This window comes from Orbicella franksi, chromosome 14, assembly GCF_964199315.1.
Source record: "Orbicella franksi chromosome 14, jaOrbFran1.1, whole genome shotgun sequence".
NCBI lineage: Eukaryota > Metazoa > Cnidaria > Anthozoa > Scleractinia > Merulinidae > Orbicella > Orbicella franksi.
Window position 1 is genome coordinate 9,916,442 of NC_138158.1, and position 142,779 is coordinate 10,059,220.

Genomic DNA, 142,779 nt, shown 5'->3' on the forward strand with positions numbered 1-142,779 from the left:
AACAACAAAATATGAGAGAATTTCGGGCGCGTTCGCGCTCGACGAGAGCAATTTTTTTTTTACGTAGTTCTCCTTGTTGCGTTGGTTTGGTTGTGCGGTTCCTTCGCAGAAAAATGTGGGAAAGCCAACAAAAGCAGGCGTAAATGTGCCGGCAAAAAATATTTTCTGTCTGAAGATTTAACCAGAGCTGCCGAACTCAAGTGGGCTCAACAGTTTGCCGTGTTCACTGGGACGAAATACGGACGAGCAACAACAGATGTTCGGTTCCTAGAGAAAACCATTCGCGAGGCGTTAGGAAGCAGCGGATTCCTGCGAGACTTTTTGCAGTCCTGGATGCCATAGGAGCAACATGTCATGGGTACAAGCCGGGTGCAAGGTGGTGCTACAAATGCTGTGCCAGAGTGGACGAAGAAACAAGGTTTACCTCGCATCCAGACTAGAAGCCGCCGGTGTTACGAACTACTGGCAGGTCAGTTAATTAGACATCGGTTAATTACAATTGACACGCAGGTTCGCACTGCCTTGGATTGCTGTAAGGATTTTCGGAATCTTTTTACCAGCAAATTAAATGAAATTAAGGAAAAGGAAAGCATACTCTTTCAAAGATTTTTGTTGAAACAATAAACAAGTTGTTTGTATCAAATTTTGTAAAATTTGCGGCAAAATAGACATGATACCAAAAAAAATTCATTTTAAATTTAATTATATTTCGTGTTAAATGATCCAAGTCTTACGCATGTATGGTTCTCCACTAAGATGGAAATAAACAGACCTCAGATGACAAACTTCAAAAGGTACCTATAAAATTATCTCACACTACTGATTTTGGAGTGTTTTGCATTTAATGTACCTCACATTTTTATTTTACTCTTCTTGACTACAGTACAGTACGGTCAATTGCTTCACTAAAATTCATTGTTGGGGTGCAGGTAGCAAAAAGCCACCTCAGGCGGTTCATTCTAAAACTGGTATACTTTGGAAAGGAAAAGGTAGCACAGAAGCTGGGAAATATTATTTCGAAAAATTAATTGCCAAACGAATTTAAAGAAAAATAATAATTTTAAAGACAGCAAAACAAGAACTTTATGCCACTTGACAAACTTATTTTTCCTAAGACCAAACCCATAAACTTGTACCAATAGTTTTGTCTAAAATTAATGTCAGTTTGACATATACTTATTGAAATTCAGTAGTACTGCAATGTTGTCTCCACACCGAGGATTCAGTTAGAGGGGTGTCCAGGAACCCTATGGACACCCACTTTATGAAACATTTCACTAAAAATTCACCTACTCCATTTTTCATTAGTGGGGGATATGCTTATTGGACATCCATTTTCAGTATCTGGATACAAACAAACTCATCATTAATATGTTTATTTTTATTTTTTAAAATTTTTATTTAGATCTTGCAATTTACCAATTTTAAGACTACACAACAACTTAAAGCATCAACACAGCAGTAGCGAAGGCCTCCAAAAAGTTCAGAACCATTTCCAATTGCTGTTCTTAAGACTTAAATGTCTAGAGGAGGCTTGTGGAATAGACCTGCAGTACCCAAAAAGCCAGCAAGCATCTATGGCAGAAATACAAACATCATTTGGGGTAGTAAAAATAAATTGCTATGGTGAAGTTACAGTGGATAAAACAGTTTGTAACAGGATGACAACAGCAATCCATGACTTAACTCAACTATCAGGTTAGTATCACTTACCTGAAATGAAAAGATACAAGACATACAAGATACAAGTATTTTGAAGGATAATTGTTTGACATCATGACAATCCATGACACACTGTAATAACACCATCTGACCAAAACCCATTCAAACAGATTATCAATATTTACATGTATTGCACATGGTCAATTACAATATCGTAAATTTCATCATTCAGTTGAAGTCATAAGCACTAATGAGAAGGATTTAGAGGACTTCTCAATCATTATGGCAATGATTGGGAAGAGTTATCTGAAGAGTCTTTTAGCCAAGAAAAAATGCTGCATCAGACTTGCCACAAACTACTTTTTCACAAGTATTCAAGTCTCATTCTTTTAATGATTTGGAAAACTGATAATTATTTTGGTTTGAATATTGACTAGTGACTTAGTTAACAATCAAAATAACATAATGTTGTTTAGGTGACCGGTAAGGGTAACAGACACCATTTCAAGACTATATTTCTGATACAGGTATTGTACTCGTGCAATCCAATAAGTAAGAGGATGGGTTAAGACCACCACATGACAATGATTGACACAAGCAGAGAATCAAATATTTAAATTTAATAAATAAAATTATTTAAATAATTTATTTAAATAAGTAAAATAGATACTTACCTTTTCTATTAATTTCAGAAAATTCATTTGACCAGCTGATCAGAAAATTTTTCATATCCTTGCAATATCATTATGAAAGCAGTGATGCTGTGTCACTGTATGATCCTGGACAGATGAAAGAGTTTGCTGACAAAAGTGCACCTGGTCTTTTCAATGTCATTTTGCAGTCTGTTCTTCAGGAAGATCCAAGATTGAGTGAAGAACACCGTGTAGTAGAGGAAAAAAGAACTCTTGTTTTGTTGTACACAATAGCATATTTCAGGCACTTTGCCCTGTTTTATTCTTATTTGTATTTAAAATACAGGCCTCCTTGAAAGACCATACACCTTATTCCAAAATGGCTGCAATTTTAGTATTCTTTTGTTTACTTGCAAATTAGCCCTTGTTGCCTCGTTTAAGGGAAAATATTCTTTTGAATTTCAAGTTTAAGAACGAGGCAACAAGGGCTAATTTGCAAGTAAACAAAAGAATACTAAAATGGCAGCCATATTGGAATAAGGTGTATAAGGCCACTCAGTTTAAAAAGTCTGTTTAATTAATTATAATGTTTCTTAACTAGAACAGCAGACACAGCTTTACCTCAATATAAATTAATGTCAGTTCTGTTATATAATAAAGTAAAATTATGTTTTACCTTTCTTCACATTTAACCCCTTGAAAGGTAAGGACATAAAAGTAGTTCCAGAGAACTAACTTGCAAATTATAATGCCATTCTTTTAATAGATCTCAGAAAACAAATACACTTCAAAGAGAGGAGGGATTATTTATCCAGCAACATGGAGCATCCTGAGATGTTATCAATTCTGGAAGAATTTTAGGTTTCAGCACAAGCCAAAGGGATGTGGATGGTCAAAAAAGCAGGCTCCTCAGGGAGCAGCCAATGTTTGTAAACCTTCAGATTTCAAAATTATGTACTTCAAGTGAGTTTAAGTATGGTAGTTTAAAATCTGAAAGCTATAACTTTAAAATACTGTGAATTAAAAACTTGTCCAGTTAGTTGAACAGTCTTTTGTGTACATATGGATAGGCTAGCAAAACAGTGGAACATGAAGGAAGCATGTTACTGTAGCATAGAAAATCATATAAGTCACTGAAATGATTTTAAATATTAATAAATTTATTGTTTCGAATGAGTGAGTTGCTACACAGTTCTGTAATGGTGTTCTGTCTCTTATTACTGGCAATGTACAACTTGAAGACTCCTTTGACCTATCCATCCTGAATGAAAATCCAATGGTACCTCAAAGTTCTCTGGCATTTAATTTAGAATGACTCGCCAAAGAAGGCAATCTTGCTGCTGTTGTAATCATGAAGTTCTGAAAGTAAAATCGAAATTTATTTCCAAACCGAAAATGTGTATTTTCATGCAGGCGCTTGACTATTACATGTAGCTTGAGTTTTAAGTGAGCTTCTCATGATCAGCTCAACAAGTTGAAATTGTGAGATTACTACCATTATGAAATTCGCAGTATTATAAGCTAGATAAAATCGATAAACAACGAACTGACAAAAGGCTTACTAATCAGTAATGACGGCCACTGCGGAGCATTTCGTAAAGGGTCCAGCGAACATTTCCAGGACCAGTAATTGCAACAAGTAATTGCCTACATACCTTTTCTGTATTTGTGGTCCTTTACTCTTTCATCTGCGGCTGCTGATTCACAACAACAAGCTTAAACACCGCAGGCGAACAACAAAATTAATCTGAACAACCAGACAGCACGTGCAAACCGGAAATGTCGAAGTTGACGCATGCGCATACGTTTTGCCGCGGTGTTGTGTCGACGGCAGGTGAAAAAGTTGGTTACCAGTTCCCAGGCAACACATTTGCCCTCGAAAGCGTCCTTGAACTTTTCTTTGACGGCGCGAACGAGAAAGTCATGGCTGGGGTTACGTCGCTCTCTGTTTATTCGTTCCTATTATTCCTCTGTACGAGCTTTTTGAGTCTGTTTCCTGTCGATGGATTGCTTGGAAGAGGTAGGTGGAAAACTGGATAAAAGAATTAGTCGTGCTTTGCGCATATTGAGAACAAGTTAAAAATTTATAACGGCCTGTTGAGAGAGTCGAATTTTTGAACGAGCAATGCTAATAGTTCTACATTATTTTATTCGCTTTACACGAAAAGAGGCATTATATATTGGGTTATTTGTGGACTTTGAGTCAATCCGGAGTTGTAATTATCAGCTGAATTAGTAAAGTTAAAACGAAGCTGACTTAATTTTTTTAAAATAATCGATATATTTACAGCTGTTTCATCACGATTAACTGGTACACGTTAAAATATGCAAATCTCAACTTCATATCCGTTAAAAGAGCGCTGATACCGTAAAACTTCTGCTTTAAGGCCCATCTACTTGAAGACAAAATATTTTTTCTGATTGTAAGCCCCCCTTAAGATATACCCCCCCCCCACTTCTAGTTAAACATGACAGAAGTTAGAATTTACTATGATAGTTTAAAGGTTATTTAAAGTTCAGTAAATGGAAAATGTATTTCAATCAACACTGCTGTAGTTCATTTTGAAACGTTTTGTATTCTTTTTATAAGCCCCCCTCGCTCCCCTCCCTGCCTCGGATACTACTGGATGACTTTGGCAGCCTGCAAATTGCAGGTTAAATTAAAGCCTTAATATTGCTCTTTGGTTAAACAGGGGTCCTTGTCTAGGAGAATAAAATTAAGAGGCTTGGTTTATTAACTAAAGTGTCTGTTTTACATTTAAAACAGTTAAATTTATTTTAAGAACAATGCATCTTTCTCATTGCAAGGCTTTGGAGATCATATTGAGTGGAAAACGTATTCTGAAGGATTGAAAGAAGCACAATCAAGGTAAAGGTTTTCCCGTTATTTGGCTTCCATTTGGTTATTAATTGTTACCACTTAACGACCTGTGCTAGTCATCTACATGTATTGTGATCATTAACACGCAAACTTTATTAGCTACCACTATTTATGTTATATATTACCTTGGCTTGGCTGGAAAAATAGGTTCTTGTATTTTGGGGTGGCTACAGGCTATTGTGTAGGTACATGTAAGAGTGTTCATAGTTAGGTTCTTAATTTGTATGAAGGAGATATACTTGAATGTTGATTACCAGATATATATTAAGTAACTTGGGTTTGGTTCTTGAATATGCAGTAGTTATTCACAGCTGTATTATCATGTATTTTCTTGAAATTTAAATTGCAGTCTCAAAATCACACTACCTTGGTTGAAATGTTTATCATGATTTAACTGTAACCCACATACAAGAACCTGCTCGATCTTGCTTGGCTAAATGGGTTCTTACATTTTTGGGTATTAAAATGGCAAATTTCTGCCAGCAAGTTCTTGAACCACTAGGTTCTTACAAGTGGGTTTTTACTGTAGCATTAGAGCACCAAGTGAACTTATAGCAGCCAACAAGATGGTACAAAATATGCCTCACTTGCATTAATCAACATCTGTACATGTACTGTATGTAAAAATTTTATTTGCTAAAATGAACTCATTAAAGTGATTGCAAGTCAGTGCAAAGTCTATTCAATTCCGAACTAAGTATTAATAATTATCTAGAAATAGTTTGAGCTTGCGTTTGCATTTCAAAAGTTATTGACTTCTGGTACATGTAAATAAGTAAATTGAGTCAAATGAGATGTTGTACATATTTACTACTGTAAGTACTTGTCTCGTAATAATTGCCCTAATTTATATTTAAATATTAAGTATTTATTGCATGTGATTATGTGTTTCAGCGGCAAACCAGTGATGTTGATTATTCACAAGTCTTGGTGTGGCGCATGCAGAGGTACAATCATGCTTTAATACATAACATGTATAGTACACTACTTTAAAAGGCCAAACTCAAACATCAAACTTTATATGTGCCATTTAAGTCAAGACTTAAACCAATTTGAGTCAACTCAAATAATTAAGTTTGACAGTTGATTGACAACCAAATTGTATGAAAGCTTATTGTTAATTGAATACAAAATCATTGACACATGTGAAATATATCAATTTATGTATATTGTGTATCCATAATGTGATGCACTAATTCAGCGCATGTAAAGTCCTCTATCTGAATTGACTGCCATAATCAAATCAAATGGCAAGGTTGGCCTAAATAATGTGTGGATCATAACTGATTCAGATGTTGACCTTAACATGTACCTAATAATGAAATAATCAGCGCAATTGTGAAGTTCCCTGTTTGAACCATGCCTAAGTCAATATAATACATTTTGCCATTGCTGGAGAGCATTGAGGCTCAATGTGTGGTATTCTTGTCAACTTATGATATACAGTGTAGAGGTTCAGGGATGAAGGCCTAGTCATTGTCCAAAGGTTGTGTACATGTGTTGCATTTTTGAAGTCAATTTTCTCTCGCTGTGCCTATCTACTCTCCTTCTTTGCAGCGGTTATTAGGGTCGTCAGGCAACGCTTCTATTGGTATGGGTAGAAGTACAATTATTGCATGACAACATAACCCTAATAACGGCTGTGAAGGAGACTATGTGCCTCTCATGCTGAGCTCAAGTTAGTGTAAATTCCAGGGGAAGGGTTACTCCTTCAATAGGGAGGTTCCATTTGATAGGGTACCTTTTTCAGGCTTAAAGTTTATGAGACGGTAGGGATTCTTTAAGTTGAGGTACGAGGGTAGGTAAAATGGTCATCCCCAGCTAGGTACTGTATGTCTAAAAGGCACTTCAAAATATCTCAGACAGATGCATTTATCCTGGCAGTATTTTAAGGATTCTAGGCAAAGGGTTAGAAAAATGATTCTGCAGTTTGTCTGTTGCGTGTACATATTAACTTTGGGAAAGGGACTACCATTTTCTGTGTCAGGTACCAGGGGTTCATTAAGTTCCAAGTTAACTGTTGCTTTCATCTTCAAACCCATAAAAAACTTGTTACTTTGTGGGTGAATTGTTTAAACAACAGGCAAGTTCACCCTTAACATCAAGAACACAACAAGTATACTCAGCCGTAACAGGTGAAATGGGTTACTACATGTACCATTAATGGCGGCCCTGAATGAAACATTGAATGAAAGGGCTACACCTTTTTGGTATCTAAAAAGACAAGGACTCAGTCCTTGGGTTAGCTCCCTCCCATATAAAGTTTTCTTGAGTTCCCCCTCCCCCCTGCAACAACCTACACCCCCACCACCAATTATAAGTTGGAACAACTGAAGTGTGGGAAACTTGGAAAAAGTAAGAGATTATTTAAATCTATCAAATTAGCTGAATAAAACCTCTGTCTCCTCTTGGCTAGATGCAAATTAGTTGCAAAAGTAATTTCATAATGATTATTTTTTTTATTATTATGATACATCTATCTTAATCTACCCTTCTGTTTCAAGCCACTGTGTGATGTAGGCTTTGTCATGAAATATTAATTTTGTTATTATTATTACATTATGGCCAATGCTATGGTAACAAGTACCTGAACAACTGATTTTTTTTTTCCCATTAAAGAAGACAAATTAAACCTTTTCTTGTATTTGCAGCATTGAAGCCTAAATTTGCTGAATCAAAGGAAATAGAGGAATTAAGCAAGAAGTTTGTGATGATCAATGTTGAGGTACAGTCACTGAGAAATTAGCTTGTTTAAGAACATTTCCACTGAAGTTTCATTTTCAAATCCTACTGACATGAGGTCTTCTTAGCATGAGTTAGTCGGTCAATCAATCAATAAGTCTGGAAATTAAATGAAATTGATTAATTGGTCAGTCAGGGTAATCAAACAAATTAGTTGACTGACCCATTAGTCAATTAGTGCACATGCATATTTAATGTACATCATTTATAGCACTTACTGAATTCTCAATTAAAGCAGTAGGTATGTTTTCATGATTAATGTACATTAGGTTCAGTGTACAAGGTATAGCTTATGAGGTAGTCATAAACTCGTTGCACCACCACTTCAGCAGCTATTAATTTATGAAGAATTCCATCTCACAAAGAGCAGCACCTTTATATGGAACGGATTGACAGCTTATTACCACAATGGTAATGGCAACAAACGATTTTTTTAAAGTGAAAGACATAAGAGTACTGTCAGAACTTCAATTTTGGCATCAAATCCCCTCCTACTCTTGGATATCTGTAACTCTCAGTCTTAAATAATTTTAGCTCAATATCTAATAATTAGAGTATTCATAAATTCGTATTTTAAGTATTTTAGTATTTGTAATTAACATTTTATAAGCATTTTAGAATTTTTTAATTAGTATTTGTAAATTGACATTTTAATGTAATAACATGGCCCCACAAGCAACAGCTTTAATTTGTTATTGTGTATAAATAAAAGCTATTGTATTGTGCATTGTCCTGTACTGTATGTTGTTGTATTTTGTTGTATTTTATTGCATGTATTGAATGTAGTGAATGTATGGTAAATTGAATTGTAAATTGTGTTGTAAATTGTATAGCATTGTATTGTAACTTGTATTGTTAACTGTGTTGTTATTTTTATTGTATTGTAAATTGAATTGTATTGTAATTTTATATTGTGCATTGTACTGCATTGCATTGCATTGTATTTCATCCTATTATGATAATAAATTATTTATTACTAATCTTTATTGAGTGATTAGCTGACATTACCATCTCTATGTTTATTGCCATCAAGAATTTCTAGTGAGAGGATTAAATTATGATCCTACAGTTATGCGTTTACATCTTTGTAGGATGACGAAGAACCACAAGATACCAAATTCCAGATTGATGGAGCATACATTCCCAGGATTTTTATGTTAGGTACAAAATGCTTATTTTGTAAAGTCAGGTACCATAAAATATTCCATACATTGTTTGTATGAGAAGGGACAGAAGGTGTCTGCATCACTGGAGGTGTTCATTAGTGAAGGTTCGAATGTATTGTGGATTGTATCTTTCAGACTCAGCTGGTAGGGTACAAAAGGACATCTACAACAAAAAGGGCAATCCTTCATATAAATACTATTATGGAAGCACACCAGGAAGTAAGTGATGATAGTTGGTACCATTTTTTTACTTGCTTAATTAAGACCTGTACTGTACATGAACTAAAAATTGGTTTAAGCTGCCAAGCTGCCAGAGTATAATAGACCCTCTATTATACCTTTGGTGTCAAGACCATGGCCAGACGAGTTTGTCGAGCCATGGTTCTTATTTTGGCTTGACATAATCAAGCTAAAATGCCCGTGGTGAGACAAAACGAGGCAAATTCGGCTAAGTAACCATGATTATGCATCTATGTCAGGTCAGTGACTTAATATCGTAGGATATCAGGAAAGTAAATAAGGCTTCTGATTGGCTAATAGGCCTTTTGCATGTGACCGATAATTTCTAAAGTTTTAGCTACAGCTGAATTTCAGAACTGGAAAGCACATGTTTTCAATAGTTGGAACACCAATTTTGAGACCAATGCCATGTACAGGGTAAGGTTTAGGTTTCATGACGATTTAAGTAGTGCAAAGGTTTTGTATGGAAGCGAAGAAGCTTTGCTCTTCAGGTACTTTTTCTGATTTTAATCACTACAAAAGGAAGCTGTTGGCATATAACTATTGGAGATAGAAAGACGAGTAAAATATTAGGAAGATTGAAAAAGTCTAATGGCTCTCAAACGGAAAGGCAAAGATTTTATGGCCGCTTGAAAACTTGCAAAATTACACGAATTTGTATAGAAATCCACCGGAGCGTGACTGGAGGGCAAAGCCTCTTCTTCTCATACAATCACTTCTAATCTCTAACGTCCATAAAATTCTCCTCTTAAATGATATAAACCTGAACGTGTGCTTGTAAGCCTCTTTGTAAATGTTCTTTCCTATTTCTGATAACATTATGCATTACCAATGGCTAACTCAGTGTGTTCTTGAAAAGCACGTCACGTGACAAACTGCTTGCAAAAGGCCTATTGCGAAGTAATTAGACCGAGGGGAATACAGTTCAGAGAGTGAACGAGCGAGTCGTTTCAAAATCTGAAGCCAATTTGAATTTACGGGCACGATTACTGAATTGTACCACAGGAGATCCAATTACTCATTGAACCGTACTAGTGTGCCCTGGTTAACAAACTGGCAGCCGCTTCCTTGCGTTTTCGAAGTGTCGCTGAAGGGAATTTAGATAAAATTTTGAACGGCTAAAACAACTCGATTATTCGCTCTCGATTTCTATGTGTGATACCTCGTCAACAATCACGTGATGGAAATCTCGAGCTCACATTCTACTTGTTAAATAGAAGCACAAATAAACAATGATTTTATGAATTTTTCACATTTCTCCTTGGTATGTTTTATTCCAGTTGTAGATAGCATGAAAGAAACCTTGGAGAAAATGATAGATGGTGTTCGCATTGGGGATGAACTATAACATTCTAGAGCCTCCTGATACGCATTTTTAGTTTTCTGCTAGAGGACCAGTGTACCAGATAACCCTCTCTCCTCAGACACGTCACGGTTTTTGCTTTTTGTGGGTCTTAACTTTTGCATTCCAAAGTTGTATTCGCGTTTTTGACATTAGCAATATTTAGACAAGCCAAGAAATAACATATAAATACAGATTGTACTTTTTAACTTTAATCTTGTTCTAAAATTCATTTTAACGGTAATCGTGCGATTACGTATCAAAGAAACTTATCATTCGGTGTATTTTTTCCTTCCTTCCCATTGGCTGAGAACCCAACACGTGGCCTGTAAATAACTGCCTACAAATAATGGTCTGCTCATGCGTAACACCGTCTAATTTATGTGTTCTGCTGCAAATATCCTACTCATGCGTACTACTGACCACGCTCTAGTGTGGAAAATGGCACATCGCTTCCCTAAGCTTTCAGAGACTGATTTTAGCATGGAAATAAACTTGATGATCGAATAATAAAACAGTTATTGAACTATGTTATCGCAAAATAGCGTGCTTCGGCTTCGACAAGTAATTGATCTGCTTGCTTATATGCATCTTTTGGTGCCAGAAACGTTCAATTTCGTAAAAGACCACAAAATATTCACCGTCGCCAAGGAAAAAAGTGGCTCAGTATTTCACGTTGTCTGGCAGGTAGAAGTTAAGGAAATCATGACCGTTACTGTGTTTGGATATCTTATCGGAATTTATAGGATATTTTTTTACGATTTTATTTCTCCGTTTTCTCCTTTGTTTTAGTTTCGATTGAGAAGATAGATTAAGCTCCCGAGACAGTGTTTTACCACATTTACAAACACCTCGAGCTTCGTTAAAAATACTCCTCTACGCGTCGTGTCTTTAACTCTCTTCTCTGTGTGGAAATGTTGTCAAACAGGATCTTTCGCGTTTGATATATTGCTTGCAACGTTGCCCTTAGTGTGAACAATTCATGCTTTGTCGCCGCTTTGTCTTGCAACAAACGCTTAATTGTGCAACTATTTCGCAACATTTCAGTTTCCCCTGTTTCATTGGCTCGCCAACTGTATGACCTTTGCCCACTTAGAGAACCTGTCTACAGCCATGTAATAAGAAAAAGTAGTGCCCGGCGGAAGTGTTCAATGATTGGTTTATTGGCAAAACAGAATAATTAGACGCTAAAGGGTATAAAGAGGTTCGACGTTTGGGTCACTGCATAATACTCGCTACTCGCGTACGTACCAGGGAATCATAATTGTATTCTGCTAATAGTCGAGCATGTTGACGATAAGACGTGCAAGCCACGCTACTCAGCATAACGGTCCAGAAAAGGAAAAATCCCAGCGACAGAGGTCGAGTTATGAAAACGCTGTGTTAAAGGCCTATGGAATCGTTCCAGTGCACGAATATTCCTCAAGTTCCCAAGAAGAGACAGTTACTGATTTGAAACCAAGCCAGGCCAGATGGAAGGCAAGTGACTCTTCCGTCACCTGGAAGAATGAAACACCCAGCCACAAAAGCAGAGGGAATGGTACGATTAACGATAAACAGGCGAAAAATCCGTTTGAGACGGGACAGGCGAGGACAGCAGCCCAAGCAAAGAAGAAAGAGTATGAAAACGATGTGCTCAAAGCCTATGGATTGTTTTCTTCACTAGATATGTTTTTATAGTTTCCTGATTATAAGATTATTTTCTTGACGAGATTATCTCATAATAGAAAACATTATGACATGTTTTGTTATGTAACTCTCGTAATAGCATTGTGAGTGAATATACCAAGGACCAAGGATCCTTTCAAGTATGTGTATCTTTTTTCATGCGGAAAATATCGCATTTATTGCATGTTTTACAGTTTGTTGTGATTCGATAACAACATTGGTTTTTTAAAACCAGGAATGCTAAACACTAAATAAGTTATTTTATCAGATCTGCTTAGCTTTTGCAACAGAAACCGCCAGCAACATTTCGTGGCTAATTAGTCATTGGGTAGAAATTAAATTCGCTGATAATTAGTGCCTGTGACTCATATTAATTACTTCTCTAATCAGTGGTTTGGAATATTTCATTTCGAAGCTAACTGTTAATTATTGACTGTTGAATTGCGTTGCTAATTAGTAAATGGGACTCATTACTGGTGTTAATAATTGGTAATTAGTAACGAAAACTATTTAGTCTAACTTCAAAGCTAATTATTTGTTGATACTATTTAATTTGCACGCTAATTTGTTATTGGTATTGCCTTATTTCATCACTAGTAAGTAAATATGACTATTTAACTTCCTGGAAGTTAGTCATAATTAGTATTCGTATTTACCAAAGTATTGGAGAAAAACATGACCATATTTGGGGGTAAAATCCTCAAAATTATTTACGTCACTAGCTTATTAGCTTGAGAAAAACAACCATATTTGGACAAGGTTTTGTTAAACTGGCAAATTTTGCGGCATTGGCTTAAAATATCGATTCAGCCAGTTTGAGCTTGCGATACCTTTTTTTTTTTGACAGGTGTCAATTGACCATAACATGGATGTCCAATATCAAAGATGCACGCTGTAAACCAAGGCTGCATGATTTGATTGGCCTATTAGTTGGAGTATAATCGCCGTGACGCGCGACGACATTGTCGTTTTCGTCGACGTCATAGGGCGCCCGCGCCCGCGATCCAGGCCGTTAGCCATGTTGACCAATGAAAAAGAGTTGCATGGTTTTCTATTTCTATATGCATGCTTATGGTTCAGTTCCTAAAGTTATGGCGCTCTGCTTGGTGGCCTTTCGAGCCCCCGAGGCTCCGCTAATAGTACGAGAAAAAGCGCATTACGTTCCAAAAATGCAAATTTCCGAACCTTTGACATGAATAGGCTATTAGTTCATGAAAAACATAACCATATTAAGAGAAAAAAAATCCCAAAACGTCATGTTTCGTTCAGTAGGTTATTAGTGCGAAAAAAACATAGCCATGTTTGAAGATCAATTTCCGATAAACAAGCTATTAAATTAGACATTGTGGATGTACCAAAGTGAGTAAAAACAACGTTAACCTTTTCATGATGACAACGAGAGAAAATTGAACCGACAGACAAGTAGAATGACGACATTTATAAGTACATGAAACCAAAGCGAAGCTTCGTCAGAGCAGGCAATGTTTTGGCGCGTTATTATTGCATGTTTGCTTTACAATAGGCGAGAAGTAAATATGACGAGAGAAGAGAAGTTCGAGCAGTCGTACTTACAGTTTTTTAAAGGTCTCTCGAGACGAGTGTCTCGTCTCTCGACACGAATGTCCCGTCTCGCGGAACGAGACTCTCGTGTCGTGGGGTGGTAACTTACTTTTGAACGGTACTGCATATTCCTCAAAGGCAATGTTTAGCAAAAAGCAAAAGTCCTTGTAAAATGTATGGACAAGAACATCGGTCTAACAAAATCTATGTCGAGCCGATAGTGGACGAATCCATATCTTAGAGTGCACCCCGATTTCAAATATCATCCAGACATACACTCCAGAGGCTTTGGTACATTGTTTCAGTTTCATATTTATTCTTGTTAACTTTGGCTGCTATATGAGTCTGTTCCTTTGCAAACAGTTTCTTTACTCCTGAACTCTATAGGGCTTTAAAACAATGATAAAATAAAAAATAAATTTTATCTCTGTGTCAAATTGATCTAGCCGAAGGAAAATAGCGCCCTTCTACTAAGAAGGGGATACGAAAAAAAAACCAAAATGTAAGAAGCACTATTTACATGATTTTAAAAGACACAAAACGTGAAAACTGTAGAAGGAAAGGTATATACTAGTCTGAATTTCAGCCGTCTCTTCCCTTTACCCCGAGGGTTTACCCCGAGGGGTAAAGGGAAGAGACGGCTGAAATTCAGACTAGGTATATACAAGATAATTGATAGTGATTAAGGAAAAACATTTTATGAAAAGATTAAAAATGGTTAAGGCAGCAATAACGTACAAGGCTGCAATTTCGTGTCCTGACCTTTGCTCGTTATTTTCTTTGACGATGATATGACGCAATTCATCATCAATAAGAGAACAGACGCATAAGAAACTGACGTCAATTTGTTAACGTGGCTCGATGAAAAGCGTTTTCGAAACTCGTGCTTCGAGTCGGTTACATGTATTTACTTCGAGTTCTGATTGGTTCACTGGATTACCAGTGTCTTGTGACTGGCCCAAGTAATATCTTAAAGCTTTGCTTTTACTACACCCATTTGAAAACTGCTTTGAAGACGCCTAACTATGGGAGCTTTTTACAAACCAAAAAGCAATTCTGGAAGAAGGAGAGAGATCGTTTCTTGAGCGACAACATCAAAGACGAAAGCCTCAACAACAGCAAAAACAACCTGGATCATCAGTGGTTAACTCACACGTAAATGTTAAATCCTTTAAGCTGGGGAGGTCGCAACATTGGCGTCATTGGGCCAATCTCTGTGTGTTCCTTTTCAAAATGTATTTTTCATTGTGTTTCTTTCTTTCTTTTCTTTTTTTTTTTTTTTTTTTGCTAACGCTTCTGGAATAAAATATGATGCTACATTATTTGATCTTTTGTTTGTAATGTTATGCTTTGTCTGGCCTTGTTTATGAAAGTCAACGAAAAGGAATTCGTCCCAGCTTGTTTGGATGTGGTTCGATTGTCGTCAGAGCGTATTTTGCTGTGAGGCTACGTACATACTGTTGCGTTAAAATTTGAAAACATGGAAGCATTGTTCGATATAACTTCAATTGAGCCGACAATGGTTGTTATTCATAACAAACGAAGGTATAAAAAGACCTAGCCCAAGACGATTTTGTGTCGACAGAGAGACATCGTCCTGACATTGAGGTCACTTCAACGGCAGAGCAAATTAAGGTATGAATAGTCATTCATCTTTGTAGACTACGAGTAGTCCCTCTTTCGGTTAGTCCGTCGTGCGTGACACGAAAGAATAGAAAACCGCGAGAAAAAAACGACGGACTAAGCGAAAGAGGGACTACTCCTAGACTATCATCTTTGCAATGAGGTGAAAACGAAGTTTTCTAGCCTCAAAGGATTGTAAGTAACTTATTCCATGTCGTAAAGCTATCACGATGAAGCTAGTAGTTAGGCAGAGTAGAGAAAGGTTGTGCGCTTGCAGCCTATCACTCCATCACTAACGCAAGGATTGATCGTATACTCGTCAACCTTCCCAGATACATCAATTTATTTTTTATCGAGAAGAAGCAAAAGAATCTTTATGACAAGAAACACACTGGTATATTTCTATACCTTTAATTCAACTCAACATGCATGCTTCAAGAACGAGGGCTATGTCTATCATTTTACACAAACATCTGTACTAGCTATAGAGAAAATCTCATTGAAGTTAATCGGGTATCATGGCCATTATTCATAGGTCAGTGCTAGCGTACTTTTCTTTGACTGGGCTAAGAAATGTGGTTAGAGGAGAGTGGACCAAAACAAACGCAAATTAATGAAAAAAAAAAATGATGGGACAATACTTTAAATGTTAACCTGACCTTACCTTTAACCGGCAGATTTCTCAGGATCGGGATCTCTTAGAACATGTGTTCCAAATATGGAAACTGCTCTTCTCCTCCTATAAAGGTCCATAAACCACATGTTAAAATGTTAAGCACGGAATTTTCTTTCAAATAAAATATTCTGCCATAGGCTGAAGCGCCGATCGATTCACAATTTGTAGGCTCTATTTGATTACTCGTGAAGATCCATGGGAGACAATTCAATCAGTCTTTGTGACATTGTTGAAGACTGGGGAGATATAAAACATGGCAACTTCTACGCAAAAATTATGACAAATTTTAAAGTGACTTTACTATTAGAAATAGTAAATCTCTAGTTGTCCGACGTTTCGATGTTGCTAACATCATCAAGGTAAAAATGACAGTTTTATCGCGGTGTGAATGTAAATTAGTGGAACTGGTGTAATAGACATTACATGTGATCTCACTTAAATAGCAGCGATTTACTGAAAAACGTTTTCAGTAAACCGCTGATTATATTATTTTGCTTGAAATGCAACACTCTCTCACAAGAAGATATATTCCAATCATTTTTTTTGAAAATTATTTTCCAAACTTACCTTCTCGTTTGCTCTCCACTTCATTATTTCTTTAGGCCAAATATGGACGCGATTTTTTCGGGTGAACACGAAAATCCAAGCCCGTTCAAGCCACCGACGGGCGACAACAATAAAGGCGATTCGAAACATCATGAAAGAAAACTCCAATTTCGATATCTGACTGATAAAATACTAGAAAAGTATCGTCGAATGAGTGAAGACTCAGACCTGTGGCAAAGGCAATATGAAGAAGCTGCCTTCAAAGTTTATGGAACACTTCCTACTAAGAAGCTGACTTCCTTCCGGGGAGCACTAAAGAAAACCGGAGATCAAAACACGTGGTTCTAACCTTTTATTACGATGTTAAGGGCCCATTAACTGATCTTTTCAAGTCTTGCCAGGGAAAATTTATTCTCTTATAACCCTGTCATATTTGGTTATTTCAGTTATTTCATGTGTTTAAACTTTTTCATGATCAGTAACACTAGTGATGACGTCATCAGGCCAAGCCCATGGTCATGTGACTCATTCTGAAAAAATGTAACGGCTCTCAAGCATATTACTTTATCGGGATGTTTCCCCTTAATTAAATATTTTAACTTTAATCTTTATTACGCTATACATAGATTTTGTTTCATTTATAGAAGATCAAATTTTGAGAGAATTTCAAAATATTGAAAAATTCGTTCTGAAAAAAGGATGATTTTACAAAAGAAATGCGTAGCTATGTTTCCAACATTGGCTTTAATCGCAACTCCTCGAAAAATGCTAATTTAATCAAAAACCACATTTCCTTTAGCATTTTAAAGAAACCGGAAGTACCCGCGATATCAATCGGAAGTTACCCTATGAGCGCGAGCGCAGTTCGAGTGCGCAATTTACACTATCAGCGGCTCGATGAGATCAAACGAAGCACACGAAAGCCACACAGGAATGGTTTTTCTTTTTCTCTTACTTTGTTTTAGCTTGTACTTTTTTACTTTGAATTTTGTGAAACACAAAGGAAAAACCTCTAAAATGTAACCGAATTTGCAACTTGTTGAATTGTTTAAATTTTCCCCGCTGAGGCTGACAGAAGTGAAATTTCACCTCCTTAGCAACGCGCGCGAGCGCGCGCATGAATCGGTTAATGGGCCCTTAACGGTTTATAAATTATAACAACACTGTAATACGTACCGTTAAAATTCCGAATAATACCTTGGAATTGTATTTGACAAAAGGGAACTCCGACTGAGGTAACGATTCAATTTTGTATATGTGTTTTTTATATTTTATCGATGTTAAAACAGTAATAATGCATTTTTAATATTGTTCATTGTAATTTATTTTATTCCTTATTTATGTTGTGACTAGACCTGTGAAGTAGTTTTCTATGTTGCTAAGAGTCAGTCACTTTAATAAAGTCTTACTTACATACTCAGATTTAGTCTTACTTATTTTGATGAACAAAACTATAGCATTGTACTTTGAAATGCTTTGAGATAAATTTCTTAGCTGTTCTCTGCAAACCAACAACGTGAAATGACCAAATACTAGCCTGCGAGGTTCACCGTCGTCATTAAATAAATTTAACTTACTGGCGATGCATAGTGGATACTATATATAGGACAAACAGTTGTGAAGAATAGCCGGTGGGTAGATGTAGAGGATGTAATTAGGTGACATAGCACGACGACGCTCGAAACACTTGATGGACATCAAGGCTAAACACTGAAATACTCATATCAACAATACAGAATTTTACGATAACTGCAGAAATTCTTGCACGCTCATTGGCTTATTATCATTGTCAATAAGCGAACAGACACATAAATGCGAGGCGGCAACGAGCGAGAGCGGACAATTTGACAATTTGTTATCGTAAAAAAAAAACAAATTGACGTCAGTTTTCCAGTCTGTTTTTGTTTTTTTTGTCCGTCTGTCCTGTTATTGACAATGAATTTCGTAATAACACTGTCAACTGAAAGTAGTCTGCGGATCCACAGCTACTTTGACAACAACAACTTTTATCCACAGCTACTTCGCCTATCGCCTCGTGGATCCACTGCTACTTAGACAATGTTATGACGAAATTCATGATCAATAACAGGGCACACGCACGAAAAACTGACGTCAATTTGTTAAGCAGACGATTTTTGGAGAACTTACATGTAGGAATCCCTTTGATGACAAGCGTTTAACCCCTTTGCTGTGCGAGTATCAATTCCTTAGTATAGCAAATACATGGCATTTTATTACTCTTTAAAAGTCCTTTCTTATTTGAATACCGCTTACTGAACCGAGTTCGAGGTCTGTACTGTAAGTTACGAACTAAGACATTTACCTTTTGATTATGGCCAAAGTACGGAGAGCGCGGGCTACGAGGATCCGTAATTATAACTTACGTACGGACCGAGAAGACGAGGTTAGTAAAATACTTATTAATATATTTCTACTGTGTCGGACGGTTTAAGTCACACGAGATGGCCTCAAATGACTGACACACGTCAAGAGCAAAACGACTGAATTGGAGATATCGTTGATTAGTCGTCAACAGATTTTTTAAATGCTTGTTGTCAAAATTTTAAGTAACCTAAAAGTTTTGCTCGTTTATTTACCATGAACGCTAAGGTAACCTGACGATAAAAACACGCGATTTTATCGCGTCAAAACAGCTCCCCGTGACCCGTTGCAACCATGGTAAGCTACTACCTTACCATCGACAGTTGATAGGGAAGAAATTTCAATGAAACATCGCCAGCGCAAGGCCGTGCGATTCGATCAGTAACTATGAATCACCAAAGAACCGACCAGAACCCGCACTGGTTTTTAATCCAATAAATACATCCCTTACAGAAGTCGGGACTTCTCGCATGTATTAGCTCTAGAATTACTACGGTTATCCAAGTAGTAATGGTACAATCAAATAAACGAATGCGAAAAAACCCGATTTCGTTCGGCTCCTACAGGAAGGCTTGCCACGCAGGCTAAGGTTTGGGTTGACCTTATCATGGATAGCGATTAACAACAGCTAGAATGATAACATAATAAGTTACATTTGAGAAGCAGCAAGGTTTGTATCGTAACAAAGTCAACTCTAGCCACAGGCCAGGGGCACCCAACGGATCGTTTCGGTAAATTATCTGTTCGGAAGGCCTTTAATCCCCTCTGATTTTCTTAAGAGAATTGTCACCTCGAACTTTCGTGATATGAGAAATTTAATGTCTGTTGTTTTCGAATTGTAAAAAATGTCACTTTGGGTACCGAAAAAAGGTCAGCTATCATTTTCGGAAAGGCGATAAGACCCAAGGTTTTCGGGAAATGGACAAAAAAGCCCTAATATATTCGAGAATTCTAGTTCCCGTAGAATAACCGAAAAGATAAATTTTTTTTAGCGTAACCTAAAATTAACGTACCTACAGAGCTTTAAAAGTACTCCAGATAGCCTAAAACAGCGTTTAAAAGCACTCGAGAGAAAACGGTCGTTGGGTGCCCCTGACAGGCGAGGCCTTCAAAGGGGGGTAGCTGTGTCGCCATGTCGCATCCTTTCATGTACCGATGTAGCCGAACCATCGAAAGCGAACGTCGCTGCCGTTTTTCTGCATGAAGTCGTGTGTCGCTGTCGCTACAAGGATGATTCTTTTTTAGAGTTTATTCAATGGAAAAACACACAAGTTTCTGACATTTACAGGCTTTACAAGAGAATACAATTTCTAAATAGGCGAAAAAGTCCAAAAGGGACAGTGTCGCTGTCTTTTCTAGTGCTTCTCGTGTTGCTGTTGAATTTTAGTGGCGCATTCGATTCGCTTGTCGTTGATTAGAAATTCCCGTGTCGCTGTTTTCTAGGGTCGTGTCGATTGTCGCTTTAACTCCTTGGAAGGCCTTGCAGGCGGCTCAAGCTCACGATGCGAGGAGTTATTATTTTTTTCTTTATCTTTTCTTTTTTTTTTTTTAATTTTACGCAAACTTTCAGCCAAACGTGACATATACAGCCGACATATACATGTACATCTTTATTAGGAGTGGAAAACAAAAATCCATAACTCGCTTAAAAGGCTTCGGATCGAGCTGAGAAGCGAGATAACAATAGGAAAGACAACAAGGCATCGATTTCGGTCAACTTTATTGTCAAAATATCACAATTTCGGCTATAATGTGAATTACCGTTTTTCTCCATACAAACCTTTATAAATTCAAACCGTTGTAACACAACACCTCCATATGCTGCAAGGCGAGAGTCACGTTTCGCGAATTCAAACTCAGTCGTTATGTTATAATATATGTCAGCTGTAATGTCACGTTTCGCTGAACGTTCGCATAAAGATACAAAAAGTAATAATTTCTCGCATCATGAGCTTGGGTTGCCTGTGCTCTTGCCTAGCTTCTATTTAAAGGCGTGACCACTAAGAAGGGAACTGTAAACTAGGCCGTTAAGACTTGGGTCCCATGAGCTACATTATGTATTTGTCAGTGTTAAGTGTTTCTTTACATGTATGTAACCATGTTATTAATCATAGTTGTATGGAAAAAAAAAACCAACTTGTATAGAAACCGCCCTGATAGAGCATGTATTGAGACCTACCAAATTTGTTAAATACTTTATACATTAAATTTTTGATGGCACGGATGAAACTTTTTCCACATTCTGGCTGCGAGAAGATTGGGGCGAGAGCAAAAATAGTTATTGATGGGCACAAAATCGTCTCCATTGATGTTTTGTACTGAACGCTTGCTATGCAGGCTAGAAAATAGATGCGATGCTTGCTACAGTAGTTTAAGTACAGAGTTAAACCATCAAAAAAGAGCCTTATTCAGTTTGGAGGCAGCTTGTGAACACCCATCCAAAATATCCAATCTCTTTTTAAGATTTGTTACAGATCATAAACAAAATCGACATACATGATAAAGATCAGTTTAAATCAAAGTTTACATGATTAATATCTCTGCTGGTGCAAAGCTCATACACCTCAACTAGTGGGACATCCTTTTCAACAAAACGATACTCATCAATGATTACCAATAGATTGAACCATTGGGTTGAAAAGCAGTCATTGTTTGAAACTGTAGACTGCTGCTGTGCACTGTGCTCACCAGTAGACAGTATTTCAACAAATTTATGGAACTTTTCTTGCACTTGCCAATCAAGTGTCACCCCAAGAGCAGGAGAAGTAAGTAACCAAGCAACAGCAGAGTGCTCCTTTAAACGGTTACCACCATTGGCAGTTTGAGGTGTCAAGGCTCTGCTTATGTGGTGAAAATGAGTCAGGAAAGCATCCAGATCCAAACCCACTAAACTTGATGAAAAGGGGGACTTGATGTCCTGAAAAAGAACATAACAGAGACATAATGCAATAGGCCATTTCCAAGTTACCTTGTGCCTCTGAATCAAAATGAGTCCTCGTGCATAACCTTTCATATGGAGATGAGTTTCATTAGCACGAAAAGGTCTAGGGAAACATAATTTCAAATGAGTGGTTTCGTATGAAGTCTCATTTTGACACAGAGGCCAAAGGCAACTCAGAAATGGCCTATTTATGTATCATCGTTTCTTTCATGATGTGCTGGCTGGAGGATCTATGCCTCTGGCCTTCCAACGGTTAAGAGTTGGGAATGGAGCCATCCACGCTATTCCCTCTCCCCCCCCCCCCCTCCCTCCTCTGGCGCATTGCACAGAGAGACTCACATAAGTATTACATTAGTCTGCAGTTTGCCTATTTCCTTGACCAGTTATAGTGGTAAGAATTCCAGGGGGAGGGGGGAGGCACCCAAATGAAAAAGTTGTGGATGCTAGTCATCTCGGTTAGGCGTATAAATCAAGGACTCTGGTCTCACTCAGGGTGTTCATGACAAAATGCCACTATTTTTAGCTACCAAAGTATCTCTTAGGGTGCACTTAAAGACATAATTATAAGAAACTCTCTTATTTCCATTTTTAAGCTCGATTTCTGCAGCTCTCTCGAGTCCAGTCTACTGGCACAGGTTCCATTCCTGAACAGCAGCTTGTAATCAAGCCTATTCCGTTTTAAGTGGTATCTTGTAGCGGTCAAATAAAGCTCAAGCCATGCCCAGATTGGTCTCCTTTAGGGGCTTAATTCAAATTTTCTGACGAGCATCCCTACATGTAACCTCCCACCCAGGGTAGAAACATCTTCCATTCATTGCTTTACCTGCAAGGTATTGCTTTCTACCTGAGATCCAGAATTATCATGACAGAGATCTTGTTGTAATCCATTCACAATCCCTGAAATGTAATCGTACCAGCCTACCATCTCTGCTTGAAGTACTGACACTGATGTATTTTGTTGGAAGCCGTATAACACAGCAACCTTCCCATAAATGCTGCCGTCATGTTCAGCATACTTTACAGTTTTCTTTTCACTGTGAAGAACTGACAACAGAGCATCTAAGTTAAGATTTACAGTCAGAGATTTTGAAATCGGGATGTTGCTATGATTTCCTTTCTTATACAAAGGTAATGGCACGATGTGACTCTCCTTGTGAAGAGATTCGTTCAACATCACAGTATTCTGTTTTTCACTAATTGTAGCATCACATAGATTTTGGTCTTTTGTAACATCCTTATTCTCAAGCACGGAGGCCACACATTCTTCAGTTTCGACATTTTTCTTGGTCTTCATACACTTTTCATCACCAGAAAGCAAATCACCGTGTTTGCTTTCTGAACCACCATGAATATCAACCCTCTTTTCATAGCCATTCTCTGGATGGCAGTCTGTGCACAATGTTTTTCTAGGTTCCAAATTACCCAGTTCAACGTAGTTCTCAAAATGTGAAGAACTCCTGTTAGATGCTGCCTCAGAAGTACTTAATTTGTCGTCCACATGAACTTCATTAAATACTTCTTTACAGCTACCACTAGATTGCTGTAGTAAACAATCTAAGAAATGAAAATCTGAATTTTGTGAGATTGAGAATTCAGAGATTTGATTTTGATCAGTTCCCATGGAAGTTGTCCTTATTTTTGAGGTTCCATTGCATGCTGCAGCGTCAGAGAAATTACTCTTTAAAGGCCCAGTACACAGCTCTTCTACATTTGGTTGCTCATTTAGTTCAGGTGTGTTACATGACGTAGGTGTCGGTTCGTGCGGAAGTTCTGAAGACCGTTGAAGTTCATCGACTCTTGACGGAGTGACCTGCAAATCTTCTTCCGAATTTAAACGACAAGGAGGTAGAGTCAGGTCAGTGTTCTGATTTGTTGACTGACGCTGTATTGCAGTGCATTCTTTTGCAAAAGCCCACATTGCGTTCCCAAAACGGTGACATTGTGGAATAGGAAAGACCTCAAAATCGGGAAGAAACGGATTTAGAAGCCTCTTAGTTACATCTTGGTCCGCAGATTCCACTTTATCGTTATAGCCGCGACGATTACGCTGAAAATCAAGGAATGTAGCAGAGAACTGTCTCGTAGTTAAAGGAAACATACCCATATGTTTGTCACCCGTATCCGCCATCTTGAAAATGAGCTTGCAATCTGCCAGCGTTTTTTTCATTTGCGCATATTCAGTGAGTGGTACTCGCTCCGTCACTCGCTCCAGTGCCATTTGTCCGTGGAGAAATTTTGACATGTTTTGATATTTGCAATTTTGGAGCCAGTTTCCCGTCATAAAGCTGTCCTGCAAATATGTTTGATGTTGCTCTGAGTAGTGCTGGAGCAACTATCGCTCTTGCAACATCGTTTGATGAAAATTATCCGCCAGAAAACATCATAGATGGGTGAGTAATTTACAATGTAACACACATAAACTTACATCAGTTCTTGTGAGCTTAGCTTTGTCGAGAAATTTGCTGACTCGATGATAACTAGAATTAATTTGACAAACACCCTGTCACTTATTGGTTCTCTATGTTTGTCGTTTGGGATGCGTTGAAATCTTCAAAAAAATGGCACATCGAGCTATCAAAGTCGTATTAAATTTGCAGTGATAACCTTTCATACTGTTGTCCTGGCAACCATGATTATTATACTTGGGGGTCCCTCACGATCCTGATTCTCTGAGATGCAGATAGCTCTGGACATTTTGTCATACTGTACATGCATGTCGAGCATAGTTGCATAGCTACAGGCTTACTCCTTACCAGCTGAGGGTGGTTCAAAGTGAAAATCAAATACAGTTCAATACAGTTACAGTTGGACCCTGCTAATTCAATCTTGGTTCTGTCAAATTCCCCGTTATTTTTAACTCAAAACCATTTCCCTTGGATTTTCCATTCAGCCATTTACTATCCAGGGTTTCAGCCAAAATTAGTGGGAAATCATGCAGATTTTTCAAGGCACATTATGCGGCAAGAAAGGTCTATTATGCAGTAAATTATGTAATGCCTTTTTAGCTAATTTAATCTTTTTTATTAGTTCTCAGAGGAGCACAACCCAATTTTTTGCGGTCCAAGACCCTATTAGCGCATAACTTTAGGAATGATAAAAGCATCTGAAATTTTATCATCTGTTGCCTCATTTTAAAATGTTGAGATTGGAGATGGCCAATAGACCATTTTACAGTTGTATGTTCAGTGACCTGGCCTCTAAATGGCAGCGAGGCTGGAGGTGACCTTGTTTTGATACAGACCTCACTGCCTTTGTTGTGTAAATCAAGTTGTCCTTATGGCAACTACAGTTGGCATTTAGGTCCCGACATGCAAAACTATACAGAACACCTGCTTTTTTGTTCTTTTGTTGAACAAACGTTTGCAGAAGGTTTCTGAGGTCTTTTGAAAGGTCACCTTGAAATAATGTTTAAATGGTCAAAGAACTTAAGGTAAAGCAAAAATTTCCTCTATTTTCCTTAAATTGTACGATTTGTGGGAATTTTGTAACTTTTTGTGAATTATGTGATGTGTTGCGATATTAGGTCGATTCTGTGAAATCCTTCCATCGTAGAATATCAGAAGCCCTGACTATCAAATTTTTTGAACTATTTTTCATGCCCCCTGAGAGGTCAAAATAGCGAGGTTCAACTGATTTTGTAAAAAGTTGTCAGCTATTAGTTAGTAAAGAAATTCTATACCATGTAGCTACATGTACCAACTTACATGTATTTATATCTTGGTTTAGGGTTCAAGGTCTTCTACATTCAAAAAGCTTATGTACCGTAACCCGATATCAAATTAAATTAAAGGTTATAAGAAGATAATGTACAAATAATCTCCTATTGTGATGACTACTTACTTACTTGTAACTTAACCCCATGGTCCCTGGAGGAAGTGTAGGTTACACTGTATATGTAAAAACACTGATTCTTTTGTCTTGTCTCAAAGAAACAATGAACACTTAGTCTTTCATGGATACATGTTGCAACACTGTCTAGTCTCATCTCATTCCTCATCGTGCCCGGCAGGACACCTATGTTTAAGGCCATAACACTGTCTAGTACACCGATATATCACATATTTTGTAATTGGCCACTAGTCTTTTTAGAAATCTCCATTCATGTCTCATTCATAGCTGCATGAGATCTTTACTTTCTATCGTGCATAATTCACCATTGGGCTAAACCCAGACAGCTGTCTGGCTATAAAGAGTTCTAGCTTGAACTTTAGCATCATTCGCTAGCTTTATCACTAACTGTATGTATTGTTTAGTCCTCTAAATTGTAACTCCCACCCACCCTTCCTTTCATTTGGTGGCTTGATTGTTGTTGTAATTTTAACAAACTGGGGTCAACCTCTTGCCATGACATTGTCTGTTAAGTCTCTCAGCGGCTTCCCCAAGCTTTGATTTTTCACTATTTAGTGGTGCTATTTTCCGCTCATTTTGCCTAATTTGATCCAGCATGTGCCAGCGATGTCAGCTTATAGTGCTGGGGATACAGTAGGCTTGAGCATGCCAGAAATGTCTACATTCTACACAATGCTGGCCAGAGGTTTACATGTGAGCTTTTTTGCCCTTGACGCCAAACCTAAAATACTGTTATGTGTCTGTGTTTTTTGTTTTGCAGAAGTCTTGACACATTCTGGCCAACAACAGGGATGTTTCCACAAGAATTCATCATCAGCTTCACTACATTAATGAGCATAGGAAATATTAAAATCTTATCTTCAAATGGTAAGCAGACACCATTTACTGATAATAATAAGTGTGACGGGTAAATTGGCTAATCAGAATACATGTGTTAAATTTGCATTTAAATGGTTTGTGCATACACTTGCCTTGAAGTCTATGATTTCCTTTTTTAAAGATGGTTCAACTTCTAGTAAACCCAAGACTCTAAGACTCTTATTTTTCAATGCTGAGATTTCAAAACTTGGCAGATATTTTCATCATTTTCTATATTCCTCTTTTTGACCATTCTATACTCCCCCCCCCCCCCCCTTCCCTTACAATGGCTATGGTTCATATTTATACCTTGGGAATGGATTAATTCCCCGGGGGGGGGGGGGTGGGGAACTCCCATATAAAAAGTACAGGGTGCTCATCGTACCTTGTAAAGGTGAAAAAAAGCAGTTTTGGTACCTCTTAGGGTGATCAGCCTTAAGAGGTCCACAGCAGGAGCTTTTGTTAAGGTATTTTTTGTTAAGGTATTGAGCTAAAAAAATATTGTAGGAGAGAATGTTTTGTTTTAGAATTGGTATCTCTTAGGGGTGAAAATTTCAAGCCACGCCCACAAAACAGGATCTTGGTACCTCTTAGGGGTTCTTTCCAAAGTTTCTGACAAGCACCCCAATCCTTTCTAAATGGGAGTCTTCCCCCCCTCCCCCGGGATTAATTCATGCTATTTGACCATGTTATTAATATGATTTTTTTGTTGTTGTTGTAGATGACAGGCAGCTCTCTACATCAAGTACTTATTGGTTTTCCAAAATTAATAGTCCAAACACTGTTTCGTTAAATCATATACATATTAGACAGTACAGATGACAAAAGGCCAAATTATTAAAAACACTATAAAATATTATTTGGAAAATTTAAAACTGCATGTGGCTTATTGAGGATACTGTATATACAGTTGAGAGTGCTGCATGGGCAGATTGTTGATAAGTAATATTTTCTATTGGCAGTTAAAGGCCTTTGCATAGAGAAAAGCAGCAAAACAGAGCCAGTGGACTTTGAACCCCTTGTGGATAAAGGTACTGGTAATAACATGGTTGCTTAATCTTTATTAAGTACGCTGCATTCTGAAGACCAGTATCTCAAGTAGTTTTCCTGGCTGTTTTTGTTTGTTTGTTTGTTTGTTTTGTTATGTGGTACATCTACATGTGTGTACTTGTAGTCGTGGTAGCCTATTATGGACTGTATATTGGACTCTAGGGGTGCTTTCCATTGATGAAAAATTCCTGAATTTTTGGTTTGGAGTTAAATGGTTAATTATGCATTCTTATTACACCAAACTGGAAAAGTTTTGAAAAAAAAACTTTTATGATGAGGTGTGTCTCTTTCTCCATAATAGACCTTTCCCGCATTCCACTTCAGTGCGTTCGAACAGTAGCATCAGAGCGAGGTTGGGGTGGACATTTTTATACATTTGCTGTATTTTTGTCCACCCTGACCTCGACTCAGTGCTATTGTTTGTTGGAATGCAGGAAAGGTCTATTGGGGAAAACCCCCAAAAAAATCCTTAAATTTTCTTCCAAACTGAAATTTTGAGGATTTGGACTAAGACACCCCAGGTCAAGGATTTCAAGACTAACTACATCTGAGACTCCTCCTGAAGAAGGAAGGTTGTTTAATGTTTCATTAAAAAGGATTTAAAAAACTGAGATATTATACAGTACATGTGCATGTAAAGATATACACTGTAAACTGCCTAAGTTTCAACTTTACAACTTGTTCATTAAAACCAAGTTGCATTGTATTGGGGAAACAATATTCAGCAAATCTTAGAAGTGTAATAAATATGGGTCTTATTAAGCCATATTATTGGGGTAAAACGTTTAATGGCATTGGTACACTGATCAATTTGATGGCTGAAAGGTATGCAAAAGAAAAGAAAAATACACAATATTTAGGGATTTTATTAAGGGCTGGACATTGGGCAAATTGACCGGATGTGAGGATTTTTTCCCCCTGGTTTGACCATCTAGACTAGAGGAAAGTTTAGATTCTTTTAAAGGTATGAACTTCAAAAAGTTTTGCCTGCCTGAAAACCAGTGGCCCTTCTGCTGAAAACCTTAATGAAACCCTGAATATTAGGTTTTGCTGTTATATGAGTTCCCCCTTTCCAATGCTTTTTGTTATTCTTAATTTTAACATGATAAACTGTATTTCATAAGGCATGATACACTTTGAACAGTCTTTCATATAAAACAATTAGCCATTTTATAATTATTTTGCAGGGGACATTATATTTTTGCAACTTGAGTATTATTGTAGAAGATTGAAAACATTAATTCTATTCCAGAGTATGAACATACAGAAGGTCAAATGCAGAGGGATGAGATACAGGTATAGTGGGCCTGTGGGATGTTAAAATTATCAAATGCGTAACATTTCAAGCAGATACCAGCTATAGCATCGATCCTTTCTGTGTGTTTATGGACCTCAATGGCGCCTCGGTCCATGAACATTCCTAAAAGTTCATCAACATCCATGCATCTGGACCTCATGATGGTCAATAGCCCATATTACATGAAATTAGCACGTGAAGAATTCACTTGTATTCTTCACCATCTACAGGTATATTAGGAACTCACAACCTGACCAGCTCCCACTTGGCTTAATAGCTCAGTTGGTAGAGCACTGCACCGGTATCGCAGAGGTCATGAGTTCGAATCCCGTTCAGGCCTGAATTTTTTTCAGGCTTTAATTTCACAACTACTTGTGTGTATAACTGTGATGATCAGTCATATCTTTGTAAATTAGCACGTGTTTGTAGTTAACAAAATTAATGTGTGCTCTGGTCGGCTAATTCTAGGGCGTTATTCTCCTATAATGCCCACAGCTGATTACGGGCCTGCAAAACTTAAGCAAAAAGCCGTATAATAAGCAACTTATTAACCTCAAACATTCAGTCTTTAGGCTATTGCCCGGTCAATATGGCAAGGTCTTGGTCTGATATTTTCCTGTAAAGACCTCACTCTCAGTCAATAAGTTATCTTCAAACCTTTTAAGTGACTTGGCCTGCTGGCCATTACATGGCCACTGGTTGCACATTAGCTCAGGCTGAGTGAACTTAGATGACAATTTTGTTTGTGTCTTTCCTCTTTAGATTCCTGTTACTTCAGCTTCTCATCTGAGATTTCTGATCAAGAGTGGATTTGATCATTTTATTTCAATCCATAACATCAGTGTTGATGGCACAGCAGTACATTGAAGACAAGAACACATTCATGCAAACCAGTGATCAATATTATTTATTCCAACTAATTTATGTGTTTATAGGAAAAGACTATCCTTGTTATGGGCTTTTGTACATATGAACTGAATCAAAGTGAACAATGAGATCCGTTTAGCCCTAGTACTTTAGTATCATAGGCCCGCAATACGTATAATGGACTGCGTCTATTAAGTACCGTACATCTTCTCTGCGTGCATTACACCCATGTATTGTGTTCCTGCAGATAATATTTAAGAAATAGAATACAAGTTCCATGTTTCTATCGAGTTTAAATATAAATCTACCAGCGTTCTATCACGAAAGCTGTTCTCTGATAGTCTACGTTACTCACTATCTATTCTGTGATAGATAGTGAGTAGCGTAGCAGTGTGCCCTTGTTAACCTTGTCGAAGTGTCTGTGAAGAGGATTTAGATTAAGTCTGGAAAAACTAGTAGAATTATACTTAAAGAATTAGATTATTCGCTCTCGATTTCTATGCATGATAGTTGACTCGGGCTTCACCCTCGTCAACTATCAACTGGCTCATAGAAATCTCGAGCTCGCAATCTAATTGTTTAATAGCGGAGCTCCTGAACACCGCATACCATAGAAAATTTGATTGTCACGTGACGGTCCGTACCTCCGTCCGTCCGTCCGTCCTTCCCACTCCAAGTCCAATACCTTGAAAACCAATAGAGTAGCACCATCTTTGATATTGGATATCCATATTATGGTTGATTGACAGCTGTCTATATGTATTAAAACATAGCGAGGGCCGAAGCTCCTTAAGTTTGCTTCTTTGCCTTCTTTAATCTAAAGACATCAAAGAAAACATCCCCACAGCGTTGGAGGTTTTCCTTCGCTTTGTAAACAAAACATAAACAAATCCTCCACGAAAACAACCTTGCAACTTTTGTAAAAAAATATATATACAAATCAACACGTACGAGCGTCAAATATATCAATCTTATTCTCTACACCTGCTTTCTTTACCTAGTTGCTTTAATCTGCTTACGATGTGAAGTATATATGAAATAATTCATATTTGAACTGCGGTTGTAGATGAAAGTGAAGAATGATCATCGCAGTAAATTTTCCAATTTAAGCAATTGGAAAGAAGTATATACTTCACATCATTTTACTCCTCACGGGAAGATATGAACTCAATTAATTGACCTCATTCGCAATGTGTGGCTTCATAGCTCGGTTGGTAGAGCATCGCACCGGTATCGCGGAGGTCACGGGTTTGAATCCCGTTGAAGCCCTGATTTTTTTCAGGCTTCTTCTTTCCAATTGCTTAAATTGGAAAATTTACTGCGATGATCATTCTTCACTTTCACTTAATCTACTTATGTTACGTAACAGCTCTCGTATTAGTAGTACAGCTTAAACTGGTTGTACATAGCTTGCTCGGCCTATAAGTTTCTTGAAAGCTCGTCGATATTCTCTGCTTCTAGCGCAGTAAATCACGGGATTAAAAACTGAATTGCAGAACAAAAGCGTTAATATCAAAGATTCTATTGCTAAAAATGTCTTAGGTGAACTTATAAGGGGTACAAAAACAACTCTAAAAAGTCCGTTTGGTATGTAACACATCAACACTACTCCGATCACAAATGTTGTGGTCTTAAAAGCCTTCCGCTCCTTTAAAAATGTCGCCGCGGCCGCCGAGGATATTTGCTGAGTCTTAATTTGCCGCATCTGATTTCGAGCTTCGTAATAAGTAGCAATGCGGCAAAAAATAAGAATAAAAATACTTGGAAACGTTGTGAGCATGAGAAGAAGCGAGCGTAAAACGTCATTTGTATAAAAAGATAACAATATCATGGGAAAAGCCAGCAGCGACCACGCTAAAATAACACTTACAATCAAGCGACGTTTAGTGACGATGTCTTGGTATTTAAAGGGGAATTTTATCGATATATACCTCTCGATGCTTATCAACGTCAAATGCTGTAGCGAGCTCATAAGGGAAGTTCGAATGAATTGTCTTGCAGCGTATGGAATGGCGCAAAGCTTAGTTGCCGAGCTGCCAGTGAGACGGTAGATTAGTTCAGCAATGAAGAGTGGCTGTCCCAATGCACCAGTCATAATGTCGGTTCCTGCCAAACAGGCCAGCAAAACGTTGTATTTGTCTCTCAGCTGAGGTGTAGTCTTGACAGCAAGTATGACCAAGATGTTGAGAAATATCGTCAATGGAGACACGAGCAGATTGACGATTGTTACCGATATCAGTGCAACAGACATTTCGCTGGTAAGAAGGTTTGGACGCCATTCCGGGAAATCAAAATCTTTGAGTTGATAATCGCAACTGGGTGAGTTAGATGAGGAATTCATTATAGTCAGTCGTAAATCTCAAAGTGCAGTGAGGTGCTCTGGATGTTATTCTTACAGAGCCGAGAACCAGAAAAAAGACGAAAAAAATCTTCTTATTCTTGTATGTGATCTCTACGCAGCAAGGGTGAAGCGCAACTGCCCAATAAACGGTGCATTTGAACTCAATAGCTCTTCGCCCTGAAATTTATCCAAGTAACCTTTAGAAGTGATTAAAAATAATCCTGTGAAGATAAAATTGCAATTACGATCGGGCATGATTGTCTTAAAAGCTGTAGTGTCAGCTTTTACCAAAATAAAAAACGGGACTTATGTCGACGTTTGTAAAAGAGAGCGGAATATCTATTCTACGTTTAAGCGAAATTCTCTTCAATCAATAAACAATGCAAGCGATAATTCGTAAGTGATTACAAATTGAATCTGAAGTGTCCAAATCGTGAATTGCGAATGAGAAAAACGCATATAGGAAATGCACATAAATAATAAAGTGAAATCATTGTATTGTATACTGAAAAGAAATGGGGTGATTGGAAAATTAACTGCATCAATCTACTCTTCAGAGCCGACGGGGACGCTATAATCGATCACTTAACAGTTTGATATGTCTTAACTGCTTTCTCTTGCCAGCTAGCTTAGCAATCTCTCGGCAAATGTATTTTAAGCAAAACGGAATTGGTCGAATTGTTTTCGGGTTGATGATGGGTTGATCAAAAGCTTTGCAGAACAAAAACTTTAAATTTGTTTGACGGCGTCGGCTGCTTTCCCTATTTCCTATCTTTTCTAATTTTTATAAAGGATTTCCTGATCTGAATTTAATCATGTAAATACGTCTGAGGTTTTTTTAGTTTTATCTACACTTGTCGGGAAGTTTATGAGGGAGAAATTGAGGTTGCTTCACGATAATTAGTACGATCAGCAATTTTTTCCAGTACGCTTTTTATGCCCAGCCGTATCACAATTTTCATCTAAACAACCGTCATAGCTACCTCGGAAAACTTAGCGGGAGGGTTTTCCGAAGAAGAAATTGAGGTTGTTTGGTGAGAAGTGATACGATAATGATTTTTTTACAAGGAGAGTTTTAATACCCTGCCGTATCACACGACGCTCCGCTTAACAACCTCCATATCTACCTTCCAAGACTGAATCTTTGCCATAAGGTAAATAAACACCCGAGAATTATGTTATCTCTCAGATTGGCTAATCACAGTGTACAATTCTTCGGATGCGTCCTCGAAGAATTCTCGACAAAATTTTCTCGACCGTTATCACTTCGTCACTCTACTAGAAAGTTGTAGATCTTTGTAAGTGGAGATCTTAAAATTGCTTTAATAGCGATATATCAACAGTGAATTAAAGAATAACTTATAATGGTTGTCTGAAATTAAAATTATTTCAGTCATCGCCAAAAAATTTTCACAAGAACAGATTAATTCTTCTTTTTGACATTTTCCTCTTGTTTTTCCCGGTGCAATTTATCGATGAAAATCGATGATTGATTATTAGCAATCGTTGATAATAGATAATCTTTTCGCATATCCGGGCGGCCATCTTGAAGTGGCAAAACGAAGAGGGTTACTCGCCATTCTCCCTCACTCCTGCTCTCCAGAAAGTCTTTTTTTTTTCTCGCTCTTCAAGCCCTCCCTGTTTTCTGCACCTTAGAAATCGGCGCCAAATTAAAATTTACTCGCTCCCTAAACTTGAACCTACATTACAAGCGAGGTACATCAAAGATTTCTAAAGATAACCGAAAATTGCCGAAGACTTTCGAGTAAGAGCCGAAGATGTTTCGATCTTACATCGACACGTAAGTACAATTTAGGGGATTTATTATGTAACCATAGCGACGGTGATCTTTTCAGACGTCAAAATAACGTTATTTTCACGTGTGAAGATGATGTTTTTCCCGCGAAAGCTCACCTGGCATTTCATTGGTGTTAAGACGCACGTACTGTTTGCAGTCACTGTTTGAGCAATGTTTACTGTTGGAACAGTTTACACACATGTCGAGAGATAGTTGCTATGCACATAGCACTGAAAGCGGGTGTAACTGTGTAGGGTTTTCATTCAATTTGATTATATTTGTTGACTTTTAAAGTAACAAGAACTAATTTCATCTGTATTTGTAGTAATGAAGGTTCAAATTACCTGACATTAATAAACAGTTTTGAGGTTAGAAAACTGTCAGCCAATAGCTTAATTCACTGATTCATATAGTTGCTATATTCTGCGAGCAGGATTACGCTTCACTTGGCGAATCGCTCGTTGCCAGCGCGTGACTCAGTTAAAGGTGAGGCCGCTTCCAGGCTAAATAGGCCCTTTGCAGCTAAGCCATCACGTGACCTACTTTTCATAAAATTATGGGTTATAACTTAACAAATGCCAGAAATGGAAAAAACATGTCAAAAACCAGGGGCCTCAAACTTGGCCTTTTTGGTATTTTCGATGCGCTCTTTCCATTTCTGGCATTCTTTAAGTTATAGCCCATAATATGAAAATATTCTCGGAAAAATTTGGTCACGTGACCCCAGCTGCAAAGGGCCTATTGGCTACGATCTCTTCAACGCCCGCTTATTACATTTAAATCGCCGTTTCTTGGTTCAGGCTTACTCTTGTACATCTTGGCTTCAGAGTACTCTTCCATCGATTCCAAACAATTTCGACCTTTGCTGGACACTGAGATTCTCCAAATGTCATACACCGCGCATATACTTCGCCTTAAGATGGTAGCCTTCACCTTGCAGGTAACAGTGGTTCATACTGAATGTTCTGTCAGTATACCCAACCCGAAAAATATTTATCCACAGTGAAGCACATAGAGTATTCGCGATCGCGTACTATTTCTAATAAACATCAATATTTATGCTGTTGTTTATTACAGTTTAAACGTTTATCACCCCCCGAAAATTAACACTTGAGATATTTTCTCTTGACACCTTTGCGGTCTTTACGTATTTCCCGGCCGGAGCACCGGGACTTTTTACGTTACTCTGCCGTAGATAATCTTGTGTGTATCTAGTTTTCTAACTGCGTTTCGTATCTTTAATTACAAGAATGTTTCGTTGGACTTATAAGCTGTACTAATGATGTTTCCGATAGTTTTGTTTATGATGCGTTGAAAAATTGATATTGGTCGTTGACATATCGATTTGCATCTGAGTCAGTGACAAATTTGCATATTCTGACCCCTAACGATAGTCGCTTCTACGCTTCGCGTATCCACGACTAAAAACCAGTCTCTGTGTTGAAACTCTGTAATATTTTCCGACTTTCAATCCGCGTACAGCTATTTAAAAGCAAGTTCAACCTCCAGTAATTCGTCAACTAGACAACCAATATGACTTAAGCAATCGCTTACCATTTCCAGATATTTAAAGAACGCTTTCCTTCGAAAATCTGTAAACATTTTTCCCAGCTGCCGCGATTATAGTAGAGTCACTGCGTAATATAAACAATCCACGATACAGTCGTTTAATTTTGTAATATTTTTGCTTTATCAAAAAATATTGGATACGATTTCAAGGAGCACCTCAAAATAAGTGATCTGACCAACTTCCAGCTCGGAATCTCGCGTGCAAGTGAAGAGAGCGTTGTTTACAAAACACCGAAATTTATTATTCTCTTGTTATCATGGCCTCGCTTTTCCCAAACAACGGGGATCATCACTTCAAAAGGAACATGGCTGTACATCGAACTAAAACTTTTAGTTTGGTTAAAATAAAACATTGATCAACTACACTACATATTTCACCGCCTCCTTACGATCAATTCGCCAAAATAGTACAACTCAAGGAGCTCAAAAACCACCCCTTAATTTTTCACCCCTTAATTTTTCACTTAATTTTTCCACTTTCGTCGGAAATAGGCGACAAAAAAAGCGCTACTCATTTTAACACATAGTACAAATTTTAATTTACTTAGTCCTTTTAATTAGTTGTAACTGCATTAGTGTCGATGGTAGAGCTTAAATGGGTTGTACATAGTTTGCTCTGCACAAACGTTTCTTGAAAGCTCGTCGATATTGTCTGCTTCTGGCGCAGTAAATCACGGGATTAAAACCTGAATTGCAGAGCGCAAACGTTAACATCAAAGACTCTACAGCTAAAAACGCATCAGGTGAACTAATAAAAGATCCTAGAAAAATTCTAAATAATGCCATGGGTAAATAACACAACAAAACTAATCCAATGACAAATGATGTAGTCTTTAAAGCTTTCTTCGCCTTTAAAAACTTCGCCCTGGCAGACTGAGTCGTAATTTCTCTCATCCGCTTACGAGCTTCGTGATAACTAGCAATGCGACAAAAAACAAGAATAAAAATGGCCAGGAATATAGCGAACACATGATAAAGGCTGTTTAAAACGGAAAGCTTGTAAAAGGGAAACAAAATTGCGAGGAAAACCAGCGACCACGCTAAAACAACACTGACAATTAATCTACGTTTGGTGACAATATTATCGTATTTAAAAGGAAATTTTATCGATATATACCTCTCGATGCTTATAAACGCCAAATGTTGTAGTGAAATCAAAACGAAAGCTCGACTTAAGCGTCTTGCAGCGTGTGGAATAATACAAAACTCTGATGCGGGCCTGCCAGTGAGACGGTAGATTAGTTCAGCAATAAACAGTGGTTGTCCCAATGCACCAGTCATAATGTCGGTTCCTGCTAAACAGGCCAGCAAAGAGTTGTATTTGTTTCTCAGCTGAGGTGTAGTCTTGACGGCAATTATGACCAAGACGTTGAGGAATATCGTTAATGGAGACACGAGCAGATTGACGATTGTTACCAATATCAGAGCAACAGATATTTTGCTGGTAAGAAAGTTTGGACGCCATTCAGGGACAGAGACACCGTCACCTAAAGGTAAGTTGCAACTGGGTGAGTGAGATGAGAAGTTCATTTCTGTCGGGCTTAAATCTCAAAGTGCACTGAGGTGTTTTGAGTGTTATTCTTACAGAAAAACACCGAAAATATTTCCACTGTTTTTCTTTTTGTTTGTTTGTTTTGTTTTCTATCTCTACGCCGCAAGCGAGCCGAGTAGCTTACAAGACTGTTGAACTGAACTCATTGCAGTCTACGTTTAATATCTTCTAGCCGGAAGTGTTCTCAAGCCACCTTTTAAAGAGGAAGAGAATTTTGTCGGGGAAATAGTAACAATTACGATCGATTGGAAGGCTTTTACTAATTACAATTGATAAGCCTTGATTTTTTCAGTAAACGCCGGAGTAACATTGGTTTTTCCTCTTTTCTAAGCGCTAAAAAACGCAACCTATTCCGAAAACCCCAATTAACTGAATAGAATGCCTGCAAGAGAATTTCAGAAAAATAGAATCCAATTTTACTTTAGAAGAAGATTTTTCATCTGGAATTAACACCCGTGCGAAATCTCCTAGGCTGTAGTGTCGGCTTTTAGCAACGTTATAAACGGGACTAATGTCAATCGAGTGCTGTAAAAGAGAACGGAGTAAGTGTGCGAAATTCTTTTCAATAAATAAACAATCCAAGCCATCTTCCGCTAATGATAACAACATGATTGAATCTGAGGTGTTCAAATTGAGAATTGCGAATGGGAAAACCACATATAGGAAATGCACATAAATAATAAAGTGAAATCAGTCATTGTATTGTAAAAGAAATGGGGTGATTAGAAAATTAACTGCTTCGATCTACTCGTCAAAGCCGACTAGGACAAAGCAAAGGCTTATCGATCACTTAACAGTTCAAATTTCCTTAAGTGATTTCCCTTGCCAGCCAGCTCATCGACTTCCTGGCAAATGTATTTTAAGCGAAGCCTAATTGTTTCGGGGATCGATCAAAAGCTTAGCAGAACAATCACTTCAAATTTGTTTGAAGTGGGCCGCTTTTCCTATTTTTTTTTTTTGTTAAAAAGGATTTCCTGATCAGAATTTAATCATGTAAATGCAGTTGAAGTTTTTTGGTTTTATCTACACTTAGCGGGAAGTTTATCCAAGGGAGAAATTGAAGTTGTTTCATGATAAGTGTACGATAAGCAATTTTTTCCAGTACGGTTTTTATGCCCAGCCGTATCACACAATTTTTAACTACAAAACATCATATCTACCTCGGAAAACTTAGCGAGAGGGTTTTCCGAAGAAGAAACTGAGGTTGTTTGGTGAAAAGTGGTATGATAATGATCTTTCTACCAGGAGGTTTTTATACCTTGCTGTATCACACGACTTTCCGCTTACCAGCCTGCATACCTACCTTGCAAGACTTAGATCTCAAGACTTAGTTAATCACAGTGGAAAAATCTTCGTGTGCGTCTTCGAAGAATTTAATTCTCGACATAACTTTCTCGACCGTTATCACTTCGTCACTTTACCAGAAAGTTGTAGATCTTTGTAGCTGGAGATCTTAAAATTGCTCAGTTTAACAGTGAATTGAAGAATAATCTACAATGGTTCGGATAATGTTTGGAAAGTGGTTGTCTGAAATTAAAAATTATTTCAGTCATCGCCTAGCTACATGACATAAGGATCGATTTTTTTCATCTTTTTAAGATTTTCCTCTTGTTTTTCCCGGTGCAATTTATCAATGAAAATTGATGATCGATTAAGTAAACGATGGTTATAGATAATTTGTTTGCATATCCCGGCGGCCATCTTGAAGTGGCAAAACGTAGAGGGTTAGTCCTCACTCTGCTTCACTCCTGATCTCCAGGAAGTTCTTTTTTCTCTCTCCCCAAGCCTCCCATGTTTTCTGCACCTTAGATGACGCGCGCCTAATCAAATGTACTCGGTACCTAAAATTAAGCCTGCATTACAGGCGAGGGACATTTAACTGATAAAGAAGCCTCGACTGTGCTCTGTTGTTGTAAAGCACTCGCAGGAAGCGGTAGAGCACGAAAGAAGTGTAGGGGAAAACACGAGACGTAGTCGAGTGTTTTTCCCTACTTCTTGAGTGTTCTACCGCTTTCTTAATGCTTTACAACAGAACAGGGCACAGTCGAGGCTTCTTTATTTGTTTTATGATAAAGAATCCATTATTTTCCCCACGCATTCGGCTGAATTTTGAAACCAGACTTTATTTTCCAAACTAGTAAAAGTGGCGTCAGCGTGATCTGTTCTCTGATAAAGCATCCTAAAATAAGCCAATCACAATCCTTGTTAGAATTGTTCAATTAAATAATTTGATTGGCTAACGAGACAAAAGCTTTTACAAAAATATAACTTCTCATCATGAACAGAGACAACTCAATTGGTGTTTTGTGTCGTTGTTTTACATGTAAAGTACAATTTCTGCCTTCGTAACAAGTATAATGTCTTTTATCGAAGTATTCGCTAGGTTGAGAATGTGTTTATTTCACTACTTGTTTTTGTTTTGGAATCTAGCAAAACTTGTACCACTATTGTTAACAATGGTCTCTATGCAGGCATGGTTACTGCAGACAAATAGCTCGTTTCCATTGCGTTTTTCCGGCTGAGGCAGACACAAGCAGATTGACGATTGTTACCGATATCAGTGCAATAGTTGTTTCGCTGGTAAGAAAGTTTGGACGCCAGTCCGGGACAGAGGCACCACTGGAAGAAAACTGAATGCAACTTAGTGAGTGAGATGAGAAGTTCATTTCTGTCGGGCTTAAATCTCAAAGTGCGCTGAGGTGTTTTGGCTGTTATTCTTACAGACAGACACCAGAAAAGTCAAACATACTTCCAACGTTTTTTTTGTTGAAAAAAAAGATGTTTTTGTCTTTTGATCCAAATTTACCCAACCTGTCTTCCATGAATAAAATACATGGTCAGTGTTCAATTCTTACTATTATCAACAAGTTCAGCTACTGATAGGAAACAAGCAGTAAATACAGATTTGTTCCTCGCAAATGAAAACTGTTAGCATTAATTCTAATATATAGCTTTCTATTCAGCTTGGTTTCTTTACTCTTTACGTACTTACGAAGAAGAGATTTTTAAAAACATTTAACTAAAAAACTGCATTGAAATATTTGTTGACAATATATTGAGGCAATTTTTTTAAAAGCAGTGTAGCTCACGTCTTCATCAAGTCAAAATGAGAGTTGATAAAAAAAAAAGGTATATGGTAAATACTAAATAAAACGATAATCACAGAGGAAGAAAGAAGAAAGTGGTAAAACTGGTAATTTACTTAATCCTTTTAATTGGTTAATATTGTAATGTAACAGCTTTAGTATCAGTAAAACAGCTTAAACCGGTTGTACATTATTTGCTAAGTACAAAAGTTTCCTGAAAGCCTGGCGATATCGTCTGCTTCTAGCGTAGTAAATCACGGGATTAAAAACTGAATTGGAGAGCACAAGCGTTGACATGAAAGACTCTAAAGCTTGAAATGTCTGTGGTGAACTTATCACTCGCTCACTCATCCTCATCGGGCCCATGAGGACTCTTGAGGCCGGCCAGAAGATCACGCCACCCATCCCGGTCTGAGGCCGATGCAGCAGCAGTTTCCCATGTATGCCATCCGAGCGAGTTGTTCCTTTCCTTCTCCGCAGTTCTTCTCCACGTCTCCCTCGGTCGACCTCGCCTCCTCTTACCTTCAGATGCCCACGTCAATGCAGTCCTCAAGATGTTGTCAGGACTTTTCCTCAATAAATGTCCAAACCATCGCCATCTTCTTACTCGTATAAGGACTGACACCGGCGTACTCCCTGTAGCTTCGCACAGCTCTCCGTTGGTCAGATGGTTGCCCCAGAATCTCCTCAGCACTCTCCTAAGGCATGTGCGGTCAAACACATCCAGTTTGTTGAGATCAGTTGCTGTCACCCTCCACATTTCGGCTCCATACAACAGCACGGACATGACGTTCGAGTTCAGGATGCGCAACTTGGTCTTCTGGCTGAATCTGCCTGACCTCCAGATGTCCTGAAGTCTGGTGAATGCAGTTCTTGCTAGTGCTAGTTGCCTCTTGATGTCTGCTTCTGCGCCGCCAAGTTTGTCAAGTACTGAACCTAGGTACACGAAGGATTCCACATCTTCCACCTCCTCTCCTTCTATCCTGATGTAGTCCGTGCGTCTGTGGTTCATCCTAAGCGTCAGGTGAACTTATAAGAGGTGCAAATACAACTCTAAATAATGTCATGGGTATATAAAACAAAAAAACTAATGCAATGACGAATGATGTAGTCTTTAAAGCTTTCTTCTGCTCTAAAAACTTCGCCCTGGCAGACTGAGTCGTGATGTTGCCTATCCCCTAAAGAGCTTCGTGATAACTAGCAATGCGGCAAAAAATAGGAATAAAAAAAGCTAGGAATACACGTATTGCCAACCCTACCAGAAAGTAGCTTAAAAACAAAAGTTTGTAACGAAAAAACAAAATTGTGGAAACCAGCGACCACACTAAAACATCACAAACAATTAATCGGCGTTTGGTGACAATATCATGGTATTTAAAAGGGAATTTTATCGATATATACCTCTCAATGCTTATCAACGCCAAATGTTGTGGAGAAATCAAAACGAAAGCTCGACTTGAGCTTCTTGCAGTGTGTGGAATGATGCAAAACTTTGATGCGGGGCTGCCAGTGAGACGGTAGATTAGTTCAGCAATAAACAGTGGTTGTCCCAATGCACCAGTCATAATGTCGGTTCCTGCCAAACAGACCAACAAAACACTGTATTTGTCTCTCAGCTGAAGTGTAGTTTTGACAGCAAGTATGACCAAGACGTTGAGAAATATCGTTAACGGAGACACGAGCAGATTGACGTTTGTTACCGATATCAGAGCAACAGACATTTCGCTGGTAAGAGAGTTTGGACGCCATTCCGGGACAGAGACACCACTGGAAGCGACCTGGCTGCAATTTGGTAAGTGAAATGAGGAATTCATTTTTTCAGTCTCAAATCTCAGTGTCCCTATGAGATATTTTGTTTGTCATTCGTAGGGACAGATGTCAAGACGCGGAAAATTCTTCGAAAATACATCTCTCTCCAAGCGCGTGGAAAGGAAACGATTTAACTAATGCGTTCGAGCGCAAGGCCTTGTTTAATATCTTCTCTCTCTCCGGTCTGTACTTCAGCAAACTTCAAAGGAATTTAATTAATAATTTTGTCGGCTGATTGGAAAGCATTAGTTAATTGCATTTCATTGAATTGCCCTGATGACGTAAAAGCAGTAGCGTCAGATCTTCTCTTTTTAAAATGCGCCGAAAACCCCAAGATGTGTCATAGGCATATGAATAGTTAGTGTAATTTCCAGAGGTGAATATAAGAATGGGACATTCTGATTGGTCGAAAAGCTCATCATGTGACGCTATATTTACTCCGCTAGAGCTTGGTTACTAAGCTCGCCATCTTTGCCATCTCGGCAAGTAAACATGGCGGGCAGTTGCTGAATGAAGTTTTCATTTATTCGAAAGACATCACTTCAAGTCGAGGGTAATTGAAAGGAAGGAGAATTTTCAAAATGACTGCTGTCGCCCTTGGACCAAAAATCTTTTCAAGAACCTCGTATTCAAGGCTTTTAGCAATCGGAAACGCAGTGATTACGTTGATCGCCAGCAGGTCAGATCGATTGACCGAAATTTATTTTTCTTGAAAATAAAGCTACTCATTTTTAGGCGATGATGACAACTGTGAATGAAGTCAACAACGATAAAACAAAGGTACCGGATGAATTTATTTTTCGTAGTGTTTCGCTTGTTTATTTACTGCCGAACTCGAATAGTGAATTGATTGACAATCGATGTACATGTAAGCTTGTTATTAAAACTACGGCTGCATACCTGTATGCACACGAACAATTGCGTCTGTTTTCATGTTTTAGTCCGTTATTTTGTATTCCTTGATATTCACCTCTGAAAATTATACTAAAACAATTATTCGCCTCAGGCTCAGTGAACATTGGTGAATATTCGCCGAGACGAAGTCGAGGTGAATATTCACCAAGGTTCACTTCGCCTTTGGCGAATAATTGTTAAATAGCCCATATTAATAGATCGATAGTCCCGTGATTGTTGATGCAACCGTCGTCGATATGGACGTCAGTTGTAGCGATGGTCGTGATTGCGTGAAAATCACTCCCCCGGGAGTTTAGCGGTTATTGGGTTCAAAAGTAATAAATGATACCGGTTTTTTTTTTCCAAGAGGGCACGGTAACGAATCCTGCAATCTTGTTGGTTCTCAGCGAGGTCCGGAATTTCCTATGTCTGCCCACGGTCGCGGTAACCCGCGCGATGTGTATCTGGAAAGTGTTTTGAGAGAAAGGAAAAAATAAATAGATCTGTAGAGTGAAATAATGTGACTTCGGTCACAGTTTATCACAATACGGACCTCCTATCAGGAAAATAGCATATATGTACTGGATCGTGGTTTGATCCGGGGCTCTGCAGACACTTCTTCAATTTATAACGATCGGGCCGCTTCTGCGAGCCTGGTCAAAAGAGGTTTCCGCTTTTTCCCCAGTGATCGCAGCGTTCGTATGGAAACAGACTTTAATATAAAGAAAAGGAGAGGAGTTTTTCCCATCGGAAATGCAAACTGCATGTCAGATTTATTCAACAGAAATTCACTAATAAAAGATGAGTATTTCGAGAAAAGTGAATTGAAGGAAAGAGAAGAGTTTTTCTATGGGAAATTCGACCTGCCTGAAATTTATCTGTTAAGGTTGGTTTCCATATGATCGCAGACGATCGCGGATCGCGGATCGCAGATCGCAAAAAGTTCTGCGATCGTCTGCGATCGTCTGCGATCCTGCGATCGTGATCGCAGACGATCGCAGACGATCGCAGAAGATAGAACATGGTTCTATCTTCTGCGATCGTCTGCGATCGTCTGCGATCAATTGCGATCGTGCGATCATATGGAAACCAAAGTTCTGCGATCTGCGAGCGAAACGTATCCCATAATATTTTGAATTCTGACCCATAATTCAACGCTTCTTTGCAACAAAGCAATCGCTTATTTGTTGTAAACATGGCTGGCGTTGAACAAGGTAACGTTAGTAACGAGAAATTTATGGAGGAAGTTGCGCGATATCATTGGGTTTACCACCGTAACAGTAAAGATTTCAAAGACAAAAACGAAAAGGCCAACTGCTGGGAAAAAATCGGGGAGAAATTTAATTTATCGGCGGCTGAGGCGGAGGTCAAATTCCGCAACATAAGAACTGCGTATGGTCGTTATCTGAAGCGATTGAAAACGCTACCTTCTGGATCGGGGCGAGATGCAGTGCCAAGAGAATTTCAAAATAGGTTGACTAAAAGAAGAAATAAATTTGTTTGCAGCGAAATTTCCTCCTCGACGTCCGCCATATTGTTTGCTGCGATTTCCCGCCAGCACAACACGCGTGTAATTTTGACAGTTCCGCTGTCCGAAATGTATGCAACAGTCGGCTCTGCGATCGCTTGCGATCGTCTGCGATTATATGGAAACAACTCGCTTTGCGATCGTTTACGATCTGCGATTTGCGATCCGCGATCGTCTGCGATCGTCTGCGATCATATGGAAACCAGCCTTTAAGAAAAGAGCAATGTTACTGGAAAAGTGATTCGTTTTTTGGGGGCGACTTTAATGCATTTTCTGCCGCGACTCACTGGTTACAATGGATTGTCAAGTGTTCAGGTCAAGAATTATGAATTGCGAAAACATGTACATGAAGAAAAATCTTATTAATAGGCAGATCAAATAGGTGTATTGTTGAAAAATACCTTATTACATGAAATTTTCGCGACACGTTAATTTCGCGATTTTGAGGTTCGCATATTTCGCGACACCTTAATTTCGCGATTTTGTGAAAATTTTGCATTTTGACTCACTTTAATTTCGCGTTTTTGACTGAGACACACTATATTTCTTTGTCAGTGTTATTTAAGATGTCCCTGAATTTGATCAAAAAACTTAATCAACAACGTCCAAATAAACAGAAACGCAACTGATTATGTAAACAGTGACAAGAAAAATGTTCTCACAGTGTCTACAAGGCAATTGAAAGGTTTAAGCAACTAGTGGAACAGCACTACAAGGAGCCAGTAAATGGACAGTTTGAGGATTGTACAAAAGCAGTGCTACCTGGAGTGGAGACGGAAAGCAGTAGTGATGAAGAGGACCAAAACATTACCACAGAATAGTTCAAAATGATTGTTATAAACGTGTGTAATGGTAATAAAGTCGCTTTTTTAATTATTGACGTAATGTAAGTCACTTAATTTTCGCATCATGTTAATTTCGCGACATTTGATTTTCGCGTCACTTAAATTTCGCGACTTTCTTTAAATCGCGAAATTCGCGAAATCGACGTGTCGCGAAAATTTCATGTTATAAGGTAGGTTAATTAGGAAATTAACTACAGGCTTAATCGTCAGCGGCAAAGAGGAAATTCTAAGAAAAGTAACAACAACCTAACAGATCTTTTTTTAAATTTCTTTTGGTAGCTAGCTCAAAATACTCTAAGTAAATTTAAGCTGTTTTCGGGCTGTTCAGAAGATTGTCAGAATAGACACTCCATTAGCACTGGTCTGGAGTGGGCAGCTTTTTATATTTAGTAATTAAGGGTTTGCTAGACTGATTACATAACAGATGCATGCATTTATAATTTATAATTTTCTTTTAACACATTTTCCCTTAGCGCGACGGTTTTCAAAACGAAAATTTGCGGTTATGCAATGGAAAGCTTTGAGATAAGGCTGGATACTTTTACCAGTCAGGTTTGATACCCCGCCATATCACACAACATCCCGGAAAATAACCTCCAAACTACCTCGGAAAACTTAACTCAAAGCCTATGTAAAAAAATTCTTGAGAATCAAGCTAGTTATCTTTCTGATTAGCCAGCCACGGTCGGCAGGTCTTAGGGTAAACCGCAAGGATTTCTCAACTCTTTCTTTTTGTGGCTCTCCCCTTCTTCCTTTCACTCGGATTTTGTTTAAGAAAAAGAAAACATTTTCCGTATTATAGATACACGAGTGGAATTTTGAGAGAACGACAAATTATGAGGGTCCATGAGCTGAAGGCGAGTGTTTCCACAACTTTTTCAAGTCAGGCTTCCAAAATTAACGAGTGTTTCTTTAACTCGATAGAAACACGAAGGAAATGGTTTCTCAGCTAAATTTTTAGAAACATTTGCGACTGAGGAAATGAACGGAAAATCACTCGTTTACTTCGATTACCAAGATATAATCTTTCCTCGGGCTGTCATTATAACAGCTCTTGCTTGTTTTGTGTTTCTTTTGAGAATTAGCGGAATGACTTTGAACGCGCCCGTTGTTACAGCGTGTTTTCTAAAAATCTTTACGGATGGAAATCAGAGTGAAATCTCGTCAATGAATCAAGGAATAGTTCAGTTATACACTGCACTATTTGTTTGCTTTGCTTCACATTGATAATCGCCCAAAAAATTATCAAGGAATCGAATATTTCTCCTATTTTAAAGTTCTATTCATGTCTCTCAATATTGGTTTTAATTTACGCCAGCTTTTCTTCGATCAATGTTATAGGGGAAAGTTTAAAAGAATTAGTAAAGTACAAGGGGAAAATAAATATCGTAACCCAATTTTACTCTCAAACTACAAACAAAATTTTGAGCTTGAAGAGCGCGAACCAGGACGAGCGAAAAACAGTAATTGTCAATCTAGAAAATCTCTTTGCTTTTCCTCGCAGCTGAAATTTCCTTCAGCGAACCGTCTGTTTTTAAATATACAAAGCCGCCCACTGTAATTAACTTCTGCGCAGCATTTGAACAAGCCGAACACATATAATTTACCTTCCTTTTCTTAAAAAAAATTGCGAAGAAATTGTTGGACTTGTTGGCAAGAGAAATTAGTAAGGATGATTTTAAAACTTTAAATACACGAAACTTTGCTTAGACCTTCCTAGTCGGTTCTGACGAGTAAACACGCAGTTATTTTTCTAATCAATCTATTTTCTTTAGAATACATTTCTTTGGCTTGCATATTAATTCATTAATAGCATTAATTTCCTGTTTGTGTTTTTCTGTCTCCTAATTCTCAATTTGAAGACCTAAACTATTGTAATCATTCGTAAAAAATACCGTGAAGTACCCAAGAAACTAATAAGCAACACTGTTAATTTCTTGCGAGGGATTCCGCACGCGTTCCAATTCCAGATGGAAAATCCTCTACTAGAGTAAAAATGAATTTTCTTTCTCTAAAAATTCTCTTCGAGGCGTTTAGTTAGTTGGGGATCTCGAGATAAGTTGTGTTTTTCAGCACTTTATAAAAGAGGGAAAACCAATGTTACGGTGTAGATAAAACCCAAAAACGTTAAAGGCCTTGCCAAACAAATATAAAGAGATTGTACTGCCAAGCTTCGACGAGTAGAGTGATGCAGTTATTTTTCTAATCACCCCATTTCTTTTACAATACAATGATTTCACTTAATTATTTATGTGCATTTTCTATATGTGTTTTCCGATTCGCAATTCTCGACTTGAACACTCCACATCCAAATGTAATAATCTGCATATAAAAGCTGACACTACGGCTTCTCAGACGTAAGCAGGCCCGATCGCAATTGCAATTTAATCTCGACAGCATTATCTTAACATGTTCGGACGAGAAGGTCGAGTTCAAATGCATCCGTTATTCGCCAGTTGCGCTACATGCTACACAGAGACCACAAATAAGTATTGGAAGATGTTTCTATGTCAACACGTCTGCTTCTACAAAGAGCACCCAAAACAACTCAGTACTCATTGAGATTTAAGACTGACTAAAATGAGTTCCTCATCTTAATCACTCAGTTGTGATTATCATCTCAAAGGTTTTGATTTCCCCGAATGGCGTCCAAACTTTCTTACCAGCGAAATGACTGTTGCTCTGATATCGGTAACAATTGTCAATGTGCTGGTGTTTTCATTGACGATATTTCTCAACGTCTTTGTCATAGTTGCTGTCAAGACTACACCTCAACTAAGAAACAAATACCACGCTTTGCTGACCTGGGCAGCGCTGAGAACCAATCAGATTGTAGGATTCGTTACCGTGCCCTCTTGGAAAAAAAATAAGTTCTGGTATTATTTATTACTTTTGAACTCGATTACTCTCGGGGGAGTGATTTCCATGCGATCATGCAACCATCGCTACAACTGACGTAAAATATCAACGAACGTTGCATCAACAAACACGGGTCTATCTATCTATCTATTAATACATGTGGACTATCTATTCATATGCCTATGACATATCTTGGGGTTTTCGGCGCATTTTAATTAAAAAAAGACGGAGAAGATCTGACGCTACTGCTTTTACGTCATCAGGACAATTCAATGAAATGCGATTAACTAATACCTTCAAATCAGCCGACAGAATTATTAAATTCGTTTGAACTTTGCTGAAGTGCAGTCCGGAGCGAGAAGATATTAAACAAGGCCTTGCGTTCGAACGCATCAGTTAAATCGTTTGCTTTCCACGCTTAGAGCGATAAGTATTGGAAGAATTTTCCACGTCTTGACATCTGTCCCTACGAATGAAAAACAAAATATCTCAAAAAGACATTGAGATTTGAGACTGAAAAAATGAATTCTTCATCTCACTCGCCAAATTGCAGTCAGTTCGCTTCCAGTGGTGTCTCTGTCCCGGAATGGCGTCCAACGTTTCTTACTAGCGAAATGTCTGTTGCTCTGGTATCGCTAACAATCGTCAATCTGCTCGTGTCTCCATTAACGATATTTCTCAACGTCTTAGTCATATTTGCTGTCAAGACTACACCTCAGCTGAGAAGCAGATACAATGTTTTGTTGGCCTGTTTGGCAGGAACGGACATCATGACTGGAGCATTGGGACAACCACTCTTCATTGCTGAAATAATCTACCGCCTCACTGGCAGCCCCGCATCAGATTTTTGCGCCATTGCATACGCTGCAAGACGCTTCATTCGAACTTCCGTTATTAGCGCATTACAATATTTGGCGTTGATAAGCATCGAGAGGTACATATCGATAAAATTCCCCTTTAAATACCATGATATTGTCACCAAACGCCGATTAATCTTTAGTGTTGTTTTAGTGTGGTCGCTGGTTGTCCTCATAATTTTCTTTTCTATTTATAAGCTTGACATTTTAAACTACTATTCTCAAGGGTTTGTAATATGCCTGGCCATTTTTATAATTATTTTTTGCCGCATTGCTAGTTATCACGAAGCTCGTACACGGATAGCGGGAAAACTCACGACTCAGTCTGCCAAGGCGAAGTTTTTGAAGGAGAAGAAAGCTTTAAAGACTACATCATTTGTGATCGGAGTTGTTTTGTTGTGTTGTATACCCATGTCACTATTTAGAATTGTCTCGCGATCTCATACAATTTCACCTGATACGTTTTTAGCCATAGAGTCTTTCACGATAACTCTTGTGCTCTGCATTTCAGTTTTTAATCCCGTGATTTACTGCGCTAGAAGCAGAGAATATCGACGAGCTTTCAAGAAACTTATAGGCCGAGCAAACTATGTACAACCACTTTAATTTAACCTTTACTACTGATATGAGAGCTGTCCTGTTAACTATCATAAGCAAATTAAATAACGACTGAACAAAAAGAAAGAAGGTTGCAGAAGGTGCTTAGAAATTTAAATCCAAAAGCTGTTAGACTCGCCAATAACTTTCACCTCCGAGAAGAAATAAAGAAATTTATGAGCACAATCAATTATTTGCTATTTTTTGTGTTACTGGTTAATGCTTTTCAAGTTGAAAGTGTTGGGAAAACAATTACAGTGTGGAAATAAATTAATTTGTCCCAGGTTTTAACAATGAGGCGATAGTCCTCTGAATTCGAGAAGGAATAATGTAATTGTTTTAGTAGGACTCTAATTTAATTTCTTTTAAGGTGGCCGAACACAGTTTTCGCGCGCGCTTTTGCTGATGCAATTGAGCGCGCGCACAAGGATTGCAAAGAGCGATCATTTTATTTACTCAACACTCGCACTATCTGTCCTATTTTTTTTCTCTATTATTGAACGTAGTGTATTGATGGCTTTAATCTTTTATTACAAAGATGTGTTAGAAAAGGTAACGACGCAAAGAAACCAGCAATTCTCAGCTTTCTCTTTGTTACCGAAAGAACCCAGTTAAATGCAGCGCATGCGCAGTTGCTCGAAAAATTGAGACCGATTGCTTTTGCTGAAACTTGCGGATTTCTGACGATTCAGTCGTTAGAATTTCAAGAAATTTGGCAAAAAAATAGTACAGAAACCACGTGAATGATCTATCGCAAAAAATATGAATTTTGACACAGAGAATTTTTAATAATACAGAACATGCGGTGAAAACGATTTACGGCGAATTACGAAAATCGCCTATGTCAAAATTTTATTAGAACAGTGTTGACAGAAGGGATTTAATGTCAATTCGTAGTAGGCAAAAGATGAAAAAAATCTAACCACTGGATTTTTTTAAATAAGCAAAAACCATTTTTTAAACCTTGTTTTTAACCAGCCCCGTCGCCATGGCAACAGCACACACCTTAGCCAAAATGCGAGAATAAACTTTTCTGTGGTTAACCTTGACTCTTGCAAAAAACGAGCGCCAAAGCATAAATAGCTTAAAAGTAATGGTGAATTAGGCATAGGCCCTTGAAAACTGTGTTCGGCCACCTTAAGTAACGATTTTTAATTAACTTTCTGCCTGTTAATTACTATTTATGTTCACGCATCTCGGTTTGAATAGACCATATTCGTATTTTCGGTATTGGTCTGGAACTAGCTTGCAACCGAGGCTAACGTGGGGAGTCTTTTCAAATGCAAATGACATTAATCTCTTTTTAATGATATTCCCCGCATGAGCCTCAATTGCAAGCTAGTTCCAGTCCAATACCGAGAATACAAATACGGTCTATTGTTGTTGGAAACTTTCCCCTGTTTACACGCACTCATCAGTTCATTGAAACATTTAAGGCTGGTTTTCACTTGCGATGAAGTGCTTATGACCTAGATATTAGCTTGTAACGAGGAGTTTCGTACCTCGAGTTTTCTTCCTTGCTGCGCCCTTACTACGCATGCTAGCTTAACGAAACGAGGGCATTTCCCGACCGCTGGTCAAGGGGAACGAAGACGCTGGGTGGAATCTGTGAATAGTTTCGCGCATGCTTCGTGTCGCTTGCACGTTTTCCACCCATGAAATGAGAGGTCAATTAAATCGTCTTTTAATGGTTTCCTTTTCCTCTGTTGTTAAGATCACTTCGTGTGTATACACTGAAACAACTATTCTTTGAAATCGATGTGAATAGTGGCATAATATTCACCTCGATCTCAAAGAATAACTGTTAATTATCAGCTCTTGGGGACAACCTCTGCTGTCACAAGGAAATTTCAGATGTGGTACTCTTTCTGTAAACTAATTGAAATGTTCTAGCGAAATTGGCAGTTGAAATTACGCGAGCATTAATACTTCTTTTGTGAAAAGAAGATCATTATGGCGGGTTTGCTCCCACAGTGGGCTAACGGTGGAGACGTCAATTTTCCGAATTCGCTAGGGCAGTTCATTAACTCTTTTCCAATTCAAGTTGATGTAGTTAGCTAAATATTGCTTAGAATCATTAGACTGAGCGTGCAGGCGCGGTGGCCTCATGGTTAGAGCGCTCGATTCCGGATCGAGCGGTCCGGGTTCGAGCCTTGGCCAGAGACATTGTTTTCTGCTCTTAGGCAAGACACTTAATTCTCATAGTGTCTCTCTCCAGCCAGGTGTATAAATGGGTGCCAGCGACCTATAATGCTAGGGGTAACCCTGCGATGGACTAGCATCCCATCCAGGGGGGAGTAGAAATACCCCTATTCGCTTCATGCTACAGAAACCGGGATAAGCTCCGGCCTGATGGGCCACTTGGCTCGTATGCAGACTTTTCCTTTCCATTAGACCGAGTGTGAACAGTTTTCTACTTTGCATTTTGTCCTTTCAGTTGAATGTTTTTAGCTTTCATGGTCTTTCATTTGACTAGGGGTGCTAGGGAAGTGGTAGGGATATGAGGGATATTTCATTTTTTATTCTTATTTGTGCGAATTTATGGACCTCGACGGAGTCTAGCGCTGCGTGCCACGAGAAGCAAGGAACAGACGAGGTATTAACAGCAAGAGAAACTGTATTTCTGCCATGTGCGATCTCCTCACATACACAATCTATGTCCCGGATTCCGGGACCGAGAGGGGTCTCGGGACTAGTTCCCAACAACGGCATCTCAGTGCATAAACGCGCAAATCAGGAACTTGGTCGACATGTGAATTTAACCCGTTGTTTGGGCCTTCTTTTATCCCCCGAGATAAATCCAGGGACTGGATTTATCCCGGGGGATTTATCCATGATGAATCTCTTCCTCATATGGTTTTCTACAGAAATCTTGCTTCAATGCTTGAAATTGTGTATTAAAATCTGCAAACGACTTAAGAGTCACTTAACAGCAATTTCAAACTGACTCGTTGGGCTTTCGAGGGGCGTCAGAAATTTGAAGCCGTTCTGCGTGAACAGAAATCGTTCCCAAACCCGTCAGGTACACAGTAGCGATATAATAAATATCTTACTAACCTAGTTTTCTCGGTCCGTACTGTTAGTTACGGATCCTCGTTTTCCCCCTTCGATTTGTGGCCCGCTTGGGCCATAAATCGATGGGGAAAAAAACTCGGTCCGTAACTTACAGTACGGCCCTCGAACTCGGTTAGTAAGAGGTATTTATCACATGATCACTCACAGGATTAATTCTCACCTCTTTAAGACTGCTATCATTACTCACGATGAGAAGAGGTTAACAGTGAAACCATAATTATCGCTTATTCCAAATTACAAGAGAAGATAAATGGCAGACAACACTCGTGGCCTCACAATCAAAAACCAGAAGTTGGCATCAAGATCCTGCTTTGTGAGCGCGGCTTAAAATATCTTCACCTCTACGAGGTAACAAATCTGAAACAACACATTATCTCCTGTAATATTTTTTTCGGCTCAATACTATAACGGGTCCTCGAAATCTCCCGCTGTGGATCTTTTGAGAATGAACACCCCAAGAGGTACCAAACGCGTTTTTAACCCCTAAAAGGTACGACCAACACCCCCGTATTTTAGCGGAGCTCCGGCGGCCCAAACGGTCACCAAGCGGAGCCCCATAACTAGAGGAACAGAACCACATGCATAGACCCTTTGCATAAATGGCGCCCAAATTTGAATGACAATACTTCATACATTCTTAGCCTCGTCCTTATGTTTCCAGACAAAGGATTTTTCACATGGTTGTGAGGCTTAGGATGTATAAGTATTGTTCTTTAAATATCGCCGCCATTTATGGTAAGGGTCTATACATAGAAATAGAAACCCACTGAACTCTTTTTTCATGGTCAATTTGGCTAGCGGTATGGATCACGGGAGCGTGCGCCCAACGACGACGTCGAGTGGCGGCCATATTCTAACTTACAGGTCGATCGAGGCATACAGCCTTGGTTTACTGCTTACATATTTGATATTGATCATCCATGTTACGGTCAATTGACAGCTGTCAAAACAAGATAAATGCTGACCAGTAGCACGTGACCGAATCGCGGGCTCAGGTTCGGATCTCATCGAGGTCACGTGTTTCTTAAAGTTGATCGTTGACCAAGTACTGGTTTTCAATTGGATCACATGCTTATGTCAGGTTAACTTGTTAATCAGGACCGGGTTGTTTGGAGGGTGTACAAATGTTCTTCACTAATTTTTGTTTTGTGTAGTTTGAGAATATTAAAACTCAAAACAGAAGGTCAAACAATATAAACAGAAAACCTCACCGCAAAGTTACAAAACTCAAAACAAAATTCTCGCTTATCCCGGGTTAGCTTAATCAGGGCCTCCAGGAGCTCCGCTTTTAGGCTTGGCTAAGTCTATATATTATTAAATGGGAGCACCCCCTCCGTGTAGTCCTATTGTTCCCATCGTGCCTTTCTTGACTGCAGCGTTAACAACTTAACAGCTTCTTGGATTTTCCGAAAATCTTCGCAGACAAGAGGTCGTGCGTATCCGTTTCAAGTGTTTAAGAACCAATGCAAGGAGACATGTCTTGCAAACGTCTGCTCTTTTGTGATCAAAGATACCGTCCATCTTGGCAACTCGGAAGGTCGCGGGTTCAAGTCACATTTTGAACAACTGGAGTTGTTTCACGGTAGGTCCGAGTTTATTTTGACCTTGGTTTATGTTCAATTTGAGTATTAGAAATGGTCTTCGCTGGATTACCGCGGTGTGTCCTAAAAAGACTTGCGCAGGAGGAAAAAACCCTGAGCTAGTATAGAGCGAATCGCGAGAAAGTTTACAACGAGCGCGAAGCGCGAATGGCTATAGACGAGTAGAAGAAAATTTCTCTCACTACTATCTTTCCTTGTCCTCTCCGCGCACTTGCCCGCGCCGCACTGTGCTTGTCTGCGGACGACTGGGGACTAGGCAGTGATCATCGAGAAAAGGCTGAGGACAGGATATATCCTATTCACGGACGTTTCACTCCAGCTATTTTAGGTGATGGTAAGGCGACTACACTATAATAATTGAATTTACTCTAAAATAATGCACCCAAAAATAAATCTCCGTTGTTGTTTTAGGTGAACCGGCTTTTATCAAAACCATTTCTCAGTGATGATTCAATACATTATATTACCGTTAAAACATGACCTACCTAAGTTACATTTATTTTCACTTAGAGAGTTATATAATTGGATTTTGAATGGCTTAGCTAGAGGGTATTACTTGTAATAATTTTTGTTGTTAAAGACAAAATAACCTAACATTTTTTACGATTTTCAAAGTTCCTTCAAATAATTTCAAGTATCTCCATGTCTTTGGAGAACAACAGTGATCCATAAAGAATATCATATCACTTTGGTGTAGTTACTTGAACCTATTTACTATAGATCGTTTTCACTGTCACGCAATAAAAAAATAAATCGAAAACCATTCAGTGGATAAAGTCAAGAAATAAAGTCAGGAAATAGATAGAGAATACACTTCTCCAAGTTTTAGGTTTGTGTGTTTTCCCAGTCTGCAGATATTTGTCGAAATGTTTCGTAGAAATTTACAGAACTTAGTATGGAAACGCCATGTTGGTGCGCCTCTGTGGTCCACCAACATGGCGGCCGCAAAATAGTGTAAACATCTGGAACTTATTTTAGCTACCTAAGCCACTGATTATCTGTATTGAACAAACAAACATTTACATAAGCACTTTTCCTAATGATCTAACTTCAAAAAAAGTTAAAAATCATGAGATAGGTATATGTTTTTTCGACAAATGCGACTGTAGCTCTGTGTCACGTACCGCTGTAACTCTGAAATTCAAAATACGCAGGTTTTCAAACGAAGCACACTATTGAGCTGTAACATTGTAAACAGATATACATTTGCCCCCCTCTTATACCTGATGAGGATAAAACCTTTAGGGGCTCTTTAGTTTTCGATTGAAGAAAAAAATGACGTCACAGGAAAACGATCTATAGGTTCATTGTTTTTCATAACTGTTAACTGTTCCAATGCTCGCTGTTTCCTGTTTCTGAACACTTCAGACGCTTTCTCTGAACAATTTATTAGCTAACACCATTTGCTAAACGGAATATCTTTTTGCCCACGTCTGAGGATTAAAACAGTGACATTCCAAATTACTACAGGTATAGGCCGGGGGGGGGGGGGGAGTACTCCCTTATATGGACAAAAAAAAAATGTAAATCTTATTTATAGTGATCATGCACTTAGCTATACAAGCACTGCACTTAGCTAGCTAGGTATGTGCGGCCCCAAAGGGTAGGGTTTTTCAGCCGTTTTGGTCATAAATAGGGACTCAATTTTGGCCATTTTGGTCTTAAATAGGGTATGGTTTTAGCACTCTAGTCTTGAATTGGGTATGTTTCTTAAAAGAAACTACTTTTTCATCAATAAGACCGTCAACAAAAGCCCTTCATAACTTATGTTTAGGGAAAGTGTGTCAGCCGCAACAGTCATAAATAGGGTTTCGAATTTTTGGCCAGGTCATAGAAGGGTAGCAAAAATCGCAGATTTTGGTCATAAATAGCGTAAGGGGTTTGGAAAGTGGGCCGCACACCCCCACCCAACTTTTTTGGGAGTACCCCCCTGGGGTATAGGGTACAATTTCGTTAAATGACTGTTATTTGCATAAAACAGTTTATTCAGGGGAGGTTAAGGTGGTATGATTTCTTCCATTCAGTTGAACACTCAAAATTTGAATGGTTTGCTCATCTTTTAACCAGAACACTTTCCCTCTTTAGTTTTCAGAACGTAGGTACCAATATCTTAGCGCCCATCCGATCAGTGTGAATAATAGTGTCTGGAACTGATTGAAGTTGCATTGACTGATGCAGTTTTATAATCATAATAAAATTATTGAACATTCGTTGTCATAAAATGCCAACAGAGGTATATGATGAGGTTATGCGGTGAATGACCAGCTCTTGTATGCGTCAACCCAGTGATTACCGAAGACCCAGTCTGGTGTATTTTGTATGACTTCTTCTAGGAAAGGTGAAGATGAATCCTTGCCATGAAGGTATTGGGCTGCAACAGCAAAGTCTAGCAGACTGCTCTTGGCTGGAAGTTTCCCCTGTGCCTGAAATGTGATAATTGATAATTTTTTAACGTTGTTGCTGGTACAGCAGTGGGATAATCCTGTGGGGTTTAGACCATATATACGGAAAAACAGGCAGGGTGTAAACAAGCAAAGAAAGTACATGTTGGAAGGAAAGATGGAAGGAAGGAGGGATGGAAGGAAGTAGTGAAGGGAGAAAGGAGGCAGGGAGAAAGTAGGAGGAAAGAAAGAAGGAAGGCGGAAAGGAAGGTAGAAAGGAAGGCAGGAAGGAAGGCAGGAGGGAAGGCAGGAGGGAAGGCAGGAAGGACCAAAAGGGTGAAGGAAGGCAGGAAGACATAGAGGGAGCCAAGGAGGGGGAAGGTGGCAAGGAGGGAGGGAAGGAGGAAGGGAGGAAAAGAAGCCTGGGGAGGGGAGGCAGCGAGAGAGAAAGGGAGGCCAGAAAGGAAGTAAGAAAGAAGACAAACAGGCAAGAGGAAAATGAATGAAAGAAAAAAGGAAAAAAAAAGAATGCAAAAAGAAAAGAATGATGTAAAAGGAAAATAAAAATGATACTCCACTGGCTTTTATCTGAATGGTCACTGTTTCATCTGCATATGTGGCACTTGTTCGAGGTGTTTTTCAATATATGACTCACCACTAGGTCAAGTGATAGCTCCCAGGGTCCAACATCAGTACCATGAGAATAGTAAATAAAGTACGTCACTCTGTCTTCGCCATTTTGGTCTTCAATTGGGTACAGTGGACCAAGAGATGACGTCAGCAGATCCACTCCACTTGCGGGCGATAAATAAACAGTCATGTGATCGGGACCTAAGTTATATACAAAATGAATTAAAGTTCATGAATGAATGCTTTAAATTATAATTGTCACATCATACACCAATGATTGCTAGATGTTTTTATTAATTTTAACAATGAGTAATTTTATTCTGGGACTGCAAGTATAGTAGCGCTTGTTTATCAAATCAAAATGAATTAAGTTTGTCACTGAAAATTGATGGTGTCTCTGTACACTTTTTTCATGCTTTTATCTTGAAAACGTTTGAACACCTAATTTCTATGTTCACGACCACGCGAAGTGGACTCTGGGTCAGGCTACTAGTGGCTAAGGAAGGTACCAAGATGGGTGATGAACGTGTAAAGCTACAGTACTGTGTTGCTCGTGAAATCTTTTGTTTGGTGATGGTCTTGTAGCCCTTGCCCTTGAGGTTTACGCAAGGCACCAATTACTTACAAATAGAACTGAAAATTGTGACTTGTAACCGATCAGAGACATCGTACAGTGTGTGTCCTTGGATCTCTGTAGACCCATGATTTGTCAATGTTTATGAACTTTTTGGGTGGAATCTTGGATGTTTATCCAGTAGCAGAAGGTCTCAAGTAAAAAAAAAAAAAACTATTTAATAGGCTAACACAGGCACCAGGTTACTCATATCTAATAGTACGAACATGCAGGAAAGCCAAAAAATGCCTCCTCCAATTTTCAGAATGACTGAATAATCAGGATGATCAAAGCATGATTGCCATGCAACTTCCTTAACTTTTCAACAGCTTTTACGGACCACAAGCAAGCAAAAGCAAGCTAGTGAGAAAGTAGCAGTAATGAAACCCCAGTGTCATTCTGGGAACCAGGCTCAATATGCCACTTAGCTAAGTCTGAAAACAGTGTTAAAGCTAACTTCTCTCAACCTCACAATGTCACAAAATGCAGAAATGGCAGTCAGGAGAATTTTGACTGAGATCGATTGATTAGTTGGACGGAAGTTATTGTTATTTAAAAGGTAATTCCACAGTACTTGAGACATAAAGCGACTTAAAGGACGATGTAACTGTATTTCTAGACTGATTACAAGACAGATTGTTATGGAATTGTACTTTTCTGTTGCAAGCGGAATGATTTCATGGCATAAATTATCATTAATTAATCATTGCAGCCTATTTGGCTGTCACAGAGGGGACATTCACAAATGACCATGATAGATCTATCTTGAGAGGAATCTAGTAAAAACTGTCAGGACATTTACTTCTTTACTTAGACTGTGTAAGTTTATTATTTCTCCCTGATTTTCTTTGAAGGAAGAGATTCAAGCCTTATCCAAAATTGAATTGTCCCCTCCGAGACAAAAATAGGGAATGCCGATAAAAATTATTATCTCATCAAAACAATTGGTGATAATTGGAAGACACTCTGAACTAAACTAACCTGATATTAAGAATTTAAAAGTATAAACTTGGCTGTGCTGTTCTCTAGTTAATATTTTCACTTCCAATGGTGATGTTGTGACTTGAGGGGCAGGGCCAGGCAGATACCAAGAGTTTCTGATTACAACAAATAGTTCATGTCTTAGTAATAGTAATAGGACTGAGTGGCATCCAATTCAGTCTGTAATCAAACGAGTGGTTACCAAATTTTTTAAAATTACGAGACCTGGTATGATTACAGAGTGACAGAATTAAAGTCCTGTTACCAATTAATCAAAACTGTAACACAATTTGATGACTATAACCATAGGTTTTTTTACGTCTTGATAAATATTTAACAGTTGATTGTGTTTTAACCATAATGCACCGAAAAAGGAGACTATTGAAGCGTACACTACATCCAATTACAAGCATGACGTGTACACTGTCCTATTTGGGCTAAAATCGGGGCAAATCTTTACAGCGGCACTTACAGGTGAATGGATCCGCAATGAAAATGTTGCCAAAAAGTTGCTAGGAAAAAAGTTGTCAAAAATTTTAAGTCAAAACCTTTGCCAAGAGGCAATGGTTCACTGTAAAATCATCAAAGATCAGTATCTCGGATTTTATTAAAGGTAACATATAAGTACTGTACCTTACAACATGCCTCAAGGGTAGATAATAAGGAAAACCTCCGTAAACTCCTTCTTGTGGTGCAGGTAATGCCTTGTTAAATATGGGCACATCACTGAATGACTTAATTCCCAGATAATCCAGCGGAGTGATCCAGACACCAGAATCCTCTAGAATCACTTGTTCTTCATTGTTGTAAAATGTTCTTGATATATGCTAGAGCAAAGACAAAAACAAAGGCTGATTTAACAGTTAACATGAATTTTTTATCAATTAATTTAGACGCACAGCTGGAAATAATTATTATAGAGTGCATATAACCCAGATATTATTGTGTTGCGGCCATTAGGAAGATACATGTATCAAGAAATGGTGACTGCACTGAGTTAAATTTGTTTTGTTTACTTGTCAAAGCTTTAACCAATGCAATTTCTACATTTTATCTTCGTTTGTTTTTGTGAACAGCATTGAAAGGCCTTTAAGAATATTGGTAGCCCTTTCATCTCACTCACGCCCACACACAATGACTGCCCCTTTTCTTATGTAAATTCTTTCGCTTTTACATGCCACATGCACATTCTAAACCAAATAGAAGACAGGGTTCTGTGTTCTCTAAGAAAACAATTACTGGTAATGTTCTTTTGAGGTCTATGAAAAATGCTGTCACCAGCAGTTTTTCTAGACCTGAAGCATGCATTATTTTCTTAGAAAACAAAGAACACCATCTTCTATTTGGTAAAAAAATAGATAACAATTTTTAGAGAGGAAGCCGCATCAACCTTAGCTGGTTTTCATGCGGCTTCTCTATCCTGGTCAAACTGGAATTTAGAGTGTTGGTTTTTGTGGCAGGAGGAAAACCAGAGAACCCAGAAAAAAACTGTCAGAGCAAAGCAAGAACCAACAACAAACTGAACCTACATATGACACCAGGCCAGAATCGAACCTGGGCCACATTGGTGGGAGGCTAGCACTCTCACCACTGTGCCATCCCTGGCCTTCCCAATTACCCTTAGCTGTTAGTATTATCCATAGCTAGCGATTGACCAGAACCACACAGGGTTTTTACAGTTTTCCACAGCTCTAAGCCTTTTAATACCTCTTTTTGCACAGTTGACCTGCCTTTTCAAACTCATCAATTATTCATCAAGTTAAACCAAAGAAAATCACGACGGTACCGTAATGGAGGTTTGGATACCTGGCCTTAATTAACATAGATTTTCACGATTTTTCTTCACCATTTACTCCTTAGTTTTTGTTTCAATTGAGATCATATATCGAACACTCAAGACTGACTGTTTCATTAGCTATCCAAACACCTTGGATTTTGTCAAAAATACTCCACTGCCCGTCATATTTGCAACTCTCTTCTCGGTGTTTGGATATACTGACGAAACAGTGTCTCTCATGTTTGATACTGTATATTACATTAGTAACAATTCTTACCTGAAAGAAAACCCTCTTAGGGCATTGATTGGCAGCTGAATAAGGAAATGAAAGCCCTAAGAGAGACGTCAAAAGTGCAAGGGCAGATACAAATATCAGAAAAGTTGCTGGAAGTTTAAGACTGCCCATCATATACACAGTACTAACCTGAAGACAAGAAGAATCAAGTTAAACTTTATTATTTTAAATTATACCGTCATGTAACAAAACCTTTTCGGATTAAGCTCAGCAGTTCAGTTCTCCTTGCCATTCCTCATAATTATATATACTGTAAATATTCTTGGGAGAATTTTGCCTGAAGCCAATATCTTATCAGGCTTTATGATCTTCCCCGATGGAGGAGGGGCCAACTCCTTTATGAAAAGGACAGGGGTGCTTGTCAAAAATTTTGAAAAGAACCCCTGAGAGGTATTACAATCCTGTTTTGTGTGAGTGGTTTGAAATTTTTTTTTCACCTCTAAGAGGTATCAATTCAAATGCAACACATTATATGACACTGACTTTCTTCGGCTCAATGCGCTAAAAGTACCACGAAAGCTCCTGCTGTAGACAATTTGAGGCTGAAAACCCTAAGAGGTTCCAAACCTGCTTTTTAAACCCCTAAAAGGTATGATGAGCACCCTCGTCCTTTTTACATGGTCCCAAGTCCCCGAGGATAATTTCCAAGACTATAATTTGTTACCAAAGATGAAATCCTTTTCATTGCTGCCTCAGATTCATTTTTAATTTATTATAGATTAGACCACAGTTGGTCAGGAGTTGTTTAATACATGTGCATATGGAATTCCCAGCTTTTGAGCTCTTACATTTTTATTTGACCTTTTATCCCAAGGGAGGTGTTTTAACTATTATGGGGAGGTTCATGCTAACTTGGCCTCAGAATGCTGGAAATCACATTTCTGAGGACTTCGAGTTTTCAAAAAATTTTTGGAGGAGCATGCTCCTGGACCCCCCTTTGGGGGTCCACCCTTGACAGACTCTATCTTGAGCCCCCTTCTCTAAAATCCTGTATCTGCCCCAGCTCTAAATTCAAACTCAAATGCAAATCAACTGAAGATGACCTGCATGTACTTACCACATAAGAAGTTAACATTACAACAGCAAAGGAACACAGTACAGCTATAAAGGCATCTGGAGGTGTTTCAGTTCCAGCTCGACCCATGATTGGGACAAAAACATCAAGCACTCCAATCGTTATATAAGTACAGAACTGAACTGGTATTAGGATTGCTAGGAAATACATGAACGCAAATGTCTCTAGCTTTCGATGAGCTATCTTCGTTGCGAGGAAGGTCTCCCATATAAAAACCCGCACTACTAATGGAAAGATAACCAGAAGCAATGGTAGATGCGCTGAAGCCAGATGATAATAAGTCATGATTGAAAGGATTACTGTCCAGACTAATAAAGATGCATAAAATGTTTCTGTTTCTCTCGCTGCAAGACAACTTGCTATTCTGTCTTCAGCAGAAGTTGTCTGCTTGCCCTTCACTATCACAGGTTTGCTCTGAAAATAAAATATAATTTCTTTAGCTTTTTAAAACTACATATAACATGGGTATACATGTATTACATCTGTATGGAATGTGCAGTTCCAGAAAATATCCTTACTCCTCCAACAGAAGGGATTGGAATTTCCTGGGGGAGGGGTCTATAAGACCAAAAGAATTAAAGAAATGACTGTATATCGAATTTCGAGAGAAGTTGAGGGGGGGGGAGTCTTAGAAAAATCCCTTCTGTGGGAGAGGTATGGATATTTTCTTGAATGACACAATGCAAATATAATTATAATTGTGATTCACTTTTAACTGTACAGTATCTAAGATTTAATCAAATCAATGTTACCACAGGATCATATACAATTATAAGGCTCTAAAATGACTATGCTGGCCAATTGTGCTTTTCAAATATAACAAAAGAATTCTGCCCAATCAACAGTTTCATGTCTTGCTGTCATCAATCACCTCACCTGACCTCTCAGGAAACAGAAATTTACTTGAACAGTGGGTTCAAATGTCCTATTGGCAATCTTCATAGATTTCTTAACCAATAAAAACTATCAAGCTTAAAATAGGTGGTATGATAAAAATTAAATGGTTATTGAATTCAGCCTGGAGAAGAAAATATTTTGTTCTGACTTGATCATCTAAACTTTGCTATGTTGTAGACTCTATATGCAACTTTGAGTGAAATATTTTAATTTGTCTTTTTGAGGTAGAAATCAAGGATTCTGGTCTCCCTTAGGCTGTTGAAAAATGCCACTATCTAAATACATGTAGCTGTCAAAGTATCTTTTAGGTTGCAGTCAAAGAAATAATAATAACTTAGACTGTTCAAAACACTCTTTACATGTATTTTAATTTTTAGGCTTGATTTCTACGAACTCTCGGGTCTGCTCCACTAGACTAAGTGTGGGCTCATTTCTTGAACAGTGGCTGGTAATTAAGCCTATTTCATTTTCAATGGTTTCTTAAATTAGGGGTCAAATAAAGCTGAAACCACACCCAGATTCGTCTCCTTGAGGGGTTCAATTCAAATTTTCTGGCGAGCATCCCCAACCTTTTCATACAGGTGTCCCCTAACCACCCCCCTGGGAATCATACCTTTGACACAAGATATCTCCTTGCTAGGAAGTGAACAAAACCAACACCAAACAGAGATGGAGCGGCATACAATGGCAGAAGCAGGTAGGGTCGGCAATACCAAGTGAGAGAGTGTCCAGCATATGTCAGAAGTATAGCAATAGCAACTGGCGCGGCAATACCAACCAACCATGATAATAACAGAACCAACAGAGAGGTGAATAGATCAGTTATGGATGACATATGTCTTGCAGCTTCACCTGAAAAAAAATAAACAAACAAACAAACAATCAGAGAAAGAATGGAAGAGATTGAAACCATTGTGTTTTTATTTTTGTTATCAAAACTGGCATAAAACTGAAAAAAAAAATACCGGTAATAACAATGAACACCCTCAGAACGAATTTTGCACCCCCACGAGATAGACCTTCAAGAAGAAAGCAAAAATTAAAAAGAAAATGTTTGAAGCCAGTTGGATTCTTCAAAATGCTGATGAAACTTATCCTCTCAAGTTGAAAGCACAACAGAAAAATTTACTATGGATTTCCAATTCTAGTCTTAGCAAAATTTGTGTACTCTGTAGACAATTTCCCTTAAAATGTTAAACACATTGATGCATGTATAGCTCACTTTCTCTTCAATCATCCTTGGCCAAACTAATGCCATAATTATAATACTGTTGGTACTTATCAACCTCAACATTTGGTCTTAACAGGAAAATCGCAAACTTTGTTTGCACTGAATGAGATTATCAATAATCAGTCAGAGTTAACTGGGAGATCAGCTGTTGGCCAGCAGATGATCACCACAGGCATGCAGTTTTGCCCTTGTGGTCTTGCTCCGTATAGCTTTGTTGCTTTGCCTTTGGTTTGCCCTCTCCCACCCACCTCTTGGTTCATGGTTGGCCCTTGTGTCCAGGTACAGTATAAGAATACTTGTTCTCCACTGAGAATTCAGTGTGACAGGTACCAGGGTACCAGGGGGGGGTGACCTGTGGGAGGTTGCCATGGTTACCCTCTTTAATCGCATTTTGCCCAAACTCACTTGCTTATTGCCTGCTTTGCTGTCAATTGGCACCTACCCTCCAGAATATTGCTTATCAACAAGTTAACTTCGCTGTCACTCAGTCAATACATCCTCAATCTTGGTTAGTACTGACAGTAGTTAATATAAAGACTTACACTAAGTGGTGAAAAGTAATGGAACTCACAAGTGACCATTGTTCAGGTAGACTAAGGCTACATGTGTACATGAAGATTAAAGTACACGTAGGCCAATATGTGCAGGTTTACATACAAAGATGAGGATCAGTCCAACTTGTGTGGCTCAGTTACAAAGAACTCACTTTGTGCAGAGAAGTGAATCAGGCTTTTAGCTAGATGGATGTCTGGATGGCCACTTTTTAAAGAAAATTGTTCTATTTTTCATATGTTGCCTTATAAATTGTTCATTTGAGCAAGTTTTGGACGCCCACCTTTTAAACCCTGGCTAAAAGCCTGAAGTGAATGGCGTAAATTCTTAGGCATCTGTACCTTCTGTGGTATTCTTCTTTGCTGGAAATCCAACAAACTTTTTAAGGAGACAAAGAACTGCCACTGCAGCAGTCACTATGTTTAGAACAAAACCGATTCTTTCTGGATAATGAACCATGACTACCCCAAGGAAGTCAAAGAAGACCATAGCACCATGCCGATACTCTCCAGGGTCAACTAAAAATGGTGAGTTGATGATACTCTTAACGAGGGCCAGTATGTTATCACCAGCTCGCTGAATGGAGCCTGGAGTCACGGCAGCTGGACTGTCATAGTTGGTGTGGTAAACATAGCCATTAGCAGTGTAGGCAAGGTCCATTCCTAGACATCACAAAAGCAAACCAATTCAAAGTGATATTATCAGCTTAATAAAAAATGTCATACGTACAACTCTAGTTTACATGTAAGTGTACAGGGGTTTTATTAAGTTAAACATTTTCAGTGGGAGGGCAACTGGTTTTCACAAGCGGGAAAGACTCTTTGAACTGAACTTCTTTGTAAGAAAAAACTTTCCATAAGTGCATTGAACAATAAAGCACTGCTCATAAGAATTCATGTCAATCTCTTGACAAGGGTTAAACCTCTGGTTTGAAGTTTCATTAACCAGAAGAACATTTTTGAGTAAAAATTAATGCCTTACAAACCATTATTTCAGGCAAAGAAAACTACAAAATGCTATTAATAAAATTCAAGATTTTTCAATTTACCTGGTATTCTGCCAAAGTCCCTGTAGATCCTGAAGTCCGTGTCACTAGGTATAAGTCCACTCTGAAAAACATCTTGACCCAGAGCCTGTGCACAAGGGTGTGGTGCTACCTCTGCATATGTCTTGATCAACCATGGATGATCAGGGCCTGCCTGGAACACTATTTCTTTTCCCCCTAATTGGAAAATTAAGACGGATTCTGCTCAAAGTTTGAGCAATAAACGTAAAAATTATTTACTAAAAATCTACTCATAGCATGGTATCTTTTGGAATACTATTTAAGACACCTCACTTTAGTTCATTTCTCTAAGTGACCCCGCGTTTAAATTCTCAAGATGTAGTGTTCTCAAGAAAGTTAACATTGAACCTCGTAAGAGTGCTTAAAGAGTGTGTTATTGTGTTTTCAACTAATGCAAAATGTCTGTTTTAATTGAAATATGGATAACTTCAAGTTCAATTTTCTCTCGCTGGGTTAGCTTGAGAGCTTAAGTCTTGGTGTGTTCCTCTTCATGGTATTCAAAATATTGCCATGCCACGAGGTTTATTTGGCAACTTAATTTTTGCCACTATTGCTCAGATGTTCTGTGGAAATCATCTTAAAAAGCAAAGCCTCTAAAGTGCAACTGGCTCATAGCTCCTGGCACGGAGCTCCAATTTCTGTAGCATAAGGCATCTAGGTTAAGGAATATTGCTAGTCCAATGCAGGTCACACCCCAACATACTGTCAGGTTCCCCCAACAATAAATCATGCTACAAGCACCCATTTATACTCCTGGGTGGAGAGGCACTGTAAGAGCAAGGCATGTGTCCTTGCCCAAGAACACAACACTATGACCCCACAGGACCTGAACCCTCCTCCCCCTAATCTGAAGAAATCCTAAATTATTCATAAGATTTTAAATATTTTTCCAATGCTTAATGATGTTGGTCTCTGTCAGTTTCTAATATTACAGGCATGCAATGCGTACATACATGTACAATCGAGCCAAGGCTCTTAATATGCACCACAGGCCTACATGTATGTATTCTACTATCCGATGTGATATGGGTCAGGCTCAACTGATATAAAAAACTGTCTTAGCCTGCACAGCTCAGCAATACAATATTAAGGATTAGAATGCAGTTCGGACAGGAATGTAATTCAGAACGTTTTCCAACATATTTTCTCAGGTACCCTATGATAAAATGCTTATTGACTGAGTTAGGTCACCGCAGAAAGGAAAATATGAGGCCCTCAGTCATTTCGTATGAACATTGCTGTGTTTACTGGGCTCGAAAAAAGTCCCATCCTCTTGTTTGGGACAAGAAACTTAATTTTGCAAGTTGGCCAGGGCAAGCAAAATTTGAGACCTGCTTGTCCGAAGGGTAAGCTAGGATTCAAGTTTTTTTCGAGCCCATGTGCAGTCCATATGTCATGACCTTGTTGAATTTATTTCACAATCTGGCCTTCCTACCAGGCGAATATCGTAAATCCTTGAATTAGCGCCCGCGGCGCTTATTTCAAATTTAAGAGAAGCTGGGGACAGTTATTTAATTTTTTCCAAATCATAGCCTGACATGATCATTTTTTTGGTACATTATCTGGGCGTAAACAACAACATAAGCTGTTTGTTGACATAAAAAGTTTAAATCGCGGTATTGTTATTACTTGTAACTTTTTTTCTAAACTTAACATGTTCACAAACTGAAACAAGAAATTGTAGGATGCAACTTAGAAGAAAAGAAACATGTTTCCTGTATTGTAAAGATGTAAATTATTAATGACTGTATAAAAATGGCTGGACGAGTAATTAAACACGTTGAAAACTATACATCCTTTGTTGTCTAATTACTCATCCACAAAATAGGGGGAGGGGAGGAGGAGCGCTTATTTGAGGGGGGGTGGGCACTTATTTTAAATTTTGGTTGGTAGGAGGGCCACTTATTCGAGGGAGGCGCTAATTCGAGGATTTACAGAAATCACATTGTGTAATTACAAACTCGATGATACCTGCTCCAGCTGCTTCCAGATTCACAAAGGCTCTGATTGTCTCCACCCATCTGTGCTGTGTGATGAACCCATGGCTTGCTTGCAACACGTTCTCCTCAGCTCCGTTGAAATTGAACACAACTCCGTGAGTAAAATGGAAGTTTCGAGTCTGTGCAAGACACCTTACCATTTCAAGCATCACCGCACAGCTAACGGCATCATCACTTGCTCCCGGCCCTCCGGGAACACTATCAAAGTGCCCATTTACAAGAACCGTGTTCTGAGGGGGATAGCTGTCTTTTGGTGTTACTCTGACCAAGATATTTGTCACGTTGCGATAAACGCTCGTAAACCCATCAAAGAATCCCAAATTAAAGCTGCCAGATGGCCTTTGAATGTCGATTTCAATGATCACATCTTCTCGCGCAGAGTTCCTAATTGTTTGCAAGCTTCCAACGATATAATTCACGGCTTGGATCTCGTTTGCATAGCTTCCAGTGGGTCGTGGGCCAAAGGAGGTAATTGTATCAAGGTGTTTTCGAGCTCTTTCCTCCACAAACTCACTCACGGAACTCCCCAGAGTCGTTTTGGGCGCGGGAACCGTGCGCGAGGTTATGAAGCTCACATACAAGGATAAAAGGTAGAAAAGTAGAATAGAAAAGAACATCCAACTTATTGAGCTAGTTTTCTTCGAGTGAGAATTTGCTAAAGATAAATCGGCAGTTAGTTTGCAGTCTTGAACAACGGACGAATAGCCGGCACCCCGTTTCCTTAGCTCCGCCATCTTGAAATTTCAGACGGTAGAAGCCTCATAACTAGTGTCCAGTCTTTACAGAAGGTGTACCTTGCACATCCGGGATAGCCAAGAAATTCAACATGGCGACAGACTCCATAACCTAAAACATCAACATTTAGAGTTTATTAGCCTTTAGCTGTCGGCATTCTTATCAAAATGGTTGAACCAAACGAAGGTTTCGTTAACACCCTTCTGAATATGGGATTTGTCGACAGCGCTCAGATCCGCAAAGCGCTCATTTTGGCCAAGAACGACTTGAACGTTGCGGTAGCCGTGCTCACTGGTGAAGGAACAAGTTTTGATTTCGAAGATACGGAAGTGAAAGATACTGAGACACAACATGGCTCGGATGATGGAGGAATGGATGTCATAATTCCTCCTTTAGTAGACCCCACAGACGGTGAAGAAGGTGAGGTATTTGAGACTCCAGTAGGCGAACCACCTTCTTACGACGAAGCCATGAACCCTGCAGGTTTGTCCTCAAACGGGGCTAGTCACATTCGAGATGGTCCTGAAAGCATGGAGATTCCTCTGGAATTTCCTACAACGAATCTGTATGAATTGGAAGACAGAGTTTTTGTGGATAACTGGTCAATCCCTTACAAAAGAGAAGAATCATTGGGGAAATGTCTTCAGAGTGCAGCCCGATTTGCCCAAGATGGTGAGTGGGTTGAATTACCAGTGGGTTGGGTCCAGTTTGAATGGTCGCAGACGGAATTATTCACATTCTTTTATATTTTCACTGTTGTTATCCTGTGCTAATTTTCTACTCTGTGTTTGATTTAAGTTAAACATTATAAATCCTCCTTCTGTGCATGCTAGCTACTTGTAAATTTTGTTTGTATCGTTTTAACAAGAATACACGGAGTTGTTAATTCTTGTTTATGTTCATGCAGGATGTTACAGATCAGCTGCTGGGAAATCTCACAACACACATCCTTATTATTGACTGTTTAGCGTCAATGTTAAATGCATGTTATACATATAAAATTGAACCAATTAAACCGCCCTAAGAAGTATTCCACTGTTGCATAAAAAATGAAATTAACTTTTACACCTTATTACATTCTCTTATTAATCTTGAATAAGTCTTTCATTATGGAAAGTTCCTGTACAGTTTGTTATGGTGCCACAAATTGTACACTGTACGTTTTTGCAAGAACACTGTTTGTACAGGTATTATTTTGTAATCTCTTTGGCATGTTTGCAGCTCTTTTACTGTTGACAACCAATTTCTATTTTTTAGTGGTTTTGGCTAACAAGATTTCATTCTTGCAACAGACCAGCTCCACTTACAACCTCATTTTCATTTTTAAAATTCCTGAGGTGGTCACTTGCAATTGAAGAGAAATAAATTAAAGCTGTGAAATGTGTTGAAAGAAATTTTGATCTAAAATGTTACTAAGGATAGCCAATTGAATCATATTAAGTAAAAACTGAAATATCTCAAGAAAAATATCTTTTTCTTTTGTGAAGAGCAATATTTACAATGAAATAAAACATTGACCAATGTTAGCAAATAAGTTGACCATGCAATATGATTTAGCTGTTTACAAATTTACATTTCTTGAGATTTTAAACATTTCCAACATATCTATTTTCAATGTCACTGACATTTACAGTTGTGTATATAACAGTTTGTGTAGCTATAAGATTTATGATTTGATTTCTGTATTAAATTATCTGGATTGAACAACTTGCCACTAATTTGAATGGGACTCTATCCTTACATGTACATACTTATAAAACCAATCAGGAAAAAAACTCACTGCCAACTAGCAATAATTATAATTAAAAATTAATTTTTATTTCCTATTATGTAAGGACTGTTGGTTACATATAAGAATCTTTCTCTTTGCATTAGTTTACTAGTAGAATTGTACTAGTAAAAAATGAAAGTTACACTGACAGCAAACATAATTTATAAAATATAGAAACAAACTTAATTTTCAGGCAAGATGGCTTTGCTAGAGAAGCAACTGTCAAGACATGAATTATTATTTCTTATACAGTATCCACTTACAGAAACAACTGCTCTTTCCTTAAAATAATCCCTTACCCATGGCCAGTAATGAAGAGTTAACCATAATTCGTCAACTATACACTGATAATATGATATTATGATAATAATTATCTTTGTTAAATTGTCAACTGTGAACCTTGTATAATTTAGGTCTTGCTGAGGCAGATGAAAACTGTAAGAGATTTATGGACAGGGCATTGCCTGAATGCTTTAAAAAGGTGTGTGTAACAGCTGATTGCATTTTGTAAAGTCTACTAAGGGTCTATTACAAATGCCATGCTCTTATTGGCTACACTACCCACCATCTATTCTGTTGTAAGTAGTGAGTAGCCTAGTCATTTGCATTTGTCATCAAACTGGATGCCCATTTGTTGTGTTTTTGAAGTGTGTGAAGAGGATTTAAATAGTGTTTTTTGATGACTAGCAGATTTATACTTAAACAATTAAATTATTCGCTCTTGATTTCTATGCGTGATAGTTGACTTCCTGCATCCTTGTCAGCTATCGGGCAATGGAAATTCAGAGTGAATAATCTAAGTGTTAAGTAGCTACTCGACTTTGGTATATTCACTTCACTTCACTTAGCTTCTTTGTGCCTCGTGGCACATAAGGCCTTTGGTATATATGTGTAATGAAATAAACTGTAAGCTATAACTGTAAGTTACTAAGACCAGATAATTCTGCAGAACAAGAGAGTTAAAGCTTTCACTAATTGCTGTACAGTACACTTTATTGCATTGTATTTATTTCCACAATCTTAAACAAAGAAAAAGAAACTTAGTGCTGAAATTTATTACACTACATATTAAGCTTATTACACATACTTTGTACGTACATAAATGGTGTTATGTTGTAAAAAAAGTTAAAAGGCTTTTTTTCCTTTTATTATTTATCAATACTATAATAGCTGTTGACAACACAAGCAGTCCACAGATGGGGTGCAGAAATCCATGAAGGAATCTATGACATGCTTCACCTGCTGTTGAATTTGATAGCTTCAAGACTCAAGTACAAGCCAGTCCCATTTGGCTTACTTGATTTGTTGACACAGGTAATTGTGCATAAATTTACTTGCTACAGCTGCATATATATCTGGCTTATTCCTGCTCCTTCTGGGGACAAGGAACCAATTCAAGTTTAATTTCCTAGATAATTATAGTATACAGGGCTTGAAAAAATTGTCTCCAGTCATCCAGGACAAGTAGATTCTCCTTTGGGCGAGTATCTTTTCATTCTCACTTGCCCGATGGGCAAGGGATCAGGTAAGTCATCTGCCAACTAAACCAGTAAAAGAGCAAACTAAGACTTGCCCAAGGCAAGGAATATATGAGAGATACTTGTCCTAGGGGCAAGCTGGAATTCAAGTTGATTTTTTTCTGAGCCCTGTATATGGATAAATTCAAATCTAACAATTCGAAAAGTACTATTATCAAGGGTTGCTTTAAATTCTTCCAAACTTTCTTGCATACTTTTAAGTGCCGATAGCAAAACACCTTGATTGATTACCGTGCATGAAAAACAGGTATGGCATTGTGTAAATGACACAAAGTGATTATCAGTGCTTTTAACAAGATGTGAAGTAGGTGGCTGTCCATGTGCTGCACCCATCGGAGGGCAATAAGAGAGGAAGCAGGTTCATAGCAACTTCTTTTAGAGGGACAATTTTGTGAACATTGCCGTAAACACTGGTGGATAAGCCGCACTTGCAGATAAGCCACACCCCGAGTTTTCATTATTCAGTGCCATTTTTGCAGCTTATAATCTGATTATTGTTTGTAATCATGAATTCAAGGCATTTTGAAGCATATTTAGTTTACAGGATGTTTGACTCCAGACCATGGCTTTACATTTAAGCTACAATGTAAGCAAGACTACAAGTGTAAATTACGTTGTGGTTCAGTTTGAACTACATGTACAACATATTCATTTCACACTTGAAAGGTGCAAAATGTGGGACTGGTATTGTCCCTTTTATAGCAGAATTTAATTTTTTTTTTTATACATGTACAGTTTTGCTAATACATGTACTGCACTGTTTTGTTTACAGGCTTTCAATCCTGACACTGAGTTCCAATTCAAGAACAGAACAAAGCACTGGGACAAGAAGTATTATGAAGGGGTGTTTGGAGCAGATGATTGCTATGCCTTGTGTCCACCAAGTTCGGCCTATTACACCAGTCCTTCCTATAAGGTACTGGGCTAGTGTTCTTTTAATTTTACCCACGAAAGGAAATTCATACTTGGGCCAAATACTGATATTGCAAGACCAGCTAAAAGTTTTGGATATTAGTCCATTGCCATTGCCAATCGTTATATCCCAAGTTACTTCTCAGTGTTATGTTGGGTTGCTGTACAGTTTGCTGCTACTTTTTCTTTAAATGCTTCTTAGTGGAGAGCTCTAGATTGTCTGAAAGAAACATTTCCTGCCTAAGAATGTAAGACAGTGGCTCCAGCTGGTCAGTACTCAGAACTGGACAGCTTGATTCAGAACCAACTTTTCTTGCTGACTGTTACACTGTAGGTGACTGCCACCCCCCCTTCCCCACCCTTTTGCCACTGCTGTGACTGTGTTTGAATTTTTCAAAAATCTCACTTTAACTAGCCGGTTAAAGTTTTGCAGTAAAATTGGTGCAAATGATTCCAATCTACAAAAAAATGAATCAGAGAAATCGACGCATCTGAATGTGAAAATTTGCATTAAGGTGAGCGTATAAATTCATGACTGTATACCAGTAATAATATCTGAATGTTTATTTTTTCTTCTCCTGTTTCAGGATCCATATGGTTGGCTTGTAAATTTGATCAACAAGGTAGGTACACTGTACATGTACTACATTCTACATTACGTGATCATATTTTCTTTCATGCTATTATTGTGTCGTGCATAAATAATAATTTTGTAATTCTGGTGATTAATAGTACAATGTAACAATTAAAAACGCATTCATATGAACTTAGTCAATAACGGCATTTTCTATAGTTGATAATTTTGTTTATTCTTATAACATGTTTTCTTACAGTAATTGTTAATGTCACAGTGAGAAGTTACAGTGCAGGTTTTGGTAGCTACATGCATTGACAGAGATGTGCAACGTATAGGGTGAATATTGAAAGATCTCTTCTGTATAAATTTGCAGTTTGCAGAGCTTGGTGGTTTTGAAGAAATTAAGAAACAGATTGAAACAGCTGAAAAAGTGGATGCTCCAGTAAGGTCTTCTTATGCAAGTTGTATGGCTATCATCATGATACTTGATGAAAGCTGTCCAAGTTACTGAATGTTTCTTCTCTCTTTTTGTTGCTTTTTTCTTTTAACAAAATTTATCTGTCATTTGTGATTTCAGATGCTGGCGGCACTTTTGAAACCCTTGGGAATCTGTGCCAGTTACCTAAATGCCAAAGTCCTGCCGGTAAGATTTCTCAACTGCTGCGACTCTATAACAGTGTTTCCACCAGACCGCACCATTGCAGGAATCCCGTGTTGGAATCAGAGATGGCCCCAGAAAAATGAAAAAAGGGCCAATGTGTCCCTTTCTAAAGATCATAGGCTCGTAGGCTATCGGAATCGCCAATGCAACTAACATTTCATCCTTGGCAAACAAAAATTCTGGTTTAGTCCCCATAATGGCAACTACATTTCTCTGTGTTGACGATCAACAATGGTTATTTTGTCACACATAATGTCCTTCTTGAAAATCATATTGAAAACATACAACATTCTAAAACATTCAACATAAGAAAAGAAGCCAATCCATCCTTTTGCTTTGCTGTATTGATTCTCTCACATCGGAAAACTTCCAAATGGCTGACCATGTTATGAAAAAAAGCCCTATAATGCATTGCAAACCCTTGATCATTGACTACATCATGTACGCCTAAGGATTGTTCTTTTGTGATACACAGATCCTTGATACTGGTATCTAATTCAAAAGAAACTTTATAGAGTAGAAACACTTAAAAAAGCACTTACTATTAAATTTTATCATAGACCCTAATAAGCTGCTACATGTATATTTTCCTTGGTACCCTGATGCATTTTTTCCTTCTGTAGATTTCAATTTATTTGCCCCTTTCCTAAAAAAATTGGCCCCTAGAAAAGATCTTCAGGGGCCAATTTGGCCCTCAAGTAAAATTTTCTGGCTGAAACACTGTATAATTATAAAAATGTTTAATTTTTAAAAGTATTCGTAAACTAAAGCTAATTACAATAACATCACTGTATAAAATTCTCACACAATTACCTCCGGTCCCTTGCTAGTATAAATCACTCTTCATTTGCGGTTTTCTCTTCAGAAAGTATTCAGTGATGTTTTTGAGAAGACATTGGGATATATCCAAGAACTTACTAATGAAGACATGAAGCAGAAGGTAAGTGACTGATGTATTGTTATATGGAAATCAATTATCAGTGTTCATTAAGCAGAGGCCTTACTTATATATGCCATTTGGCATGAAGAGGGAAGGGTCCCACAGATGTACATGTACACATACTGTACTGTCAAAAACCTGTACCGACAAGCTTGTTTGGTCGAGGTAAATGTATATAGTTGGAAACTGGCTTTGTTCTTTTTTTGTGTGGATATGGATGTCAACTGCATCTTGTCCCACAAATTTATATCTAAAAGAACTTCTATATCCAACCATCCTTCTCTCATGCTTGGTCCATAACATGTATTTACTGTGATTTTTTTTTTAACAGACAGTTGGTGATGTATTTGATCTTTTAACAACTCTAAAACTCCTATGCATGAGACTTTGGCAGAATATGGTGTCAGGGGTTGATGAACTGAGATTGGAGGTTGCCCTGAAAATGCTCAAAAGTCCACATTTTAATGCAAAGATGAACTCACTCAAAGAGGTATGTACAGTGTTTGGTTCAGGGGCTTTTACAGTAACATGGAAATCAACCACATTTTTTCCATGGTGTACACCCGTAGCATACATGTAGGCTGACCAAAAACATAATTGTGTGTAAATATTTTTGAGTGTGGTGTAGTGCCGTTGATGAAAGAACTAAGATTTTCAGGTGCTAGTTTGTAGATGTGATGCCTTATGCATTGCATGGCAAGGGAAAAAAAGATGATTTTGTAGCTGTACCTGTCAGGGTCTGAAATTAACTTTTGAAGTAGGTTGCCCATTGGACAACCATCTTTTCAGATCTAGATGTCCAAGATGAAATCTATTCGTCAAGCAATAAAAGGAGGCATGTTTCTTAGTGTTTCAAGTCGAAATGTTGTACACCCCTCCTTTGAAGCCAATGCACTTTGACTACGCTCTTCTCGCCCTCCAGTGTTGTAGTGTATACAGTATGAACAAGTCATAGAATTTGTAATTTCGGAATACTGGAGCCACGGCTGACCAGCTTTCCACTGCGGCTGAAATTTTCAAAGCCGTGAGTTTTGAGGCCTGGAGGCTTCCGTTCGGGTTTTCTTGCTTTCTGATCCAGTTTCTCCTTAGCCTTCCGAATCTTTTGGTGCATCTTTTCGTTTTCTATCATCATCACCCTTTGTTTCCTCGGAGGTGTTAAAATACCGGAACAAAGTGTTTCGCTTCACTGAATCCACAGAGTCCACCATTTTGTGGGAAACACATGGCATGTATATCCAGGAGTTTCTAAGAGTTTGGGTCATTACTGCTCAGCGGTAAAATGCAAAACAAGATGGCGGAGTAAACGAACGTTCGTGTGCGAATCATAATGAATGGACTGGCTATTTTACTGTTCCATTTCTCATACAGAAATCTTGACCCAAGATTATAAATTTTAAGGTCTTAAGCAACTGTTCACATCTTCAAGAGGCTGGGAGCTTGAATTATGGTCATCCAATGGGCAACCATGTTCTGCGATTTGGTCATCAGTGTTAAATTCTGGTCGTCTCTGACGACTGGACGACCGTTAATTTCGGACCCAGCCTGTACACAATAGTCAGATCATGTGTGCTAAAGGCATCTGTCATCAAGTCTTGATTGACACTCAAATGACACTCAACTGACATCTCAATTGATACTCAGTCAACACTTGATAGACATCTCAGTTCATCTCAGGTGACAGTCAGTCAAGAGTTGACTAACTTTTGCAGACACACCATCAAGTGTTTATTGATACATATGAGTGGATCGACTGAGTTTTGAGTGAGTGTGGATCAAGATGTCTCAGAAGACAGTCGGTCAAGAGTCGACTCATTTTTGCACACATGCCATGTTGATTGATACTTCTCAAACTCATTAATAATTCATCAAGTTTGAACAAAGGAAATCATGACTGTGATGGTGTTTGGATATCTGATCTTAATTAGCATAGATCTTGACGATTTTATTTCTCCGTTTTCTCCCTAGTTTTAGTTTCGATTGAGAAGATATATCAAACACTCAAACACCTCAAAGTTTGTCAAAAATACTCCGCTGCATGTCGTATTTTCAACTCTCTTCTCGATGTTTGGAAATGTGGTCAAACACGGTCTTTCGTGTTTGATATAATTACATAGTACGTGTATGAGTGGATCAACCGAGTGTTGAGTGAGTGTGGATCAAGATGTCGATTAGGTGTCGGGTTATTGTCAACGAAGTATCAATCAAGATGTCAATTGAGTGTCGAGTGAGATGTTAACCAAGGGTATTGATCGAGTCTCGGCTGTGGATGCCTTTAGTACACATGATCCAAATGGTCTAAGCTGATTTGGTTCCTCACCAATCGGAGTGTAGATACACGCCTGTATTACAATTATGGTAAAATTGCAATTCATCAAGCCTAAAAGTATGCTGATATAGCCAATGGTAATATTGTTTTAATTTATGCTAGGTCTGCAAGTTGATTGAAGATTCAGAGAAGACCAAGAACACCAAAGTAAGCATGTCTCAGGATGCTATCACAGAATGGCTGTTACAGAATAAAGTGCTCTCAATTGCATTTGAAAGTAAGTTTTTGTTGATAACCATTATTTAGCAGTGAAATAATGTAGTGTTAATAACATTATTATTATTATTATTATTATTATTATTAAAATTATTATCATTATCATTATCATTATCATTTTGTTGTGATACCAGGGTAGTGAACAGTGCTACCAGGGAAATAATCCTGATCGATTGTGTGGGTCAAATCTTGGCTGGGGTAATTGAGTTCTTGGGTAAGTACAGGTTTTTTCTCCTGATGTTTTTCTCCACCCAGGAACTCATATAAAATTAATCCAGGTATCCATGAAGTAAATGATGCCCTTGGAAGGGGTTGAGGGTGGGGATGGAGACAACCCTGCAGTAGACTTGCATCCCATCCAGAGGAGACTAGGAATACAAGTCAGAGTTCCTCCTGTGATTGTCTTTTGCTCTTCCATACTTGACCTATTTTGACACAAAATATGTCCATTGCTGGTGATTTAAAAAAAATTCAGTGTGGTTTTCTTTGGTACAACTAGGCAATCTTCATCAGTCGCAGTATTGTGATCGCATCAAAGTCCTTGTAGAGTTTCTTGGCACAAAGCTTTCACTGGACGAATTGACCACCATATGGAAAATGCAGGTATTACATGTAGTACTAGTCAATATATTTGCATATATGTAAGGTTATGGAAAGTATTCAGACAGGTTGTTTACATGTACATGTACAAACTGTATCTAGGTGGCTTTAAATGTACAATGTACTTTTATTGGATGGAAGTTAATTCTGACACAAGTAATTGTTACCGTACATGTCAGAAATACTTGTATGGTCATGATAGTAAAAAGGTCATGGATGGAACGATGGATGGCTCAAAATTTTGGATCAAGGAATTTTACCTGAAAGTAAACAACCAATGAAGCGCGGAATTTTCCTCAGCATGCATTTGATGTGCTGTTTTTTGAATCATGGGTACTAACGTTGGTATTTCAACTGATTAAGGTTCAAGCACCAGCTGAAACATCTTGAAAAAAAAAATAGTCAGTGGGAAACCAGTATCTTACAATGAAGTTCGTTGTTGTTGTTTTGTTGTAAGGTTGGAAAACACCCAACAGAAGTGGACAACATTCACAATATCCTGGCTACAGCAGCAGTGCGATTCAACTCCAACCAGCTTGATCATCTGTTTGTACTCATACAGCAGGTAACATGTTTATAAATAATTAAAGTTAATGATTAAATCGATTAAATTAAAACATACAGGTACTCTCGCATGCTATCAAAGCTATTAACAACAAATATACTTAAATTGTCATAACTCATGTAAGTTGAGTTATTTTCGGATGGTACATTTTACCACAATCGCTGCTAATCTTGCAATCTGTGGCATCAGTGTGTCACACAATGCCTTTTTCAGCTCGCGCTCTGAAAAAAACATTTTCTTTGACAGTGATATTGTGGTAAAAAACAAATCAAAATTGGTTTAGCATGGTCTGTACTCTGACCGACAACGAGTACACGTCATTGCTCTTTCCCAATCATTTTTTTTATTATTTCTGCATGTTGAGCGAGTTTGCAAGAGTTTTTGAAAGGAAAGTCTGACGCATACAAGTAGCTCATTTGCATAGTGCAGCACGTGCACTTTCAAGTCCAAGTCGGTGTTTTCAATTGCCAACAAATCGTGACAAAGATTTCTTTCGTTATCTTTGATATTATGGTAAAAAACAAATCAAATGTGGTTTAGTGTGGTCTGTACTCTTATTGAAAACGAGTACGTGTCATCACAGTGGTCAAAATTTGTTGTGGACTCACTCGGTTGCGCCTTGTGAGTCCACAACATTTTGACCACTGTGATGACATGTACTCGTTGTCGATAAGAGTACAGACCACGCTAAACCACATTCAAGTTGTTAATTAGACGGTCTACACTAAGCATCCATGTACAACTGTAAGAGCCAGGCAAACTGTGCAATGTTTTATCAACTAGTTACATCACTGGTTTCGATTTACTGAGAGAAATGTAATCTTATGATTGTTTTGTTTAAGAGCTGGGGATCAGAGAGTGACCGCATGAAGGAGAAGCTGCTTGTACTAATAGGAAGAATTGGGAAAGAAGCTCGAGTAGGAAAAATCACAACTAAGGTACGTTGCAAAATAAATCAATGTAATATCTACATAGGCATGTATATGTGTGCATGACTCAGCATTTTAAAATGGCTAGTTGAAATTTAAGAGGCATGATGGCCTTGCAGTTGGTGGGGTCTGTTTTGTGTTCTCTGTCAATGTATTACAAAATATATGCATTTCCAGACTTACCGAAGGGGTAGGTAAAGTCTGCATACAAGCCAGATGGCCCATCACGCTGGAGCTTATCCGAGTTTCTGTAGTATGAAGCTACTAGGAGAATTGCTAATACCCCCTGCAGCTGGATGGGATGCTAGTCCATCACAGGGTTACCCCCAGCACTAAATTCACCAGTACCCATTTAAAATATACACCTGGGTGGAGATAGGCACTTTTTGAGTAATGTGCACAACGCAATGTCCCTGGCGAGGACTCAGACCTGAACTACTCAGTCCAAAGTGGAGCCTGAAGGGTGCTTCCTTCTATTTTTTCAGGTGCTTGATCTTCTGTGGAGTTTGTCTCACTTGCCATCACTGACAACAGAGATGGTAGATCAAGCCCTCAGATCTCACAATGACATCCTGAGTGACTCATATGCTGTTAAGGAGCAGATCAAGAAGAACTATGCTGTTAAATGCATGGAGGACATCAGGAAAGGCGTTTTGATTGTGCCAGCTATCCGCCAACTTCTACTGATCACAAAAGGAATGGTGAAACAACAATTCAACAAGCATGACAAGGTTTGGCATGTCAAGTTTGTTTAAATTCGTAATGTCTCCCTCTGTATGGCATGCTTATAATGTGTAAATGGTACATGGCATTTGATTTGTATTGTCAGTAGGAATGATGTTTATTATGCTTGCCAATTTAATTTTGTGAACTCAAGCAAAGTATAATTTGGTTTCTGCATCTTAATGGTTTATCTCTCAACCCAAAACTACATTGTACACTGTAAGCTACATGTAAGCTTTGTCCCCTGAACACCAATGTTGCAATTTTTTGCACCTTGGCTTAAAACAAAAAGGGGAGCACTTAATATATGAAATTAAGTGGCAGGTTACCTCACTCATTGTGGAAACAGCCACATATACATGTATCAGGGCTTTCAAGAAATTTTTTGCACTAGAGGTAAAAGACAATTCAGAAATAATTAATGGTCTATTGATGAGGCTATTTCACCTGACTAATAACTTCTTTGACAGGGTATCCTGCCAGAGCTGCATAAAAATCATGACATCATTAAGCTGACTGTCAGCAGCCTTGTGAACTGTCACCAGCAAGCTGTCGCAGCTGCTGCCCCCAGTGGACTGGATGAGGATACCCTTGTAGATGGACGGTACACGCACAAGAAGTTTGTTAACACCCACCTTCGATTCCTGGCTTTTGTCTTGCAAGAGGGCGTCCTTTATCTTCCCTGGCACCGGGCTAGAGATATCTGGGATTGTCTGGTAGCTAATCCTGATGCTTGTGAATTTGATCGTGAGGTAAGCTGGTACATCCATATGCTACATGTACCTGTAGTTGGTTACACCATATGAATTTTAACTGCAGGTCTTGTGAAGTGATGTGGAAGCTTGTTGACCTGATGAGCAGTTTGTTAGGCTCCAGATCCAAAGGTCAGGTCAAAGTTGCTGAGGTTCAAAGATTTGAACTATTTCGTTTGCCCTTGTGTTGTGCTCTTAGACAAAAAAAATCACTCTACTTGTACATTCATTTGTCTTTCCACCAATTTGTATCTGGAGAGGGCTGTACACCGTTTCGTTTCATTGTGGAAGCTGACAGAAGTTACATGTAATTGCTATCCTGAGAATGCACTAGGCTATGAGGTTTTAATTGCTTTAAGGCTGTGAAAGTATAATGTTAGTGAATAATAGTAAGTTATCGACTCTACTTTTCATTTTGTTTCTGTAGACATGTTTTGATTGGTTCTACAAAGGACAGTGTGACCTAGAGGCAGACACGCAATCTCAAATGTTCACAGGGAAAGTTCTTAAGCTGGATCCCAGTAGGCTGACCATGAGAGGTATGAAGAATGGATTGATCAAATAATAGAACTTAAAGAGGAGATGAGATCATTTTAATTTTCACATACAATTTTGGATTGTATTCTGATCGTTTTCCCCCCCTCTCCCTTCTAATGTTGACTATTCCATTTTCCATGGTCACATTATCTCTTTTATACAGACCTTTCTAAGCTGTGGGCCTTATTTCTTGTGTAGGCTTTGCTTGCTTCAGAGCATTTCTGGAGAATGTTAACCAGAATGACCATCGTTTGAAAAAGACAGGGAACACCTACACAGTTGAGAAGATGGACCTTGTAGGTCTTGATTACCTGTGGAGAGTAGTGCTTGAAATACCATCGGAGGAAATAGCCATGCTGGCTGTCAAACAACTCATGGAACTTAGTTACACCTGGCTGTCTTCAAAGTTGAAGAAGGTAGATGCGAGCTCAGCAAACTGTTACCTTATAAAAGATGTTTCATACCTGCCTGTCTTAATAGGGCTGTGGGAAATCTCATAAGTAGGTGTAATGTATATGTTCTATTTTCAGGACCCTGTTAACAGTCACAAGAAATTTATTTTGGAGTGTTACAAACGTCTTGAAGTAAGTCATTTCCCTTTGACAGTTCCTTTAGTTTTACTTGGACTAGTTATCTTTTTATCTTCTTTTCTTGTGCAAGCACTCTTTGAAAACTCAGGAACCAAAATGTTTGGGTTACCTGATCTTTCCAGGAAACCAGAGCTGTTCTACCTCTGTATCATTCTTTATTACTGTCTTATACATGCACCTGAGATACATTTTTTGTAAATTTCATAAATTTTTGACAAACTAAAGTTTTTGTGCTGTACTTAAATTTAACAGACAATGATGTCTGGCCTTGGACACACATCACTGACCCATGCAGCTTGCATTGCAACCACTGCAGCTACAGCTCCAATAACACCAGATGTGCCTCTCTCTCCTGTGCCAAGGTATAGCATTTTAGTAACTAAGGAAAATAAGTTTCAGACAACAAGAGGCTTATGTGAGCATCTATGATACTGATTGGCAGTCAGGGCTAATGTCTTTTGTAATCAGAGGGATCAGATCTAGAGCAACCAGTTGGTCGATAAGTGCTAGTTCAATAAATATACAATGTAGCGTATCGCTGCTGGTCAAATGGCTCACCAATGCTAGCCAGATAATTTATCAATGTTGGCCAGTGACTCATCAGTGCTGGCCAGACAAGTCATCAGTGCTGGCCACATGGTTCAGTCATGCTAGGCAGATATCACATAAGTGCTGCTTGGATGGGTATTCAGTTCTGCCGGGTGGCTCATCAGTGCCAGTCAGATGGTGTATTAGTGCTGGCCAGATGACTTATCAGCACTGGCCACATGGCTTGTCAGATACCTCATTGTTTTTAACTAGATGACTTAGATGACTCAGTGTAAGCTGCATGACCTATTGATACTAGTCAGGTGATTCATAAGTGCCAGATAGCTCATTGGTGCTGGCCGGCAGAGTAGGCTTCCATGAGTTACTGGTCCCAGCCAGATTAGAGTTGGCCAGATGAGTGCTGGTCTAGTCATCAGTGCCACTCAGGTGGCTCAGTAGTACTTGTCAGTTAGCTCATCAGGGCAGGTGGGTCATTGAGTGTTGGCCATCAGATCATTCATTGGTTCTGGCGAGTTAGCTTATCAATACTGATGAGATGTTTCAGTTGTACCTACAGCAGTATAGTCAGATGTGGCTCATTAGTAACGGTCAGATTACTCATCAGTACCAGTTAGTTGGCTTATCAGACGACTATAGGGCAGTATTGAGTTTAGCCCAGATACATGTAGCTCATTAGTGTTGGCCAGGTGCCTGGCTCTTTAGTGTTGGCCATGTGGCTTTTCATGACTGGCCACATGGCTGATTGATCAGTGCTAGTCAGATTTCTCAGGTGTACTGGTAAGTTCACTCATCAGTGCTAGCCAGATAGCTTGTCAATGACAGATGGCTCATTAGTCATGGCCAAATGGCTGATCAGTGCTGGGCAGATGGCTCATTAATGCTAGACAGATGGCTCATTAGTACTGGCCAAATGGTTCATGAGTACTGGCCAAGTGGCTCATTAATGCAAGACAGGTGGCTCATTAGTGCTAGTGAGATGGCTTACAAAATGTATCAGTGCTGACCAAAATTGCTCATCATGTTAGTGCTAGCCTAGCCAGACTGCTCATAAGTGCTGCCCAGAGATGAACTTAGAGATGATGATGAGCTTGTCATTTAACTCATCATTGCCAGACAGATGGCCTTTCAGTGCTGGCAAAATGGTTTGTCAGTAGCGGCCAGTGCTGGCCAGTTTTGTGTACCTTCCATAGTTTTTTAAACAATGTTTTTGTAATGAAACATGAACTCTTATTCAGGGCAAATTACATGCAAAGTATTGAAAGACTCCTGGTGCTAGTGGAACATTACATCACAACTGTTGAGGTGAGTTTATTGTTAAAGACATTAAAACTGTAAATCATCCTCTTGTTCATTTCCATATATCTGGATCAGATGATTTTTGAAGGTGTTATGTACAGTATGGTCTTAGAAAGTTTGGCCTCCTTCTTAACCTAAATGACAAAGCACACTGTAAGGTCGGGGTACATGGCATACTTTAAAAATAAATGCAGACGTCAATGTACTTTTTTGGACTTAAATAATTATTTTTAATATAGTATTTCATACATTTTTTCACAGGATCTTCATGCTGGTCCTCGTACCCTTTTACCACATGGAGCATCATTTCATGGATACCCAATCACCATCAATGTATCTTGTGATTTACCCAAACAAGAGATCACTCTTCAGGTTTATACATTATTTTTCTTTTTACAAGACTTCTTGCTACTTAAGGTGGCTCAAAACAGTTTCCAGCACTTAGATTTTAATGGGTCATTGTAACCACTCTTAAATGGTGGCTCTGAACCTAATGAACAGAATTTTTTGCCATAAAGTTATAAGTTGTGTCTTATCATGCTGATCAAAATTTGCTAATATAAAAAAATTTCCCAGTGCCATTTTTGAATTATAAGCCCCTAGAGCTGTAATTAAGGGTGTTTGTAGCAGGTCATGCTGTTGCTATGGTAACCTATTGTGTCACAAAAATGATAACAACAAGTTCACCAGTGATTGGACAGTTTTTTGAAATCATGATTATAATGGCCCGTCAAAATCTAACTGCTGGAAACTATTTTGAGCCACCTTAATAGGTAATGACTACGCAACTTAACTAGTTGAAAGACTTGTAATCCTGAAAGCTTAGATGTTGTACTGTTTTGCAGAAAGATAAGCTGTTTGTGGACCGCAGACTTTATACAGTTTTCTACAGAATTATTTTGAGATGTTTCATTTTGTGTTCAGTCTGTGTAACTTTTGTTGGGACAAATGAAACCTTGCCTACATGTAGCATGTAAATTATAACACATGAAACCGTGCCAACCATAACAGTACCGTTAGTGTTTTTACTAGTTGTGCGATGGGCTGGCGGGATTGATCTTGATGGACCTCAGCTGATTGATTGACATTTTAGAAGGAAACAAAATGAGAGAGGAACATTTAAGAAATAGGAAACGTGTACCGTGTTTCTATGTAGTTATTGAAACATGAGTGGAAGTTTGGGAGAACAAGAAATGCTGTGGGAACACAAGCTGTGGGCGAGTGTTTCCACAGCTTTTTTGAGTTCTCCCAAACTTTCACGAGTGTTTGTATAACTCGATAGAAACATGGAGAACATGTTTTCTATTTCCTTTAGAAAACACCGCAACGAAAAAAAGGGAAACAACTTGTTTACTTTGGTCATTAAAATGTAAATTCCCTTTGCTTGCGCAATCATTACGCCAACGGCTCATGCTAGTTCTGTGTTTCTATCGAGTTATAGAAACACAATTTTTAACCAGTCAGTGTGCATATTTTCTTAGGGCTGTTTTCTAATATTCATTATACCAGCCTACTGTATATACAAACTTAGTTAGCTTGCTTTTGTGTTTCAGTGTCATTCCAATGAAAGTCTGAAGTCTCTTCGTCATAGGATAGCAAACCGACTGAACACCAATCCGGAACAGATCCAGATATCAACTAGTGAAAAACTGGTAGGTATCTAACTGGTCAGACTATAAGTGAAACAATTAACCTCCAACCTCCACTCCAGGGAAACAGAAATTGTTTGGAGAAATCAGGAGTTCAAGATTTCTTGCATGTACTTCAAATCTCTTATCAATGTCTTTCTGCCTCTATGAACCAGCTGTATGCTTTTGGTGGTGTGTTGTTGATAATTTTTATGTTAATAAATAATTTTGTAGTTGACACAATCATGTAGATTCAGAATCCCAGGTTTAGTGATATTTAGCATCATTAATACAGTACAAGTCTGTAGTTACTTTTAGGTAATAAAATTTTGACTTCTTCCCACTTCTGACTTCACTTGAACTTTTAGTTTATAGAGGCCCTTTATAATCTGGTTGGAAGTCCTGTAACAGGAGCATTTGTTTCGAAGACCTCTGTATGTCATCTACCTGAACAACTTTTCTAAATTAAGTATCCCCATCTGTATGAATTACATGTATATTTGAATTGCAGCTTTTGCCATGCAAGGATCAGAAGCTTCTCTACCAGTTAGACTTTGAAGATGAGCAACTGCTGTTTGCTAAAGTGTCTGTCTCTGGAGTCACTACTGTGCCTACTAAGGAAGAGGCAGAGGTAGATTTATTGTAAATGACTGGGTGCTTCAAGACTGCAGTTGCTAATATACAAGATGTAGTAAACTTGTTGTACCAGAATTGCTACTAATCTCGCAATCTGAATGGCTAATATGCTGTTGTCAATAAGAGTTCAGACAATGCTGCTCGTGTTAATGTATCACACAATGCCTTTTTCAAACCGCAACAGCCAGCCTTTGTCCAACGACCATCTCCCAAAGCCAAAGAATCAGATATGATCTGGTTTGGGAACATCCCTCTCGAAGTTTTGTGGACTCACTTGGCTGCACCTCGTGAGTCCACAACATTTTGACCACTGTGATGATGCATATCGTTGTCGATAAGAGTACAGACAATGCTAAACCACATTCGATAATTTGTTAATTATACCACAAACAAAGCCCTTGATTTTCACTTTGATGTAAAAATTCTTACAGTTCAGTTTTGTTTAGTCACAGTGCATTCACAAGCAGTATTATACAGTACAACAGTAAATGGTTTATTCTGATGGTGATTTCCGCATAGGTTGCATAAACATTAGTTTCCTACAGCAGTTCCTTTTAGGATTTCCCAGACAATTACATTAGATGAAACGGTGTGCAAAGAAAGTCATGTCTGAACCCAGCTAGTCGATTTTGGAGTCAGGCATGGGGATTCTGTCTTTCACGTGTTCGATGGATGAGCGAAGTCTCTTGGGAGATTTCTGAGGAAAAAAAACTTACAGTCTGAAGTACTGTAAGAGGTGAAATTTTGGTGGTTAAATTGTTAATGATGTTCAGGCTAGGACATCATACTTAGTGGGTTTTCTTTGCATCCAAGTAATTTAAAAATACAAATTGCACAAAAGTGCCTCGCATCCAGGGGATTGTAACAGTTGTTATTCAAATTAGAAAGGTAATCATGAAAAGTGTAATTGCTACTCTGTGATTTTCATAATAATTTGTTTGAATATCTACTCTAGATTATCCAGACTACTTTTAATGTGTGTATCCAAGTTGTGAACTGTTTTTCCTATTTTACAGATTCAAGAGTCCATGAGAATTGATGAGGTATGATGTAATTTGGATATTTCAAACTCACATACTCTAGCAAACACTCGGAAAACAAATTTTCAGGTTAAAATTATGAGAGCTTACTTACCGTCCAGGTGGTTTCTCTCAATTAACAATGTTAAAACATCGTAAATTTGATCATAAAATCATGTATTTTTCAGCTCGTGCCATGTCACATTGCAGCATAACTTGCTATTGATGTACCAACAATATTAATAATTTATTCCAGGCTTTATTTTTGTCTTCTCAAATTCACTAATAATTCATCAAGTTAGAACAAAGAAAATCACAACCGTGAAGGAGGTTTGGATACCCGGTCTTAATTAGCGTAGATTTTGACGATTTTACTCCTCTGTTTACTCCTTAGTTTTTGTTTCGATTAAGAAGATATATCAAACACTTGAGACAGTGTTACATCAGCTATCCAAACACCTCGAATGTCGTCAAAAATACTCCGCTGCACATTGTATTTTCAACTCTCTTCTCAGTGTTTGGATATCCCGATGAAACACTGTCTGTCATGTTTGATATATTTCTTCTAAACCACGACACCTTGTTGAAATCACTGTGATTCTTTTTCAAATGATCAGCTTAGTTTCTTCATTTGTTACTTTGTAGTCCAGTGCAAGTGGATCAAATCGTCAAACCTATGCCCTGGAACAGGTGAGACAGTATGTGTGTTATTTTTCTTCAAAATGTCATGTTATGGTCATGAATCCAGGCCATGATGTTTTACTCTCACAGTGCCTCATCCTTGTGAACAATTGCCTCCAATGAGCCTCAAAAACAAACCTTGCAGAGAATGTACATGTTAACTTGGTAGTAAAAGTGTCTTGGGGTGGCAGATCCACAAGCAGTACTCCTTGATTCTTCAAGTTAGTTGTAGTGGACTTTGTGCCAGCATTGCCCTTTCAAGAGTGTAGCCAGCTTTTTTTTTCCATTTAAGCCCAAATTGTACAGCATAAGTCATATATCAAAATTTTGCCAACATCCAAAAAAAAACAACAATAACAACAGTCGACTAAATTTTTGTGCACAAAACTTTTTCAAAGTTATTCTTTGTTGATAACCTTTCAGCATTTTTTCATGTATAAGATTGAAAGTCATTATTTTGTTTTTCAATATAAAACGTTTATATAGTGGTGATTCGCTGTTGAATAGTAAGAAAAAGAAAATATGGCCTTTCGGCTACTAAAAAAATTATTTACAGAAATTCTTGTTAAAGGAGCTCAGTCACGGTTTGCGCATATTGAAAAGTTTAGCCTCAATTTTTCAAATTCGTCGTTTGTAATCCGTGTTAATCTTCTCCATCCTTAGCCATCCTTGTTCCTTTATGGTTTATCATTATGTCTTTGGTGTTTTTCTATCTTATTAAACTGTTATTTTCAGGTTTCCTACCATTTTAAGGTAATTTTGTATGTGGCCAAAATAACTCAAAATACCATGACTGAACTCCTTTAAGCCCGTTCTTAATGGCTTAAAGGCTAGCAACGCCCCTGCCTTGTAGATGTTGGGGTTGGTTAAGGAAGTCAGTTGATTAAATAGGCCCATAGTGATGCAGTTTTAATTTGTATTTTTTTTTTCATAGGAACGAATGATGCCTGGTGTTATCATGGCAACTGAATGTAAAGCTTTTGACAAGTTGTATCAATTGGCAGAGCTTGAAGAACCTAGGTTGGTGTAATGATGACATTTTGTACTTAGACTTTATTGCAGGTGCAATTTGTTGTCATCTAGCTAACTGCGGAGGAAATACCAGAACGTAATGAGCAAGATTAAATAAACTACAATCACAAAGTTTACTTGCAACTTAACAATGTGAGGCAGGCTTGCTGAGGCAACATGTGCCAGTATGTGATTTTGTTTTAAATCGAGTGCACACTGATTGGTGTTAGGATTGTAGTCACTTTGTTTTTTTCTAATGCTGCTGTCAGTGATAGAAGGTACTGCCCTTGAGTTCAATTAAATTTTCAAATTGTCTCAAACTCGCTTTTGCGTGTAGAACAACAACAACAACAGCAACTGACAAGAGTCATAATTTTACATTACAGTAGTACCAGCAGATTCTTGTCTTGGAATGTCCTGGCAACGTCCAGGGAGAATAGTTCATTTCCAAGTTGCCTTTTGCCTCTGTGTCAAAACCTTGTGTCCCTGCTTCAAAATGAGTCTTCAATCTCGATACAAGTGTCATGATACGATACACAACACATCATTACATACAACTGACAGGTGTGTTTTGTACGTTGGCACACTAGACTGTGTCAGCTGACAACTACTTGGAACTGCACATGCTTTTGTGCTGCCATCTTGAAAAACATGTGACTGGAAGCAGGCAAAGCAGTACAAAGCAAAGATGGAACTTTTTGTCCCTTTCCCAGGCCCCTTTAATGTTTAATAAATAGCTCTGAAAGGAATTGGGTAAGGATTCGTAAAAGACAGTTATTTCTGAATGTTGAATTTTTAATTCACGAAGAATTACAATTATATCATAACATTGCGATAACTTGTAGTCATATTGATATTTGTATCGAGACACAAAACATCAGGATTCACTGGTGCATTGGTGTATCGTTGCAGCACTAGAAACCACTCATATGGAAATGTGTTCTGCTTATTTGTTCATTTTCATTCAAATCAAGGTCATTTTCATATGAAAAGTTTTGCACAAAGACTGGTTTTGAAACAGAGGCACAAGGTAACACAAAAACGGCCCATTCAGTTCATTCTTATCCTTTGCAGCATAACTGTACGTGTGCAGAGATTGCTTATGTTGCTACCAACTGATCCAGATGTGCAAGAAGCTCTGGACTCTATAGGACAACAGGTAATAGCTTGCTATGCAGATGCCCCTTAGGCTCCTTGCATAATCTTGGGACAGGAAAGGGGAGGTATACCTGGAAAACCTGCTCTCATCAAAAAGCAAATTTAGACTGAATAATTTTGAGAATGTTCATAATAATAATAATAATAATAATAATAATAATAATAATAATAATTATAATTATAATAATTATAATAATTATAATAACAATAGCAACAATAACAATAACAATAATAATAATTATAGTATTATTAATAATAATAATAACGGTTTAATGATGACTTTTAATGATGACTTTTTGTAATTTGTATTAATACACTATAAAGAACTTAACAATTGATCACCATCCAATTGACAGTACACCATAAGCTGTTCCCCTGGCGGTACTGATGACAGAATGCAGTCGGCAGTTAATCTACAGAACATGTTCAAGTGTATTGCACCAGGCATGTCACCATTCCGAATCCTCTACAACCTTGAGGTACTGTTTTGGTTTTGTTTGTTTTTGTTTTTGTTTTCTTTTTTGCTTTAAAAAGCGCGTTTTATTAGAGTTTTGGTTTATCTCAAGAGTTTATTTGACAAACAAAGAAACCTGAACCGTGTACATGTATTACACTGTGGTAAAACACAACGGGCCTTTGAGGACACGAGGGAAATGTAGAAAACACGAGCCGCAGGCGAGTGTTTTCTACATTTCTCAAGTGTTCTCAAATGTTCGGAGTGGTTTATCATAATGCAATACACGGCTTAGGCTTCTTCATTTGCTTTATAATATAGATTTTACACGCGCAGAACAATAAAACACGCTTTTTCTATGTTTATACTCTGATAAAACATGGGTTTTTGACCAATCAGAGCGTGCGCAGAGTCCTATCTATATTATAATGTACGATATGATAGGCATCAGGGGATGTTACAATTGTCGCTATATACTGGTTTAAGGTAGTTACTTGAATGAACCTAGGAATACTAACGTTGAAGTATTGTAAAAAAAAGTAGAGAACTTTTTTACCCATTTTGTAGACGTTTTATTCAAGCATAGTGGAGCCCAATGGTCCATGAAAATTTGGCCATATTAACTAGGTGACCGTACTAACGGGGTGGGTTAAAATTTAATGACTGGTCTAAATTTTTTCAAGCTGGGAAAATCTCTTCAAGGGGAAAGATATTTTTCTCACCCTGCTAATGGCTAGTTACATGAAGAGAAAGTCCCGAAAGTTAATGTATAGAGACTTCTGTTCAGAAATAGTTAGGCATTTGTCAGATAGGAGTTTGTTAAGAAACAATATTTAGTATGTACGCGTACATCTTTTCCAAGAAGGGCTTTGTGAATTCATTCTCTGGAGATGCCAGTATTGCATTGTTGTTGAAGGGTTGTGACGTTTATTTGAGGGTGATGCTTTAATCTAGGGCGGCACTTATTGAAGTTAATATGTTGGCTTGTCAAGCTGAATTAGTTGGTTCATTCACAAAGAAAGCTGTTCTTTAACTGTACTGATCTTTACAGTTGTCATGTATTAATGTGTTTCAGGTTCTAAGTAGTAAGTTGATGCCAACACATCACAGAGATGGAGGAGCCAATGCTAGGATGTTTAAGGAGAACTTTTTAGCAAGTGGAGGGCTAAGGTATTCATTCTTCCGTGAACTACTTGGGTGTTATCAAAAGGTGGTTGTAAAAGTGTGGAGGCAACGTGGCCGAGTGGTTTAGGGCGCTGGATTTGAAATCTGGAGCTCCCTGGTTCAAATCCTCCACCCTAGCGCTCTCTGGATTTGTTCTCGGTAGCCCCGAGTTCAACTCCTCGACCGCGTTGTGTAAATAGCCAACTGGTTAGCCTCCCACCTGTTGGGATTCTTAATAGTTTATGTTTTATTTGAAATATTTGTTTATTTGGTAACCTTGTCCCCAATTAGCATGACAGTGGTAAATACATTTGACACTGAGATAAAGTTATTTATTATTAATTTTATTTTATTATTAGCATGATAGATAACTTGCATCCGTTTTGTTCAGCCATATAAAACAGTGATGCTTTTTTTCTTTTCAACAGTGTTGTAGTGAATATCCTTCAAAAAGACATGTTTCCTCAGGATGTAGACACTGAGATTCGCAGAGGCTGCTATGCAATTTGCTTACAACTAGCAAGGTTTGTATTCTTTTGGAGCCATGAACTCACTCTGTCATGTATGTTGTGGTGTAAATTTTGTTTAAAATTTTTCAAACCTGTTTTAACACCAATTCTAGTGTCAATTGACCATAGCATGGATATTTACATTGTAAACCATGGCTGCATGTCTCGACAACCTATTAGCTGGAGTATGTTTTTCGTCGTCACAGAGCGCACACACCCATGATCCATGCCACTAGCCATGTTGACCATAAAAAAAAGAGTTGCATGGTTTTCTATTTCTATGCATGCATGTGGTTATGTTCCTGTAGTTATGGTGCTCTGCTTGAAGGCCCTTCAGGCTGCCGGAGCTCTGCTATGAAACCTTGCGAGATGATTAATGCTAGCGATATTTGAATAGTTTCGAAGAATCATTATTAACCTTTTGGCATTGCAGTGCTTTTCTATTTTCACGTAATTTATGTTTTCTCCATTCTTTACTTCCATGTATATGCAGACAATAGATTTGTGCTCAGTATATTTATTAGTTCTAAGAAGTGTTCTGTTCTCCTTCGGTTTCAAGGTTCTTGTTGTGTGGACAATCCTCAGAAAATTCCTTTACAGCCCCACCTTCGCCACCACACAGAGAACATGCTACTATTGCAGCATCACCGGTTGCCATGGCAACAGGTACCATGGAAACCGACTTAAACGACTCCCTTAACAACTCGGCAATTGAGGCGAAGAGAGCACGCTCTAGCAGTATGATTGACGATGTACATCCCTCTGTAAGGGTTGCTATTGAGGTAAATGATTTAGCTACATGTAGGAAGGTTTAATTAACAAGCCTTCATTGCAATTCTCATTTTGGACTTTTTGTTATTCTGCCCTGGTCAAAGGCTGGATAACGCCATATCCATTAGATAAATCGCTATCTAGTGGATGGCATAGTTTGATTTTGACACTTATCTGCTGGAAAGCGATTTATTGTTAGTACTGCTGTTCAGTAGACTTGTTTTATATCTTGATTCATGGTTGTGAAAGTACATAATTTAAAATATCAAAATTGGATGGGCTGTGCAAAAGTAATGAGAATGAAATTAATTGATTACGTCGGTCCTCTTTTCTGCGGTATGGTAGAATTACATGTAGTTTGTCTTAGTTGAAAACACGACCCCACTTGTAAGCAAGCCTTCATTTTTACCCACATCGTGTAAATGAAGGATGTTGTTGTTGTTGTTGTTGTTTCAATTGGTTTGTTCCAATGGAACTTTTTGAGCATGCCCAGTAGAACGTCCAATGGGTGTGTGAACGAGGACAAGGAAACTTCTGTCTTGTAGGGTAGCAGAATTTTAACTAACCTTGTTTGCGTCTTCAGACAATGGGCCGAGATGACTTTGCAGAGACTATTGCTTGTTTTATGCGTGTAGCCTGGGCGGCAGCTGCTGGAAGAATCAACCTGGCTGGAGGCAGACAGAGACTGTCTAGTCAAAGCTCCGATGATGAAGGAAGCAGTCATGGGGGAGCAGGGAGTGACACAGAGTCTGTTAAGTCCTTTAGATCGAGTGTCTCCAGTGGCAACCCCTCTGAAGTTACTAACAAGGTATGGAAATAGATAACTGTTGTTCGCAGTAGCGGATCGAGACCTTGAGCTAAGGAGGGGGAGGGGGGGTTGTTTTGCTTGCCCTGTCGGCTGTTCTTCCATCTGTGATTTCTTCTTGCTTACCCAAAATAGTGGGGGGGGGGGCAGGCCCCTCGCCCCCCCCCCCGGGCCCCTCCCCTAGATCTGCCACTGGTTTGTAGTGTGAACAGTGGAGCATGTTGTTTCCGAGTAGTTGGAGTTGTGGACTCTGGTTAGGAAGTTCCAGGCACAGTGTTTTCCTCTCCAATAACAGTCTGGTGTTCTCAGAAGTCAGTTTAAGTCCAAGGCCTCGGTTGGTGTTGTAAAATAGCTAACTCGTTTGTCACCTGCCTGTTGTGAGTCTGATCCAGCTTCTGGTCGCTTGCAATATTTGTTTCAGTGTAACTTGTTAATGTTGGACGTAAAATGCCCCAGTGGACGGTTGTCCATTTTATGGAGGGCTGCCAATAGGAACCGTAACCCGTAGCACCTGTTACAGCTGAGCATGCTTGATGGACCCATGGTGTTACGGGTGAACTTGCCTGTCGAGTTGATCCAATTCACCCAAAAAGCAACAAGTTTCTGTTACGTGTGTATCAAGGCTGCAGGTGAACGTTTTGTAGCTGTACATTCTGGTTTGCACGTTTTGTACTGCAGTGCAACTCTTATATAACGGATATGTGTTTTGGTACCAAAAACGTGTTTGTTTTAGTGAGGCATGATAGATGTAAATGTATTGTACTATAGTACGTTCAGTGAGCATGTAGAAGTCAAAATGTGTTTGTGAACAAAACCTTCCAGCGTTCTGAGCAGTTGCTCCATCTCCCTCAGTTTAATTATCAGCGATTCGATTTTCCGGCTGATGTGTTTTACTGCTGCTTTCATTTGCAGGATGTTGTAATAGTCGGTGAGGCCCTTCAGCTCCTTGTTCTTTGTTTGCAACTCAGAACGCAACTTATGGGTGAGATAACATTCTGTGCAATAAATGGCACTCGCTTGTGTACAAAACGGCTCACACTTTTAAGCACGGGGGGGATAAACATAAAAGTAATAATCTAAAACTGTTAATCTATGTTTTTCTGGCCTGATCTCCAAACTGAGAGAAAGAATCTAAGCTAATCGATGCTTAAAACAAACATGTAGCTTTTTAAACATCTTACTTCTAAAAGTTATCACTTTGTGTTTACAGATACGTTGCAGCCTAGAGTAAAACCCAAAGCCTGTGTTTTTTGTTTTGTTTTTTTTCTATAGGAGGGGTGACCTCACCCTTGGGTCCGTCATTTTATTCACATTCTCACAGTATTTATCTTGTAGGAGTACTTCTGAGTATTTCAATTGTAAAATTATCTGACGCAATTTGTTACTTGGTTTTGTAGGAGTATTTTATTACCTTCCAAACGTAAATGACTTCATTGTGGAAATTCTTATAGGATCTGTCAATTCTCAGGTAATACATGTTTTGTGTTAGTGAATCTGATATGTTACAAAATATCACCTCTAGCTGTATTCCCGCGTGTATTTGTCTAAACATGACTTTTGATTGAGTGTAAACTGGGCAACATATGCCCTTCAAATTCCAGTGTTCAGTTTCCAACTAAAACTAATTGTTCAATATAAGTGAATTATTTTAAACAGACTGTAAGCAAGATTTGTCAGTGACAACAAAATTATTTTGACTTAAACAGCTTGGCAGAGAGAGACCTTGTGTGGTTTATTTATTTGAAGGAAAATTAAGACGAAATCCGATAGAAAATCGAGCAATTTCAGGTTTTAATGGACAAAAATCTGGTACCAGAATAATTTTAAGTATTTTACAGTCATTTGTACATTTTCTTAAATGTAAATACATAAATAATTGCCTGAAATAACACCGAAAACAATTTCCCATGGGAACGAGAGAAAATGATTTTCAAAGTTCACAGACCTTGTGCAAACACAGGCAAAATTTCATCATCAGTTTCATTTCACCAGTACTTTCAAGTGTTTCATACGAAGTTAAACATTCGTTTTCGACGTCTGGTGTTGCTAGAAATGATTTTTTTGAGCAGATATTTAAAAGGGTCGTACAGATGTTTGCAATACGATGTAAATAATCTTGGTACTACGTTTTTGTCCACTCGTTACTCGAACTTCTGGTGGATTCCGTCTTAATTCAATAACCTCGGTTTGGCTCGAATATTATCTCTTTTTGAAGGCGCACTGTTTCTTCAACCTTTGCGCTTGGAAATCTGTCTCCTTCCAAGAACAGATCATGCCCGCAAGAAAAAATATGTGTGGATATTTTTGCACAGATTTACGATTGTTTGGGGGACTGAACAAAATGTAGGGGGTACACAACCATGGGTCAGCTATTCCATCCAGGGAAGTGGTAGTATCTTAATTTGCCTGAACAATTCAAAGAAACAGAGTGTCGTCTTGATGCTCTGTGAGTAGACTTGACCTGGTAAACCTAAGTAGCTCAAAACGGTGTAACCTTTTTTCCCTTAAGGTGCGGTCTACAGCACTAGAGCAACTTTTGATTTTAAGTCAAACTCCTGTAGGAGGTATGTAGTGTGTGCTTTTATGTATCTGAAAAAAATCAGCGTGGTTAGTGACATTACATGCGATAAACTGGTTTTGTCTTTTCACGAAAACGTTTGAAGGTCAAACACTTTTGCCCCTTTTTTTTTTTTTTTTAGGTGATGTCAGCCTACGTTGGTCACTGCTCTGAAGTGCGCAAAATTTCTTGTCGTGTCTTTTTTTAGCCGTGTAATATTACGAATTTGTTACCTGTTACCTGTTACCTGTTACCTGTTACCTATTACCTATCCTCCTCTTACCTCGTGGCACATAGGGCCTTTACATAGGTCCTCCACTGTCCTCTGTCTGCTGCAATCATCCTTGTTTTCTCCTATAATCTCCACCTTGCCTCTTTACGTTCCTTTTCAACTGTTCGTTACGAATTTGCAGTGCACATTATTATTGTCCCTATTGTGTGTAGAGTTGTTCATGATGTGCTTCTTTTTTTTTTTCAGAACCCAAACTTCAGACACCCAATCACTTTCTTTTAAGTGTGATGCTCAACGCGCCGCTGCCTTTGTGGACTCCTACAGTTCACGTGAGAGGAAAAAACTACAGGTACAGAATTCCGTTGGTTTTGCGGGGCAAGATGGCCCAATGTTCAGACACCAGACTCCGGTTTGGACGGTCCAGGTTCGAGCCCTGGGAGGGATTATTGTGTTGTGTTCATGGCAAGACACTTATAGTGCCTCTCGTCACCCAGAAACAAATGGTACCTGTGAATTGTTGGGGCAACCAGTGCTGGGGAATAACCAGCGCTGGACTAGAAACCTATCCAGAGGGAGTGGCAACGCTCCAAGCCGCTTCGTTCCACAGCTACCAGAGTAAAGGCTTTACTAGTACATTCCTTGAGTACTTAACCAGCTAAATAGGCATGCTCTAAAATCTAAACAAAATTACCACATGTACTTGTAGTATTAATTTATTGTATTCTTTGACGTTTAGATTGCAGCGTCACTGTAGCCAGTTCTTTGATCTCGTCTGTCGACTGTTAGACTACTTGACAGGTAATCGCCTAACATAGCATTAATCATATTGTTCGTTTTATCGTTGATTTTAAATAGTTACTCTAGGGAATGCATGGGTCAATCAGTCTAACATTATTAATACAGGTTAGATCTCCTTCATTGTAGTCTAAATTGGATTGTCATAGCTCCCAACTCAAATACGTTTTCCGATTGGAAGAGAACGTGTCACGTGTCGATGGTCAAAACTCACTACCTCCCTAGGGCGAACAAAACTCACTACCTCCCTGGGGAAACTGCAAATTGAACTTTCGACTCGCACGTGATCAGGTCGTGCTCGTTGAAACCGGGGTAACTTTGCGGTCTTGTCAAGCACACGATTTCTTCACAGTCTTCTTCACAGTTTTTTTCTTTTTTTCTATTTTTGAGTTGGGAGGTATAACAAAACACTTAATCAACCACCTCCACCTAATCGGGGTTAGAATATGGCCTGTGTAAAGCTCAATTTAGCCGTACACCGGCATTTAACGTGAACTTTGGTGAAACAATTATCCCATGTATGAGTGCATTCTTAACTAGACATTTACACTTGAGGCCCTTAACTCAGACTTGTTTGTCACTAAAGCTAGTTTTTTTTTTATTATTTGTTATTTTTGACATGATCTGATTTGCTAACATTGTCATGTTGCAGAGTCCATATGCATGTAACATGTTGGACATTTTAGCTTGCTTGAACTTTATCACAAACTAGAAATGTTTTTTTGTAGTCTGTCTGACTGGTTAAGTACATGTAAGTACAACACTGCACGAGTTTTGCGCGAGTCATTGAAGGACTTACAATTTCATTCAATTGAATCGTTCTTCAGGTTAAATCTGATTCTGTTTAATAAATCTATTTCAGTGACAGAACAAAGACTGATGAAGATTGATCCTACCAAGATGATCGAGGGTGAAATACAATGGCTTCTGAACTTTGAATTTGGAACTAATTTAGGTAAGGTGTTGGCTTATAACATTTTGAAAGATCTTCTTTGTCAGCTCGGAGCTGTATTCGTCAGAAATCAATCTGTCCTGTCTGGTCAACTCTGAAGTGCACATTTTAGCCATGGACTCTAAGTTGTCTGTATCGTTTTATAAACGCATTTGAGGAATATCTCAAACATGAGAGACGTGTTTTACCGCATTTCCAAACATCGAGATGTAATATATCAAACACAAAAGACCGTGTTTGACCACATTTCCAAACACCGTGAAGAGAGTTGAAAATATCACGCGTAGCGGAGTATTTTTGACGAACTTCGAGGTGTTTGGAAATGTGGTCAAACACTCTCTTGAGTGTTTGATATATCTTCTCAATCACAACTAAAACTAAGGAGAAAATGGAGAAATAAAATCGTAAAAATCTATGCTAATTAAGATCAGATATTCAAACATCGACACAGTCATGATTTCCTTTGTTTAATCATGATGAATTATTAATGAGTTTGAGAAGAGTGTTTAAAATACGACGCGCAGTGGAGTGTATTTGACGAACTTCAACGTATTTGGAATTGTGGTGAAACACTGTCTCAAGGGAACCAAGAAATAAAATGGTCACTGTCATGATTTCCGTTGTTTCCTTGATAAATTGTCAATCAGTTTGTAAAGAGAGCATCCAGGCATTCTCTTTTTTGTTCACTTCACACGATAAATATTTACTTAGGCGTAGTTCACACTAGCGACATAACAACTTAAGAAGGCCGTTATGTTGCTAGTGTGAACGAGGCCTTACCAGATTTTATTTTTATTTCACAGAAAACGAATTTCCCCTGTTGGCTGGTCATTTGAGATTAATCAAAACTCTCTTTACTTGTGAAGGAGTCGACAAGAAAGGCTTAGGTAAGTGAAACTGCATTGAACTGTTGCATTCCTGTGCAGCCATGCAGCCTGCGTAGCAACCGTTCTCGTACGAAGAGCTTTATCGCATTCTGGCCGCGAGAGCAAAAACTCGACAAAGCAGGAGGTGGCGTGGCGCACCACCACCCCCTGCTTCGTCGAGGTTTTGCTCTCGCTCCAATTTACGCGCGGTCAGAATGCGGAAATGCTCTTTGTACGGGGAACGCTTGCTATGCAGGCTAGTAACCATGTTAAATGAATGCCTGCTGTTTCAACTTGCAGGAGAGAAGCTAATAAGAGACCTGTTAGAGGATTTTCTCTTCCCTGCTTCGAAGCTCATCTCTATTAACGGCAATACTCCATCTAAAGAAACTGTTATCGATGTACACCCAAAGTAAGTGGAATGTGACATTTTGTTTAAGTCATGTACAGTTTTCTGTCTCAGAAAGTTCTTGTTCCCTTAACCAAGCATCACTGCTGGCGCGCGTTGCGTACCGTGAATTTCAAATGACAGTTCAGTTCGCACGATTTTTGTTAAGCTATACCTCTTGACCGAGTTCGAGGGCCGTACTGTAAGTTACAGACCGCGAGCCATAAATCGAAGGGGGAAACGAGGATCCGTAACCTACAGTGCGGACCGAGAAAACGAGGTTAGTATTAGTAAGATATTTATTGTATCTCTACTGTGTGTCTGACGGGCTCAGGAACGATTTCTATTCACGCGGAACGGCCTCAAATTTCTGACGCACCTCGAGAAGCAAAACGACTCAATTTGAAATCATTGTTAAGTGACTCTTTAGTCGTTAGCAGGTTTTAACACAATTTCAGAAGTGAAAGAAAGTTTTAAACGTTTAGTTGCTAAAAAAGTTAAGAACACTTGGTGATAAATCACGAAACATTTTGGCAACAAAAACAGCTTTAAATTTTAGCGGGCCGTACAATGGAATACGGCCCGCTAAATTGACCAATCACAGCGTGCGTACTAACTGAGAGATATAATAGCATGCGATAGTGCGAAGTGCCTTTCAAAGACAAGATTTTTTGATGTTATGGCTCAATTGTACGTTTCAAGTTGTTACCCTTTCTTCCTCCTTGTGATTTTCATAGAGAGCTAAGGTTACTTTTTTGGCCTGCTTGTATTTATTGTTGTAAATCAAACTCGCCTGATGTGCAGCATATCGTGTATTTCAGGTGTGCAGGTAGAGAGTGTCAAGTGGCTGCTTATGATCTTCTGGTAGAACTGGGAGATGGCTGTCCTGAAAACCTTTTTAACATTGTAGCACATTTGATTTGTATGCACCATGTAGAAGATCCTGGTACACTCAAAGAATGGGAGGTACATTTCAGCATTTGTTGTTGTCATAAAATTCTAATGCCTTTTATAAAATACGTGAGATACTACGTGCGCTCTCATTGGTCGATAGGTGTGTTTAGATGATAGTATGTAGTCACGGTTGTGACGTTTTTGATTCGCGCTTATTCTTGAGAAATATTTTATGAAAACAACACACACTGTGGAAATATGGCGGACCACTCGGTCGTCGCCCGGGACGAGTTACATGAAAGCGAGGCTAGTTGGGCCTCGGTGTTTTGTTTTGACAATGCTTCCCCAGAAAAGTCTTTCTTCGTCAACGATCTGGTCTGTTTTATTTCGCTATGCCTACGAGTTTTTGTGTTCCTGAATATGTGTTGGATTTTTTTTTTTCTTTTAGTTTCAGCCACCAGTAGCTCCACGGGCACAATGTGGATTTGTGGGTCTGAAAAATGCTGGAGCAACTTGCTACATGAATTCTGTTCTCCAACAGTTGTACATGCAACCAGGACTTAGAGAGGTGAGTGGAAATGAAAGTAATTTTTCTGTTTCTAACATCAACAAACTTTATCATTACCTTTGTCTGAATGGATAATCCTTTCCATTTTTCTATTGCGCATAAGCAACAGCCACAGGAAAAATACTCCTTCAAATATGAGAATCTTTGCTGACGTCATTGTTTGCATTTTTCCTAATTAACTTGCACGTTACGCAGAGAAGGCATCACGCTAGACACGAATTGACTACAAACATTAAAAGAGCTTGTGAAACTTAGTTATTGGTGACATTTGTGGCTCTTTGGGTGGAATATTCGAGGAGAAATTGGCTTTCAAAAACTCCAAAATTTCTGGGTGGCAAAAGTGCTAATGAGCTCATACATTCTTTGTGAAATTTTGAGTTTTTAAACCCGCGTCGCGCAAAAAGTATTCAATACATCAGGCTCAAACTTGATTTCTTGGCACAGTTAATTGTGCTGTGTCCTTTCAATATTCAGACCTAACGTTTTTGTAACTCCATCAGTAACTTTATTGCTTATGCTAACGAGGCAAATATTAGTAAAGTAGTGTTATGGCTGCATTCGCATCTGTCATCATGTCTACACTGTATAGAAAGCTTCTCCTACAACTTCCCTTCAACTACAAGAGTGCGTTAGATGTGACTTCTTCCTTTCCTTTGGTAGGCAATTCTATCATTTGACGATTCTCAAGAGAAAGAAAGGTATTATTTTGTTTTAACCACAATATTGTGAGTAAGAATAGTTTCCCCACTTTGCTATACCATAGACAACGCCAAAGGTTGTTCATGGGCATTGTGACATCTGGTCTTGAGCTTGTACTTCCATCCTTGCGTTTAAACTCTTCAAACTTACCGTGCAGAACAAAGGTTGTTCATGGGCATTGTGACATCTGGTCTTGAGCTTGTACTTCCATCCTTGCGTTTAAACTCTTCAAACTTACCGTGCAGTGTTTCTCCTGAATTGCCTTTACATGTGCATTTTATATTATATGCGGTCATTTTACTTAACTTTTCCAGAGCGTTATAAGTCAAGCGAAAATATCTGTTAAGTTTCTTTTATATTCAGTCAGTATTCTGAGTTAAAGGGGTGACATCGCGATTTGCGCATCTTGAAAAGTTTAGCCAAACGTTTTAAGTTTGTCGTTTGTAATCCGTGTCAATCTTCTCCATCCTTGACCGTCCTTGTTCCTTTATGGTTTATTATTATCTCTTAGGTTTTTTTCCATTCTAGTAGACTTTTATTTTCAGGTTTAGTTCAGTTTAAAAGTAATGTTGTGTAAGGCCAAAATAACTCAAAATAACGCGACAGAGCCCCTTTAACAATTTAAAGATCGTCTCTTATTTATTTCACCCAACTTTCTCTACAGTGTGTTTTTACAAATCCAGTCTGTCTTTGGCCATTTGATGGAAAGCAAGCTACAGTATTTCGCTCCAGAAGAATTTTGGAAATATTTCAAACTCTGGGGCCAGCCTGTGAATGTTCGAGAGCAACAGGTAAAGAGTTACAAGAACACATCTGGAACCAATTGTTCAAAGGGTGGACGATGTTATACACCAGATGAATCACTATCCAGTGGATAGAATAGTTTGTTTTATTTACTGTTTTTTACCGGATAGAAATCTATCTTATGGATGGTGTTATCTACGTTTTCAATAACCTGGTCTTGGAGGTTTGTGAGAAATACATCAAATTCAGTATACTGTGATTTTGCCCCTTCAGGTTAAAGCAAAAAGTTACATGTATTGTGTTAAAGGAGAAGGTCATTCCAAAAACCGTGCATTGTTTGTTATCAGCGATAAAAAAAATTCACATTGAGTTTCTCTTTCAGGATGCTTTTGAATTTTTTAGTAACCTCACAGATCAGCTTGATGAAATTCTTAAGGTAAGTGTAGTGAATCACCAATGTGCTCCAGGGTGATCCTTGGAGATTGTCCAGGACAAATGTATCTTCTTTTTCTTTTCAGAAAACAGGACAAGAACAGTTATTTAAAAAGACATTTTGCGGCATGTTTGCTGATCAGAAGATTTGTAAAGAGTGTAATCATAGGTGAGCTGCAATTCTCAAACTCACTAATAATTCATCACGTTTAAACAAAGGAAATCAAGACCGTGACGGTGTTTGGATATCTGATCTTAATGAGCATAGAGTTTTACGATTTTGTCACTCCGTTTTCTCCTTAGTTTTAGTTTCGATTGAGAAGATATATCAAACACTCAAGACAGCGTTTCACTACATTTTTGAAAGAACCTCAGAGTTCATCAAAAATACTGACTCCGCTACGCGTTTTACTTGCAACTCTGTTCTCGATGTTTGAAAACGTAGTAAAGCATGGTCTTTCATGTTTGATAGATCAATAGGAACATCTACTGTTTGGAGCATAACTCTTCAAGGGAGAAGCCCTATATAGTGTAGTCCCGTGTACGCAAAACGCTTGGTTCCAAACATTTAGCTGCATATTTGCACAATTCGGACAAACCAAACATAGGCCGTGGCTCTATATTAGAGACAGCCACTGTTTAAGATCTTAACCCTTTATGGAAGAAGCCCTGTATAGTGCGAACTCATTGAACAACACGATTCGTTGGATGTAATCACGTTTTTAATTAGAACCCTGCAAGTGTTTTAAAAGACTCGTACAGCCGTCACATCTAGTCCCTTCCCTAACCACCGAATTTGATCAGAGTACGAAACAGTCAGATAAATGTTGGTCTTTGATACCAAACCAAATGCAGTCCACAACTGTTGTGTTTTGTTAGATTCCACCTTAACCCACTGTTCTGAATGGATGACCTGATACGTAGCAGTTGTTATGCCAAATCGTACCTTTTTGGTTCGCTTTGACAGGTTTGCTTGGTCGAGCCACGGTTCATATTTTGGGGACACTCAGTTGGGCCAAAACACCCATGCAAGACCAAACGAGTCCGATACTTGAACATAATCGTACTTTTTTGGTACCCTTAGGCAGCATGTCAGGCGAGTTTGGTCGAGTCATGGTTTGTATTTTGGCGAGACGTAGTCCGTATGACGCCATACTTAGTCGACATATGAGCCTGATACGCCGCCAAAGCGTACCAGAAAGGTACGATTAGATGTTTACCGTACTCCAATTCGGCCAAGTGAGCATGGTATCTCAGCTATAGCAGGTCAGTGACTTGATATCGCAAGATATCAGGACAGGACAGGGCTTCTGATTGGCTAATTGCGAATTTAGGAATGGTAAGACGCCAAAGCCTACCAAAAGGGTGCAATAAGGTATTTACCATACCTAAATTTGGCCACAAATCCAGCTTCATTTGGTCAGGGGCCTGATATCGCAAGATATCAGCACAGAAGACGGCTTCTGATCGGCCAATTATGAATTTGGGTGCGGTAAAATAAATCATTCGAACATTTAGCTTATGATTCTCATTTACCAATTGACCACATTGTAACTCAGCAACTTGTCTGGTCGCCAGGTACGAGAGGGAAGAGGCTTTCCACTCTTTACAAGTGACTGTGAAAAACCTGAAATTAGAAGACTCCCTAGAACAGTTTGTTAACGGCGAGATACTTGAAGGAGACAATGCATACTTCTGTGAAAAGTGTAACGAGAGGGTGAGTATAGTGTATAAGTACTAAGTTAGGTCTGCGCCAGGTAAAGTGCATATAGACTGCGAGCAGTCTCCCTTTTCCTCGAAAATCTTTGGGGAAGAACGCAAAACAAGTCGCGCTACTAGCGGCTCGAGGCATCGGCGCTCGCCCTCTCGCAAGTCACGCTCACAGTCAGGCTCGCACGCTTAGTTGTTTTGCGTTCTTCCCCAGGGAATTTCGAGGGAAAGAGAGACTGCTCGCAGTCTACAATCATGGACAAAAGTGTTGACACATTTGAGCAAGACAGACGCTTTCTGTCGGCGTCCTTCCGTAGTTTCAAAAAACATCTTTTTCGTCGATAGTCAAATCCCCTCTCCCCCCTTTTCAATGTTGAAATGCGCTCTGTGAACACTGTCACGTGGTTACAACATTGAAAAGGGGAGAAGGGGTCGAAATGTGAAAATTGGAGATTGAAAAACTCATGCGTTCAACAAAACAGGTCTTTTTCGGCGATTGTCTCAACTGCTTTTGTCCATGATTGTAGTTTAAGTGCCTTATACTGTACCACCGTAGCATACGACAGATTTTTTTAACATGAAGCAGCTAGGAACAATTCTTTTACCTCCTGGATGGAATGCTGTTTCATCGTAGGGTCCACCTTAGCATCGAATTCATCAGTAGCAAGTTTGAACGGTTTTGTTTTTCTAAGAAGACATTGCTCATTAATACCATTTCAGCGGACTACTGTGAAGCGCATGTGTATCAAGACCCTACCTCCTGTGCTTGTGATTCAACTCAAGAGGTTTGGTTACGACTGGGAGGCTGGAAGAGCACTCAAGTTTGACGACCACTTTGAGGTAATGTCAAAGTAAATATGAAGCTTTACTATGTCCTGATAGGTCCTTGTATACCTATCGTATTACATATTTTCATAGGTCATGACGGTGGCACATAGACACTTAAACACTTAAATACATAGACACTTAAATAAAGGTTTTACTTACTTACTGACAATAGACTACTTACAACTGTGTTTTATAAACGTATTCGTTTGAAAGAAAGGGACATTGCTTACTTCACTTAGTGATCTATATTGATTACAAAATTCATGGCCCAGTCTATGTTTATTATTGTTTTGCCAACATCAAACTAAGTACCATAAACCATTTGAGAGCTCTCAAGTTGTGGCGTTCGACAAGAAGGAGAACGCAGACGTATTACAGACTGGAGTGAGATTTTTTGGGACAACTGTGCGACTGGTGGATCTTGAACGCGAAATTTGCCTCCCCACAGCAGGGGCCCGAAACAAATGGCATCATCGCAAAGCACAAGCATACAAGACATTTTGTGCTCGTTTATGCATTTACACTGTGTACAGTTATGACTCTGGACCGTGCAAATCGACACGAACGCTGCCTGGTCCGTCGGTATGCGAGACGACGTGCTTTTGTTACAAAACCAGAACAATTATTCTGTTTACGAACACGACTTCGAATCGCCTTATGCCTAAACATTACCAGTAAAAGTGAAAATGGTTAGCCTGAAGTTTGAAGGCAAATGTAAATATTTTAGTCCAGGTATACTGGTGCTGTCACACAACGGATCATTCAATCATTCAAGCTGTTAAAGTGAAGACGACTAACGCACTCACATAATCTTTGATTACTGCTAGTCCTATAACTACTGCTTTTAGGGCCTGTTTACACAGGGGGAGGGTTACCCTAACAAGCGGGTTAATCCTAGCTGGAAGGCAAAAGATAGCCCGGGTTTACAAGCAAAATTTCACAGGTAGGGTAACCCTACAACCCGGGACAACTTATTGCACGGTTACACTCAAAGGGTCTGGAAACAATTAGAAAGTTGACCCGGGTTGGCGGGATAACACTACCTGGAGTGTTTACAAGGGAAGAAGTTAACCCGCCTGCCAGGGTAACCCTAGCACGCAGATAGGGTAACCCGCCTACACGGGTAACCGTGGCTGCCTTGTAAACAGGACGAACAAAAAGAGGAAATGTGTGAGTGCTAGGGTAACCCGCTTGCTAGGGCAACCCTCTCACCTTGTAAACAGGCCCTTAATGGCAGTATTAGTGCTTTTGGCGTTTTAATTTGGGTGTTGTTAGTATATACCGTTATTAACCCTTTCTTTGCATTGCTAGTTTCCTTGGATCCTAAACTTGGGTGTTAATCCTTTCTTTGTGTTTCTAGTTTCCTTGGGTCCTGAACATGGAGCCCTACACCACAGATGGAGTGGCAAGACGAGAGTCTACCACCAATCTACAGGCGCCGGACACAGACAGCGAGAGTGGCAGTAATACAGATCTCCACATGTCTGCCTCGAACTCGTCCCTTCAGTCTAATGTGTCTATCAATGCTCCTGAGATTCAGTATGAGCTTGTAGGTGTCATTGTCCACAGTGGACAAGCGAACGCGGGACATTATTACTCCTTCATCAAGGACAGAAGGTTTGTAACATAATCTTACTGTGAACACATGATTGATCAGCGCAGCGGCAGTCATATACACAGCTTAAGCAGCTGTGAAATAAAAGCCTGAAAAAAAAAAAATTCAGGTTTGAACGGGATTCGAACCCATGACCTCTGCGATACCGGTGCGGTGCTCTACCAACTGAGCTATCAAGCCAACTGAGAGCTGGTCACGTTGTGATCTTTCATGTGTTTACTTGTATAGTCTTTCTCTATTAAAATGTTTTGATGTTGTGCATGGTGTCACAGGAAACAGTACAGTTATCTTTTTGCTACAATCTCACTGTTTTTGGATACGGAGGTTCAGTTTTCCCAGGGGCTAGTCTTGTATAGCACAACAAAGACATTTTAATTTAACTTTAACTTAAAAACGTAAAATTCATTTGGAATATACCTGTTTTTATACACATAGAAATGGTACAAAAGAAAAGTGGTACAAGTTCAACGACACTATTGTAGAAGAATTTGACATGAACGAGGACACACTAGAAGCAGAGTGTTTTGGTGGAACATACAAAGCTACCGTCTATGATACTGGTGAGCTGGCATACAGACAAAAGATAGGTTAAGTCTGCATATGAGCCAAGTGGCCCATCAGGCCGGAGCTTATCCCGGTTTCTGTAGCATGAAGCGACTAGGCGTGTTTCTACTCCCCCCTGGATGGGATGCTAGTCCATCGCAGGGTTACCCCCAGCATTAAGGTCGCCGGTACCCATTTATACACCTGGGTGGAGAGAGGCACTGCGAGAGTAAAGTGTCTTGCCCAAGAACACAACGCAATGTCCCCGGCCAGGGCTCGAACCCGGACCGCTCGATCCGGAGATGAGCGCACTAACCATAAGGCCACCGCGCCTCCCATACATACAAAAGATGCAAAGACTTGTTTTTACTCGAATTTATACCATGCCATAGAAAATACAGCCAATCAGAATACAGGAAGCCGTTGTATATTCGACAGTATTACACCCAACCTTCCCATCGGGCGCTGCGTGAATGTTCCCTTGATTTTTGTTGGCCAGTGGTTTTACTGTGCCATGGTATAAAATATTTAAGCCAGCGTTCTCTCGTGGTATACCATCCCACTTGTCACTTGTATTTTCTTGGTAGACACATTCATCTGAAGGCTCGTGTAAATACCGTGAAAATACAAGTAACTAGAGGTATATTACCCGGTATACCACTCGGAAACATTGCGTAACCACATGCAGTATTTATAGGGTAGCTAACATCTTCGAGGAATGTTAAAAGTATCAAGTATCTACACAAAATCAAAATCAACGGCATGAACAAATTAAATATGAGGTAAATGATTCAATTCATAAGAAGCCATTTTGCAGTGGAGTCATAAGCCATTTTCATGGAATAATTGTGAAAATGGAAGTTTTTCGGTGTGAATTTTAAATTTGGACTTAAAATAGACCGTGAAATGGCTATGTACTATGTGCAGCTGAGCAACTATCGTATGATAACTATCGCATCGTATGCTGTCAAAACTAGTAAGGAAGTTCAACAAACTGGCTTGTGTGGTATAAGTTTTGCCCCTTAAATAAACATGAAACACATTGATCAGGTTAGGAATTGTACTACAGAATTCACTGTGTTGGTTCGGGGTTTTAGCAGTACTTTTAATACACACTATCGTCTTACAGTCAACAGTTACCCGGAAACTCGTCATCGCTATTGGAATGGCTACATGCTGTTTTACGAGTCAACTGACAAGCTTAAGTACGACACTGGCAATGATGGCCGAGGAAACCTGGTACGACAGGATGCAGTCATGGAGGGCCAAAGGTATAAATGCCCTTAAAGGAGCTATGTCACGGTATTTTGAGTTATTTTGGGCACGTGCAAAATTACCTTTAAATTGAAGGAAGCCTGAAAATAATTGCTTAGTAGGATAGAAAAACATCAAAGATATGATAATAAACCATTAAGGCACGAGGATGGTTAAGGATGGAGAAGATTAACACGGATTACAAACAACAATCTTTCAAGATGCTCAAACCGTGATGTAGCAGCTTTAACACCTGTCATACGTTTATTACTCAGTTTAGAAGATCTGCGTAAAGTAATAAATAACCCAGGATATAACACAGATATCGGTAGAACTTCTTAAACGGTGAATTCTCGAACGGGGGAAGAATTAAGAATTTGTATTTGAGGCAATGTCCACATGATTGGTGTAAATTTTGCCATGCATATGGTGTCGTTTGAAACCCACGCGAATGCTCTAACTTTCTTCTCAAGTGTCTTTCTTTCATGCTTACACGAGATAGATAATAGACCATTTTACAGTTGTCTGCTCAGTGACCTGGCCTTTGGATGGCAGCGAGGCTGGAGTTGACCTTGTTTTGATACAGACCTCACTGCTTTTGTCATGTAAATGCACCTAGTTAGCATCAGAGCAACGTGTTTTATACGACAAAAGTGAGGTCTGTATCAAAACAAGGTCAACTCCAGCGTCGCTGCCATCCAAAGGCCAGGTCACTGAGCAGACAACTGTAAAATTGGCTATTTGACTTGGGCATTCTTTCCTTAAATTTTCGTTTCCAGGTCCTGTCCACCTTCTCCATCTTCTTCTTCGATATCCTCGAGTTCAGGCCCCCCATCACCCACTCGGACAGATGGTTTGAGTCAGCTGACAGCTTTACTTCAAAAAGGAGAGCGGAAAGGAATCTTTAAGGACAAAATGCCAGCATCTATTCAAAGAGTGGTTAGTTTGTGACATGTCTTTTTAGCTAAACATCAAAAGCCGAACATGCCTTTTCACGAGAAGACATTGTTCTCTATCTTAAAATGTCGTAGAATGTATCCCTTATTTTTGGCAGTTGCCTGATTGTTTCGCGAGAAATGTGAAACTCGAAGTAGCAAATAAATGTGGTTGAACTACTCCGACTGTACAAATCTATTTATGTACAGCTCTGGTTTATCCATTCACCACTTTAATAGCGGATGGAGACTTCAAACACTATTTCATGGCCGAGTCTCCAAGAACTTTGTTGTAGTGTTGAGTGAAATGATCTACCAACGGAATATTTCCACTACTTTTTTATTAGATATTACGTGCAATTTGTATGTGACTTACGTTGGTAGCCGATATAACGCGCGCTCTGATTGGCTACTTATAGACATAATTCTCCCGTAATGCCCGCGGGCTGATTACAGGCCTGTAAAACAAAGTAATAAGCCATATGATAAGCAACGTATTAACCTCGAACTTTAGATCTTTACGGGAAAACGCGTATTGACCTGGCTATCGCTCGGCCAATACGTCAAGGTCTTGGTTTGAGATTTTCCCGTCAAGACCTCACTTTAATAAGAAGTTATTCATGAGAATAAAATAGCTCAGCAGTAGGCCAATGGAAAAGAGAATTTTTATATTTATTTTAAAAAAGGCATTTCTCCTAATTATTACTTTAGGAAACGCTGGAAACAAGTGAAGAGAATTTATATGTTGACAAAGGTTTAGTGGTTAATGCATCTGAATTAGTAGAACTATAGGAATTGCCTTATGGCAAAACAAAAGGCAATTTTTACCCTCGTGGCATCAAAAGACAAAAGTGAAAAGTTATTTTAAAGATTTGTTGATAATGCATAATTCCTATTTGTTTTGTTTCCTCTATCTCTCCAGGTTTACACCGAGAACCTTCAGTTTATGCGGAACAGGGATGTTTATAACGTTGATTATTTTAAATTCATTCTCAATCTTGCGTCTTGCAATGCGGTAAGTTACACAATAATTACAATTTAATGTAATACGGATAAGACCATTTTACAGTTCTCTGCTCGGTGACCTGGCCTTTGAATGGCAGTGAGGCTGGAGGTGACCTTGTTTTGATACAGACCTCTGCTTTTGTCATGTAAATGACCTAGTCAGCATTAGAACAACTTGATTTACACAACAAATTAAAAGCAGTGAGGTCTTTATCAAAACAAAGTCACCTGCAGCCTCGCTGCCATTCAAAGGCCTGGTCACTGAACAGACAACTGTAAAATCAATAAATTCACGTCAGTTTTTCATGCGTCTTTCCTGTTATTGATCAAAGTAGCTGGGATCCACGAGGCGAAAGCCGAATGGATCCGCTGACTACTTTGACAATGTTATGACGAAATTCATTGTCAATAACAGGACAGACGCATTAAAAACTGATGTCTAGTTGTTTTTTTACGATAACAAATTGTAAAATTATCCGCTCTCGCTCGTTGACGCATCGCATAAATTATGAATTCATGTGTCTGTCCGCTTATTGACAATGAAAATTAGCCATTGAGCGCGCGAGAATTTCTTCAGTTTTCGTAAAAAGGTCTCTTGCAATCGGCAATAGTATTTGGACCGAGTGGTGAACAATTCAGGGCGTAACTGTTTAATAGATGAGAGTTATTTATGTAGAAGGTGGCTTCCCAAAGCCTCTTCATCCTCTAGTCTTCAGTAGCTCAAAGCTGGCTTTGGATTTGACGTTCAGAATGAACTTGTTACTTGGCAGCCGCATTGGTGTCCTAAAGCAATGAAACGGCCGCCATGTTGGTATCCTGTGGGAGTTGAACTCTTTTGCCACGTAGACACTGTTTTGTTCCTATGAATTTGCGTGGCTACTGGTCACGTGAGTAAATACGCTCTATCACTTTCATTTCTATTTTTATTTCACAGAGAAACACGTCATCTGGTAGGCATGCGACGCTATCAGTTTGCAGTCTACAACTGGCGGTCCAGTTCCTCTTTAACACTTACTTTAGGACCACGAAGAAACTCAGGTCAGAAAAAAACCATGCTGTTATGTTTACTGTCTTGTAGTGTATGTTCAAACAATCACAGTCAGCTTTATTTTCACGCTGATTGTATATAATATATTTAGGATCCACACAGAAGAATGGTGCAGCTGTATTGGTACCATAGTAAAGCACAACAGCGAGGCTTGCGTATGGTTTCTCAACTTCTTAGCTGGAGAAAGAGGCAAAGGTTATGTCAGGTAGGACTAATTGCTTACTAGTCACATAACACTTCATACTGGTCACGTGACACGTTCCACTAGTCACGCAACGCTTGCCAAGCAATAACCAAAGCCCTTCTTGATATCAACTTTCTAAGCCATTTTTTGACACCTTCAGAAGAAATTGATCATTTTATATTAAAAGTAATTGAAAGGCTATTATCTTCTGATGCATCTTTTTGAACCTTCCCTTAAAGGTGATTTTTAACGCAACATTTCGTTGCGGCAACATGTTGCAAGTTTTTGAAAGTGATACAAAAACCTGCAACATTGTTGCCCGAATTTTGCATGTTGCGTTAAAATCGTCTCGTGTAACATACCGTTGCAGACCTTTGCCGCAACAAAGTTGCGTTAAAAGTTGTCTCGTGTAACATGGATTAAAAATCGGCGTTAAAAATCGGCTCTTGTGACATCACCTTTACTGTGTAGCAAGGTTGGTAATGCAATTTCGTTTTTCAGACAATAACTGGAGAGATAGAATTTTCAGTCACTGGCTTAAGGCACTGATTTTGTCCTGACAATAACATCTCAAATCGTGAAAGGTCGAAAATTTCAGGATTGAAATCATTACTTTATTCCTTTGCGAAAGCGTGTAACTTTTCTTAAATGTTTCAAGATTGGGAAAACTACTCACATGCATCAGTTCTCCTCTTTTTGTTTTCATTTTTAAGCCATAACTGACTTTGTAATGAAATTTTAGACTGACAATTCTACTTTATTTTAGCTGTTGGTTCTCTCAGCTGGCTTACTCGTAGTTTATGTCATCTTGTTTTATTTCGTTTCAGACCTTTTCTGTTGGAATGTCCTTCTCAAGAAGTTCGCTCTGCGTTCGCCAAGATTCTTGGTCTCACGTTTGAGAGCTTCATTAACCATGGAGGAGCTGTGGTAGAAACGTTTTCTATGTTCCAATATGTGAAATTCTTCAGGCAAAACTTCGCGATTAATATTTTCTGGTGGTTTTGTTCAAAGTTGTTGGTATAAAAAGACGACCGCTTGTCCGAGTTGTTTGTTCTTGTCATTGTTGTTGTTGTTGTTTTTTAAAAGGAAAAATCATGTTTATGTTGAAAAAACACTTAATAATGACTGCCCCCCCCCCCCCCGGCCCCCTCCGAGGGTCGAGGGGAAACAAAACTCGCTGTTTCCCGTGGGACCAGTCATTAAGTGTTTTGATACCTTCCGACTCAGAAAAAAAAAATGCGAAAAACTATTTTTTTGACGCCGGCTGGCACACAAATTTTCCGCGGGTTTAAGGTGCACGACCTTATCACGTGAGGGTCGAAAGTTTCTGTTCTTGTTTCCCTAAGGAGTTAGTGAGTTTTGACCCATGACACGTGACACGTTTTCCTCCAATCGGATAACGTATTTGAGTTGGGAGGTATAACAACGCTCGTTATTCAAACGCACATATTCGTTTTCACTTATCTTGCTAATTAACTTGTAATTAACCTTCTCTCGCTTTGTAGGAAACTGGACAACTTGGTATGTTGATAGAGGCTCTTCTACAGATGTGTGGCCGTGATGTAGTTGATAACCATAAAAGCTGCTCGGAATACTTCTGGCTTATGAATAGATACGCCATTATGGTAACTACAGAACTCAATTGTTTTCTGTTTTTCTCTCAAACACACTCTTCTTTCTGTACCTACAACCTGTGTACCTTCTATACAATACGTTACTTTCTGTATAACGTGTGTAAAGATTACGTTCAACGGGGAAAATTGTTATTGCTTAAACATCGTGGTGAATACATATTTTATAAGAATATCGAGGCTGAAAGTTGCGAGATGAGATTTTGAAAAGAATATAATTTTGTGTTGAAAATTTGCAAATACCAAGGCATACAATTATATGTTTTTAAATGAGCCGTATATAATAGACCAATTTCGATATATTAAAATTCAGCCTAAAACAATAGACCTCAGTACGAGGCTCTGGAGAATAAATACAGAGTTTGTGGTGTTTATTCCCCAGAGCCTCGTTCTGAGGTCTATTGTGTTAGGCTGAATTTTAATATATCGAAATTGGTCTATTCTACTTTTCTTTAAACGGCAATCTAGGCAAAAACAAGCAAACAAAAACAAAAAAGCAGTAGCCATACGTTCAATACCAGCAACTTTTTTGCAAGACGTTACGTGCGTCCTATCATGCTTAAATGCCTACTAGCTGGCCCGAAAATTACTTGAACACCATCCAGACACCAAATACAATCGAAAACAGAAATGTCACACACTATAATGTAAGAATATTCACAAGAATAATTCAGCCAAAAATCGGTAGATAAATAAGAATATTCAGCCTGGGCCGGAAAAAAATATTCTGGAGTGTAGCGATTTATCAGACAAGTTATTTGTCAAGATTCTTGAGAAAGGAAACCCAGTTTAATGCAACCCAGTCTAATGGAACTGTCAGTGCTGATGAATGATGGGTTCTGTCCGCTTACTCAGATATGACGTTTGTACTGTTCCATAGCTCAAATGGGGCTTGCTGATCCCTGATCCGATTCCAGACTGTTTTTTTTAGTTCATGAAATTGTCAAACGTTTAATCTGTATGTTTGTTCCATTTCGTCGCTGCTAACCATCGTGGAAAATTGTTTTGCTCTATATGTTGTCATTGTGATCGCTCCTTCTGTATTGGCGTTCTAGGGTGGTGTCGTAACTAGATTCTGCCTTAACCTCTTCTAAACTTTCTTCTTTTGCAGAATCGAATAACTTGCAGACACCTTATCGCTCAGGGAGCATTCTCTAAGTTCTTGCACTTCTTGGTCGGACCTAATGCTGAAAACGTGAGTTGTAAATTGTTTTTGATGTTCTTGTTTAGTGTTCACCTAACAACAATGTCGAATACCCTAGGGTATACGGTACCTGGACGGTGGGAACTGGTATGCTAGGGAATAGGTTGGCAGGTTAAGGCTAACAACAAGCGCCAAACACCTGTTCTCATTGGGAAATTTTCGGACACGTTCGTGTGGGCTTTCGGACAATTTTTGGAGATTTTTGGGAAGTGTCGGAATCTTCGGAAAATCGTCAAAAACGTCGTTATCAGTATGTTTATATAATAAACAAAATAATACGTGGCTGCTTGTAGATATCTCACCTCTTGTTCAACTATGTCGAGTTGAACACTCAAAAAGATATTCCAAATCTATGCGCGCCCATGTATTATCCTCTATTTATTAACCTGCATATCGAGTGGTCTTGTGCGACGCTAGAACGAGAGGTACAGCTAAGGACAATTGGCTTCCGCGCTTGCTTTGCCTTCCTCGACACAGTCTGTGCAATTACTCAGGCGAGTGCGTGTTTTGTAAGCTTGCAAATCCTGAACTGATATTTAACTTTTTGTATGTTTGGTGATTCTTTCATGATCAGGGATCTAACCGAAGATGGAGCTCTATCCAGGCACAGGAGTTTACTCATCTTTACAGTGTACTTGCCACTCTTGTGTGCTCCTGTGATGTGTCGTCACAACTTACAGTCGGTAAGACCACCAGTCCAGCTAAACTTTTAAATTATCTCTTAGTTTAATTCGTGTTTCAGTGATTATTACTATCACTCACGTCCTTGTCTTGTTTGGTCTTGTTTTAAATTAGAACCCAGGTCTTTGCGGCCTACTTTCCTGGAAACAGTCCGTGCTGACTCGCTCATTTCCATGCCTCCTCAAATGGAAGATGCAATCTTTGGTGTTAATAGTGACTTTTACATCAGAGAGGTTAGCACAGCTTTTGTTTTGTTTTGTTTTGTTTTGTTTTTTTTGACCACTCAGAACAAACAGCCAAGAGGCCGTCTCTCCGCCGCTGTCTAGAACAACAAGGCATTCGCACCGTCTTTAAGTCCGACACGACACTTCGGTCACCCTTAGTGCGACCAAAGGACACCGTCAACCCGGCTAAACAAGATGGTGTTGTCTACAGGATTCCCTGTGAGTGCGGCAAAGTCTACATCGGGGAAACAGGGAGATCTATGCAGGAGAGGATCAAAGAACACGACAGGGATATACGACTCGCCCGTACCCAGACCTCCGCCGTTTCTGAACACACCCGCGAGACCGGCCACTATCCTATCTGGAATGAGGTCAAGTTTATTGATCGAGATCCTCACTGGTACACACGTAGGGTCAAGGAAGCTATTCACATAAGACTTCACCCTAACAACATCAACAGGGATAGTGGAATTGAAATTCCTGAAGCATGGATACCCACGATCAAGAAACACAACAACAGGAGAACGGTACAACAGCGGACCACTGAGGGAACAGCTACTCGCCGGAACAATGGAACAATAGGAGGATCGAAATGCACCAATCACAGCCGACCCTTTGTGATATAAATGATACCGTGCAATCAGTCGACCTTATCGTCTGAAGAAGACTAGCAGTAAGCAGTCGAAACGTCGCGATCTACATCTCAAGTGACTACATCGTGAGACAAACGATAATACACTTCATTAAACCAATTGTTATTTGCGGTGACTTTATTTTCCCGCGCTTGACGTCATGTTACAGCTAAGCACTCTGATTGGTCCCTTCCATTATTTACATTTATAGTGATTGGTCAGCTTAAATCACCTTGGTCTGCGTTAACGACGTCTATGACAAATCGGCTCTATCTTTCTTTATGTCTTGTTTTTCAAACAGTTGAGCTAGTTTTCCATGAGTACATCTGAAAGAAAAACTTCAACACAGCGAATAATTGCAAAAGAAACGAGCTTTATGAACGCGTGCGTGTATTTGAATGCTTAGATGTAGATCTAGCTATTGCGACGGTGGCTGCCAGATTTTAATGTTTGTATGAATCCCAGCTGCACTTTACGTTTGTCAACTAGTCTCAAATTAATGGAAGAACTTTATTAGAGCACATAATGAGCTTTCTAGGCAAGTTAGGTTATGTTATATCTAAGTTGCGACTGCAGCTGTTGTTGTTGTTTTCTTTTGTTTTGTTCTGTTTTTTTGTTTTTGTTGTTGTTTTTCGCCTCTTGTATTACACCAAATCGTAAACAACAGGCGAAAAAGCTGGATGTTTCTTTCGCCTATTAATGTTACCACACTATGTATCTCTGTCCATGTTACATTCCTCAGGTCTCCACAGCCATTTGTGACGTGATGGGCACATCACAACAAATCGTCAACATGTTTATCCACTGCAGTTGGTGCAACGAACACTTCAGTATTAAAGTACTACAGCATATAAGGGTATGTCTATATCACTTCTCTTATGCACTGATCCTTGCCTAGGTCTTCATCAAAGTGATTAATCTACTAGTCCTGCCCTACCCTGGGTAAAAGGAATCTTCACGGGTTCAATTTATTGCTCCGCTCTGTAGAGACATGGTTGAGATTTGATTCGAACATTTTCTTAGTGTTGATGTAGCCCTTAAGATTTTCGTGCCCAAGTATCAGGATATACATAGCGCTATCTGTTCTCTGTAGCAGTAGGTCATCACTCTGAAAAACGTCACTCGTTATGTAATTTATCCCCCCCCCTCCCACCTTATCGGCATTGTTCATTTGAGCAGACCCTATTGCACGTTATGGATGCCCACTTTTCAAATGTCAGGTAAAAGCCTGATTCAAAGGCCTGCTGCACTATATCGTACGATATATTTTTCAACACTTGAAATAATCTTTAGATTTGGAGGTAGAACTGTAACTCAATGTTTAGGAAATCAGAGGAATTTCAGGAAAATAGCAGTTTGGCGTAAGATCCAGGGAACCTGAAGCTATAACTGAGATTAAAACTAGTTATAACCTGGGTTCCAGTTTAACTTCTGCTGATGGAAGAGAAATCTAAAGTCTAAAGTGCTTTTTTATAAGAAGCAACGATATCATTATTAGTCTGTGTTAATCATTTTGTTTGCTTCTATTTTTCAGGCGCTTCTTGCTACTGTTTCCGCAAATGACATGAAAAATCTGTTTTGTGCTCTTCTTGATTTACTGGTAAAATGACTCTTCTGTTATTGTCAAGTCTCGAATCTTAAAGTAGCTACGTCACGGTTTGTGTATATTGACAAGTTAACTTAAATTTTCCAAGTTCGTTGTTTGCAATCCGTGTTAATCTTCTCTGTCCTTAATCACCCTTGTTCCTTTATGGTTTATTGTTATTTCTTTGGTGTTTTTCTATCTTAATAAATTTTTACTGTTAGGTTTCCTTTGACAATTTGAAGGTAATTTGGTACGTGGCCAAGATAACTCAAAATAACGTAACTAAGCTCCTTTTAGCTACATTTACACCGACGTTAACTTGTTTAAGTAAACTGAGATTAAAATTTGAAACAATGACAGTAAATCAAAAGGTAAATATTTTACATGGTAAAATCACCTTCCACTTCATTCCTCAAGAAACCACTGCCAGGGATGTTGCCAAATTCCAGAGGAGAATCATTTAGGGGACTGGGGACTGGCTGAAGTATGGCGATTTTGAAAAACTACCATAAGTTACAGCTTATGGATGGTTTCCAAGGGCAATCAATTGACCAATTAAAAGCGGGCGTGCTCTACAATTTAGCGATTGGTTCTTGAACTTTATTTGTTATTTTTCTGACAGATGGTAGAAGATCCCTTGCAGTTGTTGCGTATAAAGTGTGTGGCGGATGAGCAAGGTGATGGAGTGTTAGGTGAGTTGTTATTCTCTAATCTGATCACCTCGTTAATGACAGGAATCTAATTAAACCAATATCGACGTAGTCCTTGAACTTCCAAGACCCGTTACAGATCGATATTCTCCCTCGTAGGGGAAAAGCCGAGAACATAAGCTTTTAGGTGATTTTGTCTTAACTGATGTGTTTTCAAGTTTAATCAATGACCAATATGTGGCTAAAGATCAAAGGAGTCGCTTGACCTTTTTTTTTTAACTTGTCATGGGGGGCCAAATCTATCCAAAGTTAATTCCCATTGTTTTGAAAGCAAATGAATTAAATACTGGTAATCCAAACGGATCCGTGGCTGCGAGGCACAGTTAACAGTTCAAAAGTTCTAAATAGTAATAATTCAGTGCCAAAATATACTCAAGTCTATAGCGAACGTTCCGAGCGTATCCCTTCCTCGGTGCCACGTTTGGGATAAAATAATCTATTATACACCAAGCGTTGAATAATATAATAAATGCGGCTTTGATTTTCGCTCGAACCAGACGTAGCATTAAAAAAGTGTCTTACAATTTTATTTCTCTGCTCAAACTCTGGGCGAGAGAGATGCCTGAATTTTGAGTGCGTTGAATGAGTATTGCTACGCCGTACTTAAAACTGCGCGCGTGATTAGCATACGACATTTCAGACGAATAACTTTCCTTCCGTTTTGGGATCCGGGTTCCCATATTTGTGTATTGTTAAAAATCCTGTCTAGGCACACTTCGCGTTCACGCACGTTTAAAGAATTTGAGGTTCAATTTTTATTCTCTCTTAGATTTTTTTATTTTCTTTCTTTTATAGCCGTTATCAAGACAAGTAACACGGCTGACAGTCGCCGTGCGTACCAGTGTATTAAATTCTTGGTTCAACTTGCAAACAAGTGTCCACAAGCGAAAGATTACTTACTGCAGAACTCATCTCGTTGGCAATGGGCTGTTCAGTGGCTCAAGAGAAAAATGAACGAGCATTACTGGGCACCACACACGTCATCCTCCAATGAATACTCCTCGAGCCGAACATTTCAACGAACCTCCAGCGCTGCCGACACTCTCGCCGAAGCTACAGCGTTGCTTACCGAGCTCGAGGCGAAGGATGGCGAAGCTAGTACGACTGATGACGTAGACGAATCAGCGGGCAAGTTTGAGGTCGGTGGGCAAGAGGACTGGGAAAAAGAAATGACAAATTAAGTAGCGGTGAGAAACATCGAATGAAAGACACAGCTTCTTGCGTAAACACTTAATGTGTCGAGTGCATGGAGAACAGAACTGCTTACGACCAAATGTCAACAAAAAGAAGCCCGCATAAATTTAAGTCAATGGCCGACGAGTTATTCAATTTAACTTGACAGCGTTTTTGTCATCAACATTTGGACAAGGAAATCAAAGCTTAAAATTACATTTCTGACTTGGCAAGTGCGAAACATGGACAGTAAAAAAGTTTGTATTTTATGAGATGCGATTATCTGAAAACTTTCCATTTGCCGTCTTTTATGCTTTCACTGACTAAAGTCTAATTTCTCCTTACAAACGCATAGCATGATAAAAAAAAGTATCAATTAAGAGGTTCTTGTCTTGATTAACCACTTAATTTTCACAACCATTATTAGAAGAGTCGTACCACAATCAGTAAGGAGAATTCTTAGTTTAATCTTGCGACTGCGGGATGACGTGCGAGAGCAATGAATATGCCCGCGCATATTGCTGTCAGCGACGTTGCTTAGCAACTTCATGTAAGTTTCTGACGCAATACAGAGTCGCGCCCGTCCACGCGCTACTTTTCTGATCGGAATTATGTAATGTTCGATTTATCAATTTTCTAACATGGCTCCGAGGCTTTTAGGGCAAAGTTGATGATTGGTTAAGTTTTCTTTGTCTGTCAATTCCCAAAAGAGACTTGGATACACAGAAAGCACCACCAAAGATAGAGCGCTTTCCATTCAATGTCAAATCCGGTTTGTATATCCGGAAATTTCCAGTGACGAATGGTATAGCATTTTACGAATTTCCTGAAAAGAGGACAAACTTGCGAGGTAAACCAAACTTTTCGGAAATATCTTACCGGGAATTTGCGTTCCATTTGACTTCCTCTCTAAATTTTCGGTTGGATGGCTCGCTTTTCGGAAATTCAACAACTTTCGGATTTGCGGAAACTTTCAGAAATTTCGGAATTTTTGGTTGAATGAAAAGCTTCCATAGGAGTTTGTCCTGAAAGCCCCGGAGCCATGTTATAATATTGATACATCGAACGCGCTCTATTGTTTTCCCGTGGAATAACTAGTCCGTATTTTTTATACACAGAAGTGTTTATAGTACTTTGTAACATCAGTGTTCAACGGGGTGGATTATGCAGTGTTTTCATAGGAAAACTTAGTAAAGAGTGCAGTTATGCTCTCTCCTCGTACTAACGTAGGTAAAAATATGAAAACCGCTAAACTTTTTACCTAGTGAATCTCGCGGATTCGTGTTATTCAGGAATAATCTGTGTTGTAAGAGTGCCTCGGAAGAAATATTCTGTGAACATAAAATGTGAATTTGAATAAATCTTTATTACGACTTTCCGAATGTGATGTTAACCCGTGCATTGCGTAAGCAAGCTGCGGGTTGTCTTGATGGATCAGAGTATGTAAATTAGGAGATTGGTCGATCATATGTTGAACTTCCCATCGTAATTCCGCTGTGTCGCAGGCGCATATATCGTTTGACATCTTTAGGACAACGTGTTAGGTAACTGTGAGTGTTGCGCTAGAAATGGAACTGTTAGTTGAAATAACTCAAATGAAATGGTTGTTAAAACGTCTCGTTAATTTGTTTGGCGAAAGTGTTAATAGCAGCTTGTAACAGTTAGCTCAGATAACTCAGATGAATTGTGTGTTAGAATTTTCGGTTCATTGGTGGGTGAGGAAAAGTGTTTATAATCTTTGGGGTCTACGTCACACAATGGTGACGTAGATGCTGTGAAGGAGACAAGAAAAGAGTCACGAAAACGTTGGCTGATATCTGTCAACATTGTTTAACAGAGTTGGTAAACAGATTTTCAATAACCTCTATACTGTGGGCATGAAGTCAGGAGAAAAGATCTTTGTGAAAGCTTGCCATCAATATCACTATCTTCAGTTGATGAAGCTTTGGTTATTGCAAAGGTTAGCCTATTTGTCAAACGTCATTCACAGGTTTGCTCATAGGGAACTTTGATCTTTACATTTATGGCGACTCGGGAGAGAACCCACGACGGGCTGCTGTCTAGTGTCGGGATAGCACGGGGCTTTTCTCGGGAAATGCCTAAAAATTGAAAATGACAAGATTTATCTATTTAAATTTCCAACCGCTATGGAACAGTTGGAGCTGTCGTATTTCCTGTTAAGGTATCCTCTGAGAGAAATTAAATTTATACCGTCGTTGCATGACTCTTGACTATGAGAAACGTGGAAAACGAAATTAAAACCTGTTTTAGTGCTTGTCGGTTTACGGCAGTTTTCAGCCCAAAAAGTAGCTAGCGCTATTATCTGACTGAAATCCAAAGGGAAGGATGATTCCTTTTTATTTTTATCAAAAAAAATAAAAAGTAGGAGAAACCTGCGTTTCATGAGCCGCTTTTCGCCTGATATTTCAACACGAGATCAATTTTAACCAATAACGACAATTAAGTGGTCAACTATAAGACTGAGGTCATAGTTGAATCGGCCCTTAGAAATCTCCAGCTCATAATCTAATGAACAGCGTGACTTAGGGCGAGCGCAGTTCTAAAATGAAAAACGCTTTTTTGCCGTCTATTTCCTGTGGAAGTGGAAGGAGGTGGTTTCTGAGCTTTTTGAGTTGTAATTTTATGACGAATTGATATCAAAGAGGCGGTGAAATATTTAGGGGAATAACAAAATTAGCCATTGTGGTAAGTTGGGTTTTACATTAAATTTTATGTGTGGAGTTTCAAGTGTTTTATTAAAATTTGAGCCAGACTGAAAGTTTTATTTCGAACTAGAGCGATGTTCCTCGTGACGTCACGAGCTCCTTGGCTTGCAAAGATCGAAGATACAGTCGAAGCTATCGTAAGCTACCACCTCGGAATTTGGAAAAAGTGGTCGTAACTAGAGCAGGTCGCTTGCAAGAATGAGTTCTCGTGGGCGACCGCATGGTAAAACAATAGAAGGTGGTCGCTTATAAGAGAGCTGCAGAAACTCATTAATAATTCGTAAAGAAAAAAGAAAAGAAATTAATGTTAAATGAGTATATTTATATCTGATATAGACTTAGCTAAACTTAACGTTCAATTTTTAAACCAAGATAACCATTAGCGTAGTGTGCAGTTTCATTAAAGCCCGTGTTGATTTATATGTAAAAGACTCTGAATGGTCGCTTACAAGAGCTTAAAAACAAAGGAAGAGTCCAGTTAGATAATCCCAAAAATGGTCGCGATCGCCTACGCGAGTGGTCGCTCACGAGAGCTTTTCATTACAAATTTAAGTCACAGTTCAAACGGTGTTTCACAAAGGTGGTCGTAGCTAGAGCCGGTGGCTTACGAGAGTGGTCGCAAGGAGAGCTGTGACTGTAACAAGAAAATTACAAATGACCGTGATGCTTAACTGCGCTCCCTTCACTTCTATGCGAGATTTCGTGCTAGAACTTGGTCACATCATTAATTTTGAGGCGCTCTTTTCATTCGCACAGACTTTTTTTTCAATAAAGTAAATATAACAAAATTCAAACGACTGTATGTATGGGTTATTGACCAAGCTTGTTCGGTGAAGATGGCTGGATATTGGCCAAGTTCTTTTTTCGCGCGTTTATGGACCGAGACGGAGTCGAGGTCCATAAACTCGCAAAAAAAGAACGAGGCCAATATCCAGCCATCTTCACCGAACAAGCTTGGTCAATAAACGATTTATTGTATGGCTTTCGCGGAAATTTTACTTGCGGGACACGGCGGGTCGTCCCGAGCGGGCAAGATAGCTCCATCTCGCCCCCTTCGGGTAGCCAATCACAGCGCAGGATTTGATTCATCTTGCCCGCTCACGGAGCTAGCTATATAATAACGTATTATTTGTACCTCACCCATATTCGCAATTAGCCAATCAGAAGCCGTGTCTACTGTCCTGATCAATATCCTGCGATATCAAGTCACTGACCTAACATGGCTACGATATCAAGCTCACTTGGCCAATTGAGGTACGGTAAATACCTAATCGTACCTTTTTGGTACAGGCTCGTTTGGTCGAGCCGTGGGTATTTTGGGTCGACTACATGTCGACAAAATACGAACCATGGCTCGACCAATCTCTCCTGATATGCCACCGAGACGTACCAAAAAGAAACGATTAGGTATAAGTATCACGCAGTAACTATAATCCTGGCAGCTGGGAATAGTAGTAGTATAGCTGCCAAATTATCCTCATGAGCCCATCATTTTAATTTATTCAAAATGGCGGCCAATAAAAGTTCGAGAAAATCGCAAAAAGTGCACAAAATTGTGGTGCATGAGGTGGTTGGCTGACGTCATAGAGGAAACCCCTCCCCCCTCTATGGGCTGACGTCATGATAGGGGGGTTACCCCCTCCCTCTCTGTGGGCTGATGTCATAGCAAGGGGGGATATCCCCTCTATAAGCTGACATCACGAGGAGGGGCTTTTGGGAGGGTACCCCTCGCGTTTATAGGACAAAACGTAAGACATGACGACAGTTCTATGATACGCATGGTAAAGTTTAGTAGAGTTGTAAAACAAAAAAAACTACTGTGGCTGGGGGTGAGAAAGCACACATCTCTCGAAAAAGTCTCAGAAAGTCTTTTTTTAATTTTTTTATTTTTTTGAATGGAAATTTTATTTACAACTTGAACACTTACACTACTTACATTACTGATGTTGTAATTACATTTACACTTACAATATACTTGCTACTTATACTACTTATACTTACACTACTTATACATTTTTTTTTCTTAAGTGTTTAAAAGAAACAATTCCTCAAAAATTCTCCATTTTTTCTTAAACAGATCGATGTTATTCGATTTAAAAGAAATATACTTTTCGGTTTGATATTTACATCACACAGAAAGTTGAAAATAAAACTCTAACCCTCATTTCGTAACGTCAGGAGGGTGGTGGTAACTGGTGACGTCATGGGAAGAGGGGATACCCCCTCTATGAGCTGACGTCATGAAAGTGGGATACGCCCTCTGATGAGCGTATAATGGTCAAGGGGGAGCTGGGTGAACCCTAATCTGTCTAGGTGTTAAGGTTAGGCTTAGGCTTAGGGTTAGCACCATCCCTGAGTGACGTCACGAAGTTGGCCTTAGGCTTAGGCTTAGGTTAGGGGTTAAGGTTAGGCTTGGGGTTTAGGGTTAGCACCCCTGCTCCGAGGATTTGGGGCTGACGTCATGCTGTTAGGCTTTAAGGGTTTAGGGAATCGCATGTTATTCGTAAATTCGCACGCGCGCCAAAGCGAAAAGCCAGATAGCGGCGCTTCAAACAGAAGAGCCTTATCGCAGGCTGTAGCCAACGCAGCCCCCTCCCTCCCCTCCCCTTTTACCCTGCTATTTCCCACTAGTCTTTGCAGGTGTAATAGTCTTTGCTGCCATTTTGCACGTGGGCGAAAGTGAAGTTCTTCGAAGGTTTGTTATTTGGTTTAAAGCGGCTTGATGCAGTGAAATACTGGATGTGAGACAGTAGGTAACGTCTTTTTCATTTTCATGCATGTCAGAGCCAGGACGAGGAATGAGGAGACGTTTTGCTTGTTGATCAATGCAGTGCTCTGTACGATGAAGGTAAGCTTATCATAAACTCACAAACTTTAATTTACAATGTGACTGCGTTTCAGTTTGATTTAATATAAGCTTAAACTACCAGAACAGGTATAATGTATACGCGTTAGTAGACAAACGAAATGACAAAGTCGGTACGTGCCAACTTTCACACCTTTTGGCGTGAGTCTCAAGCTCTTTATATGCGATCATGGGGTGTTTGTAAAATGACGACCTTTAAAGAAGGCCCTAAGATCCTAAGACCCTAAGACCCCAAAAACTCTAAAACGAAGACCCCCGCTAATCTTCTAAGGCATTTTGACCCTAAATAAGTTTTGCTCCTTTTTCCGGTCAACACGGTGTTATGTTTTTAACTGCCATTTTGAGCTAAGCAACCAAGCTCTCACACTTGGCCGGAAGTTATGCCAACTTATTTTAACCTCCATTTGGGCCCAAAATGTGTACAGATATTTCTCTTTGAACATTTTTTTATATATATATTCGCTTCTTCAAATTAATGAGAATGTAGGCAAAAAAAGTCAAAATATTCAAAGAAAATGTAAACAAAACAAGTCAAAATACTCAAGTTTTAGTAAAAATCTTAGCTTGGCAAAAGTTAAAGGCTCAAAGTAGGATTTGGATTGTTCAGAATGATGTTCACATTGCCGAAACTTTAGCAAAAGGAACTCAGAGCTAAACTTGACAGAAATTTTGCAGCTAAAATGAAACTGCAAACGTTATTATACGTATGGGTTATTGACCAAGTGTGAGATCAAGATGGCTGGATACTGGCCAAGTTCTTTTTTTGCGTGTTTATGGACCTCGACTCCGTCTCGGTCCATAAACTCGCAAAAAAAGAACGAGGCCAATATCCAGCCATCTTGACCGAACAAGCTTGGTCAATAAAGGATTTATTATATGGCTTTCGGGGAAATCTTTTTTTGCGGGACATGGCGGGTAGTCTCGAGTGGGCAAGATAGCTCCATCTTGCCCGCTCGGGTAGCCAATCACAGTGCAGGATTTGATTCATCTTGCCTGCTCATGGAGATAGCCATATAATAAGTGTATTTACGCATGGCCAGGTGTAAATAGGAATTACCAGTGCGCATGCTATATGTTATAAAACTCCGGATGAAACATAAGTCGCAAAGTTCGAAAACTAGGGAATATGATTCCAACATCTCTTGCATCTAAATATTCTCCAGTTTTGGATGCATCACATGACATGTTTAAACTAACTGCACACAAGAAATATTTGAGGAGTATAAATTCACAGGTATTTGCAGGTTGCCCCATTTCCAGCCAAGTGTGAGAGCTTGGTTGCTCAGCTCAAGATGGCGGTTAAAAACTTACCGTAATTTCTGGCGGATTACCCGCGGGTAATGGGTTAATTTTTCAGTAAACTACTGTTGCTGCGGGTAATAGGGTGGTGTGGGTTATCTGATAATTTTTTAATCTTCCCGTAAGTATTTAACAGTAATTATTATAGTACTGACAGAAGATAAAACAAAGATAAGAGTCATTAAATATACGCTTGCCACAAACCTGTGTAATGCCTCATTTGTTTAAACGAGAAACACGTCCTATCAACTCTTGTATCGTGCTTTATTTGCTATAAAATTCTTTTAAACGTTGATTGATTATGGCTGATGCAAGTTGGATGAAATCATACAAAAAAAATTCCATACAAACAAATTTTTCGCTACGCGTTTGTGCTTTGATAGTTTTCTTACCTTGTCAATTTCACAGCTAGTTTCTTTTTGCTTAGAAAAATTCTCACCTAAACCTTTTAACGTGTCTTTTATTGTGGAAAACACAAAGCCGAACTGAAACATGATGCCGACATTTGTCGGCATGCGTGCAGTGAAAAAATAGCATTGACTGTGATAAAAAATGCAAGAATACTCGACGGATCAGCGAAGTATTCCTAGCTAGCGCTGCCTTGAGTTATAGAGTATTTTCCCGTTTCAAGCAATTTCTTAGACCCAGTAGAACCTGAGATACCATAAATATCTTGGTGATCTGTTGAATTCATGGCGCCGCATAATTAGTGGAACGTGATAAAAAATATAATTGTCGGCACGAGTGTAAACAAAACACTGACAAGTGAAGAAATAATACAGAAATACTCAACGCATCAGTGGAAAATTTACAGTTAGGACTGCCTTGATATAAAAAGTATTTTCCCGTTTCAAGCGATTTCTAAGACCAAGTAGATCCCGAGATATTGTTTTTTTTGCGAAAATTGCAAGCCAAATTTTACAAGTCAGTTCAACTCTCAATGAATATCAAAAACAACGGGTGTGAAAATTTACTAATTGCACACTGGAAATTGCTTTGTTAACAAAAACAATGAATAAAGTTTTCTTCGATGCAAAATCGTTATAAAAGGCTAACTGACTCAATCAGTTTTACAAACATCAATCATTTATGTCGGAGGGCCTACACACCTTCACCGAAACTCGTCCCAGCTTTCTCTCAACCTGACACAAATGGCGCTCAACAGTGTTGATATCACATCCCAACCCATTACCACTGAAGGATGGGACTTCAATCCTTACATTATGCAAATTTTACAGGAAAATCTCAAACCTCAGCGTTGATGCTTTAACACCATCCAGACACCAATTACTGTACATTCGAAAACAGAAATGTCATATGCTATAATCCAGTGTCGACAAAACCTGGATCAGACCGGACCGGATCACGGAGCGGATCAAGGAAAAAAATTCAAAATTCAAGATTCAAAATTCAAAATTTTGTTGAGCAAATTACACTAGAGTGACTACTGTGAGCAGAATGTTTTATTTAATTCAGGTGTGATATTCCTTTATTCTTTTATAATATCTAGGAGCTGGGAGCTGGTCACAGATAAATTTTTTTCAGGCTGTTGGGTTTTGATTGTGATGATCAATCATGTCTTCATATCTTTCTCTGCAGTTCAGATAAATGATATTTCGTATATTCGTTTGCATCCAAGGTAAACTGTCATAAAACGAGTAAGCATGGTAACAATAGGACGAACGTATGAATTGAAACACAAAAACTAAAAACACTAAAAAATTTAAACACCTGATGATTCCAAACAATTTCCGTTTCTGAGACAAGTCTATACTTTTACAAGATGTGAGTTTGGAATACGATATTTCGTACTGGAATAAAACGAAACAAACCATTTGTGTTTCAAGGAAATATAGCTGTTTTACAAAAAATTATAGGAATAACATCAATAGTGTGAACGATAGCGCAACCCGAGAATAAACAACATTTTAGGAGTTACGTCACGATTTTTAGAGTCATTTTTAGGGTCGTAAAGAGTTGCCTTTATATGGAATAAAACCTTAAAATGATCGTGTTCTAGGATAGAAAGCACTTAAGAGGCAAGAACAAATCAAAACGGAATGAGGATCGTTAAGGATGGCAAAGATTAACGAGGACTGCAAATGACAAACTTGAAAATCTAGGCTAGTTTTTTCAAGATGCGCAAATCGTGACGTAGCTCCTTTAAAGCAAGTCATGTCCTTAAGCTTTCGTATGTAAGCTTTCTCATTAACTTTAATGCTAACTGTAATGCTCACATCTGACACGAAAAAGCAGCCGAGAATTAGCTACTGATACTAACAACAATTTCAAAAACCAGAATGGAAGGTTCACGCAAGCTTCAAGCCAACTAACATTCAAATATAACTACATCTGCCTGTTCATTACATTTTAAATTCGTCGTAAATTAGGCGCTTATGTGGCTTTTTAAATGACCTCTTGTCATTCTCTGTAATTAACATGTCATTGCGTCAAATTCGGGATTCTTATTTTTATTAAACATATTTTAGTTTTCCACTTTTATTTTTGATTTATTATTATCTTACAAATGATTTAATTTTTTTGTTTTCTTTTTTCTTTAAAACGTTTTTTTTTTGTTGTTGTTTCTGTGATCCGATCCGTGATCCAGTCCGTGATCCGGTCCGGTCCGGTCTGGTCCAGTCCGATTCAGGTTTTGTTGACGCCGTGCTATAATCTAAGAACATTTAAAAGAATATTTTCAGCCTAAAATTGGCAGAAAAATAAGAATATTGAGTCTCAGTGGGAAAAACAATATTCTTATGAAATAAAGACCTGTAATGGTGAACCTAGCAAAAAGTACATTCCGACTTATCAAACAGAGAAACTTTGCATGGTCCAACCACAAAGCATTAAGTTTAACATTAGTGATTTTGTACAGTCTTATAACAAAAATCATTTTGAAATCTTTTACAAAACATCTTTGAACTCAGCAGCAAAAATCGTATTTTAAACCCAGCAAATGAAACGGTTCTGAATGGTCTAGTAATAAAAATAAGGCTCTCTCTCAATTAACCCAGCAACATATTTGACTCAATCTAAAGCTTGCTACAAAAAAAGTGGGAAACTGGGAAACAAAGCAAACTGAATTTGGCTCAAGACATGTAGCAACAACTCAGATTCAGCGATAATTGAAAAATTTTAACCTTATGGCAAAAAAATTAATAATTTTTATCAAACTCAGCATGGGCAACAATGAAAAAAAAAATTTTTCAACCAAGCAGCAGAACTTTGTTTTGAACCAAGCAATGAGTTACTTGTTGTAGACCCAGCAACAAAGATAGTTTAATTACAGGTGATGAGAATAATTTCATGCACAGTAACTAAATTTAAAGTGCCTATGAGGTAAAAAATAATTGCTGCTTATTTGAAAGGCTTTTCAAAGTAAAGAAGAATGGCATTTTCCTTTTTGGAATATCTTTTTTTATCGTGCTACCCGTAACCGGCTGTGACAAGCATTGGCCTTTGTTCCACTTCTAACATCATAACCTATAACCAAAATTGTCAAAATCCATATAAAAGTTCTGCAGGCCAGGAGGAAAAGATCTTTCCAATGATACCCAGATCAGAGTGATCAGCTTAATGGAGCCTGAGATATCCAAGAAAATGCTCAGAAATTTGAGTGAAAAACTTGCAGCAAAATTGCCTGTGACTACACTGTAGCTACTCCAAAATTTCACTACTTATAGCTACTATAAAATTTCTCAGAAATTTTTGAACTGGAAGCAAGCCCAGTAGAAGGTCAATTACTGTAGCAAAAAGATAAGAAAAGGAGAAAAAGGAAAGATGACAAAAAATAATTTAGAAATAAAAAACCTAAAGACTTAGGTCACTTTTTTTTTTATTTCTGTGCTTGCCCGAGCAAAAATATTGTAAAAACGCAATGCCAGTGAAAAGAAAGACATGCTTTCATTTTGCAAATGCCTTTTTGAATAGATTGGAGCTAATTTGCTTGATATCCAGGCTGAAAATCTCTAAAATGTCCAAAAAATGCGTTTTTGGCAAAAAGCTCTGGGAGTCAATGGGTTAAATTTGTTGACATCAGTATTAAATTCAATGTGATTCAGTTCAGAAAACATTTAGGAGACATTGCCTTAATCTACAAACTCTTTATGCTATATTGGCATTTCATTAGGAGAGTTACATGTAATATTTTGAGCTTAATGGAAACTAAATACATATAATTACAAGGAGACCTAAATTTTGTTTTCCAGATGAGATGTAAACAGGGAACCAAGTGGATCAGAAACTTGGCAATCAGGATTTACATGCAGCAGTTATCCAGGTAAATTAACAAAAGTGATTTACAATTACCGTAAACACCAATGGATAAGCTGCACATTTTTATTCAAAATTTCCTAAAAATCAGGGCAGCTTAATTATCTGCGAGAACATCTGGACAATGTGCCATAAATTTGCACAAATTAACACTTTCTATCGAAAATTTATAAGTCGGTAAAGCAAACTAATAAGAACTTCAGTAAACAAATAATATCAGAGTTGGCTCCTAAAAGAGCTGTTTTTTGTTCATAATCACAAGCTTACATTTCTTGCTGCTTAACTGCATTAAACCTTCATAAAAAATCTTTTAGCCATTTTAAGGTCACCATTCTAGCTCATTCTAGAGTACAGTAGCTAAACGTCGCGCAGTACAGAATCTCCATTCCACCACAAAGCTGTTTACATGTCAACAAAGAAAGCTTTGAGAGCTACTTGTCTCCAGAACTCCATCTCCTGTGAAATGCCTGGCTACTAAGCTACGAATGAACAAATGAACAAATGCATTTTCGTTCTTCTTGCTGTATGTAAAATTCTACTGAAAAACTGTCAGGAATGAAAAAATTACTGGTTTAAAAATACCAGAGAAAGATCAAACATATGTCAAAGTTGGTAGACATCATGTCCATACTATTGCAAAACTAAAATTATAGGCAAACGTTCTAGTGTTTGTGCATTTATGCTGATTTACATTCAATAAATCAAGAAATGTACATGTTTAAAAAACCTTCTCAAGCTCCACTTGTGAAGTATTTTGATTTCTTTCCAAAAACCTTTTTTTTTTTTTCGAAAATATAGTTTCCAAACTCGGGGTGCAGCTTATCTGCAAGTGCAGCTTATCCGCCAGTGTTTACGGTATTAATTACTCTTGATTAATGAAGTTATTACTGCTTTGTAGCATTCTTATTGTATCAGTTGTGCCATTTTTCAAAGGTTTTTTTCATGACTTGCAAAAATCTGCACTCAAAATCATGATTCCACTCACACAGCAAAATTTGCACTACTCAAAATTGCAATGGTTTTTTACATTTTAATTAAAATATAGCTTTCATTTATTTGCAAGAAAGATGTCCAACTTTGAAATTCTTTCTTGTAAGTGCGACAGTAATTTTCAAGGCTCTGAAATGTCACAAATTGTCTTCTCTTTTTCACTGCAGCCTTTTTCACCTGGGGTAACCTTGAAATAGCACTGAATTCCTCTTTTGCACTCCATTTCAAATTTGCAATGAATAAAATAGAAACTGGGATTTAACCCATTTAAAATAATGATTATTAACTAATTGACTGGTTAATTGATACTGTAGGTTGATTAGACTGATTAGCTCTTGGAAATTTTTAAGTACACTTGTGAAATGCATCAACTCACTTCTATGTGCTTCTCTTGTGTTCTCTGAAGTTCCCATGGCTCACTGACTTGTATACATTTGTAACTCAACAATGCACTTTAAGGCATGTTAACTATATCCCAATAACATATTATTGACAAAACATCCTGTTAAACTTCTGGTTGGTCTCTGAACTGATTTATTCATTTGCCTGTGTACATGTAATTGTTTAAGATAACAAATCAACTAGTAATTGGTGATTGATTGGCAAACAGACTGACTAGCAGGTTAACTCTATTTGACATACTGACCAGGTGAACTTTTCTGGTAATGAAATAAGTAGCAATGAGTGCCCTCCTTGGATAGTTTGTTTAGCAAATGTAAAGAGCAAGCAAGGTAAATGAGTGACTAACTGACTGACTGAAAACTGGCAACTGAATATAATAACAGATAAAATGATTGGCTGAATTGCAGACTAACACAGACAGACTGACTGACAGACGGACAGACAGACAGGCAGGCAGGCAGACTGACAGACTGGCTGACTGACTGGCTGATTGACTGACTGAAAACTGGCAACTGAATATACTAACAGACAAAATGATTGGCTGAATTGCAGACTAACACAGACAGACTGACTGACTGACAGACAGACACACACACAGGAAGGCAGGCAGGCAGGCAGACTGACTGACCGACTGACTGACTGACCTCTTAGTTGACTGATTCACAGACTATCTGAGATTTTGTTAACAAGACAAGAAGTTTCCACATTGTGTTGACTAAATTCTCCCTTAGTTGACTGAGGGTCGTACAGGGGTATTCTTGCGAAGATCAAAGTGATGTGGTGTCTACAGTAAACAATGAATCATCAAGGACTGCTTTGGAATGTGCACTGCATTGTGACTGTAGTACTAAGAAGACAGTTAAATTTTAAACACGCGGTTATAAAATCTAACAGATCTTCTTGTTCATTATGATCTGTGACTTAAAGGTTTTGCGTGACCCGTGAAGAAATTGAATTATCAACCGATATTCATGACTTAATCACTCTATTCTATGTGATTTTGAGATGCAAGTCCTCCAGAAGATTTATTAAGACTGAAAACATCAAATGTTACCTCTGTATAATTGTTGTAACGTTTTGTAAGGCATCCGCAGCTACCAGGTAACAGAGGGCTTTCCTTGAGTCATTCACTTGATTTTCAAAAATGTCATATGGCCTAGTAACACTCTTTAGAGCATAAGAGTAGGTTATTAAAAAGAGTACCTTGCTTGCTTATGTTCATGATTCAGGAAAGTGAAATTTAGATATCCATGATCTGTAATTCACTATTTTTTTCATTCGTGAACCAGAGACCCATCCTGTACGACCCTCTTAACTGCAATGTTAAGTACATGGTAATAATTATAAAAGCTTGTATAAAATAGCCTGACAAATAAGCTTTCTTTCTTTTCCAGATCAGATGCCAACAGTGACAAAGTGGACTAAATCTCTCTAAGTAGTTATCTTTAGAAGGGCTGCATGTTATATTTTGCAATCCAACTCTTGGGTGAACCAGGTAAACAAAGCTCTAGAATAAGCCAAGTTCTGCTCTGATTATTTGACTTCAGACATGCAGTTTGTGCCTTGACTGTTTACAAAATGAGTAAGAAAAGCTATTAAATCACACTTTTTTAAACCAATTGTCCGTGAAATTGTTAAATTTATCCTCTGCAGCCAAAAATGATGTTCAAAAGTAAGATGTTTTATCAGCATTAGATTGCATTTTCACATTCAAAGAAAATTGTTGAATTGGCGATTGTATAACTTTGTGAGTAATTGGGCTGCAGTACCAAATGACTGGCTGATTGACACTGTTAAAGTAGCTGTGGTCTATCCCGTTTGTTTTATACATTAACAATGAGAGAGAATTCCAGGTAAAAGTGAGAGAAACCAAAATTTCATTCTGTTAAAATGATCCTTTTAAAAATTGGCACAGTAAAACTCACAGTATCCAAACTATGTACAATAACGCAAACATAAAAAAGACTGACTGATGGACGGATGGACTGACTGACTGACTGCATGACTGACTGTCTGACAAACTGACTAATGGATTAACACAGACTGACTACTACTGACTACTGCTGACTGCTGCTGACTGACTGATGGACTGACAGACTTACTGACTTACTAATTGATTGACCTATGACTGACCACCTGATTGACTCGTAACTGACTGACTGACTTTTTCAGGACTGCTGACTGACTCACTGATTGACTGCTGATGGACTGCTAGCAGACTGACTGATTGACTGCTGACAGACTGCTGACTGACTGACTGACTGACTGACTGACTGACTGACTAACTGAATGACTAACTATGATTGACTTATTCGTGACTGTCTGAATGACTGGTTGACTGCTGATGGATTGACTGATGGACTGTTAACTGACTGACTGATTGACTACTGAGAGACTGCTGACTGACTGGCTGACTCACTCACTTACCAATGGACTGTGATTGGCTGATTGACCAACCAAAAGTTTAAACTGATTGGGACATGATGTATTGGCATTGATCTGTTGAACTTCTGTATCATACAAGCACATTTTGAAAAACAATTATTTAATAAAGATAAAAATATCAAAAAGTCACTGAAGAAAAATCTTGGTACAGTATATTGTATGTCTGAAGTATTGAACACAGTCAAACCTCTCTAAATGACCACCTTGTGTAAAATGACCCCCGTGAAGCGACCATCTTGAGTCTGAAGTGTTTTGTTTATTTTAGCCTTTTTTTCACAAATTGATGTAAGCCTGAATGGAAATTAAAATGTGAAAAAAAAAAAAGAAATTTGAGTCTGAAATGTGACTACCTTGCAAAAGTCCCAAATTGTCTCGTGCAGCTAAATTATTAGAATATAAATTTATGTGTAATTTAGAAGCACCACATTGGTTTGGCAAAGTACACAGAAGGTCGCCTTTAGGTTGGTTTGACTGTGTCTATTTACTGTAAACCTTGATGGGTACGTTTTTCAAAACATTTCCTCTCTTCTCCAATATGCCTTCAGATGTCGTTAAAATCTTGAACAAAATACACATTCAAGATTGCAGCAGACATTTTTTTGTTTTTGGAAATTTTCGCTTTTGCTCTACATTCTCTAAAAAAGCAAGTCTGTAAATATCATTTTCTAAAACGACGGATGTTTACTATTGCGTGACTGATTTGCCTTGTGTTATGAAAAGAACGTAATGTCACGCAAGATGAGAAATGCAAGTACATGTACAGAAGTCTTGGTCGAGGAGTTTAGATCTTCAGCTAAAGCAGACTTGCTCTTCAAGAAGCAACTTCAAAATGGAAATAACAGCAATTTAATTTAATTGCAATTATAATTTTGATCTGTTAATATGCAACAATTTACTCGTTACGTGCAAACAGCATGCAGAAATTTTCTTTTCTTTTTATGATTTCAGACCAGTTGTCTTAAGCAGAATTAGAATTACAGCTTTGCTTACAATTTCACGGTTCTCTTGAATGAATTTCTTGATGTTGTAGGATCAGAAATTACAGAATTGAAAATACACTTGAAAATACGCTGGAGTTATGGAGTCACGAGTACAACAAATATATTTCAGAGCCGTTTCTTTTTGTCTTGAAAGCAAATGTAAGCCGGCAAAACATCAATAAAATAATTTGTACACGGTTGTGAATTTTCTCAGGTTTTTCAGCCATTATTTGGAAACCATTCTTTCATTGGAGAGGTTTTGGGAAACGTACTCTGAGCCAGTCCCAAGGGTGATGAGCATATTATTTCTCCTTACAATATTAATATATTTGGAAATCATCATCTTGGGATATTGTCTTGATGTATTTCCAAATTCTCAAAATAAAGATCAAATCACTTGAGGGCAATTCGTAAGGACAATTGATATGTCCAGCTTAGGACTGAAACTGGTTTGTTTACAGTAACTGAGGTCTTGTTAAAACTAAGCGGTACGATCCCAGGCTGTTTTAGTAAACGGTTTGTTTCTGATCCAATGTACGCCACAGATATGTTTAAATTTTGAGTTAGAATAAACGTTTGAAGTTGTCCTTCAGTGGCATTTCGGAATAGATAAATATATTGATTTAATAGAGGCCTTGAGCTACTGTACTGTATTTTAATTCCAAGCTTTCGCCGTTCTACAGCATCCCTGATGATGTCGTAAAACGGCGAAAGCTTGGAATTGAAATACAGTACAGTAGCTCAAGGCCTCAATTGAATCAATATATATTTTTCTTTTTTTAAGTTGGTCTTTAAAACAATCCGGTACAAGTTCTCTAAATATATTTCATTCGTTTAAAGTACTAAAAAGACGTATCTGTGGCGTACTTTGACATAAGAAACGAGCAGTTTACTAAAACAAGTGTTGATGGTACTGCAACGTTTTACCAAGACTTTTCCAGAACTTGGCTTATTCTTGGTGAGTTTATCTGGTTCACTCAAATGGTTGGATTACAAAATAAAACAACACGGGAGAGAATATAACATAATTTTATTGACATGAAACTTGTCTCTCTTGTCCATTACTTTTATTGAAAAAAAAAAGTAAAAAAAAATTTATAATAATCAAGCCAATCTTGTCCCTGCTCTTTGGGTTGCTTCCACTCTGCCTCACTGAGTCGGTGTTGTTTCTTTAGTCCTCATTTAATATTCCAACTTTAAAATCCTGGTCTGTTCTATCTGATCCTTCCATCCAAGCTAGGGACAGTTAGACACTTGGAAGAGTTGACCGTTTGCTCCCAAGTGGGGTAGACAGCGTAAAGGAAAGTGAGAGTTTGCTCCCCATGCCTCCGGGGTCTCAGTTTTAATTTGTCACAATGCTACACTCGAGTAATTTTGGAATTAATGAGTTGAAAAATAATTAAAATGCCAAATCCGTAATTTGGTTCAAGATGCTAATCCGCAAGTCAATGTATCGAAAAAATAAAAGATTTGCCAATAAGCTCGCCCTCCCGGAATATTTTGGATAAAAACCCATTTAAGTTGGAATGTCCGCAACCTGGACAAGAAAAACTGAAGCGCTAAAGTATGGCGCTCAATTTCAGTGCGTCACCGTTGAAATCAAAGAAAGATTTGAACCCAGAATCCGCCAGTCTGACCTCCGACCAAACCTCCGACCGACCGTCATTCCACAAACTTCACCAAAGAGCACAAGTCACTAAAAGTCTTTCATCTGTGAAGCTACCGATGTCAGGTTACTCTCTTTAATTTGGATGAAAGAAATTGCCCGATTATTATGGCAAGAAAGATTTAGTCTTGATTTAAAACTAAAAAGACTGCTTATTCAGCTTGTTTGTTTATTGTCCTATTTCATGTCACGTGACGTTACCCTGGAGAGTTGTTTATTCAAATGCAAATCAAATTCCCGTGCGAATGAATGAATAATTAGAAGGACAATTCTCCAGAGAACATCCGTGATCTGAAACGAGCAATTAACATACGAAGCCGAGTGGGTCTTGTTATTTTAAAAATAAACAAGCTTAAGATTTAAGCCGAATCTCTGCTAACAATGTTAACAATTTTGGAGTAAGTGAAAGTGAAGAATGATCATCGCAGTAAATTTTCAATTTAAGCAATTGGAAAGAAAAAGCCTGAAAAAAAATCTGGGCTTCAACGGGATTCGACTAAGTATGAGCTAAAGTTACGTTGTGTTTAAGAATTAAGTTAAATATTCATGCGCGCTAAGATTTAAAACTAGAGAATTGTTGACTAATAAATTTTATCGCGATTGTTATTTTTTTTTTTAATTTGGCCGAGTTTTGGCTTCAAATGGTTTTAAAATTCAACTTGACTCAATAATTTTTATTGCAGAGGTTTAGAATATTTTTGTTTGTTGATCTAAAATTCCCATTGCAAGAGATTGTTGCGTTCTTCGCATCCGTGACTTCTCTGCTCACGCAATGTCTCTGCTCACGCAATGTCTCTGCTCAGTTTGTGGAGGAGCATTGCGTGACAATTCGAGGAACTTTGAATTTAGTGAATTTTACTGGATTTTAGTGGAAAAGAAATTGAGCCCACCTTAAAAAAAACACCCCCTCCAATGAAATGTCTATGATTATGAATTTTTATTGTTATAGCAAAAAGAATTAAGAAATTCTATATTGATGTAATTTATATCTATTTAATAATTAAATGAATACGCGCGCTCTGATTGGTCAACCAGCTATGGTTTATTGTGCCAGTAAACTCGTGGAAATTTCGCGTGTCTTCTGAATTATTATATAAACGCAATAGACCGCAAGTTTTTATGGTTTAGAGGCATGATAAACCACTTGGGATGTTGGAAGAACACTCGAAGAATTCGTAAATCACTCGCCTGCGGCTCGTGATTTACGAATTCTTCTCGTGTTCTTCGAACAACCCAAGTGGTTTATCAGCCTATAAACAATAAACACTTGTGGTCTCTTGCTTAAATAAATTACACTTAATAACCTGGTGGTGAAAAGTTTTGAACTCCTGTTTAATTGGCTCGGTTGGTTAGAAATTGAATAAACTTAAGTGCTTAAATCAATGCAAAATGTTTCAGAATTGCTCTTCATCGACAGACTAATTAACTGTTAAATGGAATGCCGCCGTTTTATTTAACAGTTAACAAGCCTAACAACGAAGAATTATTCATCAACACCTATCATATATTAGTTTCTAATTAAATAAACCTCAAACTGACAAATAAGCTACTAAATACTCCAGAAATTTAAAGAAGACTAGGCATCAGCTGTCTGCACAAGGATTCCTGGGATTGTTTTGGTAACTAGCATGGGCTATTAGTTAATGGTTACCAAGGCAACCATTGACCATTCACAGCTCATGTTGGGTACCATGGCAATCCCACAGACCCTAGTGCCAAACAGCTGGTGCCTACTAGTCCTCCTTAGTTTGTGAAGTGTCAATTAAACTAATGAAAGGAACTTTTCGAAAATTAAAAAAATTAATGTTATAAGTTCAATGAAAATGAAAACAGAGAATGAAAATAATTAAGTTTATGATGTGAAATTCTTCAAAAGGGAAAATGAAAATTTAATATAATACTTAGTAATAATTTGCTTTTCTCAAAAAATGTTTTGTTTATAATTGGGCCTATAGGATTTAATTTTATTATTTTAAAGTTAAAGTCTATTTTTTAATGAAAAACTAGAAAAGTGGGAAAACCTGACCCAGTAGCAACCCAATCAGAGAGACTCCCAATGACTCAGCTCAATTTAATGTCATTTGTGAAAATCCAATCAGGTCCGACCGATGAAATTCAGTGATCTCCCCTGTCTATGCTTTCTCTAGAGATGCGCCTTCCTTGAGCTCCACAATTCAGCACTCCTGTTTTACGTCCTTGGTTGTGGAACATTTCCTGACACGTTGACTGCAAACAAGCATCTTGTTGGGCCAAAATTGACGGTGTGGTATTGTGACAAATTAAGTGAAACCCTAAAGACATGAAAAGCAAACTCTCACCTTCCTTCACACTGTCCACCCCACTTGAGAGCAAATGGCCAACTCTTCCAAGTGCCCAACTGTCCCCAGCTTGAATTACAGGATCAGATAAAGTTTCCCAGGATTTCTCAGTTGGAATATTTCAGAGGACATCAGAAACACACCTTCTCAGTGGCAGAGTTTCCACAACCCAGCAGGGACATGATTGACTAGATTTGAATATGACCAATCTTTGGTCTTCATGTGTGTGCCACCTTTTGTCCTGGAATTAAATAAGAACCTGGCAACTTAATTAGTATATAGTTTTACATGCAAGCTCATTAGCATTACAAATAGACTAATAAAGGAAAAATTGGTTCTTTCTTAGTGACAGAAGTCCAGAAAAAAAAGCCAGAAACCTTAACCATGAGCAGGCTGCACTCAGGGTACTGAGCATAAATAGAATTTCTTGTCCTAAAAATCACGAGAATTTTTTGGAGCAACCAAGAAAGCCCAGAAATATAGTCCTGATAAATTCTGAGAATTTTTTGAAGCAACAGAGAAAGCACTGAAAAACCTTTAAAGGAAGCCCAAGAGAACCTTCATTACAACACCAAGAAAGAGCCAAGAAACTAGTGCATTAAGCAAGTTAATATACATTGGTTTTCATCAACAGTCTGCATTGTGTAGCTCTTGATGAGAATGTAAAATGTTTGTTTATACTTATGTGAGGGAATCAGGATTTGTTTCTAGAAAAACAAAAAGAAAAAACATACGAACTTAAAAATAAGGTAAAATGCAGACTGTTGATCTAAATGTGTTTAACATTAGCATTAAATATCATTGTTAGTCAGGAAAAATGCAACAAAATTTGAGATTGAAGACGAAAAACTGAAAATAGCCTAATTCTACAATAATTATTCCGAAATGAAGACCTTCAAATTAAATTTGCTTAATTCTAAATTCTGATAACATTTTGTCTTCAGTAAGATTGACTCTTGAAAACTTTCCTACAAACAGGTGGTGTCATATTGTACGGCTTAGGCAAGAACATTTGCATCAATGAAAATTTTGGTAAGTCTTGAAAGTAATCAATGATGTAGTCAAGAAGGTAAAAAAGATAGCATGAACAAACTTGCTTACAGTTGGAACTTTTTTTTTTGGCTAGCAATAGTTTAAGTTTGTGCTAATGAGCTTGCAGATCCACTTAACTAAGTGTGCATTGAGATTGTTCAATTTATAATCAAAAATTTTCCCTTGTTTATGAATTAAACAACCACCATCAAACTGCCATGCACTTTAAAATGGTAAAGATGGATCAAAAAGGAAATTAGTTTTTCATTACCGACTCCCGAAGAAAATTAAATTTGTTTCCTGCACAAGAAAGATTAATCAAAAACAAACATCTTATGGTTATTTTAAGAAAGCTACAGTAAGTACATTATGTAGTAAGGTTGAGTGGCAGTGTGATGTTGATTGTTGCTCGAAAAGAGTTAAGTAGTGAAATATATTTTTGCTTTTACGAAAGAAGTACATTGTACACTAAGATGAGAAGTTTCACAAATCGAGTGTGGTTTAGCATGGTCTGTACTCTTATCCACAACAATGCATGTCATCACAGTGCTCAAAATGCTGTGGACTCACAAGGCGCAGCCGGGTGAGTCCACAACAAATTTTGGCTACTATGATGGCATGTATCGTTGTCGATAAGAGTACAGACCATGCTAAACCACATTTTGATTTGTTTTTTTACCACAATATCAACATCAAAGAAAATGTTTTTTTCCAGAGCGTGAGCTGAAAAAGGCATTGTGTGACACATTGATGCGAGCAGCTGCTGAGATAAGCAGCAATTGTGGTAAAAAATCATTTAGCAAGCTATCCTTAGAGCCGTGAAGTATTTGCTAGCTATGTTCTAAGAGTTCTACCAACTAATTTATATTAATTTTTCTTAGCCTGTAATGAAGCACACATCCCAATTTGCAAGAGCTGAAAATTGAAAATCTGGACATCCTGCATCCTTCTCAGAATTAATTTCCTGTAAGTTACTCAATGTGGTTCCAGTTTTGAAGGTTAAGGATGGAACCTTTGCATGTGTCCAACAAGACAGTTACCATAATTAATTTAAGTTCCTAGGTGGTTTTTTCTTCCTATAAAGATAAACATAACTTTGCAAATTTTTAAATTTAAGTCTTGTCAGAAGAATTGAGACTACAGATAGCTGCCAAGATCAGTGAAAAGCCTCGCAAGAAAATAATTTACTGGGCAGGTGTCTTTCTTGTGTTTGCAAATAATGTGAATTTTGATTAATAAACTCTTGAAATTTAGTTGAAAAGTGAGTTTGTTGCTAATCTGCAGAGAAAACTACATACAGTAGCAAAGACCTCTGATTCCAATCATTGACCCAGTTGATCACATACAGTGTACAGCTATGGTGATATTCAGTAGCAAAATGTTTGGAGGTACTTTTTCTGTTAGAAGAAAAGCACTTATTTGAATAATGGTGGCACACACACTTATGTAGCATTAGATAATATTATCTGATTCAGTGCTAAATCCTTGCATTGGTATGCGACTTGTGCAGTTACTGTAGTCTGTAAAGTATTGGTGATTGTGGTACAGAGTATGTGTGTTGGTAGTAATAGGCCTGCAGTGTCACTGACAGTTTCAACTGAAGTACAGAAGTCAGGTCTAGTTTTTTTAGGTTTGTCCAGGTCACAAATACATCATTTGTAAGGTGCAAGTAGTTGCTGATATCAGATGTTGTCAGTTTCAATCCATCCATTGTAAGTCAAGTTTGTGATGGTTATGTTTGAAGTTA

At 38.5% G+C, this 142,779-nt stretch overlaps 8 protein-coding genes, 1 long non-coding RNA gene and 3 pseudogenes across 12 annotated transcripts in view; 6 read left to right on the forward strand and 6 right to left on the reverse strand.

The window, feature by feature from the left end:
• The window catches only part of LOC145467188 (BTB/POZ domain-containing protein 6-like), a 248,144-nt gene extending 228,084 nt beyond the window's left edge, over positions 1 to 20,060 (reverse strand). The window contains exon 1 of the mRNA XM_081450746.1: positions 19,836 to 20,060. The gene's annotated coding sequence lies outside the window, so the exon portion shown is untranslated. The remainder of the gene's footprint in view (positions 1 to 19,835) is intronic.
• On the forward strand, positions 355 to 4,035 carry LOC145468755 (uncharacterized; annotated as a pseudogene).
• Positions 4,121 to 10,880, forward strand: LOC145467614 (thioredoxin domain-containing protein 12-like). The gene is made up of 7 exons (XM_081451192.1): positions 4,121 to 4,314; positions 5,103 to 5,163; positions 6,070 to 6,122; positions 7,827 to 7,900; positions 9,009 to 9,078; positions 9,219 to 9,302; positions 10,604 to 10,880. The coding sequence occupies exons 1-7, from the start codon at positions 4,218 to 4,220 to the stop codon at positions 10,669 to 10,671; spliced, it is 507 nt and encodes a 168-aa protein (XP_081307318.1). The 5' UTR covers positions 4,121 to 4,217; the 3' UTR covers positions 10,672 to 10,880.
• Positions 20,061 to 20,341: 281 nt separating the features above from the next.
• Positions 20,342 to 24,190, reverse strand: LOC145467184 (uncharacterized). Of its 2 annotated transcripts, none has more exons than XM_081450741.1 (2): positions 22,906 to 24,190; positions 20,342 to 22,037 (listed from the first exon to the last, which is right to left on the reverse strand). In XM_081450741.1, the coding sequence occupies exons 1-2, from the start codon at positions 24,187 to 24,189 to the stop codon at positions 21,627 to 21,629; spliced, it is 1,695 nt and encodes a 564-aa protein (XP_081306867.1). In that variant the 5' UTR covers position 24,190; the 3' UTR covers positions 20,342 to 21,626. The 2 variants fall into 2 exon arrangements, with proteins under 2 accessions (XP_081306867.1, XP_081306866.1); XM_081450740.1 differs by having other exon boundaries at positions 22,885 to 24,190.
• A 99-nt stretch (positions 24,191 to 24,289) lies between these two features.
• Positions 24,290 to 30,266, forward strand: LOC145467198 (intraflagellar transport protein 25 homolog). 2 transcript variants are annotated; one of them, XM_081450755.1, is made up of 5 exons: positions 24,290 to 24,451; positions 26,671 to 26,777; positions 27,731 to 27,799; positions 29,071 to 29,114; positions 29,878 to 30,266. In XM_081450755.1, exons 1-5 carry the CDS (start codon positions 24,360 to 24,362, stop codon positions 29,980 to 29,982), a joined length of 417 nt encoding a protein of 138 aa, XP_081306881.1. In that variant the 5' UTR covers positions 24,290 to 24,359; the 3' UTR covers positions 29,983 to 30,266. The 2 variants fall into 2 exon arrangements, with proteins under 2 accessions (XP_081306881.1, XP_081306882.1); XM_081450756.1 differs by having other exon boundaries at positions 26,674 to 26,777.
• A 102-nt stretch (positions 30,267 to 30,368) lies between these two features.
• LOC145467189 (histamine H2 receptor-like) lies at positions 30,369 to 32,677 on the reverse strand. The gene has a single exon (XM_081450747.1). The coding sequence runs from the start codon at positions 32,321 to 32,323 to the stop codon at positions 31,373 to 31,375; it is 951 nt and encodes a 316-aa protein (XP_081306873.1). The 5' UTR covers positions 32,324 to 32,677; the 3' UTR covers positions 30,369 to 31,372.
• Positions 32,678 to 36,281: 3,604 nt separating this feature from the next.
• On the reverse strand, positions 36,282 to 37,997 carry LOC145468421 (beta-1 adrenergic receptor-like). Its single transcript, XM_081452126.1, has one exon. It carries the CDS (start codon positions 37,218 to 37,220, stop codon positions 36,282 to 36,284), a length of 939 nt encoding a protein of 312 aa, XP_081308252.1. The 5' UTR covers positions 37,221 to 37,997.
• A 2,487-nt stretch (positions 37,998 to 40,484) lies between these two features.
• On the reverse strand, positions 40,485 to 42,142 carry LOC145468756 (melanocyte-stimulating hormone receptor-like; annotated as a pseudogene).
• Positions 42,143 to 47,984: 5,842 nt separating this feature from the next.
• LOC145468699 (histamine H2 receptor-like) lies at positions 47,985 to 49,839 on the forward strand (annotated as a pseudogene).
• A 6,040-nt stretch (positions 49,840 to 55,879) lies between these two features.
• LOC145467180 (endoplasmic reticulum metallopeptidase 1-like) lies at positions 55,880 to 68,625 on the reverse strand. The gene is made up of 10 exons (XM_081450735.1): positions 67,863 to 68,625; positions 65,874 to 66,047; positions 65,167 to 65,487; positions 63,656 to 63,894; positions 62,128 to 62,559; positions 61,053 to 61,199; positions 59,632 to 59,825; positions 58,999 to 59,114; positions 57,430 to 57,605; positions 55,880 to 56,816 (listed from the first exon to the last, which is right to left on the reverse strand). The coding sequence occupies exons 1-10, from the start codon at positions 68,623 to 68,625 to the stop codon at positions 56,640 to 56,642; spliced, it is 2,739 nt and encodes a 912-aa protein (XP_081306861.1). The 3' UTR covers positions 55,880 to 56,639.
• An 83-nt stretch (positions 68,626 to 68,708) lies between these two features.
• Positions 68,709 to 121,409, forward strand: LOC145467176 (ubiquitin carboxyl-terminal hydrolase 24-like). 2 transcript variants are annotated; one of them, XM_081450727.1, is made up of 64 exons: positions 68,709 to 69,298; positions 70,811 to 70,878; positions 71,568 to 71,711; positions 72,708 to 72,851; positions 73,435 to 73,470; positions 73,798 to 73,866; positions 74,002 to 74,067; positions 74,951 to 75,025; positions 75,357 to 75,515; positions 77,454 to 77,568; positions 78,067 to 78,170; positions 78,625 to 78,732; positions 79,575 to 79,670; positions 80,147 to 80,392; positions 80,855 to 81,136; positions 81,564 to 81,675; positions 81,872 to 82,089; positions 82,204 to 82,257; positions 82,516 to 82,625; positions 84,048 to 84,114; positions 84,370 to 84,480; positions 85,662 to 85,760; positions 86,248 to 86,367; positions 87,389 to 87,415; positions 88,037 to 88,081; positions 89,007 to 89,092; positions 90,158 to 90,242; positions 90,598 to 90,720; positions 91,771 to 91,865; positions 92,288 to 92,383; positions 92,928 to 93,150; positions 93,723 to 93,947; positions 94,857 to 94,926; positions 95,342 to 95,412; positions 96,454 to 96,508; positions 96,980 to 97,082; positions 97,470 to 97,531; positions 98,391 to 98,483; positions 99,284 to 99,367; positions 99,647 to 99,758; positions 100,556 to 100,700; positions 101,077 to 101,196; positions 101,857 to 101,894; positions 102,560 to 102,686; positions 103,022 to 103,075; positions 103,158 to 103,240; positions 104,650 to 104,788; positions 105,502 to 105,621; positions 106,970 to 107,226; positions 107,660 to 107,811; positions 108,897 to 109,038; positions 109,801 to 109,960; positions 110,879 to 110,971; positions 111,896 to 111,999; positions 112,101 to 112,214; positions 113,021 to 113,120; positions 113,699 to 113,818; positions 114,936 to 115,019; positions 115,603 to 115,711; positions 115,824 to 115,942; positions 117,308 to 117,421; positions 118,100 to 118,165; positions 118,773 to 118,842; positions 119,656 to 121,409. In XM_081450727.1, exons 1-64 carry the CDS (start codon positions 68,794 to 68,796, stop codon positions 120,039 to 120,041), a joined length of 7,779 nt encoding a protein of 2,592 aa, XP_081306853.1. In that variant the 5' UTR covers positions 68,709 to 68,793; the 3' UTR covers positions 120,042 to 121,409. The 2 variants fall into 2 exon arrangements, with proteins under 2 accessions (XP_081306853.1, XP_081306854.1); XM_081450728.1 differs by having other exon boundaries at positions 107,660 to 107,784.
• A 3,535-nt stretch (positions 121,410 to 124,944) lies between these two features.
• LOC145467543 (uncharacterized) lies at positions 124,945 to 137,105 on the forward strand. The gene is made up of 3 exons (XR_014042080.1): positions 124,945 to 125,607; positions 131,136 to 131,206; positions 133,986 to 137,105. It is a non-coding gene; the product is annotated as an uncharacterized LOC145467543 (long non-coding RNA).
• The last annotated feature ends 5,674 nt before the right edge of the window (positions 137,106 to 142,779 follow it).

Coding starts and splice junctions, on each gene's coding strand:
- LOC145467614 (XM_081451192.1), top strand. CDS start 4,218: ATGGCTGGGGTTACGTCGCTCTCTGTTTATTCGTTCCTATTATTCCTC. Junction 4,315..5,102: donor CGATGGATTGCTTGGAAGAG/GTAGGTGGAAAA, acceptor TCTCATTGCAAG/GCTTTGGAGATCATATTGAG. Junction 9,079..9,218: donor TCCCAGGATTTTTATGTTAG/GTACAAAATGCT, acceptor TGTATCTTTCAG/ACTCAGCTGGTAGGGTACAA.
- LOC145467184 (XM_081450740.1), bottom strand. CDS start 24,189: ATGGCGGATACGGGTGACAAACATATGGGTATGTTTCCTTTAACTACG. Junction 22,038..22,884: donor TAGAAAGCAATACCTTGCAG/GTAAAGCAATGA, acceptor GTTCTTTTTCAG/GACATCAAGTCCCCCTTTTC.
- LOC145467198 (XM_081450755.1), top strand. CDS start 24,360: ATGTTTGATGTTGCTCTGAGTAGTGCTGGAGCAACTATCGCTCTTGCA. Junction 24,452..26,670: donor CCAGAAAACATCATAGATGG/GTGAGTAATTTA, acceptor TTTGTTTTGCAG/AAGTCTTGACACATTCTGGC. Junction 27,800..29,070: donor TGAACCCCTTGTGGATAAAG/GTACTGGTAATA, acceptor ATTCTATTCCAG/AGTATGAACATACAGAAGGT.
- LOC145467189 (XM_081450747.1), bottom strand. CDS start 32,323: ATGAATTCCTCATCTAACTCACCCAGTTGCGATTATCAACTCAAAGAT.
- LOC145468421 (XM_081452126.1), bottom strand. CDS start 37,220: ATGAACTTCTCATCTCACTCACCCAGTTGCAACTTACCTTTAGGTGAC.
- LOC145467180 (XM_081450735.1), bottom strand. CDS start 68,625: ATGGCGGAGCTAAGGAAACGGGGTGCCGGCTATTCGTCCGTTGTTCAA. Junction 62,560..63,655: donor GGAGATATCTTGTGTCAAAG/GTATGATTCCCA, acceptor TTTTATTTTCAG/AGCAAACCTGTGATAGTGAA. Junction 59,826..61,052: donor CTAAGAGGGTTTTCTTTCAG/GTAAGAATTGTT, acceptor TCTTTGCTCTAG/CATATATCAAGAACATTTTA.
- LOC145467176 (XM_081450727.1), top strand. CDS start 68,794: ATGGTTGAACCAAACGAAGGTTTCGTTAACACCCTTCTGAATATGGGA. Junction 75,026..75,356: donor ATGAAGACATGAAGCAGAAG/GTAAGTGACTGA, acceptor TTTTTTTAACAG/ACAGTTGGTGATGTATTTGA. Junction 79,671..80,146: donor TAGGAAAAATCACAACTAAG/GTACGTTGCAAA, acceptor CTATTTTTTCAG/GTGCTTGATCTTCTGTGGAG.